The following is a 102,676-nucleotide window of genomic DNA, read 5'->3' as shown; positions in this document are numbered from 1 at the left end:
GCTCCCTGGCAGAGCCGCCCTGTTTGCTCAGCCCATCCCACGGGCAGGAAATTGATGTGCGATCCCTATCTATGGATCATGGAGCGCCTCCGGAGGCCCCTCCGCTGTCTGTGCCTCGGGACAGCCCCGGCAACCCCCCCCACCCCCGGGTATCCGTGTGCGCCTTTCCCCCTTCCGCCCGTCCACTTTCCGTCCCTCGCCTTCCTCCCCCCATTCCGCCTCTTCTTCGGCCGCCCCACCGCCGCGACCCCTGCCTGAGGGGAGCGAACCATTCCTCCCGCGGGGGTGCCCCACACCCCAGCCCCGCCGTGGGGCGGTGCTGGCTGCGGCGAGGGGCGGTGGCGGAGGAGGGAGGCGGAGGAGGAGGCGGTAACCGGGAGGCAGCGGGATGCACGGGGGGCAGCGGCGGAGGCAGCAGCAGGACGAGGATGAGGAGGTGATGGGGGTGAGTGAGGGACCGGGGAAGCGCCGTCCTATGGGGCGGCTCCGGTGTTGGAGCCTTGCGGGGATGGGGACGAGGACCCTCCCGGGGTTGCCGCCGGCGCAGCTGCTCACAGCTGTCCTCGGGGTTCGGCTACTTTTAAGGGAGTTTGTACCAGCCCCGCTCCCATCGCTCCCGTCGCGGTTCTGGCAGGTATGGGCGGTGGGATCCCCTCGTACTGCCTGGCTGAGACCCTGCAGCTCAAAGGGACCGGACTCCCCCCGTGTTCCTATCGGCGCCGGCCCGCTTCTCCCTCTTTGTCCGGGTGCTTCCCCTCGGTGCTGGCCGGGAACAAAGCCTCTGCTCCGGCCGCCGGCGCCGGTCCCCGCACGTCGTATGGGCCGGGGAGGTAAGGGAGGAAGCGCAGGGCTGGGCTCGGTTTTCCGCCGTCTATAATGTACCTGGTGGAAGGGAGGACGTAGGACTGGGCTCTTTGTCCGCGCTTCTTTGTTAGGCTCCTGCTTTTAAAGCCTCCTGCGGCTGTGCGGAGGCTGCTGCGCCCAGCGGAGCGGGGTCCCTCCCAGGGCGGTGGATGCCGTCCCCGGCCTTACGGCTGACCCGTTGTTGGGGATCGGGGGGGTTTGGGCTCCGTCTTCCCTGACCGATTTGGAGCCTTTAAGGCACCCACCCGTGGTACCCAGGTCAGCAGCCCGGGTCGGGGTGAGCATTGGTGGCCCCGATAGCCGCATGTTCGGTGGAGGATCCATCCTGGGTCTCGGAGCTCTTTCGGAAAGCTACCTGCTGCTCACCCGCAACAGGAGGAAGGAGGCTGGGAGCCGACATTCCCCCTTACCAAAGCTGCTGCCTGAGGAATTTCCCCATGTGCAGAAGTGTAAATAGAGCGGCTGTGCTTACATAAAGGCTCAAGAGATGGGTTTTCTGCTCCTGCCGCTGAGTGCTTGCGTGATTTTAAACACATGGGGTTTTATCACCAGTTCGTTTCCCCCCACATGCTTAGTTTGTCAACGTGGTGGTTTGTCCCTGCTCATGTCCAAACCCTCCGTGTCTGCATCCCCAGGACAGCTGGGGGTAACTCAGACCGTGGTGGGTATCTCACCTATGCTCTATGCGTTCCCTCTCCTTTGGGGGAATAGTGAGACCAGAGAAGCAGTTTTCCAAGTGTGTTTCTCAGTTTTTCCCCATGTTGTCATAGATAAGGTTCCCAAAGATAAGGTATTAACATGGGAAAGGAAGGGAGGAGGTGAGGCAGAGCAGTGCCAAATGGAATCACGAAGATCGAGGATGGGCTTGCTTTTCCCACAGCAGAAGGAAGCAATGTATGAGAGAAAGGAGGTGAAGTAGAAGGTGCAAAAGCACTTACCGTTGCTATCAAGGGGTGGATGTGGTGTACACTGAGCTAAGAGGGTGACAGAGAAAGAGATGCTTTTAGGGCAGTCAAATAGTAACACCCCATCACCATCTGCAGAGGTTTATGTTTGGTTTATGCAGTTCCACTTCCATACCAGCAAGGCATTTCCCTTCTATTCTGACAAATGCTAAATTGACTCTTTTGTGTGTCCATGTTTTTACTGAGGGAATGGAAAATTTTGGCAGTGACCAGGACAGGAAGATTAGTCATTTTTTTGGTATTGGTTACTGGCTGTGCTTATCAAGGCAGTTCCTTGAAGGTATGCAAGTCACCAGCTGACCAGTGTTGGGAAGGAACAGAGTCAATCATGATGGATGTGAAGTGGCTTGATTTTAGATAGGAAGCAGAGGATGGGTGAGGTTAACATTGCTGGTCCACCTTGAGGCTGGAGTTGGATCAGGACTAAAGGGGTTTGGATGGGAAGATCTTGTCTTTTCCACTTAAAGATCCTGAGGGAAGTTGAAATAATGAGAGTGGGTGGGGGGAAGTGCTTGTAGTTGCCCATGAAGGAATTGATGCTGTGTTCACTGCACGTGGAGTGTATTCTTTTAGGTAAACAGTTAATTCTGATGTGTAGTAACTGCTAGTATAGCAAATAGTGCTTCCTATTGAATCAAACAGCTATAAGACAATGCCTTGTTTCAGGTGGGCAGAGCAGATGCTGTTCATTTAGGTTTTGTTTTGGACTGGTGGGGCACATCCAAGGGGAGTTCTCCCCTGTAGAAGGTGGTCCAGAGGCTGCAATACAGGAGTGAACTCCATAGATGTAACCAGGCTTGCTTTTTCTTACTCAGATCTCATGGAGGTAGAATCAGTTTTTAAGAGAACCATGTTAGTTAACTTATTAATTATATTAAATGGTGTATCTGCAGGTTTAGTACCTGTATTCCTCCCTTGAGGAAATGCCATACTGGGGCTTGCTGATAGATGCTGCCCTGTATTTGTGTAAGCAGCCCCGTGGCTTGGTAGCACAGCAGCCAAAGCGGATGCCACTTGAGCTGTCGCTGTCATGATGTGCTTTGCCAAGCAAGTGTGATGGGAAGCATTTAGTCTGGAGGCGTCATGCTCACTGCCCTGGGAGTGCTGGGGAATGAAGCAGCGTTAAGGAGCCAGAGGGGACGTTTGGAAATATGGGGCAAGCATCTCAGGCAGGAGACAAATTGAGGAGAAATGGGCAAATGGAATAAGAGAGACAGAAACTGTCAGAATAAGTGGGCACTGGAGGCGAGTATTAATGAAAGGAAGTGACAGGCCCAAAGTGGCAGTGAAAGAAATCAGCACAGACAAAAGCGGATCGTGGGCAAAGGTTGCCTGAGAGAGTAATGTAGTAGACAGGGAAAAAATGCTGAGGCCAAAACCAAGGGAGTAGATGATCTTTGAGGCAGTTCTGATTCGTTTTCCTAGCTGCTTAGATTTTCTGTGACTTACCTACCTGCTGTGTATGACAAGCTCTCATTGAATTTGTTAGGGGCATCCTTAGAGACAAAGTTTATCACATCAGATAGGATGGGAAAGGAGAGACTTTTCTTTAGGTTCTTTCTGCTGTCCTCCAGTCAGGATTTCTGCTCCTGTGCAGTCTGGAATTCACATTCCTAATTGTTTTTCCTGAAATATTAGAGGAAGAAAGTCTGTATTTCCTAGCCTGCAGGAGTGAGAATGATGTTGGTCTAAAAGGTTTATAACTACAGAGGTATGTTTGTTTGGGGGGTTGTTCATCTGCAGTGAGATATAAGCAATCACAGTCCACCAGCAGAGCTTTCTATTTGCTATGTCTGGGTGAATGTTTGAGCCTTGCTTTGCAGACCTTTTGAGCACACTTCTGTGTTCAGGGGTAAAGAAGTTAATGCAATAGTGTCAGAGTAATAGCAGGGAGCTCCTCATTGCTGCTGGGAGATGAATCAGTCATTGGGGCAGATAACTGACTCTTAAGCTTCGCTATCAGAAAGGTACCAAGACAGAACAAAGGAGGATGAGTTGAAGTTGTCTTCTCCTCTGCCAGCCCTGTTTGTCTGCTTGAAGAGTTCATTGTTCTAACAGAAATCTCTTCTAATGTGTTCCTAACTGTTGATAGCTTTTGTTTGGATAAAGAACTGTCCTCGCCTCCATTTATCTCATTGAACTCCTCCAGATGAACCAATGGGGTTTGTGACTGCAAAACAAGGAGGAGGCAGTGATGTCTACTGAAATAACGTGGTTTGAGTGGGTGGTCTCATCTCTTGTCCTACCAAACACACAGGAAGGAGATTAGATTTATTGGAATGTGGACTTTAACAGTTTCAGGTAAAAGCAGCTGTTATGGTACAAAAGTTATAAAGCTTTGACATTTTCACTGCAGTTTTTATTGAATGCCCTTGGCAGTCAGTGGCTTTTATGTCAATGGTGTAAATCCCCATTTGTAGTCACTAAGCTGTTGTATTTATATGGTGATGAATGTTTCCTTTTTTGATGCACATTTCAAGTTGTCTGTTCTCATGACCTGATTAAAATGATTATGTCTGTCTATTGGAAAGAGCAATTGGTTTGACAATGCCTGCATCATTGATCCTTACCAAGTAGGAGGGAATCGTGCTTATACAGTTGGACAGAATACTTAAAAATGCGTATTTGGGTGCAATTTCTGGTGTAGTTATTCCAGTGAAATAGATGTGGTTTATGAGGAGATTGAAGGGTGTTTTCTGTTGTTGTTGTATTGCTCCCTTTCTGTTCTTTGTCCAATATCCAACACGATAATCCCTCAGAGGAAGAGATAAGCCATAAGAGCAACTTCCTCTGCCGCTCCCTTTTCCACATGGGAAGCCTGCAGGATTACAAAGGGGTGACTTAGACAAATCCAATTCACAGATACTTGATCTTTAATTTCTCTAGTGGTGGTGGAGGTGCCAAGCTGTGAGCTTTGGGAACCAAAACACCCTCCCTATGTGTATAACAAGACCTTGTGCTCACTTGCACCTTGGGGACCAGGGTGTTGCAGGTCCTATATAATGAAAAACCAAGGAATGTGTAGGTTTCAGGACTATGCTGGCAGGAAATTAGCTGTAGCTGATTTTCCTAGTCTAGTATATTGTGTTGTGGGAGAGGAGGAAATGAAGAAGGATGCTTAAGGCGACCTTTAAATAACAGCCTTGCTGAGTTGTCTGGTTTTTGGCAGAGATGACTGCATTCTCTTTTAAGGTTGTATCCATTTGCTAGTTTATGGGTATAGAATCTCCACCAAATTATGCAGGTGCCCTTCTGTTATTATATTGTTGTAGTTTGACAGTAAGCTATATGGGGTTGGGGAAAGAGGGATTTATACTTAAGTGGTTTTGAAGATAAGCTGTAGATCAGGTTGAGTTTTACTTTCCCAGCAGGTTAAGCCTACCAGGACTTTTGTTTGTAAGTAAGTGAAGTAAGTCAAGGGAAACATCCAGTCTTGATTTAATCAGGAGCAAGTACATTGTCTTCAGGTTATGCAGGAAAAAGGTAAATCAACTTGATAACGAAGCAGTCCCTTTATCAGCATTGGTGTGTTATACCACTTAAATCTCTGGTCACTGAAGCTGTCAGCACTCATTCACCAGACTGTGTTTAGGGTGTAAAGATCAAAGAGGCTTTTTTGTTTCCAGAACAGTGTGTGTGTTATTGGAACAGTTGAAACAGACCAGGATCATTTGAAAACCTTCTTGTTGCAAAACAAATGCAACTCTAATGATGCTGTGAGGACAGTGGCAATGATAGGGTTTGGGCCTTGCCCTCTCCATCACTTTGGGTTTCATCTGTTTTCTGTGGGTGGCTGTACGCTGCTATAGGAGTTTCTGAAGAGGAGCATCAGAGATGGGAAAGGGAACAGGAGCTGCTGGGAACCACTGGTAATGTTTTATGAGAAACTGAATATGAAGAAGCAATAAAGAGCAGAAAAGCTTTAAAGGAGAGATGGCCAATTTGAGAGCTGGTTTGAAACTGGCTGTTTACATTTATATTGCAATCCATTTGGTTGGTAATATGAGAGCAAAGTGGGTGCCAGAGCAGTCTCTGCTAAAGGGAGGTAGGTATCAGCCCAAGCAGAAGTAAAGAAAGAGATGTGAAACTGCACACTGAGGAACTGTTGCCCTAAATCTATGGGCTAAATGATGGGTAGGGCTTGGTTGAGCTGCAGCTTTAGGCTCCTGTGCCAAGGTGTCATGGTTTCAGTTGGGATAGAGTTGTTTTCTCTATAGTAGCAGATATAGTACTGCAGTTTGGATTTAGTATGAGGATATTGTTGATAACACACCAATGTTTTTAGCTGTTGCTAAGTAGTGTTTCTGTTAAGTCATGTTAAGTTCAGTTTTCATGCCCTGCCTACAAAGAGACTGGAGGTGACCAAGAAGTTTGGAGGATGCACAGCCAGGACAGCTGACCCCCAACTGACCAAAGGGGATATTCCATACCATATGGCATAATGCTCAGTATATAAAGCTGCTGGAGAAATAAGGAAGGGGGAGTGTGTGTCATTCAGTATGCTGTCATTTGTCTTCCCAAGTCACCGTTACACATGATGGAGCCCTGCTTCCCTGGTGATGGCTGAATCCTGCCTGCTGATGGGAAGTGGGGAATGGATTCCTTGTTTTCTTTGCCTACATGTGCAGCTTTTGCTTTACCTGTTAAACTGTCTTGATCTCACATTTAACCTTCTATTCTCTCCCCCATCCCATAGTGGGGAGCAAGTGGCTGAGGGGGCTGAGCTGGGATCAGACCACAACACAAGGGAAAGGAGCTTTTACTGTAGAAGTCACCCTGTATTAAAGCATCTTAAGACTGGAATCCTTTGTTTGACTTGCTGCCTGTTTGAGTCGTGAATCACTGTTTTTTTCTGGTTGTTAGTGGAACAAAACTCAATTTGGCCTGGGCACTGCAGAGATGAAACATGATTGTTAATGCTGCATACAGTCACATCAGATGACTTTATAAAACCCAGATGAAATCAGTTTGCTTTGTTCCAGCCAAGGCAGAGTAAAGCATGTGCTCTGTAACAAGAGTCAGCCTCTCTGACTCTTGGATGAGGCCCTGCATAACCCTAATCTGAAAGAAAATGTTGTCATAAGAGCAGATAAACTGTAGATGTTTGGCTCATTCATTCATTGTTTCTCAGTTATGCCCACAGCAGAGAGTTTTAGGATGTTCTTCCCCCCCTAAATCCAATCTGATCTCTTATCTGCTAAGAAGAAAGATGTGTAATGAGTTCCCAAACTCAAACTGAAACCATATAAATATTCAACTTTAAAATGGACATCTTCCCTTTTAGCTATTAGCAAACCCATGTCTTCATCAAACTGAATCAAAGACTGCATTTTCAATGACAGAGGAACCCTTCCCTCTCAGCTGTTCTCTCCTTCATATTTGTCACATTAAGTTTTAGCCATCATTTTATGAGAAAGGATTGGGTCTTTTTGGTGATCTTACCAATGATTTTAACCAGAAGCAGCAATGTTAGAGATGCAGGAAATCCAATTACACCTTTCCTGCCTTTTAAAGCCACCACTCCTTCTGTCTTTTTGTTCCAAGTTGCCCTTATTTTAGTTCTCTGTTTGATGATATAATTATACTGTTGTTACAGAACAGTGTGAGATGCTGAGAGCCACAGTTTCCTGTGTCAGGTTGACCATGTCCAGAAAAGTTAAATGATTGGTTCTTTTCCAGGGGAGCTCTGGGTTTGAAATGCAGCATTTTAATAAGAGATTACACATGCAATATGTTTCATGCCAACAGAAGGACCTGTTGAGCATGAATGGGTTGGAAAGCTATCTGTTGTCCAGGCTGTTTCCCACCATCTGTCGGGGACAGCTTCAGTGCTCTGATGCTGGAGAGGGCTAGTGTGATGGGTGAGGCTCCTTAGGGGGTTCTGTGCTCTGAGGGTCTCCTTCCTCACTTTGGTTCCTTGAGGAGCAGCACCAAGGTAGATTGTGTGGCTCTTGGAAGAAGTCCACCTCTTGCTGTTGGGTGGTGGGAAATGGGATGGGAATTCTTTCTTTAGGGCTGAGAAATGACCTTAACAGAGACAGAGAAAGCACTTTGAAGTGAGGGCAGCACTGGGAGTTTGCTGGGGTAGCAAAGGGGAGAGCATCTTTGGGGGGGGGAAACAGGTAATGGAGAAGCCAGAGGTCATGGCAAAGGAGCCTCCTCCTGCTGCAGGGATTACAGCCAGCTCCCTTCTCCCAGGGCTGTTCTACCAGGAGAATAACATGGAAAGGCATAGCATGAAAAGTCAGTGTGACAGAGACCTGAAACACTGGGGCTGTGATGACTGAGGTTAATTAAATAGGTGCCTTGTCTCTACACAGCCCCAGACATCTGTCTCCATCCTTCGCTTGTTTTGCTGCTGCGTTCCTATTTGCTTGTCCGCAGTTAAAGCCCAGAGGACCTACAGATGGTCACCATTACTTGTGTCACTCAACGTGGGGTTTTCCTTAAAGCTTCTTTCTTTCTTTCAACCTTTTAAAACCAGATGTGTGTATAAAAAATAATCTTTCAATAGAACAACTCACTAGAGATCTTCCGAGAGGATTTAGGTTTAATTTTAGCCTCTAGTGGCTGGGATGTGATTTGGACATTTCTTTTCAGCCAGGTCTCTGTTATGGCAATTTTGTAAGAAATATTTTTCTAATAAACTTAAAAAAAGAAAAAGAAGAAAAAAAATCCCCTTGCATTCCAAGTCTGACTTCTTTGGAACCTCAGGAATCGCTGCATGCCAAAACGTTTGCTGTGCTTTGGATCACATACCTGTTTTTGCATGGGTTTCTTCCTGATTGCAGGATGCTGGTGTTGCGTGGGCTGAGAGTGGCTATGGGCTTTCAAATATAAAACCTTCTCGTGAGACCTCACTTGGAGCATTGTGTTCAGTTCTGGTGTCCTCAACATAAAAAGGACATGGAACTGTTGGAACAAGTCCAGAGGAGGCCACGAGGATGCTCAGGGGCTGAAGCACTTCCTGTATGGATACAGGCTGAGAAAGTTGGGGCTGTTCAGCCTGGAGAAGAGAAGGCTGCGTGGAGACCTCATAGGGATGCTGGGGAGGGACTCTTCATTAGGGACTGTAGTGATAGGACAAGGGTGACGGGTTCAAACTGAAAGAGCAGAGGTTTAGATTGGATATAAGGAAGAAGTTCTTTACTGTGAGGGTGCTGAGGCACTGGAATGGGTTGTCCAGGGAGGTTGTGAATGCTCCATCTCTGTCAGTGTTCAAGGCCAGGTTGGATGAAGCCTTGGGTGCCATGGTTTAGTGTGAGGTGTCCCTGCCCATGGCAGGGGGGTTGGAACTGGATGATCTTAAGGTCCTTTCCAACCCTGACTATTCTATGATTCTATGGGTCATCAGAAAAGTGCAACCTTGTTAATGATTTCTTAAGGCAGGCACAGGATCACAGACAAAACTCTGTGACCAGTAACTGCCTGTGCAGTCAGGATCAGAGATAAGAGCTGATTAGCAAATCAATTGATATGGACTTTTTAACTGATGAAACAACTGCAGAGAGTGGTTGTTTGGGTTTCTGGTTTGGTTTCTGTCTGAATCTCTACATTAGACATAAAGTGCCCTTTCCAAATACCTTAACATATTTCTTCTTGAGTTGTCTCTGGGAATATTACCATAAAGAAAGCCAGTTTTGGTCTACATTACACACTTGAAAGATGTTCTCGGAGTACACATCCTAACAACATCTTTTCCTTTTGTTACTTTATTTGCAGGTCAAAATTTATTGGCTTCACTCGAATTAGCATTGTTTTAACCATCCTGTAGAGGACGAATATGATGCCAAACAGAAGCAACCTCTCCTCCTCCTTTCAGAATGTTGCATCAGGTAATCCGTTAATAACACCAAAGTTTGTTTGTAAATGTACTGAAATCTGTTAGAATTTGTTATTGATTTTGTCCCTTTAATTCTCCTGACACGTGGATAAGATCAGTGCTCTGTTCTTATTCCATGTCTAACTCCATTTACCAGCCAAAAGAAGGCCACAGCTGGATGTGTGCAGACAGCCAACCCTCCCCCATCAGTTTAATGCCTGACTGGCACAGATATGAGTGACCCCCAGCTATACAGCACAGGAAAGGAAGAAAAGGAATGGAGGGGGGGAAGAAGACTAATGAGAAAGGAAGGATTTCTTTCCATATAGCTCCGGGCAGTAAATACCCTGCTGAACAGAGGAGCCTTGTGCTGTGCACTGAAGGTTAACAAGTGAAAGCTGGGGCTGACCTGGATGCAGGATGGGTTCAGTGCACACTGTGTGCCAGAGCAGTGAACCTCAGTCCCTCTACCTGCCTGTGAGGACAGCATCAGCCAGGCTCTGTAATGCATCCTAGTGTATTCCTAAAGTCTCATCCCAAATGTAACCCTAAAAATACACAAAACAAACAGATCTGGTTTGTGGGAAGCAGCTATGGTTCGGTTAAACATAGACTGTTGGCTAGTTGGAATTTAACTGGATGATTGCGGGCACTGTGGTGCTGGAACCAAAAATGCAGAAGACCTGGCATAAGGTATGATAAAGAACTGTTGAATGCAAATGGCTACATGAAGGTATTGTGACCTTTTCTCACTGTGCTTGTTTGGATTTCAAGCACAATAAACCCTTCATTGCTGCGGTGAACAGGCCTGAAAGTTTCCATGAGCTAACTTGTGTTTTGGCAGAAGTGTCCAGTCTTTGTAGGATTAAATGTGCCCTGTTAGTGCTGCAAGGGAGTAATAAATGAGTATTAATGTTCCATTAATGTGTCTGCCAGCTTATCTATATGGGGGCCTGTAGAGTTTATGCAGAAAAGTGAAGTTCAGTTGTGTTGAAGTTAAGATGTGGGCAGTACAACTTTGATATGGGATTAGCATTCAAGTTTGAGAGATCTGGAAGAGGGAAGGGGAGAGAATGGAAGATAAAAGAAAGCATTCAAGTACACAAGGTGTGCACATTGTACTTTATAGCTGTGCTTTCAAATAACTTTTGCATCTTGTTATTCTTCCTTATGACATCACTAATGAGATGAATGCTTGACAGAGAGCTCTGTGGACGTACTGGTTCAGAGGCAGCTGAGATAGCTGTATCATCATAACAATGTGTTAAAATTACAGCAAATAACATCACAGCATAAAAAGACAAAGTTTTATGTAATAGTAAACCTGAGGCTTGGTTACGAAGCTGCAAGTTAATGGTTTTGGCCACTACCAGAGTTTATCATTAACACAAGCTTAGCCAGCTCCACTGATGTTTAAGAAGGTGTTTGTTATTTTCTTCTGGTTTGATTTGGTTTTCTTCCCCCCTGTACTGCTGACTCCTTTTATCTTCTGCCTATTCAATTGCATTGTTGATGATGTTTACCTTTGTTCTTAAACGTAGGGGTTTGTTCCTTTAGAATAGAAGAGAATGTGTTGTTACTCAGACTTACTACAGTTAGCCCAGAGGAAGCTTGTGCAACAGAGGTATATGGTGTGATGCCCTGGACAGTAATGAATTCCAGGCAGTTTTGCCTTGTTAGCAAGGAAGGTACCAGAAACAAGGACCTGCTCAAAGACAGCATTGCTACCTACCACTAGGTATCTGAACCTAGCAATCCTCGGTTCAACCAGATCATATCCAGTCTGGTAGGGGTGCAGGAATCCGAGTTTGTGTATAGGTTCATATAATTGCCTGAAGTGGTACTTGGAAGAGGATTAAACTATTGCCTCTGAGGAGTTTAAAAGCCCTTTTCACAATTGGATGTTAGGTTTTCCTGCCGAGTGGCAAGGTGAATTTAGGTTTCTTATGAGGTGGTTGAAGTTGCAGGTGAAATGTGACTAAGCCAAGAGTAAATCCCAGATTTGACCCTTATTCTCACAAGCAGCACTCACTGGCAGTGCAGGAACTGACACTGAAGAGTGCTTCATTAGCTCAAAAGCACAGCCTAGCACATCCAAGGAGATGCTGTAGGTGTTAGCAGTGCCATTTCTACATCACTTGAGGTCTTAGCGCATTTATCTCTTGCAGCGACTGACACTTTCAGGAGCTGAATTAGTTTCTTTGCTTTTGACAGAGTGGGAACTGTAGGCTGGAGCTTGACACATTGAACAATAACCTCCACCACAGCAAAGGCTTGTTTGGTTGGTGTCCTCTTCAAGGAAGTACATTATAATTCCAAACAAGTGTTAGGACTTGGAACCTTAAACCCCTGTCAGTGTCAGTGTTTTTAGTGGTAGTGTTTCTGTTGTTTTTGGGTGAAGTTATGGAGCTGAGCATTATACATCCTTCAGGCTATCTTTTAACTCAAGTGCTCTTTGCAGGTGTAGCTACAGCTTTATATTTTAAGAGTACTGAGCTAAACTACCTTGAAAAATGGGCCTTGCTTATGTACCCTTCCATAAAGCTTTGCATGACAATCCATAGAGTAAGCAGAAATATGACAAGCTTCTATTGAGCTTTGATTAAGCTCATTAATATGTTTAGGCTTGGATGCACTTGGATGCACAGGTTAAAAGAGATGGTCCAGAGCAGCATCTTCTGTTCTGTATCCTGAGCCCTGGGAGACCTGTGCTCAGTTCTTTGCTCAGCAGTCTGCTTTGCGTCTTCTCCCCATACCTCAGTTCCTCAGGTATAAGACATCAGGACAACAAAGCTGCTTTACTTCATGGACATCTTAGGAGGCTCAGGATTATCAAGGCTAAGCCATACTCCTGCCATGGGTAGGTCACCAAAGAAACAGTCTAGCCTCCTTCCAACTGTGTTGCTGATTTGTAGTATGGATTTGGTCACATCCAACTACCACTTTGTTTTTAGCCTCCATCTGTTGCATAAAGAGAGATAGGAAAGTTGTGCATCCCTTCCTTTGCTTAATGATCTGAGACACAGTTATTACAAGCACAGTAATTATTATAAACATGTTCATTTCAAATGAACATGCAGGCATACACATGCAAGAGGCAGCTACTTACTTGCTACTCACTTTTCCCCTTTATTTTCTCTTCCTGACAGATTCCAGTAAGGTTATGGCAGAGTATAGCCACACACAAAACCAGATGGAATTACAAAATGCTACTTTGGGAAAGGGTTCTGCGGTGAATTCCCTTGAAAATGGTCTCCAGGATATTATGGAAAACCTCAACCAGAAGAAATATTCATCAAGCCTCAAATTTAAAACAAATGGGGACTATGCTGGCTCATATTTAACCCTCTCACAACCAATGCCAGTTAAACCCAATCCTTCCTCCAGTGTTAAAAATGCACACTCTGTTACCAAACTTCAAGGAGGCAAGCAGTTCCCCTGTGAAAGCCCTTATCTTCCGGATAAAAGCATCTCTGTAAAGCATTTGGGTTCCCTATCGGGCATGCCTTCATCCCTCAGTGGGTACAACCTAGGAAGGACAGACTTTGATATTCACGCCAGCAGAGAAAACATAAAGTCCCTTGGACAGATGGATAAGTTCCACTACTCCAAGTACAGTCAGAAAAACAAATCCTATGACAATGTCTACTTCCCGGGAATGCTGGAGACAAAGAAGATCTCGGGCTCTCTTCTGACCATGTGGAATGGAAGCTCAGGGAACGAGCTGATGCTTTCACCAGCCAGCAATTCAGGGGCAGCCAGCATGCCTTCTAGCCCAAAGCAAGGCAGGAGGATGAACGCTGAGGACAACCTGGCCCTTCACATAAAACCAGTTAAGCACAAGGATGTGATGATGGAGACTCTGGGTTCACGGCCTAGGAAATATTCCGGTGGCTCTCTAAGTCATATGGGGATGTACAGTCGTTCCCTCCCCAGGCTCTATAAATCAACAGAAAACCAGCTGGTGCCATTAAGTTTGCCCCCCAGAAGCTCTTTGGGTAATACTAAAAGGAAGAAACTCGGAGACAAAGATCTACCTCAGAACCTTTTAGATGCTGACAATTACCTGAACTTCTCTTCCTGCAGCTCAGGGGTTTCACCACACAACAACTCGATCACTGCCAGTAATTCCTATGCCAGTTCAACGCTCAGTGTTCCTGCCAGCCCTCGAGTTGCCAAGAAAATGCTTTTAGCACCTTCTTCCCCCTATCTCCCTGATGACTTTGATAGACTTGGGCTCTCAGGAACAAGTCCCAGTAGCTCTTTTTCCCCGGTGGATTTTGACAGGTCGTTCTCTGTCCGAAGGAACCTTTCCACCAGCTCTGTGGAACTCGATGACCCAGAGCTGGAAAGTTACAGGCAGACGCCAAACTCACTGCAAATGTCCATGCGAGAGAGGAAGAACAGCATTAGCTCCATTTCAGGAAGAGAAGACCTCATGGACTATCACAGGAGGCAGAGGGAAGAGCGGCTTCGGGAGCAGGAGATGGAGCGGCTGGTAATTCCTTCTCTTCCTTTTAGTTTTTCATGGCATTTAGCATTTGGATAATGTCCATCCCAGATCTGGCCATCCGGAAAGTACAGCACAGCATAGGCTGACATGCTTTGCGATTCAAATGCTGCCTGCTTCATATGCTTTGTTTGTTATTGCTGCCCATGAAGCTAATGCTTAAATAGAGTGCTGCTGTAACAGCTTGGATAGGGATAGACCACTCAGCCATCTACAGAGATGTTGGAATCCCTGTAAATTGGGTTCATCAGTCATCCTGTGGGCTCTGTTAAAATGCCTCCGTACATAAACCCCACAAATTACACTGCAGGGATCCAGCACTTTTCCATTTAGATGATGGCACTGTTTTGTGGTGAGTAAAATAAGAGACTCCACTATAAGCTGCTCAGCCATGTGTGCTGTGCTGTCAGGTATGCATTGGTATGGATTCCACATCTATCATCAGAGCCTTCTCTACTTGCTTGTGGTTTTTCTTTATGAATATTGTCATTAAAATATAGGCCTCCTTGCTTCTCCCCATTGCAAAATGGAGACTAGAAGAGAGGGACAGGGTTTCTTGCTTTGCTTCTAGTCAGAACATAAAGCAGCACATACTGCTTCAGCTTGGGGTGAAACTTGGGAGCAAAATGTAATGTATGTGTTACTGAGAGAACTTTTGGGTAGGAAAACCAAAAAGATCTTCAGAACACACAAAGATAGCTGGAAAAGTTTCATATTGGAGCTGTCTCTGAAAGGATCCTTCCTGGGAAAGAAGTTTTCTCTGACCCTATTAACATGCATTCATATTATACTGATTTTACTGCCCGCATGGAAACCGAGGGTGTTTAGATGGGCCAATTTGTATTACTGAGGCTTAGGTCTGAGACATTAATTTCCAATGTGTGCTTTATTTATAGTCCTTATGGGTTTGAGCAAGGTGGGGGTAGGATACTCTTAAACCTGTCTAGTTTGCATACAGGCAGCAGAGCTGCAAGGGAGTTCACTTCCCAGGCCGATCAGGCTGAAAAGCCATGAGGAACAGTGGGATGCAGGAGCAGCAGGATGCCCATTAGGTGCCAATAGCAGTGGTCCGTTGGTTGTGCAGGGCCACTGCTCTCATTTCAAGCCCCAGTTGCAAACAGATTCACCTGAAGGATGGTAACCCATTCAGATGTTTCCCTCGCATCTCACCTATGTCCTTGACACAAGGTGGTGGAGAACCTGTTCTGCTAGCAGGAGCCTGCTGTTTCATCTCTAGTAGGGTCAGCACTTTAGCCTGTAAGATACATGCTGTTGGCTTGCAGGATGCCAAGATGTTATCTTTGCCTGCTTAGAACCAGGGCTGTAGAGGTGTAAAGGGGCCGCAGGCACAGCCCCTTTCCCCCTTGGTGAGTGGCACAGCGTGTGTCTGCCCTGCCTTGTACCCTTTGCCCATTGAACTCTCTGCTGGCTTCTTGTGAAGCTTCTCAGGAGCAGGGGCTGGGATCACCAGGGAGAAGAAGGCCAGATATGAATGGAAAAGACTGGGCAGTTTAGGAAAGGTTGTTCCATGTGTGCATGTAGGAGTGGGAAGCATCAGCAGAAATGCTGGAAGGGTTCTTTATCCTTGATGCCTTCTCTCTGCTGTTTCCCCACTCCTACAGGGAATCTCCCTTTATCCTAGTCCTGGTGGTTTAGTGTGTGCAAAGTGCTGTTGGCTTCTTATCAAAGGGTTTTCCATACAGTTATGCTGTAAAACCTGAGATAATCAGTCATAAAAGATAATATAGTAGAGTGTATTTGTATTTCAAAGAGAACAGGGTTGGGGTACAAATAGTGAAGATATACATTGCAGGGCTTTTCTTGGGGTGGGGTTGAGGTTTTGGGTTTTTTTCCTTTTTTAAAGAATGATTTAAACATCTGAGTTTTAATTTGCTCCAGTGTACCGAACAGAGAAGACATGTATGTACTGGTGTGGAATTTGGTGTTTCTCCATCTTTAGGTTTGCCCTTTTGGGCTTGTGCCACTTGTGTTTTGCCAGCCTCTTCCTCTGTGACTCCAGGAGCAGGAAGAGCCAGGGTTCCCATCACTGCCATCCCTCCAGTGTTACTGCTGAGGACTGGTGGGATGGCAACACATTGCTCCTGGACCTTGCACAGGGCTGGTGGGTCACAGTCTGCTGCTGCTTCCTCTTCCAGCCCAGCTGACCGGACATAGCATCTTGGTGTAGGGATGTTTATCCAGATGTTAAGTATAGTACTATGACAAGTAGAAGTCAGAGTTAGCTTTGCTGAAGCTAGCCCAGAAGCCTTATAAACAAGGAGGAAAATTATCACTGTGCTCCAAGGATATTCAATGGGATTCAGTGAGCTATTGAAGAGGAGAACTTGCCTTGTTTTTCCCCTATCAGAGATAAAAGCCCAATTGTGGTAGCAGCTGGAACTGAAAGGCAGCCTTTCTCTTCAGCCTGTGGGGAGGTTGGGGGTGGAACAGCACAGCCAACATAGTCAGATAGATATTAAGGCCATCTGTTTTGTTTGATGCCCGCTCATCTGAATAGCACTGAACATGATTTGTGTACTGCTGGGTTTTAGGCAGTACAGTGTATTTCCTCTAGATGGTGGTAGGTACTTAACCATTAGACATGCAGGAGCTGCATGACACCTTCCATAGTCCGGCTGTTAGTACAGATCCGTAAGCATATGCTTGTTAATGAAATTCCCCCCAGGAGTTGTGCTGGGGGAGATTTCACTTTATATGGCCAATGCCTCAATGAGCGATAATAGAATTCAGGGATGTTATTCCATAGTCCACGTTTTCACGGTCAAAAGAACATTGGATTTAATGAAATTTATTCAGCAAGTAGGAAATAACACTGAGTATCTCTGTGCCTGGTTTGCATTGATGCATTTACAGCTCAGTGCTCATGCGAGGGGGAAATGAAATGAAAGGATATTTGGATTTGCAAGGTGGTGCTGCTTTAAAGTTATGGGTATTATGAGCTTGTGTAAATCTCCCATACAGCTCGGAACAGCATCATATATATGTTTTATACATTTATATTGGCACTGTATCTTTTTATAGACCCTTAAAACACAAAGCACCCAAGCTGCATGTAAAAGCATAAGTGACTTGACTCTTATAGAAAGGCCAGCCAAGCAGACAATGGCTAGCTCAGGGTAATTTTTCTCACCACTAGTACTGGACAGCCTCTGTAGCATTACTTAACATCAGTTTAGTTTAGTAAGTTAACAAGTGTCATGTAATAGGATAAAAAAACCTCTGCAGAATATAACTAATGCTAATACTAATAAGTAATATAACACTAATAAGTAGGTTTTCAGTAGTAGTTTTCGTTGTGTTCCAAAACATTCCTGGGGGGGATCTGTAATCCACACTTTGGATTATTAAATATACTTTGTCATGTAATTTTGTGGAATATGGGCTACAGAGAAATAAATGTCAGGAGACCTGTTCTCATTTACAGCACTTATAGTACTGCACTGGAGCTCTGGTCTTCAGGCTCTTGCCCTCAGTGTGATTTGAAAAGGAGCTTCTGCATAGGTGCTGTAGGGGCAAAAGGGCACTGGTCTGAATAACACTGTTATTTCGGAAGCCAATGGTATTTCCTCAGGAGCCTAATACATGCCTGCAGATACAGGAGCTAATTCAGCAGAGAGCTGTCTGCCCAGTTCCTCCCTAGAGACAGGCATTGCTTAATGCCACTGATCTCTTCTGCTTTTACTGGTCCATTTCTTTTGTGCCTATACCAGGAAGGTAAAGTTGAGCTGTGCTCACTTGAGCCCTTCACCCCATCCTCTGCTTTGAGCTGAAGTGGTCCTTCTGGAGCAATTCTCCATGCAGGTGCCTTTGTCATGGAAGACTTCATGCTCCTGTGCATCCTCCATCAGAGATGGATGTGGAATACGGGTGCTTTTCCTGACTTCTGTGCTGGTAGTGGCAGCCTCAGAGCCAAAAGTCTATAGCAATACAGGGACTGAAAATGAGAAAGTAAATGCAGCTGGGGAAGGGGAGGGACAGTTGTGGGGCTGTTCTCACACCCAGCTAAAGCCTACCTTTGAAATCAGCTTCTCACTATCTGACACATGTGAAATGACCCCGCTCTTTAGAAAGGCAGGAAGGAAACAGAAACCTTTTTCCTGCCTCTTGTCTGTGGGATACTGAATGTGTTTGTGATGAAGTAAGTTTGGGACGTTTGTGCTGCTCTCTTCCATGGTCTCTCCACCTCTTTGCCCATCATCCTTTGTGACTAGCTGCTGCTCCAAGCTTTTGCTATGAAGCTTGGTTGTTTTAAAAGAGGAACAATGGGTAAGTACTGTTCCTTAGTAGCTGAAAAGAGCAACAGCCTCTTCTGCAGGCAATATGGAGTATCCATAAATCTCATTAGTGTTGGTCACACAGGATAGAGTGCACCTGTGTTTTTAATGAAATCTGGGGTTATCCGGTTGTTAATAGCGTTTATTGAAGAAGCTTCCTGCTTGCCATAGCTGATTAACCGAGTCTTGCCTTGCTATCTGGATACAGCATCACCTTTATGCATTTGTAAAGTTCATATACGTGGCATGCAGCAGACAGTCAAATCCAGGAGTCACTGATGTGGTTGCTGTTAAGAAAAGGGGGAGGTGTTTATCCCTGCTATTTTGGAATACTTTACAGTGTGGCAGGGATGTCTGTTGATGTCATTGATAATAGATAACAGACAGGGGTTATCACCCCTTATCCCACCCTTCTTCAGCACCTAAATGTGCAGTTACCCATACATAGGTGGTGTATTGCTTTGTCTAAGCCATAGGTGTTGAAACTGCTTGGGCATTAAGTGCACAAGACCTGGGTGCCCCTTCATAATAGGGAAGAGATTCACAGACAATACATGCAGGCATTTAAGGCTGTTAGGAAAGGCATTATATGGGGAAGTAAACCAAAAGGTTTACAGGGCTTGATTCAACACCCTCCCTCCAGAGCCAGTTTTAAACCAACTTCCCTCTTGTCACATACCTTTCTTTTTCCCTTCTGCTGTATTCAGCATCACAAATAACTTGTGTCCTATTCCATGCAGAATTAGAGGCTGGATTTTTCCATGTGCTACTCTTTCACACCTTTCATTGCAGGGCTGCTTTCCTAGCTCTCTGCTTGACTCGGAAATTTATGCTGGAAACAGTTAAATGCAGATGTGCTGTAGAGGGAACGAGTTGGCCGAGATGAAATGATGAGAATAGAGAGTATAAAATAACCACAGAGCTTCCTGTCCATAAGCCTCTCAGCACATGTCAAAATAGAAGTGAGAGATATCAGTATTTCTGTAATGTGCCTGAATGTTCATCAGGAATATTTTGGAGACTGGCAGAGATTTTCCTGCAATTTTTAAGCTTTCCTGAGCAATGTGGAAAAAATAATCCTTTTTTCCCCCCCTTTTTCCTGTTGTCTCAGCAAAGGGCAGTTTGCAGTGAGAGCCCCTTTACCTGAGTGCTTAGGCTAGGATAAGCAGCAGCTGTGCTTTGAAACTGGTCATTTCCTATTATTGTTGAAGGGATGGAGGCTTGGCATGGGGTAACCTGATCTACCTGTTGTTGCAGGGAAGGATGTCCTGATGGCGTTTATAGATGTTTCCCATCCATAAACCCATTACGCTGACTGTATGAAAGGGCCAGGCCTGATGCCATCACAACAGGGAGAGCTGCATAATTACCGGCGGTCCCAGCCAGCACTTGCACAGCGCTTTAGGAATTGGGTTGCGTGGCCAAAAGACTTAGTAAGAGGGAGGGTAGCGGCGTTGGAGGGGTAAGGGAAGAGGCAGTGGTTGCCTTGAGGCAGCAAGGCTTTGGGGAGTTATAATTATGTCAATCGTTTGGGGTTGAAAGATGTCTGTAGGATTTGCTTGGACCCATTCTGTGGAAAATACAAGCTTGCAATTGCTGCTCAGTGATTCCAGGCTCTGTGATTCCAGAGGCTCGTCCCTGCTGGTGCCGATACGGGAGGCTTCGGAGGGAACCTGGGAATAAGCTACCTGAAGGCAAAACCTCTGTCTTGGGACGCTGTCTAGGTTGGGTAGTGCTTGGAAATGGATGGGTTCAGATGGGTTCTCCAGCTGGGAAACGCAGCTCTTAACTGCGGGTGATGTGGGGTGATGTGAATGGGTCGTGTATCCAACTGGGTAATCTCTTAGTAGCTGTATAAAATGCTATGTGCTTGTAAACTGGTATTAATCTGTCATGGAACTCCAATGGCTTGCTGCAGGGAAGGGGCAGGCAATGCATTGACCAAACTGCTGTGCTTGATCCTTGTTAGTGCTTGCTGTTGGGCATAGGGAGTGTTGGGACTGTCACGAATAGCTTGTAAACCGTAATGCAAATGTAATGTCAGGTAGAGCTTGGAAAGTGAGTGTGTCTGCAGTGGTTCTTGGGGCAGGAGGCTGAGGGTTTTGGTTTTCTGGCTTTCCTTTTAAATACTCTTAAATACAAGTAGGAGTTCCTAGAACTCAGAAATGAGCTCATTCGGGCAGGTATTGATGCCAAGCATGGAACTCTCACAGAGGTCTTTTTTTTTTCCAGCGGAACTTTCAATAAGGCTTATGGTAAGCAGTTTTTTATTAATATTATTTTTTCTTTAGCAAAAGAAAAGAATTACCCCTTAAAAATGAAAATGTAAAAGAAAAATCAACTGAAACTGAAGTTACAGCAAGCTATGCATATAGTAATATAAACCAAATATAGCTTTCTGGTACTTAATGATAGTTACCATATGGATCTAGAAATCCTTAGGGCATTAATGTCTGCAGCATCTTGAAATACATCAGGTCAAACTGGCGCAGCTGTTCAGATCCTCAAGTTTGAAATGTTGGTATGAATCCATAGGGAATTTGAGTTACCTGGTAAATACAGATTTCCCCCATTTCTTTGTATTTGACATGTGTTGTATTTTAGATGTGATGCCTCATTTTTTCTGTTAATGCTCCTAAAACTGTGTGTTTCAAAATGGGGGCTAATTCAGGGAAAGGGAATCACAGTTAGCAAAACAGAAAAGTCAGGAATGAGTAAGGTCATGGAAAATCAGTGTGATATTTTGCAGCTTGGTAGGAGTATAACGTAAGTGTAAAGTGGACTCATTAGTGACTTATACAGTGACCTCAGTGGACATCTGTACGTACAAATGGGGTATGGTTACAACAACAGTATTATATGCAATATTGTAAACAATATTAACATTTTCTATATTGACAAGATAAGTGTTAGAGCATCTTATTTAAGTGATAATTAATTTCTGTGAAATGCTCTTTTGATTTTATAAGCTCTTCCATGTGAACTCTGATTCATCATCTTGCATTGCGATTTATTTATGTGTTACCTCTAAGTGCTGCAGATATCGATGGAACTGGAGGGCTTTCATCTTTCACTGTAAAAGAACTCCCATACCAAGCAAACAAACCCAAACCCCCAGCAAACTTCTTCTCACTTCCTCTTTACTTTAGCTCACATGTGATGCTTTGGGCTGTTATCTTCTTTCCCAAACCAGGAACGACAGCGGCTGGAGACGATCCTCAACCTGTGTGCGGAATACTCCAAATCTGACAGTGACCCAGCTGCGGCCACAACAGTTGCTGATGTCCAGAAGATTAACAAAGAACTGGAAAAGCTTCAGCTCTCCGATGAGGATTCGGTGTTCGAAGACTCCCAGATGAGTCTGGAAACCAGGTTCAGGAGCCACCTGAAGTCATCTGCAAGTGATTCTGATTTCTCGGAGCTGAGCAGCCACAGTCGTGGCACTGCTGCCCTCCTCTCCTCTAGAGGGTTGAGAGCTGAGGAGCACTTCAATGATGGTGCAAAGTCACCTCCTTTCGCTGCTCCTGGATTCCTGAAGGATGCCACTGAATCCTCCTACCTGAGCATCACACCAAAGGTAACGCTTTGTAGGGGGAAGGAGTACAGTCCAGGTCTGACTGCTGGAAATCCTCCTCTAGGAGTCAGCTTTCCTGGCAGGGCAGCAGTTAGGAGGTCTTAGGTGTGAGGAGACCTAGGAACTCATATAGCTCAGCAGGCTGGCAGTGGTTAGTCCATTTTCCATGGAAGCTGTTAGCACTGGAAGGGTTGGGGTTTTATATGTATGTACAGTTCAGGAAGAGCTTTGAGATTTTCTGAGGGAGAACTCTTTGCTTGGGCAGTCCTAGCTACCTAAATACAGGAGGGTTTCAGGAGCCCTGTTTAGCATCATGCTGGGATGTGGAAGGGAAGGGAAGCTCTGCTGTCGTCTCCCAGTCTGAGGCTCCTGTCTCCTGTAAGAGGAGGATGTTTCCTCATGGCAAACCAGAACAGTTGCACAGGAGGTGAAGGAATGTTCCGTGAGCCAGATTTACTGTCCTGCCTCCTTTCCCAGGGTTGGATCTGAGCCCCTTGTAATCACCTGTTGCCTCTCCTGGGGTGCACAGTGGCAGCCAGCCTCCTGCCTCCATCACCCAGCTCCTGTGTTTAATGAGCTGCAGCTCCTTTCCTGTGTACTTCACACTGCTATTCTATTACTGAAGGGAGATTGTCCTTTAAAGAATGAGGTAGCAGCATTCCTAACAGTTTTCCTTCAGCTGGAGCAGCAGCAGCATCCTCCGGGCTGGCCCTTTCATAGTTTTGGGTCAATGCCCAGGCTCTGGTGTGCCAGACCAGCAAATCCTGGTGACAGGCAGGGTGTTAAATGTCTGTATTCAAGAGTTAGGAGCATAATAAGGCGAAGCAAAGCCAGAAAACCAGGTTTCTGTTTAATGAATTGAAGCTTTCAAAATACTTTGTCTCCTTTTTGTTGTTATTTGCACACTGTGTGTGTTTCAGTGTTTGGTATTGAACTTCTGCTAACTTACTTACATCTTTATTGTCTATAGAAGTATGTAGGTATAGAAGAGAGAGGTGTAATAGACACATTTTATCTTATAAAGGAGAATCTGTGAAATCTGCTGAGTCTTTCGATGTGAAATGATGCCAAACAGAAACATACTATTATGGTTTCAGTTGGTCTTTCTGTGTTGAAAGGTAGTAAGACACAAGTTACTGTGGTCTTGCCTTTCTTTCCCGTTTGTTACTTTCCTAGTGCAAGTCAAAGATCCCATTTTAAATCCTTATTAGGAAGTTGAAATCAAAGATGTTATGTCAGCATTATCCAAACAGGATACCGGACAAAAAGCAGCTTTCCTACTAGGATTACTAATGCTAATCAAGGAACACCATTCATTCGTTCATTGTAAAGTGTGTTCTGCTAAGCCCTCAGCAAAGCAATAACAAGCAACTGTGTCAATGAAACACAGCTCATAGTTTTAACATATCGAGATTGGATTTGTTCAGGATAAAAATGCCTGCTCTCAGAATAGCCATTCAATAGCTGAGCTGAGCCTCCTTTGATCAAGGCTGTGTGGTCCAGTGTTTAACACTGCCCTGCTCACAGCCCACCTCTCATTCTGACTGGGGACAATGAGTGAGCAGCTTTACCAGGGTAATTGGATCGCAAGCCCCTGGGGTGAGATGAACATGAAGAATATGTTTGAAACTCAATACTCTTTGATCTAGCCTTTGCTGGTGTAAGATCACTGATGTTTCCTTCTTAATGTCATTTAATTCTTGGCACAGGCATCTAGGAAGTAAATGTAAGTAAATCTAGTAAGGCAATGGAAAGAACAATGTTAAGGATGCTACTTCCTCAGTGCTAACTGGAGAGACAGAACCAACTTTTGTCCTTATTTTACACCAGCTATCCATCTTAATGACTGGGTACAAAAATGTCCTATCCTACCTTCTGGCTTCTATTATATGGACAGCTGAAATTCACATAAAAAGCATCTTTATCTCTCTTTTATCTTTATAAGGGAACAGTTGGATTTTTGCAACCTAAATAGCACAGCATGTAATGTATTCTCAAAGGTTAGGTTTTAATAATTCCTGTAGAATGAATGGTATTTACTGTTACGTATAGGATTTACTTCCAGTGCCTGGATGTAAACTATCATGCTTGTGTCTCATGTACACATTCTAAATATAGAAATAGCAATATAGTAGATCTGAAATATGTAACGGGTTCAAAGCCAGCAGTACTGTGCTTGCTTTCAACGAGCACAGTATGAAAGGGGGAAGCAAAGACTGTGTTTAGCTGTCTTTCTAATGACCCTCTTGTAACATGCAACTGCAGATACCAGAGTGCACAAGTGATGAGCAGAGAGGGCAGGAGCTTGGTCGACTGGAGGAGGAGCGCATAGTAATACTAAATAACTTGGAAGAACTTGAGCAGAAGATCAAAGATTTAAATGACCAGATGGATGAATCTTCCAGAGAGGTATGAAATATGTTTTTGGTTTAAAAGTCCTGCTTGTTACGTATGTCTGCATAGCACAGGTCTGATGGGTGCAGCAAATACATAGGGAATTCATGGATGTGGGAAGCCTTCATATTCTGTGCTTTTACACACGATGGACCAGGCAGTCTCCTACTTGTGAAGGTTATATTTCCCTAGCTGGGAGGTGGATGTGATGCTCAGATTAGACGTTCCCAGCCGTAACCATTATACTCCTGAGTGGAATTAGAACAGTCTTACTTGTTTAATGGTCACTCAGTTGATCTAAATACCTTATGTCACCTGGGAGGTTTATGGTGGTATCTCCTGTGACTGTTTAAAAAGAAAGGAAGTGAGACAACTTCCTTTCAAACCTCTTTGGCTTTACAGTGGCAAGGGTATGTTGGCACCCACTTGACGTCTGGAATCTCACAGTTGCAGACTAAGCTGGCCAGGCATTTGGGTTGTGCTTGCTCCAGTTATCAGCAACAGGAAAGAAACAGCTGTTCCAGTAGGGTTTCCTATGGAGCCTGGGCACAGAGTCAGTACAGTATCATAACAGGAGGAAGCACAGAGAAGAGATAGAAAAGTATCTTCAAACTAAAGCTGGTTTGGACTTTATTTTGCAGTATTTTATGTTGCAGTTTGACTTTTTCTTATATTTGTTGACCTCTTTTTAACTTTTGTGGCAGCGAAACTTACTTCCTCCTTCCATGCCCTCCCCCTTTTCTAAAGGTTTCTGCCTTGTGAATAATCACCTGCTCACTCCCCTTTCCCCAGCAAATAATATGTATCAAGATGTCTTCATAACCTGGACTGCTTCTGAAAAATGTTTTGTGTTCCTAGCTGGATATGGAATGTGCCCTTTTGGATGGGGAACAGAAATCTGAAACAACAGAGCTGCTGAAAGAGAAGGAAATACTGGATCATCTAAACAGAAAAATAGCTGAGCTGGAGAGAAATGTTATTGGTGAAAAGACAAAGGTAATTGAGTTATCTTAGCTAGATGTTTGCTCTGTTCTGCTTGGTCTTCAAAAGGCATTTATATGATTAACGTATTGATGGAGGTTATTTTATGAAGTGCTGTCGGAGTCAATTTCCTTGATAAATGTGGAAGAAAAATGTAATTGTCTTGACATCATCTTTCTGGAAAACTCTGATTTCTCAGGTGTGTTTGAGCAGCAAAATACAGGATGCACAAGTAGAAAGACTTGACCTAATATAAAGATGTTTTTGATTAATAAAACATCCATATAGTGCTTGGACTAGGGTTATCTGTTGTTTAAAAGAACAGTATGGATGGAACTGTTCCACTGCCTTCCATTGTAAGTTCTATATTTTGAATTGGAAAAAAATAACAAGTCCTTTTTCAGCAAAGGAACAGAATGAAAGAAGGCTGTGGTTTCAGAAAATGCCTTTATTATTATATAGAATATATGATATATGACATCTGTCAAACATGTAATTTTAAAGCAATTACATTGGTTTATTTTGTTTGCTGACTGACTGCATTTTTAGTCCTGTAGAACATTCTCTCTGTGATTAAGTCCAGGGAATTAATCATTTCTCCTATGCAGTCATAGAATTGCTCTCAAATATGCAGCAAATACACATATATAAAAGCATGCATTTGCAAAATAGGATGGCACTATAATAAGATTTTAAGTACAGAATGCAAAGGGCCTACAAGATGAGCTGTCCCCCTCAAACCAGGCAGCACTGCTCCTCTCCAGCAGGCCCTTGGGTGGCCTCTCCAGGCCAGCAGTTACCTTCTCCCCATGGGATGAGCCATAGCCAAGAATACCTCAAGGTCAGGATGTTTTCCAGGGCTTTCAGCCAGTAATGTTTCCCTTTTAAATTTCATCCTCTATCCCATAATTTAAACCTGTCACTTGTGGAAATGCTCTAGCTAGTATGTCCCTTTTATTTTGTCAGCTCTCCAGAATATCTGGAAGTCTTCTTTTTCTTAGGCAAAGGTGCACACTTTTAGCTCTTTCCCAGTTCCCATTGAATTCACCTCTTGCAGCTTGCATTGTCTTACTCTCAGCTTTTTGTCTTCGGTTTCTGCCTACCCTGTCATGAGCTTGACTGCTGCTTTGTAGCTGTACTCATCAAGCCTGTGCTTGATGAGAGTGGTGCTCCCACCTCTCCACACTGTGGCATGATAGCACACATCCCGTTTAAGCTTGAGCTTTTGTGGGCTTTCCTGCTTGCGCTTTCCTTGTTCCTGTGTACTCCTCAGTGATCATTCAGCTTTGGGGTGGTCACATTTTAAGTTGTCCATAGAATGTGTTGCATAGATGAGTATAAAGATGAGTTTGATGTTGGTAACAGAAGATTGGGTGATGCAAACGCATACCCTTTGAAAGGATGCTGTTAGAAGTTGCGATTGGTAGGTGGGAACAAATCACATAGCCAGAAATTCAAGAGCTCTTTTTCCTTTTGTATTTATTCTCCAGTAGCCTCAAAGTTCCATGAAACTAATGGAAATGATTTTAAAATGTGGGGTTTTAAACCTTCCTTTTGGTTATGTGATGGAACATGAGCTGTCAGAAAACTGCAATTCCAGGTCTAGTTTAAATTTTCAGTTGGACTGAAACAGAGAAAGCAGCCTAGAAATAGCACTTCTGTTATTTCAAAGGCAAATTCACTCAAACCACTTGTTTTTCCCCAGTAGGAAGCATACCGCTAGTCAGATCAGATGCAATGTTTTAGTTGTCATTGCTGTTGTGTTCCTTCTTATTGTATAACAAACAAGCAAACTCCCAGCTGTGAGTGTGTGCTTTAGACTTAAAGCTGTGGCTCAGTTGAGACTGAAATTGTCTCTGTAGAAATAAACTGAAAGCAAGGGCGCAGGTTTTGCTCTGGAGGATGTCTGAAAGCATTATATAAAAGGGAAGGTTTAAAAAGGAAGTGGGAGACTAGTTTCTGCGGATGGGCAAAATACCAAGTGACAGCTGAAGGGTTCTGGAGACAGTGGTGTCAGCCAGCAAAACAGATGGCACTGATTGTGTCAACCAAGTTCTGGCTGGCTTGAAACAACAGCAGTTTTAAGGCTTGATTTGTGTGTCTGTACGACTGAGCCCTACAGATCTGATGCCAGATAGGCAACATCTTGCCTCTGTAGGAGTGCAGGATCAGTCCCCCAAGGAAAGGGGTGCTGGGATGAAGGCTGTAGGTGGTCCTTTTTGCTGAAACAATTTGAAAAGCTCAGGTTTTGAGCACTTGCTGCCACTGTGCTGATGGTATCTTTTGTGTTGCTTCTTGCAAGAGTGAATGGCACAGCATCTTCTAGTTGCCTGAATATGTTTACCCATAATAATAACCAGTGGTCTTGGTTTTGATGGAGCTTCCTGGCCAGAAGCTGTCAGGTCCTATTGCTCAGACAGTGGTTCTGTTTCTATCAGGCTAAGGGAGTTGTATCTGAATGCACCGCATGGTGTTGTCTTGAGGTGAGGGTTAATGTCACTCACAAAATGATGGTAGGGTGTTGGTGCCATACATGAGGGCACTTGTCTCGGGAGTGACTTGAGCAGCTCCTGGAATTTGCCACTGATCTCAGCACCTGTTTGACAGGAAACCCCTTCCTGGTTGTGTTTCACCCGTACCATGCACCTGTTGGCAAAACTCGTGAAATACTTGAAAAGAGAGATCATAAACCACAACCTAATGATGTGTTATGTACGGAAATAGACTCTGGTGGAAGCTCTTGTACTGCTTGCTGCCCAGCTCTTTGGTTTATTTCCTTTCACAATTCACTTAGATAAGGACACAAAGCTTTGCCAAGTTTTGCGCAGTTCTAAAGCCACAGATTTTAGCCCTTGCAAGACAAGAGAATCAGCTGGAAAACATCCTTGAAGGTGGGAGAATTTGAGTTCAGTTTCAGGCCATGCCACCGTGCTCTTTGCTGTGGTACATCTCTGTGTCCCAGCACCTTGCTTTTAAACCAGGGGGGATTGTGTAAGTGGGTCTGTACAGATGGTAAAGCTACATTCTGATTTTGGTTGAGTTCTGTGCTCAGCCCTGCCTGAGCACATGGCAGGACTCCTGGTGAGGAAGAACAGATGAACTGGTGGCGAAGACAGTGTGGTGAGGTTGAAAGTGTTCCCTTTGCTTTTGTGAGCACACCACCACACACACTGTAAGGAATGAAGCAGTTAGGGTTGATCTACTTAGGGTTTGGAAATAACAGCTATGAGCGGTGATGGCAGAGCCTTTCAGTACCATTTCAGGACTCAGTGTAGTTCTGGCCGTGGTGCATCTCTGCCTGATATAAGTGCTACAAGGACTCAGCTGTCCTGCCTGGGGTAGCTGCTTCCAGAGCTGTTTGCCATGGCCTGTGCTTTCAGCTAGACTAGAAACTGTGCTAGTGTATGCAGGATGGTCCAGCTTTGTCTCCATGACTGTGCTTCTTGAGCACAGCTGAAAGTCCTCTCCTTCCTTCTTTCCTTTAACTGCCATGTGCTACATACTTGGTTTTATCCATAAAAAAAGAGATGACCAGCTGTATATTTGAATAGCAGCATTTAAGATATTCATCACGAGTTCCAGTTTTTCAGAGATAGCCCTAATAAGTCACTAGTAATGCAATTTGACAGATAAACCTTGAAGTAATCCAGTAAAGAGCTTTGCTTCAGATACTGACAAAATCACTTTGAGCACAGCCTGCTCTGGATAGAGGCAACCTGGGCAGTACCCAGAAAGAAGCAGGCAGGTGAGCCACTATCTCCCTTTTCCCTGCTGTCCAGGCCCAGCTCCCTGTAATTACCATGGCAGTCTTTCATGTTAGTATGCTGTAGGTGTGCAATAGTGATGCTGTTGTTTCAGGTGAATAGCAGTTCAGGTCCACGGTGCTGTTTACAATTGCGACTGCCTCCTGATGACCCTTTGCTCCCAAGACTTAGTTCAGGATTGATGTCTGTCTATAAGGAAGCTGGAGAAAATGGTATTTGCCTGGTTGGATAGTATCCAGGTTTACAAAGTACTGTTTCCATAGTCTTCCTTGGTCTGTGTAGCTTTAAAACACGCGGTCCAGCATATGTGGAGAAGGATGCTTTAATGATTTGCCATGCCTGAATGTTTCCAAGTTAAATCATGAGGCTGAAAGCAACAACGGAGCCAGGGAAGGAAGGAATAATCAGTGAGCGTGAATAAACAGGAATAACTGAAAATGAGTAATGGATTCAGCAGAAGTGCTGTGGGAGGCAACCAGAGCTAAATGGGAGTTTTGGCAGAGGGTTTCAAAACAATTAGCATGTAAAAGCTTAAACTGCATTTGAAGAAAGCGAGGTTACTGCTTTTCTCATGGAGCACCTTTGCCTTATGTCACGATGGAAATACGTGCTCTGTAACTCCTTTATCAACCCGGGTTTCCTGTCCCTCTTCGAAAGCAGAAATCAAGACCAGCTGGCAGCGGAAAACTCCTCTCTCTTTTTTGGGAATACATTTAATTTTGTCCACATGCTTTTGTGGAAATAGTTTTCAGTCATTAGCAGAATATCCCAAACATGCCAAAATGTTTGAAGCTCGGCCTTTTTGCTGGATTCGTACTGCAAAGGCTTGCAAGGATCGAGTCAAGGAAAGAGACACTGTCTGATGAGCCCCTAGCAATCAAAGTTAAATATATTAGTGGTCTCTCCTCAGTCCTTTCTCTTCTGGATGCAAAATTCCTGCTGGTTCTTTTCTTCTGGCTTGGATCATTACTTTGTCCTCTCCTAGGTTCATGAAGAAACAGTGCTCTAGATTTAGGGGGTTTCTTTTGCCTCCCACTCTGTTCACTAGGACAGATGCTATAACTGTATACAGTCTTTTACGTAGTAATAAAGTAGTTACCACTTTTATAGTAACAAGAATTACTGTGAAATACCTCCTATCATATTAAGCTCCTATTAAGCCCAGTATATTATCTTTTTCCCCTCTTAAAGGTTTCTTTCATGAAACCCACAGGTATTTAGGGACAGACAACTAAACCGTGACAAGTTTTATGCTTCTGTTCTGAAAGAACTCAAGGAATGTGGGAAAGAGTCGTCTGAAAAATAGAGGAGCATGTACAGTTTGTACACAGAAAGATCTGTTTCATTTCAACAGTATCTTTTTTAATAAGAGTTGTATGTGGTCTGATTTGTGTCAGCCATAGCATAGGGAGTGTTTGTCATTTGCTGGCAGAGTTGGTAGCCCTCAGGTTTAACACTTTCCCCAGTCATTTGCTCCACCAAAGAGCTATTTTCCAGCCTGCTTTCTGTCAGGGACTAGGCTATTTTCTTATAAATACATGGCAAGAGTTAAGCCAGTTTTGTCAGTGAGTTGTTAAAGCCAAGTTGTTTTGCTCTTCCCCTCATTCTCCAAAGCATTGTATTGAATAGATGAGCTCCATAGCATCACACCACTTCCAAGGACAAAGGGATCATTTCTGGAATAGGTTATTTCTCCTCCACTTGTAGCTTTTGCAGTAGGTTGTTTTGGAGAAGGGGAGGGATGTCCTTTCGGAATGGGAAAGGATAAAGCTTGTCTAGAGATGAAAGCGTGAAGATGAGATGGAGAAACTTCAGAACCAAGAAGAGCTCATGCTCCTTTGTTTCTGGGAAGCCGATGCTGAGACTAGCTGATTCCATACTGAGAGAGACAGGGTGTGCATGTTTGTAGCTTGGTGTGGGTAATGAGAGGTGGCTACCTTAAAGCATGAGGATGTGTAAGTGAGTTGGGCTGAGGAAGGTCTTGGAATACTTAGAGTGGAACATTTAGAGTGTCAGAGCCTGCTGCATGGGAAGGCATTCAGGGTTTTGGTTGGTTGGTTTTTTGTTTGTTTGGGTTTTTTTTTCCTCCATTGATAGCTTGTAGGTTTCTCTTCTATCTGAAAATAACACATACTGTGGGGTTTTAATGCTTTGGGTTTGTGTTTGCTTGGGGTTTTTGGTTGGTTGGTTGGTTTTGTTTTGGAGGGGTGGGCTGGGAGCTTGTAAAAGAGCCCATGTCACCAGCCATACAATTCATTTCATGGTGACTGGTTCCTTGCTTTATTCTCTAGTTTCCATCTGGATTTTTGAGCAGCTTTCTTGTTTGATCCACATGGACTCATCAGAGCCTACCAGTTTATGCAGGAGGGTTGGTTCAGAAGGCACATAGGCATGCAGACACATGCTGCTCTACAGTTCTAGCCAGCCTGCCTGCCTGCAGTAGCAGAATGTGATGAATGACAAATTGAAAAGCAGAACTTCTCTGCAGAAGGGCTGTGGGGACTTGCTAGGGTTTTAAGTATCAGCATTGATTTGGCTTAGGGCATCCTTAGCCACAGGAGACTGCAGGGAAGCAATTGGTCTCTCTTTTTCTGTTGTTCCCATTCTTCTAGGAGCTGTGATTGTCTTTAATACTATCCTTTCATCTCTGTGTCCTCATCATCTATGAAATATTTTGGATATATGTATACATTCTTCTTTTTTTTCTTCTCTTGTCCCTAAAATCAGTTTTATGAGTTCTAAAGATTGATTTCCTTTTGTGACCATGTTGATCACTTCAGGACTGTGTTCGTACAATGGGTGCTCTGCTGACATCCTGTGTCTGGGCTCTTGGGGGACAATGTCACACCTCAATTCTTTCAATTGCTATCCTTCATGATATTCATGTAACTGCCAGAACTGATCCAAGCATCATCAGACTCCAAGTCCGTCCTGCTCCATATCCTAAAGTTCATTTAACATGGATCTAGAGGCAGTAGGCTAAAACCAGCTGTTATGCTTTACTGAGCTGTACTTGTTTGGAAGCAGGGTGTTAAGAATCCAGCCAGACTGCAGTGCTTGTGACTCTGGAGTCAACACTGGGGCTCGATGCGGTTGTCTGCAGAGAAATGTTTACCAAGTACAAGCTCATGTGGTTAAATGAGGATGAGCAGCTGGAGTTCACAGCTCTGCTGCTCCTGAGCAGACAGCTTATGGGGTCAGCTGCATCTTGCACTTAGCTTGCACAGTTATTAATGTTTTCCCTTCTAAAGGAATGTGCCTTGATCCATTTATAAAAGAAGCTGTATGGGGGAAAAAAAATCTGATTATCCCTTTATTTATCCAGTTATTTTCTGTTAAGGAAATGGACTTTACCAATGCACAGCCAGAGATGGCAGCGAACTGAACTCCACAGCTGCAAATGCCTCTCATAGCTGAAAGTGATATTTCCTGTTAAGACTGCACATTTTGCAGGGAGCCAGTTTGCTGGGATGTTAGCACTTCCTATGCTATAAATAGACCAGATGAGTATCGCTTTCAGTCTCCAAGGAGTACATTTCTGATTTCTTGAGGGAAGTAACAGTACCTCTGGCAGGGTTCTCAGGGAGTTTTATACTTGCTGAGGATGTCTCTTTGCACTCAAGGTTTGACTTGCTTGTTAATGAATGAGGGTTGCAGCACATACATACTTAGAGAGCTATCAATAGCTTCAGAGGCACAATAACATCAGAGAAGTCCTTGCTGCCTTAGATTGTTATATGGGCAGAAAAGGAAAGCAGGAAACAATGCATCAGACATCAATTGACTGTTAAATGGACATCAGGGTTTATGAGGAGGGGAACTACCAGTTTATTTATGATTCAGCAAATAGGGATTCTGTGGGGACAGAGGTCTAGAGGTGACCTGTCAAGAGTTGCATGCTTCTCCTTCATTGTGCAGCTTGCATGTGCTACATCCTCTGCTTTTCTGAGCTCTGCTGCTGCTGTTGGAAGACAGAAACTAATACAGGAAGTCCAGGTAATTGAATATGCTGGCTCAGTTTTATGAGCTTAAAACAAACCCCAAGTAACCATTTGTGTTCAGTATGTCACTCATCTGATTGTACGAGCTGAGAAGCTGCAGGTGTAAATGAAAGTTACAGAGCTGGGGATTTGGTTAACATAAATGGCAAGCACTGCATCCTAGAAGAAGATTCTTCTCTATGGCACATGCCATAGGGTGCTGCAGTGTGTCTGATCATATAGCAGCTGCTGAGCTACACATTTGATGTTAACATTAAATGATAATTGGATCTGGAGAGAGGACGAATGGATGCTGTGACAGAATTCAACTGATCTTGGAGCATCCACAAGGAAAAGCTGAAATTTGGGGGTGATACAGTTAGATTTTGAGTATTAAGGAGATTTAGATGTTATATGAGAGAAGGTACATAACTACAGAACAGGAAGTAGAAAAGGAAACTATACTAGTGTGACTCTAGAAGCTAGCAGAGAGCTGGGCTTCAGAGCTGGTTTATTTGTACCTGGCATATCAAGTATATTGGCTTTTCCTGTTCTTAACTGCTCAGTTGAAGAAAATGCATCTGCTAGGTCAGCCAGTGTAGGTGCAAGTAAAAGGCATTGAAAAAATCCTCTATGCTCTAATTTATTGGTTCCCACACTTCGGTCCCTAAATAAAGGTCAGTGTACGAGGTGGCTTTAAGTGATTGCAGTCAGTTTCTGGAGCAGCTCTGCACAATAAACCACACAGTACTTTGTAATAAATATGTAAACGTTTAAGGCTTTTGGAGGTGAGAAGCTGTGTGCCAAATACTGGTACTCGGAATGAGAGCAAAGATGAGAGAGGGCAGGGAGGTCGAGCAGTCCCCTTTTATCCCCAAGCACAGGTTAAAATTCCTGTAGCCTGAAGCAAATGTGTTAAATCACTTGGTGTTTCTGCTGCAACAGGATTTCCTGGCCCAGGGTTATTGCTTTAGAAAATCCCATCTCATTCTGTTTTCTCACTGCTTGCTAAATGTACTTATCTCTACAGAAGCACATGGGCATGTAATTCATTCTCCTGGGATGATCCATTTTCCCCTCACTGCCAGTCTAGTCATTTCCCAACCATTCTGCTTTCTAAATCTACTCTTATCTCTCTCCTTCATCAGTTACCCCACTAACATGGCTACCATTTCCTTTATTGTGTTTCATTTTTGTATACATTAGGTGAGACAAGTGTTTGGGCAGCTTGCTTTAACAGCATCCTACAGTGATGAGGGAGAGAATTAAGCACCACACTAAACTTACTGTTTTGTTTTGACCATTTTGCATCCCACTGTTGCATTTCAACTAACCAGAGGTTCCTGTCTTTGACCTCCATGCTTTGACTGTTCATTCAGGTTTTGCCACCATCACCATCACTAACAACGTCTCAGGTTGGAAGGTAATTGTGTTTTATTTTCTGGTTCATGCTTCAGGAGAAATTAAAACTTGATGCTGAGAGGGAAAAACTAGAGAGGCTTCAGGAGCTTTACTCCGAGCAGAAGACGCAGCTTGATAATTGCCCTGAGTCCATGAGGGAACAATTACAGCAGCAGCTCAAGAGGGTCAGTAGCAAGTTTCAAGATTGCACTAACTTTTTGTTGGCTTCTTTTCTTTGCTTTTGTAAAGTATGACTTATTCTGTTTCCAGTATCCAGTGTCTGAATGTATTTGCAACCTATACCTGTTACTGGTCGTGAGGGTTATGTTGCTTTGTGGGATGCTTGGGTTAGATGGTGCGCGCAGTGGAGAGTGAGCAGAGTGCGAATGGGTGGGTTAGGAATCATTTCACAGCTTTGGGCTGCTTGCCTGTAGTTAGCACCTTAGGCCTTGTGGGTGGTGTGAATGCTGTTGTGATGTTTAGATGGATGGGGGAGCATCCCCCTTTTACCTGTGGGAGCAAAGAGAGGAACTGAACGCTTGCTTTTAGCAAGCTCTCTTGCTCTGTTGTTTGACCTTGCCGTGTACCTCTCCTTTGCAATGCTGTAAAGGCTGTGTCTCAGTGAAGCCATAGATGATTTCTCTTTTCCAGTATATAACTTATAGCCTGAACAGCGTATAACTTACAGCTTAGCCTGACCTGCACTTTGGGAAACTCATTTTTAAGATTATACCCGTTCCTAAAACAGGTTTTTTCCTATGTTTGTAACAGTTGCATCTTGGTATAATAACCTTTGTGTGAAGTACAAATGCAACTTGATTTTTACTTTGTATTATTTATAACTGGAAAAGCTACATTATAGTCTGTGAAGGTACAGTTACCATCTGTACAAAGGCTGTAGTATCCATTAACATTAAGTGGGTTCTACAGCACATACAGTTACCTTGGGGGGGCAGAGGGAATCATTTTCCAAGCATCAGTACCATCTGAAAGACAAACTTGAGCTTTTAAAAGTCCATCTTGGGGAATAACAGTGTTAAATTCTGATGTAATTGGGAAGTTTGATGGGTTTGAGACACTTGAGATTTTTTGTAGGTTACTTTAAAGAAAAAAGGCAGTATTCTATAATATTAATATTAAAAGGAAATGAAGCCTTTCTCATGTAGTTACATCCTTGAAAGTATTAGTTAATGAGAGGTTGTGATCCTGTTACTGTGGGATGGTAGTCAGTCCTTTATCGCTATTGACTGCTGTCCTGCTTTGAGCTTTAACAGTTATTTACCTCCTTTCTAGTACCTGGTGCAGTGCTGAGTTTTGGCTTCAGTCTGAGAGCAGTGCCAATAACACAGCATGGTTCTAGTTGTTGCTAAGTAGCACTTACCCTGGTCAAAGACCTTGCAGTCTCATGTTCTCATGCCTCCGGGCTTCTGGTGCTTCTCCTCATGGGCAGAGTATGAGAGGGGCTTCCAGTAGTCTGTTTGATTAAATGTTGTTAATTATTTTGCTGCCTTGAAATTGGCTTAATAACTATTTGGGATTTGAAGGTGGAACGATACTTGAGATGTGGGGTGCACCTATAGGTCCAGTTAGTCCTATTGCATATTATTCCAGGCCAGTTGTAGTGAATATTAGCTGTGGTGGCTGTGAGTGAAGAAGTTATCACTGAATGAGTGCACAGTAGCTCTCTAATGGGTATCAACTGTGAGAGCTGGTATGGAATTACCCTAAGTGTCATATCCAAAATACAGAAAATACCTTCTTCCCCCCAAATAAACCTGGTACAGGGTTAAATACTTGACCCTGCAGCAGGTGATGTTGTGCTACTTTAGTGCCAATATGGAAGGATCTGAAGGTGATGAATTCCCTTATTCCTTCATCTTTGGGACCTCAGAAACATTGTCATTTGTGCTCAGGGTCGCAGGCAGCCACTTTCACCATAGCATTGGCTGCATGCTGGGTCTGCAGTCTGGGTTGGGGATGTTGGTACGCAGCTGGCAATGGGATAGTTTGTTAGCATGCTTCATCCTTTACTCGTAGTATGAAGGCACCAAAGCTTGTTTGTTCTCATGTGCCTATGTTTATAAGGATACATGTAAATGGAGAATGTGAATAGATACCTGGATTCCTGCAGAGATCTGAAAAGACACTGTCCATTGCTAGGAAATATCTTCATCAGAAGAAGTTCTGGTTTGTAGAGGTTATGTGGGCCCATGGAGCTCCCACTGCATCTTGAAGTGATGTCCAGGTTCTCTCCCATTTAATTTTCTCCAGTGTCCTTACTGAAGTATTAGAGATGCAGGAGAAATTTATGGTTTGGAAATACAATATGAAAACATAGTGTTTGTTGTTTGTATATAGATTAGAACTGACAATATTTTGAGGTCAGTTGTTTTAATAAAAGGGAGGGAGTACACTTGCTACTTGGTTCAGGAAGCCATTGCTTACAGCAAGAACAATTCCCCTACAAATCCTATGCTGCTGAGTAGGATCTTTGTTAAGGTGACAGCAAGGAACCCTATAGGCACGCTTTGGAGCCAGATCTGCTTCTGCCACTGTGCCCTGCAAGCTACCCAAGGTATCAGTCCACAGTGGCCTGCCTGGTTGGTGACCTGGCTTGTTGTGAACATATCCCTGTTTGCAACCACTGGTAGAGCTAAGCTACCACCACTGACCCTTTGCAGGGTTTTTAATTTGAAAATGGACCTGGTTTTGGGTGGATTTAGATTAGACATAAGGAAGAAGTTCTCTGCTGTGAGGGTGATGAGACCCTGGAACAGGCTGCTCAAAGGAACTGTGGATGCCCCATCCCTGGCAGTGTTCAAGGCCAGGTTGGATGGGGCTTGGAGCAACCTGGTCGAAGGGAAGGTGTACCTGCCCATGGCAGGGGGTTGGAACTGGGTGAGCTTTAACATCCCTTCCAACCTAAACCATTCTCTATGATTTAATTTATTTATTGTTTCCTTGGTGGACAGAGTTGTATAGAATGGAGCTCAATTCTTGTTCCATAGCACATCTCACACAGAATATATAGCACTTTGTGAGCTCGACTAGCACTATTTGCTCTCTTATTGTGACAATAGATCATTAAAAGGATTCAGCTCCTGTTTGAACATGTTGCCTGAGGTATGTAAATACTGTTTCAGACTGGGTTTTTGTGTTTGTAAGCATCTCTACTGGGGTTTCAGTGAAAGCATGGTTTTATTTTATCTTTTTGTGTCAGGATGCTGATCTTCTGGACATAGAAAGCAAACACTTTGAAGATTTGGAATTTCAGCAGCTTGAACATGAGAGCAGGTTAGATGAAGAGAAGGAAAATCTGACACAACAGCTCCTGCATGAAGTGGCCGAGTATCAGCGCAGCATTGTCAGTAGAAAGGTAAAAGCAGCTCATATGCTGTTTGTTGTGTAGCTTAAAACAGATGATGCAGATCTTTAACCTGCCCATCTGTAAGAAATGATGCAAAAGCTTCCTCTTTAAAAACCCTTTTGAAGCAGAGCAAAGGTGATGGACTGGTAATGCCACACAAATCAAATCATGCACTTCTGCAAAAGGAAGTAAATGAGATCCATGCTCTCTGCTTTTATACTTGCATGTAAAAACTAAACCCTTTCATTTGCTATGGCAGGTACCAAAGCATTGGGTTTTCTCCTTTAGGAGAAGAGATCTATATAGTCTGGACAAAACTACAGTTATTTTATGCTCATGATTGGTGTTGATGTTAAATGATTCTGGTAAAATAACAATAGAGCGGCAAATTGAGAAAACACCTTGATTTTTAACATCAGTTTTAAAGGTCCCATCTCAGCCAATTAAATAGCAGCTTTTCAGGGATCAGAAGTTGCATCTTTAAACCAGTTCTATTCAAAATATGCATGCTATTCACCATATTATCAAAAGATAGATGCAACTGTGCCTTTGTTCTGTCTCTTGAATAAACTGTCTCTTTACTGTCTAAATCTCATTTAATTATCTCATTTTCCCACTCCACTCATATGAATAAGTGAACTCATGAATAGAATCCTTGCTGCAGGTTGTCTTGTGCTTTGAAAATGAAACCTAAATTGTGCTGGTTTTCGTTTTTATGTTAGGAAAAGATATCTGCTCTCAAGAAACAAGCAAATCATATTGTCCAACAAGCACAAAGAGAACAAGATCATTTCGTAAAAGAGAAAAACAACTTAATAATGATGCTGCAAAGAGTAAGTATTTATTGCCTGTCAGATATTTTGGCGTGTGATAAAAGAGCTTTCCTTGGAATAAAAGAATGTGAAGCACAATAAAAGCATCAGTTGTAGAATCGTAGAATCGTTAGGGTTGGAAAGGACCTCAAGATCATCCAGTTCCAACCCCCTGCCATGGGCAGGGACACCTCACACTAAACCATGCTACCCAAGGCTCTGTCCAACCTTCTTTATGCAGAAGCTAGCAAGTAACTAATACTGTGGTAGATGTTTGTATCCATTAACCTTTAACCAAAAGAAATCTTCTGTGATTTATCATTTATTTATGATAAAGGTTAGTGGCATTTGATAATCAAGAGGGTTTTAGAGGTGCCCTCCTTCCAAGGGACTCCAACAGAGGCACCCACCTAGGTGCTGTAGCTTGAAGCCTATGCTTTGTGTATGGCTGCTCAAAGCATGCACAGTGTGTTCAGAGTTTTGGCTTGTAATAGTCCATACTAGAACACAAGATGAGATACTTAACATCGGGTAACATCTGGTTAAGAAGAAGCTGGTACTAACCTTTCGCATCCATTTTACATTTGGCTTTAAATCACAAGAGACATCACGTTTGGTTCATTAAGCACAATGAACCTATCTGGTTTGGCTGTGGTTATTAAATAAATTCCTTTATTAGCTTTTGAAAACGGACCTTCTGTACCTCTACTTTTGTTCATTTTCACAGTAAATGGAGGAAGTTGAAGCTCTGTGGTGCCATTTCTACCCTTCTATTTCAGCATGTTTCTTTACATGGTTTAATAAGTGGGTAATGTTTATTCAGTACATGGCTGTTTGTTTTTAGCATAAAATGCCTCTTTTTCTTAACAGGAAAAAGAGAATCTCTGTAATCTGGAAAAGAAGTATTCCACACTTTCCGGAGGAAAGGGATTTCCTATCAGTCCCAATAGTCTAAAAGAGGTAAAGAGATTCACTGCTTTTGACTTTACCATAAGTAACTTTTAACGCTTCATACAAAAGCACTTGAGCATTTAGTGGAGTCCTATTCATACACTTTCTTGAGATGTGATGAAATGACTTGGTAAAGCTATTCATGGAACTCCAAATGCATGGAGGAACAAAAATAGCTTCCCTTCAAGTTTTCCCAGATGTGATTGGCATTGCCTTAATCTCTTGCTCTGGAAAAATGATGGCTTTTGTGTGTGTGTGTCTGGTTTGCTCAAAATAGACAATTAAATCTCATTGAAGTGAAGAAGAATGAGGTGCAAAAATAACTCTGTTCCAGTATGAACGCAGTTCAGTCTTATTTTTGCACTGTAGATTTTATCATTGCTTCCCCTCCCTTTATTCTAAGGCTCTGCAGTAAAGCATGACAAGTGTATGTTTTGATCTTTGTAAAAAGCATTGAATTTAAGACTTCAAGTTATTGTGGTTATAAGATACCTATTTAGCTGTTTACTCAACTGTTTTGAATAGCTGAATAGTGGGAAATGTAGCATTTAAAGCACACTGACTGTTTTCTATGGATGCTTCTTTAACTTTTACTTAAGAGGTTTGACTGGACTCACCAGATCTGCTTGTAGGAAAGCCCTGCCCCATCTAACGATGTAGGTGTCACTGGGGAAAGTTGGGCTCTTGAAGTCTAAAGCAACCCCATGGCCTTTCAGCACCTGGGAAGTGTGTTCTTGCTTGTTTGGCCTCCAGGTTCCTGGTGTGCTGTTCCACATGCCAGCGGGGCTGAGCAACCTTCCTTGCTGCAACCTGCATTGCAGATGCTTAAGACTTTCAGTATCCTAGCTTGTGTTTCAACTTGGACCAGTACCTCTGGATAGTCTAAACATTTGGGTGGTTTTGTTTGGGTTTTGGTGGGTTTTTTCTCCCATTTTGAGATGGTTGTGTTTATTTTCACACTCTGATTTTTGTCGTTGAATCCATGTAACGGTTTGTTTAATCACAAGTACTTCAAAATGCACCTACATTAAGTGAGCCTGGCACTCTTTTTAATGAAATGGATTATTCAGTGGTGTCATTCTGTTCACTGCAGTGAGGTCAGCTAGGACTTAGTCCAAGTCAAACATGAGAAGGAGCAGCCAGCTGTTATGTTTGTTTCAGTCCAGTTTAATTTTAATCCAGCTGTTCTGGCACCTTTAAAAGTCAGGCACCAAATGGTACACAGCTTAAACAGACTGCCTGCACGCAGGAGTTAACTTCACCATGTGGCTGCTCACATATCCCAAGCCCCTCCTCACCAAAGCACACATCTCTAACTCTCCTCTAGCCATCATGAAGCTTACTGCCTGCATACACAGTAATAGAGAGTAACGGCCTCATGTAAAGAGGCAGGATAGTTATCCCAGTACTTACAAACGTGAGGAAAATCAGTGCTGTTTCCAAGTTCAGCATTGACAAAATCACTTGGATGGCTAATCCGACTTGAAACCATTTATTCATCTAATGTAGCAGGGGCATGAGGTAATGCACAACACTGTCATTTATTGTTTGCCTTTTCATCTTAACTCCATGGTGAATGCCCATTGGGGTTGTGAGTCTGAACTGAATGTTTTCCATCAAATGGTGAAAGTGCTCTTATCCTCCATAAAAATGAATACACTATTGCATTCATAGACTTGCTAAGTTTTGGTTACTGATACGTATACCAGATGCTTAAGCAAGCTTTGTGTTTCTTTATATTGGACTTCATTTTACCATAATATGGCCACGTGTTTTGAGAGGTAAACTTTAGTGTCCTTACCCTTCTCATTTAATGGTTCATCAAATAATATCAGAGTTAAGATGTGTCTCCTATTTTTAGAGTGCTGTGTTCACGGTGTGATATTTAACTTTTCAGACTTGGTTATCTGCTTGAAATGACTGATAAAGCTTGAAATAACTGATAAAATACACTGGAAATAGTGCGAATAGATGGTAGGGTTGGTACTTTTTTCCAGCTTGCCTTCTGTGATCATTACTCAGTTATATCCATTTTTAAAAAGAAGAAATACTATAGCAGTCTGTGGCTTCTCTTATTGAATTACTGAAGTGTACTTACTGGAAGTCATTGTGCTGCTATAATAATAGAAACACAGGCCCCTTGAAACCTTCTAAATTTAAAAGCAACTTAACCATCTTGATTTAAAAAATAAGCTTATTTCTCTCTAATTTTAATGACATTGCTTCAACAGTGATTTATTCTTCCTTTTGCATAGCCTTGTTTTCTGTGGATAAAAAGGGTATTTGACATTTCAGTCTGGCCTCCTGTACCCCATGGATTAGAATCCATGTTTTATTTGTTAGATAACATTTGTTCAGTCGACATCAAAGCAATGCAATAATTGTATTCTGTCATTATCTCTCAAATCTGCATGCATAATATTCTCTGCAGGCAGAAGCACATGCTGATGTATGTGCTGTTCCTTAGGCCATTTGCAATGGCTATGGGGCTAACTAACAGCATCTTACCTGTCTCCTGGTGAGACTTTCAAGTTCGAAGTAACTACCAGACAATACAAATAGAAGGTGCTGTGTCAGCATAACTTATAGAGTAGCAACAACTGGTCCTTATGCAAGTTCTTCCCAGTTCTGGTAGTTATTTGGTTTCCTCAAACTAGCTTAATAGCTAGGCAAGAAACAAGGTATTTTATTTAAACATGGACAAAAAAAGTGAAGAAATAACATGGGTGAATAAAATTAGTTCTTTTACCCTCAATCTGCTTTCTCAAGAAAGAGCTACCTACATCATTTCTAAAGGGTATTTACATTTTGGTCACTTCATGTACATTTGCTTTTTGGTTACTGCAATTAACCTAATCCATTAATTTGGTTACTGCAATGTTACATACATTCTGCATGTATTTGGAATTAAATGGAGAACAGTTTTCCCAATCCAAGTATTTAATATTTGAAGAGCTTGATGATAATTTTATCATGACAAAGTATTTCAAAGTTAACAAAATATGTGGCTGTATCACTCTAAACTAACTTTCATCGTACTGGATACATTAATACTCTTGCACGTCCTTTGGCTTTTGCTCCTTTTAACTTCTCAATTCCTCCTTTTAGGGCTATATCAGTGTAAGTGAAATTAGTGAGCTGTATGGCAATTCCACGAATAGACCCCCTTCCACTCAGCCCCCCACAGATGCTGAAGCAGTTGCCACTGAGCCTTCCACGGCTGTGCTGACGAGCCAGCCACAAAATAAAGAGGTTTGTTTGAGAGACATTTCCCTTTGTTTGCATTGTTCTTTCATGGCTGCCTTTTTCTTTTCTTTATATTCGTTTTTGGTGATTTCACGTGTAACAAACTGGCCCTAAGGCAAAGTGCCTTCTGCCAGTTACCAGGTCAGATAACGGTATAAAAGTAAAGGTGAAGGGCTGCTCCACTTGGGAAGTGGCTTTGGTGATGTAGATGGGACTCTGAAGGCCAAAATCCTGAATGATTATGACCCAAGCAGCAATAAGGGACAATCTTTGCCTGTCAAATAATGTAATCCACCTTTCGTTAATGGTCTCTGGAGTCCATAGGTGTTCATTTTGTATGTTCTGTAGCCTTTTTTTTCCTTTCCCTTTTTTTCCTGTGAGGTGGTACAAGTATATCTTGGATATCTGTGGGAAATGGGTAGCTTCCTACTCACCTATTCCACAGAGTCTGTCCAGTCTGTGTCTTCTAGCTTATTCTCTTTCTTCCCCATCCTTTGTGATGTTTTTGCCTATGTAATGACCGTAGCAAACTTTAAATGAATCCCCTTTTAAAGGACTGGAATAACGTTATGAATGTAAACCCACCTACCTTTGTGTTGCAATAAGGCAGCAACTGGTTTAGAATCTGGCATTTCTGCGCTGCTTCTGGTAGCTCAATATGCCTTGAGAGTTGTAATACAACACACCTCCTTTCCTGCTAAACGCTCCAACACAGTGCTAAAACTGCAGCTTGTATGTGCCGTATCTTTTGAGCAGTTCCATAAAGAAAACTCTGTGTGTAATTTCTCTTTTTTCTATAAAGCTAAGATCACCTCTCTGTTCTGGATTTGTGTTTCCTCACTCTCTTTCTCCTCGCTCTATTGCTCAACTTCCATCAGTCCATTGGCCTGAGGTCATGGCTACTCATGTAGATCCTATTCCTTTATCTGACACACCTCCACCTCTGCCAGCTAAGAAACACCGCAGGCAACAACAGGTAACAGATTCAAAGCTGATAATTTGGGATTGGTGTGTGTGTTTGTTATGGTGGCCGTGAGGTTTATTTACATGTGAAGCTTTTAGTGATAGGATAGATTATGAGTTGATCGTGCTTGCAGAGTGTTGCACTTAAAGGCACTGCTCACTTAGAAACCAACACAGTGCATTATAGAATATCACTGAACTAACCTTCTTATCTAAACAATCTAGAGGCAAATATTAATCTTTAGGAGCCACTGTAACTGTCAGAAGACTTGCAGCAATAAAGCACAAGTGATTGTATTTGAAAAGCCTAAATTACGTTTTCATATACATTAGCACAATGCCTCTCAAAAGCTATATTGTTTTTAAGCCACCAAATCATTAAAGTAACTATTAAAGGTGAATAAATGATTTTCTTTGTCATTGGATAACACTTGTACACTAGACTTGAGGGGGTTTGGGGTTCCTTTTTAGTTTCTTTAAACTTCACACGTGGATATCATGTATTTTCTTAATCAGCATGGATTTAATGTGATATTAGTAGAAATCTTGCAAAGCATCACAAAACAGGAGGTACTCTGTATTTTAGAGTCTGTTTTCTCCAGTGAAGCTCCCAGACTGTCACCAAACAGTGCATTCTGTATAGTGCATCACTGAGCAAGTGGGTCAATGCATTCTGTCAAAACTGTAACAAATTACATTTGAAGCATTTCAGAAACCTGGAAGAGCGAAAGAAGCAGCACAGGGAAGGCATGTACATGAGTGATACTTTACCTCGCAAGAAAACAACTCCAACCGTATCACCGCACTTCAATAGCTCTACGCTTGGACGAAACATTGCATCTAAAGTACGTAGCTGCATGATATTAATAGCCTTCTGGTATCTATATAAAAACCCTTTATTATGTCAGAGGTAATGCTTATAGCGCTTCCCAACCTTATGTAATCCAGCATCTGAAATTGCCTTTGAAAGAACTTCAGGTTTATGAATGCATGGAAATATACATAAAGCCTTCCATACTTCCAGCCTTTATTCTGACCTCTGGAAATGCCGTGCTGTAGTGCATTCATCATAAATGCATGGTCAATGTCCCAGAGACTGTATTTTCAGGCTAGTTTCAGTTGATTCTAGAGACACAACAGGTTGTATTCCTTCTTACCTAAGGCTCAAAATAGTAAAGATAAAGTTATGTATAAGGTGAAAACACTCTTTATTTGTGGTGCTTGCTAAATCAACAAACAATGAGAAGGTGAAGATACCTAGGAAAAGCTTTGGCTGATAGAGACTGTGCCCCACTAAAACATCCATGGCTGATGAATGTGATATGAGTGTTGATACCTATGACAAAGCAAGTTTTAAGAATTAAAAAAAAGGTCTTAAAATGTAGTTTTAAGCACTTATTTGCACACTTCTCTGCAGGGCCATTTACCATTAGGACAGAGCAACAGCTGTGGGAGTGTCCTCCCTCACTGCCTGGCAACCATGACCAAAGAGTCAGAGTCAAGACGGATGCACAAAGGTAAGACCTTTGTATTTGATTCATTCTGTTTAAAGTTAGCATTCAGTTCTTCAGGAGATAAGCCTGAAACTGGTGTTCCTATAATCGACAGGGCTGTAAATTTTTTGAGGCAATATATTACATGTGGCTTTCTTTTGGGGTTGTTTTTGGGGTGTTTTGGTTTGCTTTTTTTACCCTTTTTATGTTGTAATCTTACAAATTGTTTTTCATAGATAGTATTTTTGCCAGGACAAATTCCCCAGAAATATCTCTGAGAATCTCTTAACTGCAGTATTATAAGTGATCTTAAATATTTGGGCTACAGAATAGGAAAGGAGAGAAGTGTTCTGTCATGGATAAATGGCTTTATTTTTGTAATAGGGACATAGCGATGATGAATCCAAAGGGAAGCTACATCTTTGAAACATGATCTTGGAGGCTATGGGATTCTCTGTCTGTCATTTGTCAACTAGAATCGATACACCTAATTTAATGCTTTAATGAGATGTATTAGTCATAAGTGTCCCATCTTCAAGCGGAGCTGCTCCTCAATGCCATCTGTCAGTTTGTTTGCTTTCTGGCAACTGCATCATTGTTACCAATGGAAGTGCAAGACCAAGAGGTCCTTATATAGGATGTATAGGATATATAGGATAGCATCCATCCTGTTGTTAGGGGACTTGCCAGAGCTAGCAGCTGTTCAAGGTCAAAGAGGAAGACTGAGGTCAGCCTTATGCAACAAGATGACTCAATGCAAGGATAGAACAAGCTTTGTTGAGAACGGACCATGACTTACTGCATTCACTCTATAGAGCTGTTCCAGTTGTGATTGTTGGTTTTGAGCTTTAGTTGTACAGCAGGCCTTCCACAAGCCTACCTTGTGTGGCTGAAGTATTCAGATGCAATACAAGAGGAGCTTCACAGTCAGCTTGAAAAGCTGCTTTGATGTATTGTGTGTGCAAGGGTGGAATAGCTTCATTCACACTCATTATGCTGTTGTGTAGAAAGCACTTGGTTTTGGTTTGAAAATCAGTGGGGATGTTTTGGTTAAACTTTGATGACAAGAGATCAAGTGCTTAAAACTGGAAATACTTCTGGAAAAGGGTTGCAGGAGAGTCTTAGTGTGTGACTTCTAGTGCAAAGGCAAAGACTAGAGTTTTCACAAGAAATCAGCCAGTTTTAATGCTTCATCTTCTATCACCATGGAATCCAGAAGGGAAGCAGGAATGGTTAGCTGGGATTTAAGATATAAGGCCAGACACAAAACTGGGACCACAGTTGCTGGGATAGAGAAGTCAGGTACCAGCGAGATGGTCATTTGTATTCTTTCTAAGCTCTGTAGAAACACAGTATACAGAGGGCAAGGTACATACAAACCAATTATAAGGGTTTTTTAAAGCAGTTTGCTTTTTTGTTTATTTTTCCCTTTTTTCCCCTCTTTCTCTTCTTGAACTCAGGAAAAGCCAGAAAAGGTATGAGAACATCCCTTCATCTGGCTGTGTCTGTCACTGTCATGATTGCATCAGCACTGTCAAGTAGTTCCCAAAATCCAGGGAAACTTTAACTGTTAAATAATGATAACACGTTAAAAAGCCTTTTTTCCCTGCTGTCAAATAGCCTGTCACAACACCACTTGTGATTAATGCTAATATCTGCAGAGCTATAGCTTTGTGCAGGCCTAATTTTTCGCTTCCTTGCTCATAGCCATCCAAGTAGAGCAGAAAACGTAGAAGTCTTTGCAGATCTGTGGGTGACGATGACAAGGTAGACAGACATGGGCTTCCTACTTGGACATGTTTCCATACAAAAGATGTATCTTGACATGGTGATGTCAATCTCTTGAGAAAGAATGGAAATAAAAGAAAATGTATTGGTTTCTTTGTATGAAATACCGATTTGGGGGGTTTATAATGTACTTGACAGTGCCACTTCCAGTAACGGCATTCAACTATATGTCTATATAGACCTATATAGGCCAACTATATAGGTCTGAGCCCACCATAATTTTGTGGTAGTGTATCTGTTTTCTATGATTTTGCAATAACTCTTTTGGAATATATATACTTATATATATATTTGTGATATGGCTTTATGGGTATCTGCAATATTTTGCTCAACAGTATGGCTGTTAGTGCTTTACTACAGAGAATGCAAGAAACATTTTAGCTCTCGTATCAGCTTAGACTTGGCTGATAACAGTCTTGACTTGTGGGAGGCTTTTAGTGAAGTGATGGATGAGGAGCCTAATATTGCTAGGTGCATGTTCTGTGAATGAGCAGTTAAAAACACCCTATGCAACAGATTGTGCCTGTGTAATGTGGAGGTGGGATTGTAACAGAGGCAGGTCAGTTGCAAGGCTTGTCAGTGCCGGTAGGCAGCTGATCCTGAGCTTTGAACTGCTTACAGCATGATGGGAAGATGAGAACGTCAAGTTATGCTTTGGTTTTGTGAATGCATCTTGTTTTGCAGCCTAACGACTGTATTTTTCTGGCAGTGGTTAGTTATGCTTGCGTGATTACATAGATTTAACTGATGTTTTACTTAAAAATGGGTCCTTTATGTAAGGCTGACTTTCCTTTAGGAGAGTGTTAAACTGTTATGTTTCCCTATGTCTTTTAGATGGGTTTATTGTTCAGTGAAATATAAGATATGAGATTCAGATTCGAATAGGAAAGGTTTTGCAATGGGCTCAACAGCAAAACATGAATTTGAATGAAGTTCTTTCAGTCATTTATTGTTTTCCCTTTCTCTTTCCATAATGAATAATTGATAACCATCTCACAGGAGCAATTAGTCATTCCAAAGGTTCCAGTATGAAAGGTAATTGCTTTTCTGCAATGACAGCAGCATTTGCTGTAATAATGGGGGGCAAAACCCAAACTGCACATGTGAATCAGTAACACCTGTGTTGTGTGAGGCTATTGACTGCTGAGCTGTATTTGCATCCCTTTTGTCTCTTTGACTAATTGGTGCAATTGAACTTTTACTGAAATTTAATGTTCTTCCAAATGGCAAGTAAAGTCCTATTAGTTCCTTAGAAACCAGCTTTAATGTGTGTGAGAAATCTTTGTATGGTAGGGAGGAAAACAAGGAGCAAAGAGGAAACTCTGCCTTGGAAAAGCTTGCAGGGCATGACTTCCATCAGAATATACTTTAATTACTCAGCTTCAGTCATGCTTTTCAGGTACCTTTTGGAGACTGTTATAGCCTTTCCAAGGTGTAACTGCAGTTGCTGGCTCCCTGAACTGGGACACTCCCCACTCCAGCATGGCAAAATATACTGAACAGTAACCTTGTGTGTGCAGATAGAGAGTGGGAATAAGGCAGGAAAATATTCCTGCTTTAAGCATGTTTTCTTAACATCAGTGTTTAATTGGTGCCTAGTAAAAGTTTTATCTGGATTATGCTGCATTTGTCCATTTGTCTGCATTTTTTCTGTATCTTAAATATGTGAAATGTCACTGGCTGTCCTCCTGTATGAATGGGAGGTTTTCACATTGTTTTAACAGTCCTTCCTAATCTCCAACTCTGCCACCAGCTCAGATTTTGGGTCAGGAGCATACACAGTATTTTAACCCTGACTGAGTATCAGAACTGTGAGACAGTCTCACTGCTTGCATCCACTGAAGGAAAAGATGCGCAGTGCAGTTGCATCTGTAATCAGATTGAACAGACCTCAAAAGGGCACTGTAAACCAGCCTCAGTTGTTCATTAGACTTTCCTCTGCTTCTGGCAAGCCCAACAACCTCTCTGCAAGTCAGTATAAATACTGCTGTGTTATTTATGAAGAGCAATGGAGACATGGGATACAAATAAGTCTGAATAAATAGTTTTGACAGGAGCTGTAGCCAAAGCTCCTGGGATGGCTTTGCAGAAGGGGTGATTCTGTGGGAAAATAACAGAACTTAAATCAAAAATAAAAGAAAAGAACTTAAATGTTGCATAAACCTTCTTTTTCTTTACAGACATTGAGCTATAGGGATCTGCTTCGATCACATACGATGAATTGTGGTTGTGAAGCTGCAGTGATGTACCTCTACACTAATAACATCACTACGTCACGTATAATGGTCACATCACTATGGTGATGTGACAAGTAGCTTGTATTATTTAAACTGAAAGCCCAATTTGCAGCTGCCAGCAGGCAAAGTTCCCCAAACAGACAAAACATAATCCCCATTCAGTGAAATCAACCAAACAAGTACTCAAGATCATTGAATATCAGGACTTATTTCTCTCTTTAATCAGTGTCCGTTCTTCTAGACCCCTGAATTAAGCTGCATTGCTTTCCAGATCAGGTCTGATTTTCAATTTCAAATTACAATTATATTCATGCAAATTAGATTTCCATACTGTACGTTTGAGTGTATATATATTGAAAAGTCAGCCATACTAATCTGCCTGTATCTGTGTCTGTCATAGACAAAACAGTTATATAAAGGTTTTGTTTCGGTTATGATTAACAGTAATATCATAGTCCCTTGGTCACAATGCGGTCAAGACTGAGGTGATGTTCAGGATGCTTGTGCTGCTAACACGTTACATTTGTGTCACAACATCTCTGTGTAAAATACACCAAACACTTCCTCTGCGTTGTGCAGGGTACAACCATCATCGCATCTGTGAAAACCAAAGGCAGAAGTCTCCCGAATTCTACAGCCGAACAGCATCCGAATCAAACGTGTACTTGAACAGTTTCCATTACCCAGATCGCAGTTACAAGGACCACACCTTTGATACATTAAGCTTAGACAGTTCTGACAGCATGGAGACAAGCATATCGGCGTGTTCACCAGATAACATTTCCAGGTGAATCATCTTTCTTTCTGATCCAATGGCCATAGGGTTATAGTGGAAAAAAGAGAATATGTAGAAATAGATTCTATGATAATGTGAATGCTGCTGACTGGTTAAGAAAATATACAGTCATTAGACAAGCACCATATTTAGTATTTGGGTAGCCCTTCATAATCAAGTTTATCATCTCACGTGGTTATTTAACGATGGAAAATGAAAATACCACATAATGTTGAAGGCCATAGAGAAATCAGTGTCAGTCCTGAACTGAAATGATGAAGCTGTCAGTGCTCTTTTCAGAGTGGGTGATACCTGAGCTTCCTTCCCTGGTCACTAAGGAAAGGAATTCCCTGTGATAGGCAATTTCTCAAAGACATCTGCCCACAATGAAGAGCACTTGTTCTGCAAGTCCAGCATGAGAACTTACTGGAGCCATATGCTGAAACACAAGGGGCTCCTCTGATAGTCTTTTTTGCCCTTTCTTTTTCCTGGATCAGTAATAATGAAGATATGACAATGAAAGGCTTATGGCTCTCAGCTGCTTTTCTCATCCAGAGAGGCTGACAGCTCCAACACTGTGCCTCAGTTAAGAGAAACATCAATGATCTGTGTTAAAAGAGAAGTCCAGCTGAGTCCCAGCATTGTCTGCAAACAGTTTTATTCTGACAGTCTGGTTTTAATGCTAGTACTTTCATTTCTTGCTCATGGTCCTACCCCAGAAGCATAAGTGGAGGCTGATAATGGAGTACAACATTGTCACGGCATTAAGAATCCCCTGTGAAACACAAGGACAGCTTTTATGGCTAGCATGTTGTGTTTCATTCAGCATCTGTTTCCTGTAAGAGGGTATCAGCCCACTCATTTCCTCTTGTAGTCTTTGTCACTGCAATGTGGACTGCATTAGGACTCAGGGTTTGAGGATTTCTGCTTTAGATACACAGTGAACAAGTTTCTGATAGCTGGAGACAGCCTGGGAATTAACTCTATCTATGCAGTGATTTTAACATAGCAGTGGTTGAAATCTGTCTCCCTTCTGACCATTCTGGAGGAGCATGACCAACCAATGATGGCTGGAAGGGACAATAAACCCTAAACCAGTCAAAAAAACAGAAAAGGACCCATTACAACAGATCTTTCAGTTTCTCACAAGACAAGCTTTGGTGAGGGAGGAAAAGAGTCTGTCCTGATTTTGCTGATAAAACATAGAAGATAGGCAGTTAGTTTTCCTTGACAAAAATTCCCTTAAGCAACATTAATTCGGATTAGTCTCAATGGTGTTCAAGAACCTTTTCTAGCCATATCAGACTTTAAAGTGCCCACTGCACTGAACTGAATGAAAACAGGATCAACTCCCTTCTTAAACTGTCTTGTATTGGATCATATGTCTTTAAATACCAAGTGTTCTTTTAAATAACTCAGATTTTGGGGGTTTTGTGCAGTGCTAGCACTTCAAATGTTGCGAGAATAGAAGAGATGGAGCGACTTCTGAAACAAGCGCACGCTGAGAAGACTAGGCTGCTTGAGAGCAGGGTAAGCATCATTTGTGAGTGAAACTAAGAGTGGGCCTGTTAGATAATATCCTCCTGAATGCTTCATTGGACCCTAAACAGTTTACACCTAATAGACACCTAAAAAATTACCTCTCTCCCTTTAGTTTGGTCTGGTTTCACCCTCATAGTACATTTGTGAGCCTATATGCAATAGCTGCTATCCTAATCCCATCAGCAGCTAGGTCAGCACTGCTGAGAGCTGCTTATGAAGAACTTTCATTTCTAGACTGGTAATATTTGCAGTTCTGATTGGAATTCTCGGCCCACTTGGCTGGATATGTATTTCAGACTCCTTAAGAGGCAAAAAGGTATTTAGTCCTAGGTTAGAAAATACATTACCAACTATAGTTTCACATAGAATTGAAGTTCTCTATGTGCTGTGGTGTTTAGGAACGGGAGATGGAAGCTAAAAAACGAGCTCTGGAGGAAGAGAAGCGCCGCAGAGAGCAACTGGAGAAAAGACTGGAAGAAGAAACCAGCCAGAGGCAAAAACTGATTGAAAAGGAAGTCAAAATACGTGAGAAACAAAGAGCACAGGTGAGATGCATTGACATGAAATACTGAAGTGTAAGAGTTCCCCTTGATATACAGGAGGGACTAAGTGTATTGTTACCTATGGTAAACAGAACTGCTTACAGTTGAATAAATAGATTTAGTATTTCTGGCGTGTAACTGTGCTGCTTCAAGTATGTTTGGGCTCTTGGAGGCTTAGATCGATGTCTGAGTATTCATTTAAAGTTCAAGAATATAATAGATACCTATATAACATCTTACATCTGAAGTATAAGTAGTAGTCCCTATAAGGTTTGTTACTGTGTATGAGCAGAGAAGTTTTGAGCCTCAACAAGAGAAATTTGTGTTAAGTTTTATAAGCAATTGGTGGTTGTTTTCTTTTAATAAATAAAATATCTCGAATTGTCACTTCTAAATATTTGACTGAAAAAAAACACAGATAAAGAAGCTTTTCCAGTTCCACATTTACTGTAGAAAGGATGTAGGTTTTCTTCTGTTACTTGGACTATACCACATGAGAAACACTATTTATTTAGAACAGTATTCTACATCCCCTTGCTTCTGGTTAGCATTTAAAGGTATCTTGAGCTTTCTTTAGGCTTATTTGTTTATTCCACCACAACTAAGAAGACCTACATGGTATAGCAAATAGACTTGGTAGTCATTTTATCATTAGTATAGTATAGCAAGACAATGTCTCCATCTTAATATATGTATCTGCATGTGGAAGATTCCATATCATATTTGAATATCTTTGTTTTCATCTGTTCTACCTTTACTGCCTTTTGTTTCATGAGTTGTTATTATATTTTTAAGGCACATTCCTACATAATTTGCTTTATCTAATAGATAACGGTAAATCAGAACAATAGGACAAGCCCAAAGGAACTTTAAGCTGTTTCTGGCTAAATGTATCCGTTCCTTTGGTTTTATATGACATGTAATTACCAAATATAAAAATGCTCATGTGTACTTTCCTCTTTTCTAAGACATTTTAATGACAGCTCAAGTGTGGTGTAAACAACGATGCAATGCTTGTATCTTTATCCCAAACTGGAGCGTGCATGTGTTGCAATAGAATGCCCTATCAGTTACTGCTAATTGGAAGTCTTGGCAGAGAGGCTGAGGACTGAATTGGCAGGAAGGCAGAGCACATCTGTCAGAAATGACTGGGATATTTTGTTAACTTCTTTCCTTTGTACCATAAGACCCATTTTCTTACTCATTCCAGCACTTCCCAACACTCAGAAATGCAAACGAAGGGAAGGAACTCCAGCTTTGTACTTGCCAAAGCTGGTGCCAGCTTCTGTCATACAGGGCTGCGGATTTGAGAAGGGTGCTAAGAGTTCTTGCAGGCAACACAGCTCCCATTACGCCAAGAGATTCTTGAGAATGCAGTGAGGGAAAGTCCCTTTGATTTGTGACTCACAGTGGGATTTAAGAGGCTAACTTTAGGCATGGAGCAGGGGCAGATTAGATTCTCCAGGTCACTGGCTTTCTCTGGAGTCAGGGGGAAGAGAGAGAGGGAGATGCTTCTTACATGGGTCATTCAAAGTATCTAAATTCAGCTTCTGTTCTGAATCACCCTGTGATGTAGCCTCTGTCTGCCTTAACTGCAGCATAGACTTGTCTTCCATATTTATAATGAAGGGGAGGTCTGCATAGACAGAAATGAGCATATTCCCTGAGCTGGCCGAGTTCCCAAATCACTACCTCCTCCTGCTGGCTCTCCCAGCTGACGCTATCCAAGCTCGATGCAGAGCCTTGAACTGCAGTCAAGAATGAGGCACCGCTTCCTGTGCTGCTTCACTGTCTCTTGCAGAGGGGTACACTTGAGCTCTGTGTGCTGAACTGCTGACTGTGAACTACATACCCCATCTAATTCATTCAGAAGAAGACAATTCCACCTCATTCACAGAAATCTGTGAAAACTAACTAGCAATTGCAATTCCCTCATTATTAGCTTCTCTTCTAAGAGCATGTTCTTATTTGTATTAGATTTGTATTATACTTTGCATGAAAATACATCTAGCAGTAACATATTAATAAGATAGATACGTGCAGTGAGCATCTAGCCCAGGGAAATAAAGGGCTGGCTTAGCATCATATCATGCAGGTGAAGTTCTTGCGCTTCATCTAATGCAGCAACACACCTTTACGTTTAATTAATGTTTTAATTCTAAAGCAAACTTTCTATGCTGTGGGCCCTGTTTTACCAGCTGATCAAGTGAGGATTTCAAGAACCTCTTAAGCTCCAATGCTTTTGTGAAGCTATTCAACACTGTAAAATCACAAGTTTTAAGGATTTGTCTTTCAAACAAAATGAGGGCTGCAGCAAAAGCTCTTTATTTTCTTACACTCATTCTTAGGATCTATAGCAGCTTGTGGTTATGTCTGTGCAGCAGAAAGAGCAAAGACTTCTGTTGAAAATAACAGCATTTTCTTCTCTTTCCTATAGGCCCGTCCCTTGACTCGCTATTTGCCTGTTAGGAAAGAAGACTTTGACCTACGAAGTCACATCGAAACAGCCGGTCACAACATAGAGACCTGTTACCATGTGTCCCTCACAGAGAAGACCTGCAGAGGCTTTCTCATTAAAATGGGAGGAAAAATCAAAACGTGGAAAAAACGGTGGTTTGTTTTTGACAGAAACAAGAGAACTTTTACTTATTATGCAGGTAGGTTGCAGGATCACTACTGGGCTCCATCTGCCCCTCAGCTGATAAGACTTACATTTCCATTTCATTAGGTGTTTCACATGTATGCTTAGAATTTGTGCAATCCCTTCCCTATAGTGTTCAATTGTAATGCCAGGTAAGGCAGAAACAAGCATAACAGACAAAGGGAGAGATGTGGATAGGCAAGAGTTAAAAGCAGATCATCAGGTCCCCAGTAGACAGAAGAATGGCTCCACATGATTTATTCTTACATATTACATACTTTCGCCAGTGACAGAATGATTTCTTGTACCCTTCACACAAGAATATAATTTATACTTGCCATGAAAATCAAATGTGCTGGAAAGTCTTTCAGGAAATGAACTATGCAGGAGCAGACTTTGAATTTGCCATATTTTGAGTGTCTAATGAATTTTGGACTGAAATTGATGGTAGGGGTATCCACACGTTTGAATTCATTACATTCATTCATTACATACCCACTGAATATTTCTTTACCAGTTTGCAGTAATAATATGTAGAATGTGACAAACTTGTTCTTAACATCTGATTTATTGGTTAGCAAGGCCTGTAAGATCCAGTATGTTCCCATCTGGTACTGGTTTTTATTAATGTATTGGTAGTGGTTATGTTAATAGTTAACAGTTTCAGGTTTGAGTGCAGTGTAGTTGTCATAATGCAGTTTCAGGTACCAAAGACTTCTCATAATGCCTCAAGGCCTCCAGCCAACTAACAGTTTCCTGAGACTTCTGTACCAGCTGCACAAAAATGCAGCTGCTTGTGAGAGGCTGGATCTGTCTAGGTTTTACATATCTAGTGTTTGAGACCTCACTGGGGAGTACTGTGTACGGTTCTGGTGTCCTCAACATAAGAAGGACACGGAACTGTTAGAACAAGTCCAGAGGAGGCCACGAGGATGATCAGGGGACTGGAGCACCTCCCGTATGAAGACAGGCTGAGAAAGTTGGGGCTGTTCAGCCTGGAGAAGAGAAGGCTGCGTGGAGACCTCATAGCAGCTTCCAGTATCTGAAGGGGGCTACAGGGATGCTGGGGAGGGACTCTTCATTAGGGACTGTAGTGACAGGACAAGGGGTAATGGGTTGAAACTTAAACAGGGGAGGTTTAGATTGGATATAAGGAAGAAATTCTTTACTGTGAGGGTGCTGAGGCACTGGAATGGGTTGCCCAGGGAGGTTGTGAATGCTCCATCCCTGGCAGTGTTCAAGACCAGGTTGGATGAAGCCTTGGGTGATATGAATTAGTGTGAGGTGTCCTTGGCCATGTCAGGGGGGTTGGAACTGGATGATCTTAAGGTCCTTTCCAACCCTAACTATTCTATGATTCTATGATGCTATTAGCATTTTGTTTCTCAAAGTACTGTTGAGTTCTCAAGTCATTCTCTCTTCTCCTTTTTCAGACAAACACGAAACTAAATTAAAAGGCGTAATATATTTTCAAGCTATTGAAGAAGTCTATTATGACCATCTAAAGAATGCATACAAGGTAAACAGAATATCATAGAGCAGAGCCCAAAGTATGGTAGCTGCTGTAAAGTCAAAGGAGGGAGCTGACATTAGTAGGAAAAAAGATAAATAACAACACAAATAAAAACCCCAAACCAAGAGTGGAGGAAAAGGAAGATGAAGGTGGATCACAGATTAACGCTGTTGTTGGGTTTCTTCATATACATATACTAATGAAAGCAGAGATATGAGTGTCTGCCAAATGGGATTTGCTGAAAGGAATTCCTTAGCCCAGTGGTGAGACCCCTGAAATCAGTGGTGTTGGCCAATGAAGGGATGCCTGAATGTGTCTGTCACAGGGAGGGAGTTAACTGGTACTGGTGGTTAACTGGCAGCTCATGGCACCCCCTGCCTCTCATCTGTAACTTAAATGAGCTGTGATCAAGATGAATATACCCTTGGTATTTGGCTTTGTGAAACCCAAAGTGGTTTTGACCATTATATAGAGTGGGGTGGGTATTTGGGCATTAAACTACAGTTTGGAGCCTCCTGTACTACTCTGTAATAGCCTAGTGGAAATACATTGTAAAAAGTGTTTATAATGGATACAAACACTTTAAATACATCTCTGCTTCCAGTGCTGCAATGCAGGATGCAGTGGGGCAGCATTTTGTATTTCATCTTTCTCCTTAATGCTATCCTAAATTTTCTTGCAAGTAATTACATTTCTGGTACCATTAAATGGATTTAATGTCTTTCTTTTGACATGCTTCTTTCTGTTTTACTTTAGAGTCCCAACCCCTTGCTCACTTTCAGTGTTAAGACACATGACCGGATATACTATATGGTCGCTCCTTCGCCAGAAGCCATGAGGATATGGATGGATGTTATTGTTACAGGCGCAGAAGGCTACACCCACTTCATGTTATAATAAAAGGGGGCAATAGGGCATACTGCAATAACATAACATATGAAGTTAGCCATATGTAGTGGAATCTGAAAAGCCAGTGAATATTCTGAAACATCCTCCTTATGATGTGCACCTGAAACCTCAGAATAAGAGGGGTTTACAAATGCATTGAAAAGGGGGGGGGAGGTTTACTTCTTTTAGTTGATCTTTATAGGAGTGAAAGAGCTAAACTGTTGAGAGACTCATAGTGCTCCAAAATGGATAATGAGGCAATTTTAATTACAGCATCTTGACTGAACGATAGTTTCCTACAAACTCTCTTACAATGGAGAGCATCTTCATAAATTCATACTAAACCGTTTACAAATGCTCTCATCAGGGTGCAACAAGTCTAGAAATGGAACACAAAGTTGTAATAAGCATATATTTTAATATGCACCATTTGACATTTATAGACAATTAGGTGGCTTAAAAACTTTTAGTCAAGTATTTTATAAGAAGATTAAAAAGCAACCCTAAGGTACACACAGTTCTTGCCTTAGTCGTTAAATATTACAACAGAGCCAAAGAGTTACATGATTCCCTTATCATAATGTTTTCATAATGTTAGTTGTACCTAACTTTCTGTAAGGGGACAGTGCCAAAACTCTTCATGACTTTTAATGTCATTAAATTGTTATGATATTCTGTGTGTTCAGACACTCAGGAACACCAACTCTATGTTTAAAGTGTGCATCTATGGAGCTCAGCAAAAAGAGGGAGAAGGATAGCTTTATAAAGATGCATTTTTCCACATGGATATGAAATGGAAACACATCTATTAGCTTCCTCATAAGGAGTTGTTCGGGTATCTTTAATTTTCCTGCTGAATAAGGTGATTCCAGCCCCGACAGCAAGTTTCTTTTACCTGATATGGTCACAGTGTGGTTCTAACCTTACTCTGTCTTAGGTGAAAGCTGTACCGAAACCTCTCAAACACTGGTTCCCTTGAAGCCAGCATCAAAATCTCTACCTAAATTCTTTGTAGCCAATTATTCAGCCCCAGACAGTGTTTTTTGGTTTTTTAATGCATATCTGCACAGAATAATGCTGTCAAATAGAATAAATAGAGGCACGTTTTAAGAGCTGATGTCAAGCAGTGTATGAATTAAAAACCCTGACAATTCTAAGTGATGGAGATAGAGATGCATAAAACAATGAGAATACCACGGGTGCTGTGCTCTCCCATTTTAAAACCCCTTCCAAGTCCTCGAATAACAGTGCAAAAACATAAGTTATTTGAACTAAACTTCAAGCAAGTCTCTTATACTATGACTTTAAAGGTTCTGTTTCAGTCATCAAAACTTATGTGCTATGAGGTTTGCATAACAGAAGAAAGCACATTCGCCCTTTCTTTTTCCTTGATGAAAACCTAACGGCTTTTGATGGAGCAAATAAAAGACTGAAAGCAGAACAGAAGTACGCTGGCAGAATATTTTGTTATACTTTTTAAACCTTGTATCTGTAATGAACGGGTTGAATTTCTCTGTGGTATGCACAGGTGATGATGGTTGCTGTAGCATGACGAACATCAGTTTGGACTTGAATCACGAAGGGACTGTTACTACAATATAATTGTTATCATCTGTGCAGACCATGCCCTGTATTCTAATGATTTAAAACACTATCAGACATGGCTTTGGTTTATATAATTATTATTTTTCCTGATGTATCTTGATTTTACTCCCGAGTATGGTTATAAAGGTTTTCTAATAATGATTTTTGTATCCTGCATGATGCAATGAAGGCATTTCAATAAACCTTTTTAAAAACAACAATGCTTGGGGTGGTGTGAGCTGGTTCAGAGCCCATGCAGACCAAGGCATGGCCAAGCCCTGATGGTGCTGAAAGGTGCCTGGTGCAGGTACACAAGGGTTTGAAATGTCCTTTCTGGGTGTCTGGAGTACTATGTAATTGTGGGCATCAAATTGTCATAGAAGCACAGAATGGTTTGGGTTGGAAGGGACCTTAAAGCTCACCCAGTCCCAGTCCCCTGCCACGGGCAGGGACCCCTTCCATGGAGCAGCTGCTCCAAGCCCCTGTGTTCAAGCAGGACTGTACCAGCGCCTCAGCACCCTCATAAAGCACTTCCCTATCCCCAACCTGCATCTCCTCCGCTGAGGTTTGAACCCATCGCCCCTCGCCCTATTGCCGCAGACCCCGATGTGAGTCCCCCTCCGGCACAAACAGCTTGTACCCACACGTGTACATGCAATAGGAACGATGAGGGGCTCCAGGCCGGGTCTTACCAGCTTTGCCTGGCAGAAGGCAGCCTTTACGAGGGTCCCCTATCCGGAATACACATTAAGGAGATGCTCATTAAGTGCTTTTATTTACAAAACGTTTATTTTCTACTCCTTAACGATGCTAACAGCACCAATCAGCATCCCACCACTACGCATGCGCATTCCTTATCCTGACTCCCCGCACGCAGCACCGGTCGGCGCATGCGTCTGCCCTTTGCGCATGCGCTGTGCGGCGGCCGGCCGCCGGGATAGTGAGGGGTCAGTAATCATGGCGGCGGTCGGCACGTTGAGAGGGGTGTTGCTGGGCTGCTACCGGCATCGTGCCCCGGCCGCCTTGGTGTTGTCGCAGATGGGGGCGGCCATAGGGCTCCAGGGTAAGGGGAGAGCCCCGGGCACTGCTGCTGGTACTCGGGCGCTGGGAGAGAGGGGTTGTCAGAGGCTGCGTGTCCGCGGGGGGTGCGGGCCGGGAGCAGGAGGTGAGGGTGTCCCCTGCTCTGTGCCCCCGTCCCGGTTGGGAACAGGACCAAAGCGTTCCGGAGACTGGGGTTGTGTGGTTCCGGTCCCCCCGCGGTCTGATGGGCCTGCGGGGCGTGGGTCGGAGCTTGGGCACGGCGGAGAGCGGGTGCTGCCGGACCTGGGTCTGTCTTGGTACAAGGAGGCACAAAAACACAGAATATAATCGGTTCTAAGTAAGGTTAAGTTTGATGGCTTTGTAATGGAAAGTAACAGCGGTGCTTGAAGGTAGCTGACATAGTTTCAGGTCCTTAGAACCTTAGTACAAAAGGTGTGAGAAAAGCAGAATGCTCCATCCCTGGCAGTGTTCAAGGCCAGGTTGGACGAAGCCTTGGGTGCCATGGTTTAGTGTGAGGTGTCCCTGCCCATGGCAGGGGGTTTGGAACTGGATGATCTTAAGGTCTTTTCCAACCATAACTATTCTATGATTCTACGAAAAACAGGACCTGGGGATGGGGAGTATGTGGGACTAGCTGATGGCCAGGATGGGAGCACTTAAACTAACTGATGAATAGAAGGCCAGGATGATTGCTATATCTGTAATATTAATTAAGCTGGGAAAAGTAAACGACCCTTAAAGACCACCATCACATTTCTGTGTGCATGTGGGAAACTTACTGGGAAATGATGTAATATGCCCAGTGACTATATAAGGATGGCCTGTACAGCAGTCTGGGGACACACGTTAGGAGGAGCTATCCCCCATGTCTCCAGGTGCCCCAATAAAGAATACCTGCTTGTCAGCTTGAAATTGTTGGGGAGTTTGTTCCTAGAGCTTTCTCCGCATCAGTCTGCAGGGCAGCTGCGTTCACACTGGTGTTTGCATCGCGGTAGGCTTCTGCTGCCGCTGCTTTCTGAGCTGCAAATAAGAGGAGGTGGCCAGTTTGCTTCTCGGAGGTGAAACGTGACTCTATATGTGAGGTTTTACCAGGCACCTGCAAAGCTTTGTTGGTGTCTGCTTTTTGAGTGAGGTGATCCCCTGCCCAGACACATGGTGCCTGTCATGGTGTTCGAGGCTCAGTGCTTGTCTGACTTACTTATTCATTGCCTTAATGCCTTTATTCATTGCCTTATTTCACTGTTCCTGACAATAATCTTTCACTTAAGCAGAAATACATGTTAATGATATGATGAAAAGGGCTAGATGTTATTTATTTCACTTGGTTTGAAACAATGCAAATGTTGTTATTACAGACTTATCATTGCACATATTCAGTCCCAAAGTTATATTTGTTTGAAATTCAGTTTGGGGGGGAGAGAAAGATGAGAAATGTATTCAAGATGGTAGAAAACATGAAGACAAACATTGTATAGGCAATATTTGCATTTGCCTTCATTCAGCCACTCTGCTGAGTGAACTTGCATACGTGATTGGCATTTAATGATTTGAGAATAGATCACAACCAGCTTTCTCTTTCAGATTGATCAATACTAGTTAGTCATTAAAAAATAAAGGAGATACTTATTTTTTTGAACCAAAGCATCTTATTTTCACATAAGATGCCCATATTTCCTGAATCTTAATTTTATAAAATATAATATTTCTGCCAAGGTTCTCATGATGGTTGTACTAAATAGTTCTTTTTATTAGTTTGCAGGCTGAAATCATCGATCAGCTTTCTCACTCGACCAGATCAACCAAATCTTGCTTATCATAAACTAAAAGGCAGGAATCCAGGGGTTATTTTCCTTCCAGGCTTTAATTCAAATATGAATGGTCAGAAAGCAACTGCCCTTGAAGATTTCTGCAGCTCTCTAGGTCATGCCTTCATCAGGTACATTGAAATTACATTGATCTTGAGAAAACACGATTAGTATTGTGGGTTGGGAAACAATAGACTTGTTTTTTATAGACTTTGGCATTTGGGTTGGAAAGCATGCTGTGCTGTACATACAAGCTAAGAAGTGTCTTTCTTCCTTTTCAAATGTGGGATTTCTGTCTGTGGCAAGGACAATGTATTCTGAAAGTAATTCAGAAAACTGATCAATTTTTGTAGTCTAGCTATATGTTACATTAAGGCTGTAGGCACAAAAGATCAAGAAGAAAGGAACACGAGTTCTAGCTTTTTAAGTTACAACTATAAGAGTGGCTCTTAACTGCCAAATCTTAAGTTACCCAGTATCTTCTGAGATATCTTTTCTGAGAAATACTCCTGTATTGGATACTGTTATATCACATGATAAGAGAGTGCTGCATTGCTAGTTGTCTCTGTTGTGTTTAAACCTCTTTTCATGTGATTTCTGGTGCTAGTGATACACAGGACTAAGTAAGAACATATTTAATGAGGTATCTTGTCCCTGTTGAATTTGGTTAAGTGGTACTATTTAAGTAGCTTCTATATTGCTATAGACAGCATGATGATTTTAATTTTGATGGTTTCTTTTTCAGATTTGATTATACAGGATGTGGAAGTTCAGATGGTAAATTTGAAGAGTGTACATTTGGGAAGTGGAGAAAAGATGTTCTGTGTATACTGGATGAACTTGCAGATGGACCACAGGTTATATTTTATTTTTAAATATGGAATGCTTTTTGTCCTCAAGGTAGAACATGAATCAAAAATACATCATAATAGCTCTGGTCAACAGTAGCTTCTATTTAGCAGCTGCCACCTGCTCACTTTCAAGCTGCCTCATTTGAGAGATCATATTCATAGGAGCTCTTTTGCAAGCAGGTGGATTACAAGATCTTGGAGATGTGGGTTGGCAGGACCTCCTGGAGACTGTTTATTAGAGCCTCCTGTTCAGAGCAGGGCTGTCATCCCTCCTAATGGAAAGTGTGTCACTGCCCCATTCTGATACATTCATTGAAGGATTTGCAGGAATGTTACAAGTTAAGATACTGTATCATAGAATGGTTAGGGTTGGAAAGGACCTTAAGATCACCTAGTTCCAACCTGCCTGCCCTGTGTAGGGATGCCTTTCCTGGCACTAGACCATGCTGCCAGAGACTCTACATGATAAAATAACTTTAAAAAATCAGCTGAAGCAGCATTTGACTTCTTCATTTACTTTAGAAATGACTGTAAGAAACTTAAAATCTCCTGCAACCTGCAAATACCATACCTAGGATTGTGTTCAAATGATTTTGTATTAGGAATTTGTATTTTGATTTGTATTATTGCAGTTGTTAACCTCTTTCACTGCACTGAGCCTTTACCACGTGCATTTATTTTAATGAAGAAACATAAAGTATTCATCTGATACTGAATTGTTTCAACTCTCATTTTGTTCACAGCATTTCAGTCTCAGGGAGCAATAACCAGCCATGCTAAACAAAAAGAATAGGAAAATACCAGATCCTATGGTGCTTACTCAGGCAAAATTCCCACTGGAGGTGACAGCGGTTCTGCCTGGGTAAGGACAGCAGGATGATGCCTAAGATTTAAGTAGTTAAACAAAAAGAACCTGTAAAAGAAGGAAAAAACTATTAGCCATTTTCTGTAAAGTAAGATCTTATTTCCTCTCTCTTTTTCAGATCCTGGTGGGCTCCAGCATGGGTGGATGGCTGATGCTTCATGCCGCAATAGCACGCCCAGATAAAGTAGCTGCTCTAGTTGGAGTAGCTGCAGCAGCAGACTATCTTGTAACAACTTTTAAGAAGCTGCCCATTGAGGTAAATGTTGATTGGTGGCTTTAGTGCAGTCTAAAAATCTATCATGCATTTAAGAAATCCTGTTGTTCAAACTGTACTTTTCCTATAAGTCTTGCTGTAAATTTTCCGTGTTGGCTGTGGAGGAAAACTGCAAATTTACGTTAATCTAAAGGTCTGCAACATACTGTGCTTTGAGTATGAACCGAGTGTGAGTACTACCTGGAACGTGTTTGTATTACTGTGGCATATAGGACATAAAGTTAGGGTCCATTCAATTTCAGTGTTGAGTACCTTATGTTTGCATTCAGATTGGATCCCTGTGCTTTCAGGGATGGGGAAGCAGCTGCTGAAGTAGTAGAGATGACATTGGGTGAGATGAGTCTGACATAGGTTGTGTGTGTGCATAGAAAGGGAATTCTTCAAATCAGTGTGTTTGTAAAGACTAAGAGATTTAGGTGGTGGGAAGTGTCTTTGAATTGCTTCCTTCATAATGTTATCCAGTCTTGAGGAAAGTAGGTCAGGTGTTATAATGTGACAAATAAATATAGCAATAAATAAGTGTACCTTAAAGCAATTAAAGCATTTTCCTGATTTCTTTCTTAAGGCACTCCATAGTACCTTAGGTAAGATTCTGGAAGTGCAGTATTTAGATGTAGCTGTTGTTGGCAATGACTGAAAAAGACTGATCACTGGGAAATCCTTTCTTCCTAGGATTCTTCTTGTTTGAATCGAGCTGATTAAACCCCAAGGAACTTACTGTTCGTGGTGGCTCTACATCTTCTTTCTGATAGATTCTGACTGACAATCTTAATTCCCTTGGTGAATCCCAATTAGATTAATTTGCAGGAGAGGCATGCAGAGTAGCTTTTGTGACGTGGTATGGGGGGGTTGTCTTTTCGGATGCTCCAGGCAGACAGGAATGTTGCTCCTCTGCTAATAAAAATGGGCAAAGTGAAGTTTTATGCCTGGGCAAGTTTTGCTGCATTTAGAACAGAAGTAAGTTGAGATGCTCCAAAGAGCTTGTAACATCTGTCCTGTCTGTTCTTTGCTCTCTTTTTTATAGACACAAAATGAAATAGAAGAAAAAGGTGAATGGAGGTTTCCAACAAAGCATAATGAGGAAGGATATTACTCCTTGAGATACGACGTTATCCAAGAAGCAGAAAATCACTGTTTGCTAAATAGCCCTATTCCTGTAACATGTCCCATACGACTTATTCATGGCATGAAGGACACTGATGTCCCTTGGCAGATCTCTATGCAAGTTGCTGATCGTGTTTTGAGCAAAGATGTGGATGTTATCCTCCGCAAAACTGGCCAACATCGGATGAGTGAAAAGGAGGATATAAAACTTCTTGTGAACACTGTTGATGATTTAATTGACAAGCTGGCAACATTCTCTTAAGCTGCAGAGTAGCATAAGTGCATGAACTCTACACCTGACTCTTTGTCTACACCTGACTCTTTTCCATGAGTAGCAGAAACCCTGATCTTAACACGATGATCCCTGTGACTATCACAGAAGGAGCTGAGCTTTATCTGCTGTTTTCTTACCTCTGTTTTGTACATACAGGTATTGATGCTGCATTTGCACAGACAGTCCCAAAGCTGAAGGAGTGCTGCTGTTGTGTTCAGAACCTCTCCTTCACTGTTTGAACCTTTTTTCATAGTCTTCCTACACTTTTGTACTGAAATGTTGATTTGTCTTTGTCACTATTGGCCTGTACAGTAAGACTTTAATTTCCTGTGTTTGACACCTTGTCAGTACTGTCCTTTTGCTGTAACATTTTTGTATCTTATGTTCGAAACCATCAGTGCAAGGCAAAATGTAACTTAAGTGTTTACTTACCTTATTATTACTAGAAATAGCAAATACCATGAAGCACAATAAACAGATTTCAGATAAATTATTATGTTGTTCTTTAGTATGGTTAAAATTGGTAAGTGGAAGGCACACCCTGATGGTGTGCTTCAGGTGCTAGGTGAAGAAGTTAACTGAAAAGAATGCAGGGCTTCACATTGCAATCAGACCTCTTATGCTGGCTTATCAGTAGGGCTTCTGTCCTCTTGTCCAGGCTGACATCATGGGGTAGTTAATTTGTGGGCCTACTATTAAGGGATCAATATATTATCTTGGTGTATACTGAAGCTGGATCAATGTAGCGACTCTCTTAAAGTAACATCTTTATAAAGCAGGAAATACAGCATCATAGGGTAATACTGCTTCTTCTCTGTGACTTGGGAACTGTAGATTACTAGGAACAGTGTCTTCGGAGTTAGAAATTTGAAGTGCACGAGTGCAAGCCTGAAAACTTGTGAATGAAACTTGATAGTTGGATAATTCCTGTGACCTCAATCCATAGAATTTAATAGTAAACGGATTTAGTTGCAAATGTGACGATAATCTCAGTTTTGTCAAAAAATACAGTGCCATTCATACACTTAAAGAGAGAGGAGCTTAGGTGAGAGTCTGGAATTAGTTCAATCTGGCCTTAATATGAAACATCAGTCCAATGTACAAGTTGTTTCTGGCTTTATTACTTCAAGTAGTAAATGGCATAACTATTGCTACCTGGAGTACTGTGTGCAGTTCTGGTGTCCTCAGCATAAAAAGGATATGGAACTGTTGGAACAAGTCCAGAGGAGGCCACGAGGATGATCAGGGACTGGAGCACCTCCTGTATGAAGACAGGCTGAGAAAGTTGGGGCTGTCCAGCCTGGAGAAGAGAAGGCTGCGTGGAGACCTCATAGCAGCCTTCCAGTATCTGAAGGGGGTTTACAAGGATGGTGGGGAGGGACTCTTCATGAGGGACTGTAGTGACAGGACAAGGGGTAACGGGTTGAAACTTAAATGGGTAAGTTAAATTGGATATAAGGAAGAAGTTCTTTACTGTTAGGGTGCTGAGGTACTGGAATGGGTTGCCCAGGGAAGCTGTGAATGCTCCATCCCTGGCAGTGTTCAAGGCCAGGCTGGATGAAGCCTTGTGTGCCATGGTTTAGTGTGAGGTGCCCATGGCAGGGGGTTGGAACTGGATGATCTTAAGGTCCTTTCCAACCCTGACCTATGATTCTGCCTTAAAAAACTAAAGCTCTTGGATATAAGGTTGTCATTCTCAGTAGAATTATGTTATGTAGAGCTTTGCTAAGGTTTTAATTTAAGGTTTTAATTTTAAATCACAAAAAAATAAACCCAACAACAAAACAAAAACTCTAAACCCTAGATTTCAGATGAGTTCCTGTGAAATAGTTTTATTTAGCCTTGAATACAGTGAAACCCAAGAAGCTATGAAGTAATAAAAAATTGAGTCCTGGTATGAGAGTAAACCAGACAGCTCTATTCTAGGTGTAAACCTTCTAATTCAAGTGTAGTGATTCCCTAGCTCAGGAAACTTGTTTGATGAATTGCAGCATTCCATAAAATATTAATTTCCAAGTATTTCTGGAGCAGAGTTTTTTTTCTCTTTGTATGAATATGCAGTCCACTACTTAAGCTTTAAAACCTCTTGAATGTGTTTATTTGTGAGGAAAAATCAGTTCAGGTGATTTATGCAGATTGCTCAGCCACTTCCATTCCTGAAGGTTGAGCTGTATTGTTTAAGAGTTGCCATCTTTTCATGTATCAGATCAAACCTGAAAAATAGATGCTGTGGGTTTTAAGGACACAGGCAAATCAAAATCCAGTTACTTCAGCTCTTTATTCTCTTACATGTGACGATGTTTTTAACCTACTCTTATTACAGCTCTTGGGTTGCTTTTGGAAGAAAAAGGGGAGAAAAGTGAACTGCAGTAATTCCAAAGCAACTAATTTCAAGTAAGGCTCAAAGTAACATTGTTTTGATGTTTTGATGGCCTTTTTGTTCACAGGTATTGAAGGTATTTCAGTAACTGAAAACTGTTGAGCTATTTTGTCTTTTATATTGGGATTTATACCTATCAACAGTGAATTTAACCAAAATACTTCAGACAGGGAGAAGTCTTCATGTGTCTGCATACACTGTGGTGTATTTCTCTTGCAAGAATGGCATTGTAGTCATTCAAAGCTTCACTTTACCCTGTATTAAATAAGTGATATTTTATGGTTAAGGTCTTTTTTCCTAATGCCTTAGAGCTAGATGAAAACAAATGTGAAGAGGAGCAGCCTCATGATGAGGTTTTTGAGGGTTCTTTTTCTTGTACCCTTTCCCCCATTAGTCTGCTGTAATAACTTGAGGTGGGAGAAGGCAGCATCACAGGGTTGACACCACTGTTTAGGATACCAAACTGCCCCATCGGTTTGCTCAAACCACAGCATTACTGAAACTTAGTCCTTGGGAGTTTTGTTGTTGCTTCTGTTTTCCTTCTCTGCTTCCTAAATCAGTTAATGCAGTATGATTGTTACTGGTAACATATGACAGGTACATCCCACATCTGCTACATACAGCATAAATGCAAAGGCAGAGATGATGCTTGCTTTATACGGTCTACAGATAGTATTTTGAGATGCAGTGGATGCTCGTGCCCTTCTCTCTGTGTTCACCTATCATTTTCTAAACCCATTCTATATTCCATAAGTATGAAGAGGTGGCTCTGAGGTAACCTTCTGCAGAGGGTTTTTCCTCTGACTTTGCCACAGTAGTTCCATTGGTGTTTCATTTTGCAAGCATTGCATTTCCTTGTGTTCATGCTGGAAATTAACAGCATGCTGAATACTGTCAACTTGGCGTGTCCCAAGTGCCTTTGTCCCTGTGGCACCTCTTTAGTCCTTGCCAGTAAGTGCCTGGATGGTGAATTACTTTCAATATTAGCCATGTTTCAAAACAAACATTTATTTTCTCTGTAAAAATACTATGTTAAACTAGGATATTACAGATTTGGGAAGTTCTGCATGGTGAAAATATTTAAAATCCTTGTTTTTTGGTTTCTTCTTCTTAAGGACTTTTAATTTGCTGTTGCGTATTTGTGGATATCTAGTGACTATGTGTTTCCTTGCACAAAATGATCATTGTCTGTCAAATGTACCAACTCCATCTTGTGCTGCCTGTGGAGTTGGCTTCTCATTGACTACTGTAATCTGCACATAGCTATTTTTAGTAGCACTCTTAGCTCAAGTTGTTAGCCTTCTAATTGTCTATAACCTTGGGCAGATGTGAATATGACTTCTGAGCTCATCTCACGGAGTGTGATATGGACCTGCTGGGTGACACTGCTGTCACAGTACAAGGAAGTTCAGGGCACTGACAGGGCAACTCAGCTGCTTGTGTTGTTGGGTTTAATCAAGCAATAGTAGTTGAAGAAGCACCTGGAGGTATTTGTCTTCTATATAATGCTTAAAAAATTACTTCTGCCAGAGAGTTACAGTCATTCAAGTTTCATGAGTTAATAACAAAAAGCTTTTATAGCTAGGCAGAAAGCTTGATTAGCATGCAGTACCAAAGAAACAGGTAATGCTTTTCATTAACAAGAAGCAAAAGCATTGCCAGCTGACCTTGTCTGTCCCTAGTCCTTACCAGGACTTTTGTTTCAGATCTATTGTAAAATCAATCTACTTGTGCCTTAACTTGTGGGGAAAAAAAGGACCTGTCCTGGGTTCAGCAGTAGCAGTCATTTTTCTCCTTCTCAGTAGCTGGTGCAGTGCTGTGGTTTGGCTTTCAGCCTGGGAACAGCGCTGATAACACCGATGGTTTTAGTTGCTGCTCAGTAATGGTTACTCTGACCAAGGACTTTGTGAGTCTCATGCTCTGCCAGGGAGGAGAGGAAGAAAGGAGGAAGCAGAGATAGGACACCTGACCCAAACTAGCCAAAGAGGTATTCCATACCACAGCACATCATGCCCAGGATGTAGAACTGGGGGCAGTTACCCAGAAGGGTTAGATCACTGCTCAGTGAGGCTGGGTATTACCCAGCTGGTGGTGAGCGGTTGTATTCTCTTCCCTTGTTATTTCCCTTATCATTATTATTATTGGTGGCAGCAGCAGTGGTTTGTGTTATACCTGAGTTACTGGGGTGCTCTTATCTCAGCCTGTGGGAGTTACATTCTTTCCATGAGGAAGTGATGAGGCATGCTTTCCGTGTTTGGGATTAAACTCTGCAATAGACCAGTATGTGTTGAAAGAGTCTCTAAAGCTTATTCAACCTGTTTCCTAATAAACAAGGGATCTTATTCCATGTATTTTGAGCTGTACTAATGCAGTTTTCTATACATGTATTTTTATCTTGTCAAGTGTTCTGTTTGTTCTGTCTCTTCCATTGTTTGGTTTGTATTACACATTTCAGCTGATTTGGTTTTGTTGGGGTCTTTTTGGGTTTGTTGTTTTTCTTTGTCAAATGGTGTTAAGTGTTTCATGCAATTTCAGTTTAACTTATTTTGTCTTGCATCAGTGCTAACAGCAAACAAAGCAGCTCACAAAACCCTCCTAGCTGGATAGGCCTTAGAAGAACTGCCTCCTGCTGTTTCTTTCTTATGTTAATTTGAATGATGTGCTCTCTTGGACAAGGCTGTTATTCAATGGGGCTAACAGATTTATGGTGCCATACTTTGCACACAAAATTAAAACGTGCTTAGAGCCCAGCTTCCAACCAGCTCCAGTCTGCAGCTGCTGAGATGTTTCCAATGCTCTAGTCATACTGCAATGCAGAGTTACGTGTTCAGACCCAGTCTCTTGGTCAGAGTCACTACATTAGGTCTCTGCTTGGCATTTCTCCTTGAGCTTTATCCCCTTCTCTGATTGGGGGAGGGTGCAGAAGTGGGAGGGAATAATGATGTCTTGGGGAATGATGAGGTTTGAACTTAGTTGTTTCTGAAGTTACACAGTTGTGCTGTTATAGGGGGGCAAACCTTACCCTTGCAGATTTTGGGGCTTTCTTAATGCTAAAACGTGTTAAGGGCTTCCCTGCCTGTCAGATCAGCAGTCTCTGCTCTGAGCTGATGCACCAATTCAGTCAGACGTGTGAGAATGCAGAATTCCACTAAAGCTTGGTGACAATTCACTAACTGTGTTCTAATTGACACAGAAATACCAACAATCAGTGGGCACTCTTGCCCTTCCGCCCTTGTTCTCAAGCCCTGCAGGGACAGGGAAGGCAGAGGGAACTCAGTTACCCTGTTTAACAGCAGGCAGCTTGCTGCATGCAGGGTTTTAATGCTACTGTGCATCGTGCTTTTCTCCTGGCAGGTGTTTTCTAGGGGAAGGGATTACTGTAATAGATGAAGAGGCAGAGATGAAGGACAGAAATACCTGCCCACAGATTTACTGTTCATAGGTCAGTTTTTACAGCTCGGATTTACTTTGTGGCTGTAGGGCCTCATATCTCTTCAATATGTTTGCCTAGGACAGAAGAGTGTTAGTTACAGCCTTGGCTGTGTTATTCCTAAATCTAAATTACAGGACCTATTGCAGTCTGGTTGCAGGCTTGACCTTGTCTTTCTCTTTCAAGTCCTGCATATGTAAGTTATATGGTCCAATGCTTCTATTCCATTAAAGATAAATGGGTGTCTCCCATATGGTGCATTAAGTGTAGTTTGTGATCTGCTCAAGGGTGAGGAATAGGCACCTTCTCAGCCTGCTATTGTGTCTTGCATTTGGAAAGGAGCTTTGGCTAGCTCTGTATTTATACCTGGAATGAAGAGCAAGCGACAGCTGCTACAACTTCCACTCACTTGGTTCTGAAACTAGAATACAAATGGTTTTAGGCTAGCATGTGAAAGGCTCTGCTCTTTTGGGGCCTCTTGACCTGCACCGTGTTGCCTGCTCGCCTCCCACAAGGCAACATGAGAAGGTCACTGCTGCCTGTCGGGGTGAAAGCAGGTGCTTGTGTCTATGGCAAAGGTATGCTGAACAGCAGCACACTTAAAGGTTGGAGTGATGTCAATGGGCTGTGGTCCTGGAAAAGCAATCCCTGAAGGATACAGGCTGCTTGGGATCAGGTGTTGGCCTCTTGAGAAGCTTCCCCTTTGCTTCTGTATTCAATATGGTTTGTTGGCAGAATGTGTGCCAGAGGGTGATAGTCCTTAGGACAGTGACTATTGGAAAAGTCCCTGACTGCAAAGCTCAATCTCTATTCATAAGAAGCAGTATTTATTAGTTTGGATGCCATGGTTTAGTGTGAGGTGTCCCTGCCCGTGGCAGGGGGTTGGAACTGGATGATCTTAAGGTCCTTTCCAACCCTAACTCTTCTATGCTTCTATAATTTAGTACGGGGATTTGATCCTTTTTGTTTGCTTGCAGATGTTGCTGCCTGTTTGGCCTATGTTTCAGTGAAATAAAGATGTTAGTGTTTTTCTGTTCTTCCAGTAAATGCATAATGCAATGAGTAATTCTCAAACCATAGTTCTCCAAAGGTATCATTTGTATTGGGGACAGATCAAAAACCGGAATGTGTTGGTTTTCTTTCCAGGAATCTGTCAATCCAGCACAGGACTTCAATGATCCTGAGAATTAAAATGCACAATTTCCCTCCAAGGCCATCTTGAGTTTGGGGAACACTGGCAATTATAGCCACAGAAATTGATTTCCAATGGTAAGTGGGAAAAGTTTCTGCTGGCAAGCTGCATGGAAGGTGCTTTATGGCATAAGAATGCCAGAAACCCTGCTGGCCATGGCAGCCTTAGGAGATTCTTTGTTCTGCAGACCAGAGCGTCAGTCCATTTTGGTCTGTCCCACAACAAGGAAGGTTCTTCCTTTCTCAGTTACTTTGCTTCTAATCTCAAATTTAAGGTGTTCAAACTATGTACTTCCTTGGGGTATAACATCTTCAGAGCTGGCAGAGAAACCCTTCTGCAGGGGTAAGGTCAGTGTCTATGCCCACCTGGTTATCTTCCATCACCCTCTACATTTTAACACATAAAACATTGTTATGTTCTGAAAAGCACTTTTCTAATGATGGAAGTCTGAGCTTTTTAATAGCTTCTAATAACCTAGTCAGTAGTTCAGGCCTGAGAATGCATTCTTGTACAAACTGCATAAAAATATACAGCCATTAATGACTTTCCAGTTAAAGTCACGCTATAGGACCTACTAGTTACCCAGCTTTCATCTCTTTAATGTGTCGTGTTGTTTCAGGATCACTTTAGTTCCCTAATCAGAGTGTCATGGCCAACTCTAATATATTACAGAGCTTTTAGTAGATGGCATCAACACTATGGCTTTAAAAGAAAATCATTCCCTTGTTTTCCCCAGGATTGATGGCACAGAAGCAGGCTTCTGATTGGATCACTCATACTTTGGAAGTAGTGGTGGGGGCTGGAATTTGTCCAATTCTCTGCAGCTTTCCTGGTTTTCAAAGCCTTATGAAAAATTGATGCTGATGGACAAGCTGCTTTTCAGCCTTCATGGTATGGGAAGGTCCCTGGAGAACAGGCTGTGTAGCCAACATCTGTGAAGGGGGAGACCTGTGCTCTGCAGCTTAGGAAGGTTGAATTACCCATCCCTGCTCCCAAGTTAGGAAATGAGGTCAGGGGCTGAGGCAAAGGTAGGTGGCTTTTGTGAGATCTGAAGCACTGAACACCCATGTGTGACCAGAAGCAGCCAAGCAACCTAGGTAGCTCCCTTATGAACAGAAGAGGGCAGAAATACCCCAAAGTGCAAAATAAAGCTCTTTATTCTTTGTGGGGCCAGCCAAAGGGTGTGAAGCCTGACCCTTAACAGTTACTTGAATGTAAAGGGTGTCAAAACCACATATTGCCTTTTACCGCTGCAGGTGCAGTTTATACTCCAGGCTTGGTTTGCATCTTGGTTCCTGTGCATCTGCTGTGCCTTCAGTAGTGTGTTCGCTGGGCCGGAAAGTGCTCAAGTGGTGGCCTGGTCACGTAGCATGCTCTCAGTTATGTAAGTGAGTATTTCATTGGGATTTAAAACTACCGGTGCAGGGAAGGGAAAGCACTAAATGAAAAGCCTGTGGAGGACAACAATGAATTGGGTCATCTATTCAATGTTTCATCTCTCGAGTCTGCTCAAGCCCAGCAGCATTGGAAGCTGTTTATGCCTTGGAATTCATGGTCTTAATACAAGGTAAATCTGTGCAAATCAGACCAGATAAAATGTCTCTTGTCTTAACTTCCCTTCTCTACCCTCCCATCACTGCAGTGGTGTAATCAAAGTTTAAACTACTGTACATGGCTATAGCTCCCTTGTTATCACTGGAGGTGTGCTGACTCATACCATACCATCTCTGTGCTTGCTAGTTTTCTGTGGCTTCCCCTTGCTTTTAGAGGTTCAAGTTGTTTTCTCAGGTCACTATTACACTATCACATAGTCATATATGTACTGATGATAAGGTGATAGCAATGTTCTACTACCTGCCTTCTCTTCCTTGGCTTTTCATCCCGTTATCCCCTTGTTGAAACTTCTTATCAGCACTTGAACACGGAAGAGGAGAAGTTCATTTTCATGCTCAAAGCCTGTTAGTGTGATGCAGAGCAGGGAGAAAAAGGTTTTGCTTCTGCTTTGTGATTAAAAATAAGCTGTGCAGTGTCCTGGTTTCAGCAGCAGTAATTTATGTTGCCTTCATTTAAGAGAATGCATCCCCTCCATTTGTATTTCTTATTATCTGGTACTGGGATGCTCAGTGCAGTTTAGGTTGATGCAGACTAGGAGGAGTAAAACTGAGCCTGTAGGGTGAGCAGCGCCAGGCTGAGGAAACATGCATGGAAACAGACTGCAGATGGGCGAGATAAACAGGATCCCCAGGCTGTGACTGAGTAGGCAGGCCTCTTTAATGGCTCTTAGCAACGCCCCTGCTCTGACCCTCCTCATATGTGAGGAAAATCAAATCAATACACTGTTCTTCAGAGCACGATGCTGCAGCAGCAGCAGGGCATTGTGGCAGCCTTCGTCTCTTAGATTCATCAGTGCTTCTCAGTTTGCCGATCTCTGGATACCCATCCCTGCATCCCTGCTGAGGAGGACCCTGCCTGCATCTTTAATCCCATGTACAGCCGCCTTCTTGTTAGCAAGTATTAGGTAGGCAATTTTAAAGTGCTTTTGGATTTGCCGGCAGCTTTGATGTTGATCTGAAAAGTCTATTGTATTCTCTGTAAACACAGCAGAAGCCTCTCTTTAAAACCTACTCTGGTTTAGGTCTTGCTTTTCTTTTCCTGTTGTGATGGTTGGGCAGGGGGGGAATGCTGTTTTTTCCTTCTTTAAAGAAAAAAGAATGTTGTCGCTGATTTGTGCTTTTGGAAAAGGATATTCCCTCTCTGATCCCTCCCCTGCTCTGCAGAACAGCTATAACCGGTGCCATACAGTTACTTTCAGTGTTGATGAACATCTGTTCAACTGTCTAACGTATAGGGCAAGCTGCTCACTCTTTTCTCCTTTCATTTTCCAGTGCGTTACTTCACAGCTGCAGATCTGGACTCAGCCCACTAGGAAAGTTGTGCTTTGGTTCCAGCGATGGCAAACAGGGGACCAAGCTATGGCTTAAGCCGAGAAGTTCAGGAAAAGATTGAACAGAAATATGACCCGGAATTAGAGTCAAGGCTGGTGAACTGGATTATTGTACAGTGTGGGGAACAGATAGAGCACCCTCCTCCCGGCAGGCAACATTTTCAGACCTGGTTGATGGATGGAACGGTAAGGGGTTTGTCCAGTTATGTGCTTGCATGTGTTTGTATCCACAGTGTCCTCATTTTCTGTGTTCCACTAGCTAAACTGGTCAGAGCTTGTGGCCAGTGCAGGAATAGGTAGGTTAGTATCTGATTTATCTTCTTTTGACCAGGAGTCTTAATCTCGGAAGGCTATTATTCTACCAATGCAGTGTGATTAGTTCAGATTCTTGTGAGTCATGCACGTTATATATGAGTATGACTCACTCCTTCAGCCACCTTTTCTCATACAGTTAAAAGAGATTTGTTTTAAAATCAAATGTATACTTAAGAAACAACCACTGTTGAGAAGGGAATGGTTAAGAGATTAGAAAATGTGAAGGACTGAATTATGTCAGAACTGTTTTCTTCTTGGGAAATAATCCTGCAGCTCAGACAGTGTATTCCATTGGGTTATTGAACAACAGGCAGATGCTGCTGTTTGCAGTGGGCTGTAGGGATACGCTAATCGCTGAACCTCTGCCAAAGTGACTTTAACAATATTTCAATTGACATTGCTTATGTTTTTGGCACGGGCATGTGGTTTCTTCTCTGTCAGTTGTTATATAACCTTCACCAGTGATTGCTCTGTTGTTCCTGGCAGATTAGGATTTATATGGTCAGGCTATTGCCTTCAGTTAATGAAAGCTTTAATGTATTGCTAATATCCTTTGATTATTATCAATTCCCTCCTTTTGTTTTGAATTGAAGGGATTGTGTCCTTGACAGAAACTGGCCAGGTCAAAAGCGTTTTGCAGCAGCATTTCATGTGCAGAAATTGCCTTCTAGCTTGGTGACTGCTTTCTAATCTTGTTTCTCTATTTCTCTCTCAGCTGTTATGCAAGTTAATAAACAGTTTACATCCGAAGGGAAATGAGCCCATTGCAAAGATCTCTGAGTCAAAAATGGCTTTTAAGCAGATGGAGCAAATTTCTCAGTTCTTAAAAGCTGCTGAAATCTACGGGGTCAGAACAACAGATATTTTCCAGACAGTGGATTTATGGGAAGGTAACACTAATGAACTGGAAGTGATCTTGCAGTCTTCATTTGACTTTGCTTTGATGTGTTGGGTGCATTTTGTCTAAGGCATATTCTCTAATGTAATTATCTTTTGTTTCTGTTTGCTTTACCTTATTGCCATGTTATTCCCATAGTGCATTATCTCCTCTGAGGGTTTTATATTACCCTGAGGGCATAACAGAGCCTTTCCAAGCTCCTGGTATCCAAAAGCCCATCATTCTCATAGAAATCCACAGACCTAATAAAATCAGTGTTCTCTGTGCTAATTATTTCCAAGTAAATAGCTTCTACTAGCAAATATGGTAACCCCTCATTTTCTGATGAGAAGATTTTATTGCAGTTTTCAAATTACAAGCAAAGCTTAAATTAGAGCTTTTAAATGCATTCCCAGGAGCATATATGCCTCAGTGAAGCGTATGAGGGCTCATTTATGAATAGAGAGAAGTAAAACTCACTGCTCCACCGTGTTAGCTGAGCATCTCTAAGGATACAGTCTTGTAAGAGAGGTCACTATGGCAACAGCGGAAATAATTCAGAGTACCCTGATGGGTTTGCAGTAAGCCAGGTGAAGCCTATCTCCATCCAATGCTCGAAATGGAAACTGTGTGTTCTGGTTCCTGAAGAGCTGAGTCATTTGTGCATCTGTATTGCCTGCTTCTGGGGTGATGCATCCCCTCCTGGTTGTGCTAACTGAATTCACTGTAGCTGCTGCATGTCTCTGGACAAAGCAGTGCAAAATGCCTTGTGCTGGCCCAGAGCAAGGGCAGCTGCAGGATAGCGAGAGGATCAGAAGTCTGCCATGGGAATGAAACAGTGGAAAGAGGAGAACAAACCACTGGGAAAGCTGGTCAGCACAGTTTTGTGGGAATATACATGGAGCAGGGTGTTGGGGTATGTGGAAGAGGTCATTCCTCTGAAGGACAGCTCAAGGAATGAAAGACTGAGGTGGCTCAGTGACTGGGTTAGAAGGGAAGGATGTACTGACAGCTGGAGTTACTGGGATCTGTAGTGTTCTTAGGGTGCAGGTTTGCTTGACAAACCTTCCCTTGGGTGCAAGGGCAGGATTGTTTCTTCCAGTTCAGCCTTTAGGGCTTCATCCCATCTACCTTTAAGTGTCACTTCCCTGGTGTAACACCCTCCCATCCCTCAGCTTAGCATGCTGTTGAAATAGAAGCTCTTGGAGGGATGATAATAGCTCATTTCAGATGCTTTTCTTTGCAGTCTTTTGCATCTCATAATAGCTTCACAGCATGCAAATGAAAACATGGTACAAAGCAACTTGCTTTGGAGACAAAAAGCTGCTAATGATGGTGGCTCTCTCCTCATTTCCTTTCACTCCTCACCTTTTCTCAACAAATATAAGGGGAAAAGCTAGGAACTTCCAGAGGACAGGAAGTAAAAACCCAACTTGCTATCGAGGAGGGAAACATGCAAGTCATTGCTCCACTGTTATTTTAGGACTTACCAAACTAATCTGTGTCTCCTCACTTCCCTGCTTCCTTTTCATCCCTTCTGCTGCTCATTTCAGTGCCGAGATGAAAGAGGATGTGTCTCCAGTAGGGACTCACTGCAAGCTCTTTGTGTCTAACCGTAACTCTGACCTCTAGCATCTGTGCTGCTTCAGGGCTGAACCGTCTGAACCTGGATGCATTAGCTGGACTGAAAGGACAGTCTCTTTTTCACTGTATCATAATTACAGCACTCCTATAATTCACACCATAGCCCCTTCAGAAACAGAGGAGATATCAATGTGTGTTTATAGAGAAAGAGGGAAATAAGAGCATTTGTGACTGAAAACCAGCTTTCCTCTGGCACTACTTGTTTTCTGAGAGCTTTTGCTGTGAATCTAGTAATGGTCAATGAAAGTGTTTTAGGATGCAATTTGCTGTTGGCTGTTTGCAATTCACTTAGTCCCATCTGGTGCATTTCTCTTCATCTCTGCAACTTCTTGGTCCAGAAGTATTGCCTCTTTTGGTCCTTTCTTACATAGATGTGTGCTGAGCAGCCTTCCCTAATCCATCCCAAGATGTTATATTCATTGTTTTCTGCAGATACATCCCCGGTGTATTTTGAGGCAAGCAAGAAGCAGATGTACCTCTGGGTTCTTGTTAATCTTTACTAAAAAGCATTTTAGGAACACTATGCAGAGCAGTTCTTGGTCTTTGGCTTTGAAACTTCCCATTTCTGGTCCTGGAGAAGGAGGCTTTCCCAGCCAGGTTTCCCTAAAGAGAAAGGCTTAGCATAAGAAGTGAACAGAGGCTCCTTCCTCCTTGTGCAGGCAGTGCCAAGATCCTTTAGGAGGCTGTGCTATACTGCAGAGGACACTGAAGATGCAGAAGGAATGCCATCAGCGTAGGTCCCTGCAGCATGATTCAGAGAGGCTGATGTGGGGGGCCAGGCAGGCAGCCCCCATGGCTGTTGATGAGCAAGTGCAGGAGCTGAGGGAAGGCACTGACTGCAGTTGCCTGCAGTAAGCCTGGCTTAGGGCAATGTGTATGGTCCCTGATGTCAGGAGGCTGCAGTGTGAGCTCTCACTCTTCACATGCCTTTCTATGCTGACCATTGAGCCCCATGTATCCTCTGCAGCGAGAGGGCAAACATCCCAAGGCCACATGGATGTGGGGTGTTCCCTCACCTGCAGCACCCCTCATCCACAGCAGGAAGGCTCTGCCGTGGCTTTGTTTTGTCACATGGTGCTCAGCTCCCACTGGATCTATTTTTCCCTGCAGTGTCTCCCACTCGGCAATGACAAATAAAGCAGAGCTGAGTGCGGAGCGTGGGGGGGGCTGCCAGATGGCTCCATGGAGCCCGTTGTATTTTGCTCCCTATCTTTTGTTTCCTTCTCTTGTTTTCCGTGCTTGCTGTCATTATTCAGCTCATTCACTTTTAAATCCTTCTTCGCATCCCTCTTCATCCCAATCAGTCACCGTGCTCCTTGTTATATGGGAGGCATCGCAAGGACGTTGTGTGTGGCATCTGTTACAGCATATGGTACATCTGCTGCTCTGGGGAGCTCTGAGTGCTCCTGCCTCCACCCTCTTCCATGAGCGCCTGTGTACATGCATGTGTGGGATGTCAGGTCTTCAGCTGCCCTCTTAAGCAAGGACCCCATCTGATGCACCCTGCTTTAACAAATACAGTAAAACGAGGGCTCTGGATAGCTGACAATTCATTGTCTGAGCAAATGGTCCCCTGCAGATAAGGTTGCTATAAACTATAATAGGCTGTATGACAGCCACAGTTGGAAGCTGCTAGACATTTTCAGCTTTAGGGTGCCTTCCTCACCTCAGCCAGTGTGTTATGCAGTTAGGTTTGTATGAGTCAAAGCCTTGAACTGCATCTGCCTATAATCAGGGTGATGTGCAGCATAAACACAGGATGTACAAAGCTTCTTTCCCTCTATGTTCCAGCTGGTCTGCAGGGATCTTCATTAATATTGCTCCACTGGAGGTAGTTCTGAAGTCTGTTACCATCATCATGTCTCTAGGATCTAGAGTTAATTTAATGAATTACCTCTTTTCCCATGTGAAGAACCTACAGTCAAAATCAAGTCTGTGAACCAGATAAATTACTTTAGGAAAGAGAAAGCACTGGAACCAAAAGGAAGGGAGAGGAGTCATAGGAACACTTATGCAAGGATTTCAGGAGAAGGGAGAGGCAAAAGGCACATTTCCAATAACTTACCACTTCACACAGTTGGGAATATGTGCTGCAGCTCATTTTTGCTTCCCAAAGTTAACATATTGGGTAATGAGTTAGAGTCTGCCTGGCTGATATCTTTATGTTCCTTCCCTTTTCACACCAAGTGACAAAGTGCAGGAGTAGAACCAGGAAAAGAGGAGCAATCTTAATGTTATAAGATTTTCCATGTCTCCCTTGTTTTGTTTGCTGTTTGTTTGTTCAACTTCTTGAAGGAATGGGCAAAATATGTTGATCAAAAAGGAAAAGTTATTGATTATCCTCATTTTTAAAGGAGAGACAGGAGGAGTCCGGGTTTTTAAACACAAACCCTATTGAAAATGAGCCTTGTAAGGCAACAATGCCAGATGCCCTTTTGGAAAGCTGGTGAATTCTCAGCCAGGTGGAAGGTGTGCCTGTAAGTAAGTGACAGGCAACTTCACCCTTCCCAATACAGGTGGGATAAATGACCTCCTGAGAAGCTTTTGTCTTGCTGTTGTTTATGAGGGAACATTAAGAACTAGGGATGATCAGATCAGTAACTTCTACTTGGCTAAAAATGAGATGAGCCCTGACTTCTTGCAGTGAGGAATGAAGTGAAAGAACTGGGCACTGGATGGCAGGACCTGAAGGTAGGAAACTGCACAGCATCAGTTTTGGCTGCCTGAGAAAGGGAATATCACCTCCCAAATTTGGGAGGTGATTTTATAGTTAAATTGGGAAGGACTGATAGGAATTATATGCACAGAAGCTCTCCAGGGCTACTGTAAGGTCTGTTAGCAGAGGAACTGCATGAATTGCCAGGGATTAAATGGTGGGAGCAGTTTTACCAGGTTACAGGTGAAGAAACCCACTGTTCTCCTAAAGACACATTTGACTCAGTCTATTTGTTGTTCTTTGTACACCAAAATGATCTTTTATTAGGAGAAAATTTTGCCAGAAGGCTTATCTGGAAGCATGGAATAGAATAGGGGGAAGACATTAAATAGATTAGGGGGAAGGATGGGATAGAATAAAATGGGGGAAGGCATTAAAATAGGCAGAGGCTTAGAAACCTGGAAATGTCAAGTTTAGCTTTAATGCTGTCCCTATGATGACTTTTAAGATGCTCCATTTCAGCAATGGTAAAATAGCTTTTGTAATGCTATTAATGCCATTTTTTGGGGGGCTGAAGGAGTTAGTTAATACATTGGGTAAGGTTGTTAATTAATGTGCCAAGCTATTCCTTGTGCAAGGATTCCCTGTATTCATTTCTCTATCTGGCTTTCTAGGGAAGGACATGGCAGCAGTGCAGAGAACCTTAATGGCTCTAGGCAGTCTGGCAGTCACCAAGGATGACGGCTGCTACAAAGGAGATCCATCCTGGTTTCACAGGTAAAGTCCAAAGCAGAGCTGCTCAGAGCTGCATTCCCTGGGAAGCTGGTCATATGGTTGGGAAAAGAGGGGAAGAATCCAGTTTCCTTCTAAGGGAAGGAGTTTCTTTCCAGAGCCTGGAGGAGGAAAGCAAAGACCCAACCAGGCAGCAATGTTTTCTACCCTTCAATGGTCCCCAACTTTATCACTGCCAGCCCCATGTCTTACCTTTGGGGTTTATCCATCTTGCTCCATGAGGGGCCCACACTGGTTGCTGAAGAAGAGATAATTCTCTTGTCCACTGATGTTATCCCTGATTCTTATTCATCGAAAGGAGGTCAGTGATACTTAGGAAATTTAGCCACCAGGTTTGATGGCATTCATCTATTTAGCAGCTTCAGCTAATCCTCTTTATCTGTTCATGAAGAAAAGGGAACAAAAATGGCAACAGCCATGCAGATATGCATGTCCTAAGAGTAGCTGGCAGGTAAAGTGTACTTTTGCCTCACATCAGATAACAGACACAAAGACCAATGAAGACATTGCTGTCATAGATGTCTGCAAACCCTGATATAACAACCCCTTTACCAAACAAAGAGAAGGGATGAAGCCTTTTCCCATTTTTTTATCAAACCAAAAATTAATTCATTCCCAGTCTCTTTTTTCCACTTGGAGAGAACCACTTCCCTATGGAGAGTTTTCTATCCTGGCAAAGCTGTTTATTTGCTTTAAGACTCCATTTGTTTTGGGTAGGGAAGCTGAGAAGCAGGGACAGAAAGAAAAGGACATACTATTGGCAGGAGCTTCTGCTATCCAAGGGTATTTCTTATGCTGAGATGTCTGAAGCGTGTTAGCAAAGTGAATTCTGACTGCTTGTCTTTGGTGTCCTTGGCTTTTTGGATGTCGAGGTGAGGATAAGCAGAAGGATGTCAAACTTAGCTTGGTTTGTCTTAAACCTTCACCTCGTTTAACTGAGGCTAAGGGAGACTTGAGCTTTAGGAGAATAACTGCAAATTCCCATGTATTCTTTATATGAAATTACTTTAACTTAATACAGTGCACGAATAGATTTGTATTTATGGAATATAATTGGGTTTAAAATTGGGTTCAGATCCGGTTACATGCTTTAATATAAACCAGACATGAAATCACTATGACCCAGACAGGCTTATTTGTTTTATGTAACTAAAGCAAAGTACTACATGGAAAACTTAATTTACATCTGGACTCCTAATTGTGAGTGGGAACAGTTTTCATTGGCATAAATGAAGATGTGATCACCTCCCTCCTCCCCTAGCTGCCTCTCCTGCCCCTGCTGCTCGGATAGCCAACCCCTACCTATTGCAGTCCCTGTAATTCCATTTTGTTGCCACTGCCTTAAGGAAAACAGGTGTTATTTCTATAAGGAGAGAGCATCTTGCAGATCAGGAGCTGGTTTCTGAGTAGTTTACCCATCCCTTTAGGCAGATCAAGCCCTCTCACTGCCACCCAGTATTAGTTGTGAGTCAGGGCTTTCAGGCTCATTCTTAATCTCCTTAAGTTAAATTGAAAGAAGTCAAGATTAAATGGAGTAACAGTATCCATGCAGGGATCTACAGTGATTAAGATCCACTTGAGCTAAGCTGTCTAGCTTTCCATTGTCAGTGTCTCACATACCCAGTCCCACCAGGCCTGATTCGCCCTTCCTTGTGTGCCCTAGCAAGGTTCATGGATCAATGGCTACTTCTTATCTTATGGTTTGGCAACCACAAGCACTGGTGCCAAGCTGGCATGAAATCTGGGGGGCTCAGGCTGTGGTATGGGTGATGCCAGGTTATGGCAGAGAGGCCAAACAGAACTCGATGTGGTGTAGGACACTGAGGGAAAAGGCTTGCTCTTCCCTCTTGTTCTACAGTCCCAGTTAAAGCTATTTCTACCAAACTAAAAGCAAAATGTAAGTGCATGATCTTATCTGCAAGACCATCGTATAATAAATGCGGTGCTTACAATGGCTAAATAACACTGTATAATCCAAATTGCATATTGAATTAATACTGTGGAATTGCTCCACCACATGGCTGAAAACTTTAGGAGAAAAGAGAAAGGAATTATAGAATCATAGAATAGTCAGGGTTGGAAAGGACCTTAAGATCACCCAGTTCCAATCCCCTGCCATGGGCAGGGACACCTCACACTAAACCATGGCACCCAAGGCTTCATCCAAACTGGTCTTGAACACTGCCAGGGATGGAGCATTCACAACCTCCCTGGGCAACCCATTCCAGTGCCTCAGCACCCTCACAGGAAAGAATTTCTTCCTTACATCCAATCTAAACTTCCCCTGTTTAAGTGTGAACCTGTTACCCTTTGTCCGATCACTACAGTCCCTAATGAAGAGTCCATCCCCAGCATCCCTATAGTCCCCATTCAGACACTGGAAGAATGCATTCCTGGGGTTTTAATTTAAACCAAGGCAGACACAGTGAACTTGGGATTCAAAGAGGTAATAGGAGTAGGTCTAAAACCAGCCTCTCATGGACATCCTACAGTGTGAGTATTGTGGGAAAGGAGTTAAGCAGCAGTGAGAGGGGGTTGCTTTCTGAAGCACCCGCAGCTGTGTGTGCATCCCTCCAAAGCAGCGTGCCTTCTGTGAGCTGCAGCATTCCAGAGCTGGACATGGGTTTCTCCAAGCCCTCTTATTAGTCTGTGCATTCACACTGGAGACCCATTGTGAAAACTGATGGGTCAGCACTGATGTCCTGTGGGTCTTTCTCACCTCTCTGCTTTGCTGGGCTGTCATCCTGCAAGAACCTGAACACCCTGAGCCTAGCAAGCATTTAAAGTGCTTCTGTGGACTCGAACCAGGTGTTCAGCATGGTGCAGGATCAGGCCCCTGTGGAGAGGATCATGGGGATGGTTTTCAATCACAGCAGGCCCCTAATCTAGCGTTCTCATCTAGTGGTGGGGTGGGGAGAAACAGGGAACTGTAACACTATGCCTTATTGCAGGATAACCTGAACCCAGGGCAAACAGAACAGCAGGGAGAAAGATTGTACCTGGGTGGGAGTTTGGTTGATTGAAGGGCTTCTGTCTGGAGCTCTGCTGGTTTATATGGCTTGTTTGGAAGCAACAGGATGATCCTTCTCCCCTGTAAAAGTTGCTTGTTTTCCCCACCTGTTATAAATGTAAGACTAACCCAAGATGAACGGTTTCTCTCAGGGCAGCACAGTACAAACTTACGTGCTTCTTTTTACCTGCCACTTTGGGCCCCAGTGCCATTTGCAGGGGAAAGAGGCTCCTTTTAAACACCAACAAAGGTTCATTGGTCCAAAGGGCTTTTTGAGACCAGGGACACCAAACAAAACTGCTCGGTATGGTTTGACAGAAGATAAAGGGCTGTCATAGAGTTCAGACATGGGTGCAAAGGGTAAAGTCTATTGCTTAACATGAATGAACTTTATCATGTGTGTTACATACAGCACTACATAAGTATTTTACCTGTCATAGCTGCTGGGAAAGCCATTTGGGTTCTGGAATAAGTGGTACAGTGAAAGCCTGAAGGGATGTAGGTTTGACTAACGCATTACTTCTAACTGCAGGAAAACAATTAGCCCAGCTGGTATTGTCCAGCCCATGGGATGGTGCAAATGAGGTATCGCATTACAGGGGACGCATCTATTAACATGAGCCAGTATTTCCTGATCCTTTGGGAACACACAGAATGATGTGTGTTGTGTTGCTTTGTATGTGTGTCTGGACAGGAAAGCACAGCAGAACCGACGAGGATTTTCAGAAGAGCAGCTTCGTCAGGGACAGAACGTTATAGGCCTTCAGATGGGCAGCAACAAAGGAGCATCGCAGTCGGGTATGACAGGCTATGGGATGCCAAGGCAGATTATCTGAAGCATCTCTGTAGAGCAAACACATCTTCTGCAGCATGGTCTGTTTAAAAAACCAGAAAAAGTGAAAAACAAGCACTCATTATTCCCCTTTCTGCCTGGTTTTTAATAGTTAGTGCTATGAGGTTTGGGGTATTTGGGTTTGGTTTGTTTTGTTTGCAGCTGCAAGAGTTCACCCAGGAACTATGTTTTTTGTGGTGGTGTGTGTCAGTTCCCAGCACATGCGCACTGCTGCCTCCTCCTCCTCCTCATCCTCACTTCTGAACTATGCAAAGAGAGTTATTCTGTATTAATTTATTTGCGAAGCGTTATCTTCTGTATTTCACCTGTATCTCAACCGGTAACCTTGTTCTTCGGTTCGGTGATGGTATCGTTTGACCCAAGAATAAAGACAAATTAAAGACACTGCCTCTTCGACTCATTGTGTAAAGGAGGTAAAAGCAGAACCAATGACCCCATGGTACAGTGCTGAGGAGTCTTTATGGTAATGTGCAATTTAGTGCTTGTCTAAAGGCACATCCAATGTATTTTTCTAAACTAAGATGTATGATTATCCACTGAGTTTGATTCCTGTAGTCCCACCATATTCAGCTCAGATTTCCATCGATCTAGCTTGCTGGGTTGACTGTAGCCAGCAAACTTGGGGATGGAGCTAAAATCAGTTTAATAAAGAAGTCAATAGCTGTGTGTGAAAACAAAGCAAAAGAAGGAATTAATTCTCTGCTTCCCACGGGCAGGCAGACGTTTAGCCCCTTCCTGGAAAGCAGGGCCCCAATATGCATGATGGGTACCTGTTACCTTAGACGTACCTCCTTCCTCCTCCTTTTCCCTGAGTTTTGGTTGCTGACCATGACACCGTATGTATGGGATATCCCTTTGGTCAGTTGAGGTCAGCTGTCCTGGCTGTGTCCAGCCTCTTGCCCACCCTCAGCTGCAGGGGCAGGATGAGAAAGGGAGAAGACCTTGACACTGTGCAGGCACTGTTTGGCAATAGCCATCACACTGGTGTTTATCAACTGCTGTAGTCACAAATCCAAAGCACACCATACTACAGGCTGCTGGGGAGAAGGCTGACTCCATCCCAGCCAGGTGAGTCTCCAGACTTAGGGAATTGCTCCCCATATGTTGTGGTTTAACCCCACCCAGCATCTAAGGACCAGGCGGATGCCTGCACATTTTCTGTTCTCCCCCTGCCTCAATGGGATGGGAAGAGGATTGGAAAAAGGTAAAACCCCCAGGTTGAGACAAGAACTGTTTAATAATTGAAGCAAAGGAAAACAATAATAGGAAAGAAAGAGAGGAATAAGCCCCAATAAATGCAAGTGATGCACAGTACAATAGCTCACCACCTGCTGACTGATGCAGAGCCCAACCTAAGCAGCAATCTGGGCCTCCTGGGTAACTCCCCCCAGTTTCTATACTGGGCATGATGTGCTGTGGCATGGAATACCCCTTTAGCTGATTTGGGTCAGGTGTCCTGTCTCTGCTGCCTCTCAGCTTCTTGTGCCCCTCCTCACTGGCAGAGCATGAGACTGAAAAGTCCTTGATCAGGGTAAGTGCTACAGAGCAACAACTAAAACATCAATGTGTTATCAGCAGGGTTCTCAGACTAAAGCCAAAACACAGCACTGCACCAGCTACTGGGAAGAAAGCTAACTCTGTCCCAGCTAAAAGCAGGGCACTGTGAAAGGGCAATCTGTCAATCAGAGGTGAGAACAGGCTTTACCTTGGTAGCTGATACCATTTCAAGGAGAACACAAAACAAGGTGTGTTTTACATGCAAAGGAAGAAATAACAAACCATTTCCAGAATGCTTCTGACCTGAAAAGTCCCCACAGTTCAAAACCCAGTGATCTGTTGTGCTCATTTGACAGGCTGTGAATGCAGCTGATAGTTCATTTGGGGACAGTTTTCTGGAGAGTCAATAGAAGAACTTGCTGACAGTCATCTCTCCATCTTACCAGAGCAGGTTGACCTGTTAGTCAGTACAGGCTGCCTTGCAGCTATGTGATGTGTACACCTGGGAGATACACACAGTTTTGTCTGCAGAGTTCTATTGCTGTTAGCTATCTCTGTTGGCTTCACCCACTTCATCCCCACAGGCAAATAGGAGGGGAAACATGATAATTGAACTCTGTGGTCTTTTTAAACTCATGACAGCCATCCAAGAAGGCCTGAAAATGTAATGTCTGTCCAGGTAAGGAATGAAGGGTCATCTGTTCTGACAGCTGAGTGCTACATACATAGGTAGAGGTGACTTCTGTCTGGGTTTGAACATCATGACACATAGTGCAGTTTGTTGTCCACTGAGTAGCACCTGGAGTCAATGACACAGATTGATGTGGCTTCAAAAGCTCACTGTGTAAACTGAAGGGATGATTCCCCCATCTCAAATAAAGCTCTATCCTCCCTGTCAGGAGAAGGGTGGCAATAATATCTCCCCATTTCAGGCAAGGTTTGCTGAAGCACTGTGGAGCACAGCAAGCGAGAAGTGATGTAGAGGTCATGTTACATGGTTGGGGCTGAATAGCCACTGCAACTGAAAAGGTCCTGCCTCCTATTCTATCTTCCAGGGCATCTTGGCTCCTCTGCTGTGCTCTTGTCAAGCATCTTTTCTGGTGTTTAGTACTTGTTTAGGACTGTTTTTCTGTTACTTAAGTGAATCAGCGCAGTAGAGGGTCAAATGAACACCCCAAACGGTGCATCTGGAGTAGGGAGGTCACCTTCCAGCTGTGATGGAGCATTAGCTCAGCGCAAAGTATAGCACACAACTTCTTCCTATAGATATGACATGAGGTGTAAGGTGAAGATAAGAGCAGCTTTACTTCCTAAAGGCAAATCAGCTGATGAAGAAGATCTGGGCTGATGGCAACACAAATGACTGCCACCAGGAACTTCACCTTGGTGAACATGAGCAGCAGCCCTGTTCCCTCAACAGAAACTAGGAAGTGACAGCCACAGCAGACCAAGTGGCTGACTGAAGCTGCCTTGTAGGGAAGAGGTCTGAGAGGTCACAATCTGACTAGGGGCCAGACCTGAGTTTGGAGACCTCAGTCTCTCTCTGTTTGGCTTCAGAATTGCCATTCTGTATGTCCTTCCCTCTGGAAACATGGTTTTCACATCCCACATGCCAATTGGATTCCCAGGGTATGTTACTTTCTGTATCCCTGATGCCTTCCCTTCTTCTCTGTCAGATTTGCTTCCTGGCCTTGCAGCCAGCAGAGGGGACCAGGCCAAATTCAGGTCTTAGCCATCAACACAACTGACTCAGAAGGGCAGATAGATCCATTGCTCAGCACAGTGATCTGCCTGTGGCAGCAACAAAAAGGATGTTTAGAGCTCTTGAGCCCATTTGTCTGCTTTCTATAGTCTCTGCCCTTCCTCTTCCATCAGCATCTGATATTGTTGCAATAGGGTATGTCCAGCAAAAGAAAGACCATGCTCGAATTAAGTGTTTGTTCATCAAAGATACATTCCCTAATTAAATGTCCTTTCATTAGGTTTGACTTTCTAGCTTCATGGAAGTTACAGAAACAAAACCTAGTAATTAAAAAGGCAATTTTAGCAGACTGTATTAGCAACAACAGCCAAGTGCTCCAGGAAAGATGATTCTGTGGCTGCAGACACAGGACCTGATCTACTATGGGAACAGCAGCAAAAAATGACTGATTCCCCAGGCTCTTATTTTTGGTAACCCCTCCTCACAACACATTCTTTCTTTAGCTTAAAGCACCAAACTAATGTAGCTGTTAAAATCTGCTGCACATTGTAGTTCATCTTGTGGGTTAATCTGATCCTTCCATATTCCCAGATGATACAGAAATATTAATGTTATGATTAATTAAATATTAACACATTCTGGCCTACTAATGTACTTCTATTAAAACCTCCTTACTACTAAGTTTGCAAACATCTTGAGCCAGGAAGTAAGTTAATACAGTACCAGGCTAGTTTAGTAACCAAGTTAGCAGGAAGCATTATTGTTTTTCTTATATTAACAACACCCCATTGTAAGTTTGCTTCTACTGCACCAAAAACACTTGCTGAGCTCTTCCAGAAGCCTAATTGATTTCTATTACAACCTTCTGTGTTGTTACTACTAAAAGCCTTGGTATACGTTAGAATGAGACATACAGGAGCTTTGAACATGTACTGAAGGGTATGGTGTATGTGTGTGTGTTTCCTCTCCTGGATATTGGGCTTGCTAATGCTTGGGGGATGCTTCTTTCCACAGATGATGAACAGCATCTCACTTGAGGCTGTGGGCTCCCTTTGACAGCAAGTATGAGCTAATATAAGGCACCTCACATGCTGCCTTACGTTGCTTTTTGAAGCCTGGCTGTGAGTTGGTCAGCTGCCCCAGCTTAAAAATAAACCACAGTGTTCTGTAGGAAAGTGTTTTCTATATGCTCCCCCTCAGCAGCTGTACCAGAGAAAGCCCCATCAGAGCAAGCTGGACCAGAAACACCTTAAACATTGCTGCCCTTGTGCTTCAGTTTGCCTTACTTGTACAAATGTAAATGACATTTATCTGCCTTCATGAAGATTTTGAGACCATGACCTCATGATGGACAATTGCTTACTAAAATCTTTGCAACACTGAAGTGACACCTAATGGCCTTTTAAAAGGATGCTCAATAGGTATGTGAGTGCAGAACCACATAAAGGAGCATGGGATCCAGGTTCATCCCCATTTATAAGGAGAGTGTAAAGAAAATACAACAAACAGAAAGTCAATATTAAGTTCAGCCAGTTCAATGAAGCTGGACCTTGAGGACCATTTGGCTAACATAACATCATGTGTTTTAAATAAAAACTAATGAGAGTGAATGGCATAAAGAGGCTTTGCCCTCAGCATCCCTTTGCTCCATGGCTCTGCTGAATAGCATCCACAGGCCTAGCTTGGTGTGAGGAGAAGGGGCTGATGGTGCCCATGGCTGCCTTCTGCCTGTGAGCTGGCAGGGTGGGCTGCTTGTACTCTAGCCACAATGCACTCACACCAAGTTGTCTGGTTTCCCTAACTGCTTAGGCCAGAACAGAGCCACCAAGGAGGAAGAATAATGACTCAGGACTTGAGACTTTCATTTCAATGTCTGCAATTAATTGGATTTGGCTCTGGCTGCATTGTTTGAATTTGCTGCCTCTGTTCCTTTTGCATGAAAGCAGAGCTAATACTTAATAATGATGGTCTGGACATCCCAGACATCAGTAGGATCAGTGACGTGGCAATGTCTCCTAGAAATAAGCTTTAAGTATGTTGAGAAGGTAAGTGAGCACCTTTGGAGGAAATAGTTGCTTTAAATTACTTTAAGTTGCTTTAAGCCTGCTCTGTCACTGTCAATGGTAGCTCCTGAATCATAGAAGAGGGACCATGAAGGCTGCAGAACAGGCAATTGTATTGGCATGTGCTTTGAGCACATGTATTTCTTTACTGTGTTTTCCCTCTCTGTGAGGCTTCCTGTCCTGCAGAAAAGGCAAGTGACAAGAGCAGGAAGACAACACAAGTGACCACCCAGGAAAACACATCCAACAGCCACCTCTTCCCACTCTAACATAGTGATATACCTGTTCACACTTCTCTGATGTTGGTATTCCCACCTGAGCCTCCAAAATAAACCCACCGTGGTCCTGTGGCAAAGCTCAAGCAGTAGAAAACCATGGTATAAAATGGCAGAGAGGGGAGGAAAAAAAGGGTATTAACTATTGCTATCAGGGGAAAACCACAGCTTTGGATGGAAGGTTGTCTTTCTGCCCTCATCTTACAGTGTTTGTGCTATAGCACAGTGCATGATGCTGTGACATTCAAGTAAAGTTATAGTGCTATTTCTCAGATGCAGAAATAAACTTGACTGTGGTCGGATTTATAAGGGAAATTAAAGAGATGACCTTTCTTCCTAATTAAATTTCTCTGAAATGGCTCACTTTGGTAGGCATGTTATCCTGGTATTGGGCAGGAGTAAATCCCATGCCCCAATGAGTCAGTGCTCTGCAGACCACATGGCAGGTTTAATGCTTATGTATAGGCTCAGAAGTGATGTCCAGAAACACAGGAGTGTCTCTGCTTGGTCTGAGGATCTGCAGGGCCAGGCTTATGTGGTGAGGGAAGAGGCAGCTCCAGAGGGATGGAGCAGGCACGTGGATAGCGGGGGCTTGAAGCAGCACAACGTGTCTGAGACAGACTGATGACTGCTGGGTGTTTCCAAACTGGATTTTAAGGAAGTGTATGCATTGTCATCTTGTCAATAACAGTGTCAAGTGCACAGAAACGTTTGTGTTTGCACAAAAAGCAGCCAAATGCTGTGTTTCTTTCATTTCTTGTTAAGGCACGGAAGAAGAGAAGGACAAAAATGAGCAGAGATTGTTTTTGGGAACAGGTTTTGCATTAGTGTCATTATGAGTCAACACTTCACTCTAAGTTTCTTTGTATTAGCTCCCACACATAACGTAGATTGAAAGGTTACTCTGCTGCTTCCAGATCCTTCCAGCATGCAACCCAAAAGGTGTTGTTTTGATCACATTCTTAAAGATGCTGGAGTGCCACGGATGTGCCTTAACACCCCAGAGCTGCTGAGTACTGGACCTGGTTTTGTGGGTTTGGCTTTGGTAAAAGGGGAGCAAAACCATTTCCACAGCCACATAAGCACAAGTGTGGCTTTAAATTGCCTGGATACCATGGCAACATTGGTTTTCCAAGTGAACAGAAAAAGCTTTTGATACAAGGAGGAAAACCAAAACTCCAGGTAGCAACTTAGAGGGTGCAAATGGGATATCAAGGGCATCTGTGCATGTGCCCAGAGCAATCATCATCTCCTGACATCAAGCAAAGAGACCTTTTCCCCTGATCTGCCACAGCAGTCTAGGTGAATCAAGCACTGTGCTGCAGCTGTGGCAGTGATCTTCAATCAGAGCAGTGTTTTGGGGATGCCCAAGACCTCAGAATAGGGCTAACAGCTGATCTTGATGATCTCCTTTCCACCCTAAAGGATTCTATGGCTCTGTGAAGATGGGCTACAGCTGAGTCCCCACATAAATAGCAGGTGGAGATGGTTTTGCTATTGCAGTATAAGAGCTTGACCTGTAGGGAGGTGGATTGACTGTTTGAGTGCATGAAAGAGCTGCAGTGAAAGGTTTGGGCCTTGCCTGGGGAAAGGTAAGTTGAGGTTTCAAAGACTTCATGCTCATGTGTATAAGCAGAAGTGCACTTTGTTTGGCTGTTATGGGAGCTTTTTCTTGGAGGCAGTGATCCTGAAATGGCTCAGCAGTGCCAGGAGCTGCTGGGAATGTAACAAAGCAGCTATTAATCCTTCTTTGCTGTTTGTTATTATGGGTGTTTTATTTCTGGATGTTGATGGAGCTGTTATTAATCAGTGGCAGTGTGGCCACAGCTGATAGAGAACCGTGTAGGAGTGTGGCATGTGTCTCCTGTGTGCTCATGGTCCTTGTAGGAGCTGCTGGGGTAAAGGGCAGGCTGGTTCTCTTGGGAAAGGCTCGTTGTTCAGATGTGCTGACTGGCTCTATAAATGTCAGGGTATGGAGCTTTCAGGAACAGATCTGCAGCCCCTATATCCCAGGAATTGCTTTTCAGGCTGCTGTACATTCAGTCTAATTCTCTACTATTTGGTTTTGGAGCTACCTTTTTAGGATTTCCTAGTGTAACAAAAAGCATTTCTGCTTGGATCTCAGAAGGAGACCCACTGAAATCACAGTCTGTGCTGTGTAAGAGATCTACTTAGCCCTGAAGGTCTTGTTTAAAAACAAGTTACTTTCTCTTCCTGCTGTGCAATGTTTAATTACAGGAATCCTTTCCCCAGAAGCATGGCTATAGTAGAAGCTGTATTATGAGGTGCTGAGAACAATGGCTGGAACAGAGATGATTTTTGTATGTGTTAGTAAGTCAAGCTATTGCGATAGCCTTTCAAGAGAGAATACAAAGAGAAGCATTATGTGAAGGTGGTTGCTGTGGTAGGTTTGTGTGTTTTCTGGATGTGAAGCGCCTGTAACCAATTAAGTCAAAATAACTAGAAAAAAGAGTAGTAGCCTTTGTAGTATTTGTCTATTATTGTCTATTATTAAATAGTCTTTGTAGTAATTGTCTATTTCTCTTTTTCTCCTATTACTTCTTCATCTTTTTCCTTTCTTTATATATTTGGTGTATTCCTGGGATAAGGATCAAAGCCAAGTTACTTTTTACAGCCAGAATCAGCAGTACTCTGCAGAATGAACCCATGAATGATTAAACAGCTTTTATGCTGTTTGCTTTCTAAGTGGGAGCTGCAAAATGAAACCAAACCGTACTATTGCCATGTCACTGAAGCAGGCTGCATGAGCAAACCTTACTTTGGCAGAGTATGTTCTGTATTTAAGACGTCTGTCTCAGTGTAATGTGATGAGTCCCTTAAGAACTGCCTCCTGTAGTTGCTCTGTGAATTGCATTCCCATTGGAGGCAGGCACATCCTGGCAAATTGGATTATTAGCTGCAGATAAATGGGCCCTGGGAGCACTTAACTGAGGGAGTGCTGATGCTCATGCCCTTCAGCTAAGTATAAATGCTGTCTGTTACAAAAGGTATGGAGCAGGATGTCTCAGTTCTGAACAATGTCTGCTTACTTTAAGAGGTTGTGTACCAGCTATAGTGGGATGAATCATAAACCTTAGCATTCATCTAGAATGAATCTTCAGTTTCGAAGGCAATGAATTTCAGTAAAACGTTACCTTTTTCATAGTAATTTTGAGGTAAAAGCAGTGATTCAGCTTTGTGTTTGGGACAATTGCCTTAAAATGATAGTTTCATCTGTACTGCAGGTATATCATGTGTGATCAAGGCCAGCTGAGAGCAGTAAACATGCTTGAAACTTCAAAACCTTTCCTTGCCCTGATATTGTTAGAGTATGAGAATCAGGCAATGGAGGATGGAAACAGCTGGGTTTTGTTGTTCACTTGCAATGTCATAGTGGTGAGATGTGAACTCCCAACAGAGCACTGTGTGGTCAACAAAGCCTGCAAGGAACTGAACTGCAGTGGTCAGGACTGCTCTAAGTGGGGGATGATGCATGCAGCACTCTGTAATGGGCAGTGAAAACAGGTATTTTGTTGATTCCTGGACTCCTTGTTTAAAACTAGGAAGAGAGAGGAGGGGAAGGTCTGATAGGAAAGCAAACATTTCCTGTCTGGTACTGATTTGTCTGTTTCAAACATGTGTTGGGTCTGTAGGGAAAAATGCAAACTGGAAAATTGGTGAATTAGAAGAGTAGATGGATTCAAAGTTGTCCTTTCAGTGAGCAGGCTTGATATAAGCCATGAAATATGGGAATAGATAGAATAAGATGTTCTCAGACAAAAAGAAGACTGGAGTGGAGAGGATCCCTAGGAGGGGAGCCAGCTGGTCTATTAGAAAAAGGGAATCCCCCTCATTTGTGAGAAGGAAATGAATGACCTCTACAAATGGAAACATAAAAGAGTCAGATTTAATGTCATTGGTTCTGTCATTGCAGGCCACCAAGGGTCTTGAGTTTTAGTTGTCCCTTTGGTCAGTGTTTTTACATGTTCTCAGGTATTATTTCTATTTTAAACCTATATATAGCAAGTGAAGGGGAAAGTCCTGTCATCTTGGCTGGGAACGAGGGAAGGCAGATCCCTATTCACATTAGTGGGAAGCTGCTCATAGCAGAGACCAGTAATGTGCATTGCTTAAAGAGAACTGGCATGTGCTGGTTTCCTTGGCTGTCTAAAAATAAGACCAAATGCACAGGAAAACGTACACACTCTCCCCAGAACCAGGCTCCTGTGCAGGCAAAGCTTCTGCATGGGGGTAAACTGTACCCATGTCCAATGGGAGCTACTGAGGAACTAAGACACAAAAGGCAGGGTTCTTGCTGAAGTGCTTTTATTCTAAGCTGGATGAGTGTCTGTCCATCAGAAGGAAACCCAGACCTCCAAAAAAAACAGGTTTCTTTTCTTTCCTTTTTTTAAACTGTTTTGCTCCTTGGAGTGAGGAAAATTGACTCCCAAAATAGCTCTTTATAGAACATTACTTATGATCCCAGCACTTGTAACTACATTTTGTCCTTTGAGATAAAAGCCTTGGCTATTGCCATTTGCTTGGCGTTTGACAGAATGAATCATATATCCTCCCTCGGGATTCATTAGAAATGCAAAGCACTTCTGAGACTTATGGTGGTGTCTGGGAGTGCTTTAAAATCCTCTGGAGGAGGGCTGCACTGAAAATGCAATGAGGAGTCATTGGAAAACACAGTTTGTATCACCCGTTCCAATTGTAGGAATCATGTGCATACAGTCCCATCCATCACCACCTCCATGAAATATAAGGAAAAGTCTGAGAAATGATGAGGGTCAGAAACCTGGTCTCTTGAACAGGATCCCAGCAATGTGATGGGTGCAAGGTAAGGGTAGCAAGGCCCTTACAGCTGTGTCCCTGTAATGGTTCTGAAGGAGATACATTGATGGCTCTGCATGTCACTTACAAGATAGAGATCCAGGACACTGTGAGGCTGCACAAGGTCCTAAGCTATGTGAGGAGGGGTCCATATAAAACTGTAGGTATTTTTTGTCATGTTTGCATTGTTTTGTGGCCAGGGCAGTAAGAACTCTTCACGGTGTAGCTCTGCCAGCATCTTGGATGATGCTAAATTAGCTCTCCCCTCCTTTAACATAGCAAAACACCACGATGAATTCATCTTGCCTGTTAAAATCTACCCACTACAAGTCCAGACAGGCAGAAGGTAGGAAGATAACCGGCCAACAGGGAAGTGGACATAGGAAGCATCCTGTGTCTAAAGGTCAAGGCACACAGACATTCAGCTCTGCTCTGTCACACAGAGGAAGCACAGAGTCTTGGCAGGTTCTGACATTACTGTATACAAAGGATTCAGTGTGGGAATCTTATCTCATGCTTTCCAGACAACAAGGGATACTGGAGTTTCACTGTAGTAGGCAAATGCAGCTTAAGTGTCCAGCTATCTTTAACAGGCACTGTACCAGTACATGTGTGATCAGCTTCTGTTTGCTGTGATATCCTCCTGATCCTCAAGTACTGAGCATTACACAAATCTCAGGTGGCTTTCCCACTCTGGCACATCACCAATCAGACTGATTTCCTCAATGGTCTCAATCAGCTTCATTTTATCTTCTATGAGGTGATTGCCTCTGGTATTGGAGGAGTTGAACCTGCTTGAAAGAATATGGAGTGGGACCTGCTTGTGGAAAAACACAGTGTTTAAATCCCAGATAAAGCCTATGTCCGCAGAGCTGGTTCAAGTGGTGTTGCTGTGAGGTGTTGACTGGTGGAGCTAGGTAATACAGTGATGCTGGAGGAAGGCTCACAAGCTTGAGTTGAGGCTGTGTGAAGACAGGAGGACTGGAAAGGGTCCTTCTCACTGCTCACCTTCCACACAGGTAACACAAAATGTAAAAATGAAACAAACCCCCCTCAGTTGTAGTACAAATTATGGTCACCTTGTCAGGGTCTTGTGATGACCTTGTAAATGGAGTGCACAGGGCTGTAGTTCAGTCCTGTTAATAGCTCTTCTGTTCATGTGCTTTCATTATGTGGCAGTGAATATGTAAGGACACTATCATATACAGACCACAACGTATTCAACCCTTCTAACTCCTGCTGCTTTGACCAACATACAAGCAGCAATCTATAATGCAGAGCTTAGAAGCAAGCATGAGAAACAAATGCAGCTTATGTGGGTCACAGTAACAAGTTTTATGTTTAATTTCATTTTTATTTCAATCTAGATCCTTTTAACTGCTGCCTGCTACTTCACTGCATTCAGCCCAAGGGCATGGGCACATATTCAACCCCCTAATGAAGATTAGGGGGCCTATACGGATGCTGGGGAGGGACTCTTCATTGGGGACTGCAGTGATAGAACAAGGGGTAATGGGTTAAAACTGAAACAGGGGAAGTTCAGATTGGATATAAGAAAGAAGTTCTTTACTGTGAGGGTGATGAGGCACTGGAATGAGTGATAGCATCACATGACTCTGAGACCTGATGGAGTAGGGATAAAAGTGGCACATATGGGCTGAATGCCCTGCTGTAGTCTTTTAGGTGGAAATTATGATGCTAAAACCCCCTAAAGTTTCTTTCTATTTTTCTCTTTTTCTTTTGTTCTCCTTTCCTACTTAGGAGATTATTGGAGAAATAGAAATGAGATGAAAAGACAAAGGGGAGGGGCATGGATAGGTTTTGAAAGACAAAGGAGGGAAGACAAAGAGTTAAACTTCCAGTGATGTCTTACTTACAGGCTATCAAAGCTACTCTGCTTCATTGCAAGGACTGTGGAGAGACAGAACAAGTAGATTACATTGGCATTTTATATGGAAATATATTTGTGGCAAACACTGAGGCTAAGATGTCATGAGGCAGCTTGTGGAGGTCATGGGCATGGTGTTTCCTGGGGGAAACACTGCAGCCCTGCATATGTGAATGAGGAATCTTTGGTTTGCTTGCATTAAAGAGTAGCCTCATTTCAGCTGGGCATCCCTTGTGGCAACTGAATGCCAAGAATGTAAGAAGAGAGATGTTGTCCTGTTTGCTTTGCACATGGCACACAGAGAACAGGGTATCCATTAATCATAACAGCCTCCAGGGCACCCAGCAGGGCACCCATTTCAGGACCATGTGAAGTGTGATTTGCAGGGAGGAGCACAGACACATCCACCAATAAAGTGCTTTGACTTGGCTTGTCAAACTGCTCAGGCCTGACCTACCCAAGCACACATGACTGAGCGCTCTGGTAGATGTGAGTTTGCACATGGGCACATGCCATCACCTGTAAAGCTCAAATGCTGCTTTTGCTTGGCTGAAGCACTGTCATGACTTGACTTCTGTAGAGGGTGTTATCATTGGCTTCAGGGGTAGCTTAACTGGGTCAACTTCATTATTGTAGAAACTCTATATGTTTTCATATATTATTTTATTTGAAATGCAGCAGGTTTCAGAGTGCTGTGATTCTCCTAACAAGCTGTATTTAATCTACTAGTATGATTCATATAGTCTGTGTTGGTGTTATTTCTCTGGCTCCCTGATACACATAGCTGTCCATATAAGCAAGGGAGAAAATGAGAGTGAGATTAGCTAGTGGCCGGACAAGTGGAACAAGACCATTAACTGATGGAATAGTAGAGCTTGTCTGCCTTTAAAATGCCACAGACTGATAAATGGCTATTGTGCCAAAAAGATGTGCTCACTTAGCCTTTCTATTTTAATTTGAATTGATGGGTATACAAACAACTAAACTGTTCTCAGTGCACACAGGCGAGGCAAAATAGCTCCTCCATTAGCACTCGGGGAAGCTGCTAGGCAGGGCAGTCAGCTGCTTCATTTCAGATGAGATGCTCTGTCAATGGCAGTTATATGTCATGTCTGGATCTATGAAGACAGTTCAATTGGCTGTAATGTCCAAGATGATTTTGTGTGTTGGAAGCTGTGGTGTCACATCAGAGGCCTCTAGTGCATAGGCAAGCATTGTTTGGAACTGGAAATTAGGAGCTCAAGGAGAAGTAAATATGAACACTGTGACTTGAAGCTGCATCTCAACATGACAAAGATCTTGAAAGCAAGCAGCATGGTATTCATTCAGTGGAGGAAGAGGTTCAAGTCTGATACTGAAACAAATATTAGTAGACAATTAATAATTGACTATTTAGTAATCAATTGCAATTCATTTCCATGCTTTGGTAACAGCCTCCTTTCAGTTTGCTCACAATTTCAGTTCCCAAAAAAATAAGAAACTAAAGAAACAGCTATTGTGCACTGGCTTTATCTCTTGTGATGGAAGGCCAAAATGTCACTGACTTGCCTGCATGTATGCAGATCTTTGCATACTATTAATAACATACCAGTCATTATGAGTATGCGCTTCACAAAGGTACAGGTGTTTGACCTCTAAGTTCAAAATGAAGCTGAATTATAGATTCAGCTGGGTTATTGGGAAAGGCAGCCAAAACCTTTTCTTCCTCCTTTGGAAGTCATCTTGTCTGTAATTTGAAGAAGTGATTGAAGGGATGAACTATGCAATCATACAGCATCAGTCTTTGTCAGGTGTGATGCAAATGGATTGACTCAAGAATATTTATGAATGCCTTCTCAAATGTTATCATGAATCATCACTTCTACACTTCAGTTTTCACAGGCATGTTAAGACCTGTGTTTTACCAGAGCTTGAGGAAAGAAAAAGCTACAAGTATTATGCAAAGGAATTCTTACAGGTACTAAAACAAGGTCATAGCAGAATACACTTTGTGTTGTGCATGCAGTATTCTTCCTTCCATGTTTCTCTGCAGCTTGTCAGGTATTCACTAGGGACTGTAGTGATAGGACAAGGGGTAATGGGTTAAAACTTAAATAGGTAAGTTAAATTGGATATAAGGAAGAAATTCTTTACTGTGAGGGTGCTGAGGCACTGGAATGGGTTGCCCAGGGAGGTTGTGAATGCTCCATCCCTGGCAGTGTTCAAGGCCAGGTTGGACAGAGCTTTGGGTGATATGGTTTAGTGTGAGGGGTCCCTGCCCATGGCAGGGGGTTGGAACTGGATGATTTGAAGGTCCTTTCCACCCATAACTTTTTTATGCTTCCTGCTTAGCAAAGGGAGATCCCGAGATACAAGCAAACTGTCTCTTTTGTTGTGCAGTTTGTAGAAAGCATCATGCTGAGGTGAGTAGCCCTCTAGAGTACCCTGATGAGTTAGTTGGCTGATGCTAGTGAGCAGTTTCTAGGCTCCTACCAGTTAAAGAAGCAAGAAAAACTGCCTCTGAACTGATCGTGGAGGTGCCTTTGGTCAGAAGGGAAAGATTTCTATTACACAGAGAGGATTCTGTAGGTGACAAGTTTGCTAAAATAATTGCCTCTTTTCTACCTGCTCTCAGTGGTGAAAGTGTGAGTCATCTGTTTTGATTGCTTTTTTGTCACCACTGTGTATAGACTGAGTTTTGAAAACAAGCTTGGACTGATATGCCCAACTTCTAGACAGGCTGAGACAGTGAGATAAACCCTGATGCTCTTATAGCATTGCACTAGGTTTATGCAGCACAAAATGAGCTTTCTTGACTCCTACAGAGCTCAGCTGCTGGTACCCTGGCTTCCTGCATGGTATCTGTGGAATATAGACAGGCATCTCAGCTGTGGCTTGAGGCTAAGTCAAGCTGTTGCAGCCCTTCCTTTAATCAGGGACTCAGTGCAGGAGAGGGAGGAGCACACATTAAGCTTAAAAGCTGCCCCTGGTTCTGTGATGGTTTTGGAGAGGTGGGAAATGGATAGTCAAGCTGCCAAAGAGATGTGCATGAGAAAGCTACAGCCCTAAGAGAGAATGGTGTGAGTAAACCCAAGCATCACTGTGGTTGTGTGAATAAACTGAAAGCCTGTGATTGGAGATAGTGGGTTTTACAGTAGTAGGAAAGCATAGGGAGGTAGAACTGATGTGGAAGTCACAAAGGACAAGAAAATTGTATGCATCTGAGAATTTATCAACACAGGTGGTATGTTGGTTTGAGTCAGAAAGAGATAAGATTTGTCTTTAGATAAGCTTTACTTGCAGGAGATAAAATCAAGCTGTTTGATACCAGTCAGTTCATTCATGCTAAGGAACAATTTAAAGCCAATAGCCCTTTTGAGTGCCCCTGTGTGAAAGCATGTTTCTCCACAGAGCTCAGAAATAGAATAGCTGGCTTATGCTCACTTTTCAAGCTGACCTGGAATGATTGATATCAGAGGAACATGAGGGAGCATTACCTTGATTTTATTATTTGTAGGTCTTCAGACTTTTTTATGTAGGGAACATGCAATTAATGGCTCAGAAGGAAACAGCAGTGCTGGCTTACATAAGATGATTTTATTGCTAATGTGTTTTATTTCAGTTTGCCATCCTCTTTATTCTCAGCTTTGCTTGGAAACAGAATGTATTTATCTTGGAAAAATAACCCCTTAAACCCTAATCTTCCTTTTCAAAAGGAGGAGGGGAAAGTAAGTACCAGGTACGGCAGCATTGTCATGAGTTAGCCATGGCTATCACCCAGACGCCTACCCAGCTGCTCAGTCCCTTCCTCTCCTCCTCAGCAGGACTGGGGAAGAAAATGGGAAGAGCAAGGAGATAAAAATAATGGTTTGAGACAAAGACAGGGAAGTTTTCTGCCAGTTTCTGTCGCAGGCAAAACAGGCTCAACTTGGGGAAAATAGACTCCATTTGTTATCAATTAAAATGTAATTACTAATTTGAAACATGGAAATGATGCTCTTCCTTCCCCCTTTCCCAAGCTCAGTCTCATTTCTTTACATACCACTTCTCTACTTGCCCACCTCCATTCACCCTCTAACCCAGAGTAGTGCAGTGGTAATGAGGGGTTATGATCAGTATACAATGGCTTATCTCTATGATCCTTTTTCACTCTTTTCCTCTGCTTTAACCCAGGCTTTCTGTGGGCCATAGTCCTTCAGGAGTATCCATCTGCTCCGGTGTGGTCTCCTACATAGGCTGCAGCATAGGCCTCCATCCTGGCACCTGAAGAACCTCCTCCTCCTCCAGCATTGTATTGCTTGCTTAATGTATTTATTTCTTAAAGCAGCCCCCATACACCTTAGATGTGGGAAAGGTGTGTAATAATGTTATTTATCCCTTTGAAGGGATGGAAATATCTTTGATCTCAGCCTTTCTGTATAATCTTAGGAAAATGGCATATAATTTTCATACCAGGTTTAAAGCACACGTTTAACATTCTACCTTTCAATTGACTCTCATTGCTGCTTCAGTTTAACACCATGGTTATTTTTATGCACTCAGGAGGGATTATGTGAAGCTCAATAGCTGAAGAAAAATGAAATTTGGGGATAATTGTGCTTCCTTAGAGCATAGAGCTTGAATAAACATGCAAAAGATTTGATACTGAGAAAGAAAAGTGTTTTTATGTACAATGCTCTTTTAATCTATGAACCAGCTTCTGATACTCCATTTGTATTATAGTAGCTCCCTGTGCACAGATAGTAGAAGGCTTTGGGAATTCCATAAACACTTTAGGAGACCATGTTATCTTCCCAGAATTAAGTTTAATTAAAAAAAATTGGATTTGGAAGCAATTTTATATATATATATATAGTAAAATGGAATAAATGAATAGATTTTTCTGTGCTTCTACAGCATTAATAGGACCCAGATCTTACAGCGTTGCTTCATACAGTTAAAATATGGTATAGAACTGGTTGCTGTTCTAGAGAAAATAACTGAAAATGATTGAGGACATAAATACTGTCCTTCAGGGAACAGCCAAAAACTAACACACAGAAGGAGGTATTTTAGGTTACAAGTCCATTATCTAACTGCAGGGCTTTTTTGCCTTGTGGTTGAAGTAATCTGTTAGGGGTTACACAGAACGTAGATTGCGTGTGGAGTTCACCTGCTATGAGGTCTGACTACACCTTTTCTATTCTTGGTTTTGGTGATTGTTAGTTTGGGGTTTTATCTTCAAATATAAATTAAAA

General features: G+C 42.7%; 3 protein-coding genes across 8 annotated transcripts; all 3 read left to right on the top strand.

Moving 5' to 3' along the window:
- The first annotated feature begins 418 nt into the window (after positions 1-418).
- PHLDB2 (pleckstrin homology like domain family B member 2) lies at positions 419-58,358 on the top strand. 5 transcript variants are annotated; one of them, XM_034071269.1, is made up of 20 exons: positions 419-445; positions 9,552-9,664; positions 12,801-14,149; positions 21,650-22,033; positions 24,296-24,439; positions 25,283-25,420; positions 34,607-34,735; positions 37,771-37,926; positions 38,640-38,750; positions 39,600-39,689; positions 42,789-42,932; positions 43,729-43,902; positions 44,594-44,734; positions 45,307-45,406; positions 49,987-50,194; positions 51,622-51,712; positions 52,123-52,269; positions 54,704-54,923; positions 56,341-56,426; positions 57,177-58,358. In XM_034071269.1, exons 2-20 carry the CDS (start codon positions 9,613-9,615, stop codon positions 57,315-57,317), a joined length of 4,005 nt encoding a protein of 1,334 aa, XP_033927160.1. In that variant the 5' UTR covers positions 419-445; positions 9,552-9,612; the 3' UTR covers positions 57,318-58,358. The 5 variants fall into 5 exon arrangements, with proteins under 5 accessions (XP_033927160.1, XP_033927165.1, XP_033927172.1 ...); XM_034071274.1 differs by lacking the exon at positions 34,607-34,735; XM_034071281.1 differs by lacking the exon at positions 43,729-43,902 and having other exon boundaries at positions 420-445; positions 57,177-57,317.
- A 1,493-nt stretch (positions 58,359-59,851) lies between these two features.
- On the top strand, positions 59,852-65,599 carry ABHD10 (abhydrolase domain containing 10, depalmitoylase). The gene is made up of 5 exons (XM_034074431.1): positions 59,852-59,955; positions 61,686-61,869; positions 62,484-62,595; positions 63,573-63,710; positions 64,753-65,599. The coding sequence occupies exons 1-5, from the start codon at positions 59,931-59,933 to the stop codon at positions 65,092-65,094; spliced, it is 801 nt and encodes a 266-aa protein (XP_033930322.1). The 5' UTR covers positions 59,852-59,930; the 3' UTR covers positions 65,095-65,599.
- Positions 65,600-74,325: 8,726 nt separating this feature from the next.
- On the top strand, positions 74,326-85,584 carry TAGLN3 (transgelin 3). Of its 2 annotated transcripts, XM_005144703.2 has the most exons (6): positions 74,326-74,368; positions 74,526-74,626; positions 75,057-75,238; positions 76,083-76,257; positions 81,219-81,321; positions 85,041-85,584. In XM_005144703.2, exons 3-6 carry the CDS (start codon positions 75,059-75,061, stop codon positions 85,180-85,182), a joined length of 600 nt encoding a protein of 199 aa, XP_005144760.1. In that variant the 5' UTR covers positions 74,326-74,368; positions 74,526-74,626; positions 75,057-75,058; the 3' UTR covers positions 85,183-85,584. The 2 variants fall into 2 exon arrangements, with proteins under 2 accessions (XP_005144760.1, XP_005144759.1); XM_005144702.4 differs by lacking the exons at positions 74,326-74,368; positions 74,526-74,626 and having other exon boundaries at positions 75,009-75,238.
- The last annotated feature ends 17,092 nt before the right edge of the window (positions 85,585-102,676 follow it).

This window comes from Melopsittacus undulatus, chromosome 2 (assembly GCF_012275295.1).
Source record: "Melopsittacus undulatus isolate bMelUnd1 chromosome 2, bMelUnd1.mat.Z, whole genome shotgun sequence".
NCBI lineage: Eukaryota > Metazoa > Chordata > Aves > Psittaciformes > Psittaculidae > Melopsittacus > Melopsittacus undulatus.
The sequence above is the reverse complement of the archived record's forward strand: the minus strand, read 5'-3'. Positions and strand labels throughout refer to the sequence as shown.

Bases quoted from the DNA above. Each gene is read 5' to 3' on its own strand.
- PHLDB2 (XM_034071269.1), top strand. From the start codon at position 9,613: ATGATGCCAAACAGAAGCAACCTCTCCTCCTCCTTTCAGAATGTTGCA. The intron at 39,690-42,788 runs GTAAAGAGATTC...TCCTCCTTTTAG, and splicing joins GTCCCAATAGTCTAAAAGAG to GGCTATATCAGTGTAAGTGA. The intron at 51,713-52,122 runs GTAAGCATCATT...TGTGGTGTTTAG, and splicing joins CTAGGCTGCTTGAGAGCAGG to GAACGGGAGATGGAAGCTAA.
- ABHD10 (XM_034074431.1), top strand. From the start codon at position 59,931: ATGGGGGCGGCCATAGGGCTCCAGG. The intron at 59,956-61,685 runs GTAAGGGGAGAG...TCTTTTTATTAG, and splicing joins GGCGGCCATAGGGCTCCAGG to TTTGCAGGCTGAAATCATCG. The intron at 62,596-63,572 runs GTTATATTTTAT...TCTCTTTTTCAG, and splicing joins AACTTGCAGATGGACCACAG to ATCCTGGTGGGCTCCAGCAT.
- TAGLN3 (XM_005144703.2), top strand. From the start codon at position 75,059: ATGGCAAACAGGGGACCAAGCTATGGCTTAAGCCGAGAAGTTCAGGAA. The intron at 75,239-76,082 runs GTAAGGGGTTTG...TTTCTCTCTCAG, and splicing joins CCTGGTTGATGGATGGAACG to CTGTTATGCAAGTTAATAAA. The intron at 81,322-85,040 runs GTAAAGTCCAAA...GTGTCTGGACAG, and splicing joins GATCCATCCTGGTTTCACAG to GAAAGCACAGCAGAACCGAC.